Here is a 142,113-nt window from a genome sequence, read left to right as displayed (position 1 = left end):
ACATGGGTCTGCTCTCCAAGGTGGGAGGATAAACTTACACTCCGAATATCCAGACGTGGATGAGTCGGGCTGCATTGGTATAACTAGGTGCCCGATGGCTTGCGCAGGGATTTCTAGAAGTAGCCACAATGGCCTTTTTCAAGGCTTAGCTAACTGAAGGATTTTGGGTCTCTTGGCCTAATCCGCGAGCAACCAGGCCCCAGAGACGGATGAGGCACATTACGCAGTACGCCCTACAAACGGATGCCCTAGAACCCTAAATCTTCTACTAAGTGCACTAAGGTAGCCTACAATTTCCAGAAGATTGCCTACAACTTGCCCTTCGAGCAGTAAAGCCACACTAGACTTATACAACTACACATTCTTGTGAAAGGTTAAACAAGCTAGTGTGCATATACGAAGCTTTATTCATTGCCGACATGCTACGTAGTCGATAAGCCTCACCTCTGCCAAGCACGAAACAACATACACCAAGTCCTAAAATGTTGTGATACGTGCTACGTAACCTACAAAATTGGAGAAAACCAAGGTTAACAGCCTAGTGGTCACACGGACTTGTCTGCTTCTGCAAGTAAGGCGTTTGGCTGCCGACCGTATTGCTAACAACTTTGCATAGTTCTACACTAACATATGCGGCTGTATCGGCTACGCGGGCCTATTTGCTTATAGAAAAGTAGCACGCATGCCACTAGTCTATAAATTTTAAAGGTTATGGCATGAACAAAAGAAGTGAAGATGGAGAAAAGCGAATGAAGCAAGTTTATTAAATTTTCTAGCAAAATTGATAAACAACTAGAAAAGACCAAAGGAGTCCAAGAGAAGCAAAAAACAACGAGGGAAACAAAGAAAATCCTAAAGACTACCCAGAAAACTACTCTTCAGTAGCTTGGACACTCTACGACTACTCAGTCGCTACACCTTAAGCAGCCGCAACATTCTCAGCAGCGGCATCATCCGTCGCTTCACCCCCAGCTGCTCCATCTTGGGCACCAACATCTCCGACTACTTCACCAATAAAGGCCTCAAAAGTAAAAGCAAACAAGTCTCCCAGCAAACTCGAAGTCAGACGGCCTACCAAAGAGAGGATCTACATAACCCATATTGTAGAAATCGGCTTGACTATGAACAAGCGGAACCTCGAGCCTAGCCTTCTTACCTTTCAACTGCCTGATCTTTTTGAACAGACCAACACGGACGTGCTGCAGCTCATCCACTTTTTTCTTCAAACTTTCGTTGATCTTCAGTGCACCTTGGAGTTCCAACACTTGGGGTTTAAGCCTATCAATGACTTTCTTGAAGTGGATCACTTGGTTATAAGCAGCAATCAACTCTTCATCCTTTGCATAAGTAGTGGAACGAAGCTAAGAAATGCTCAAGATCTTGAATATGAGGTATGTGACATCCGATCTCATTCTCTGCACTTTCATACTTAACTTGGATCACGTCAAGCCTAGTCTTCAAGTCAACGATCTCTTGGCGAGCGGTATCAAGTTACAGATAAGTGGGGGCAGAAATATTAGACCCCTTTAAAGCGACGAGTTCATATTCCAACCTCTTGATCTTTTTAGCTGAAGAATAAGCTTCAGCTGCCACAGCCATTGCCACCTCCTTGGCAGCCTTAGTATCCTTTTGGTCAAGGAGCATAGACTCGACTGCCAGAATAGTTGTCTTTTGCATCATGGCAAGTAGGGCAGTTTTCCTATACTCGGTCGTATGCTTCGCAAAGGAACTTGGGAAAACAACCATTTTAACGCCATCGACAAACTTGGCACAAACGCCCATGTCTTCAAACAAATATAGTTTCAAAAGCGCACAAATCTCAGCAACCTCCCCAGAAGTAGGCTTAGTGGATTCTTCACAGTTGTCCACATAAGTAGTCTCCCCATTTCCAGCAGGTGAATCAGTCTTAGCAGCAGAAAGAGTGGGCCTTAGCGCAACTTTAGCAGCAGAGTCCACATTATCATTCTTTATAATAGCAAGCTTTTCCAAAGGTGAACCATACTTAGCTCATAACGGACATTTTGGTACAGACTTCGGCACTGGGACATGACATGACCTCTACGCTAAACAATCCTATCAGCAGTTGTACTAGCCATTCTCGATATGGCAGGTGCCATAGGCTCATATCTAGTAACCTAATTTTTCTTCCCAGTGGAAGAAGTCATGTCAATCACAGGCCTTTCGACAGTAGGCGGACCCTCACAAACAGCGAAGGAAATCTTCAGTTTTTTTTCAACCGACATCTCTTGAGTAGGCGGAGAAGATCTCTTCTTTCCACCTTTATTCATAGTAGGCTCCACGACAGCGATCATACAAGCCAATGCATCCGCCTTGATCCTCTTTACCTTCTCTCTCAGGAACAGCCTACCTTTCTTCCGGCGAAAAGGACTAAGCAGCCAACGTCATTCACGGTACTCAGTACCCATACTGGTTTTTCCCTTATTTTTTCTCTTAGACCAGCAAGCAGGAGACCTACATGCCCAGCATTCCAGCAACCCATGAGGCATGCGACCTCTTTATCTCTCTCAATCGTCGACCTGGCCCCCGTCAGGTCCAATAGCCTAAAGGACATGAGCCATATGGCTCGCCTAGCATTGCGCCCCAGCACCTCAATTTGCAGCCCCAGCCCCGCAAGCTAACCTTGGCTTTAGCCAAGCCGAGCGACTCAAGCAGTGGTCCTTACCACAACACCTCATCGGCCTATGCCGAGCCAACTCCTGGCCCCTGCCAGCCGATGTGTGGCACCACCCCAACGGCTGCCCCATGATAGTACTATCCAAGAATAAGACAGGGAAAATTAAATTTTTCTTACCTCGGTGTGGTGCGGAAAAACGAAGAAAGCAACGAAAGACTGTCCTTTACGGAAGATGTAGAAGATTGTTAGAGGAAGGGGAACAAATATCCTCTAAGCTCTCTCTCTCTTGTAGGGTAGAATAAATTGCTCTCCAAAGTTGATTTAATAACCCACTTAAGGTGGACTTAAATAGGCTTTGAGAGAAATTTATTTCCCTTTTCTAGAATGATCTAATTTCCTATTAAAAAGGGAATCAACATCAAAATAGGAAACAATTCTAAAGCAAGAAGATCTCTACTCCTGCTACCATTTCCTACGAGTAGCCTAATAGGTGTAAGGGCATTTGTGGAGCCAAAAATAATCAAGAGGCGACACATGGATTTTTGGGTAAAAGGGACAAAATTACTCTCAAGGCACACCAGAATTCCTATGCGCAGGCAGTGGACAATCATCCTACAATCAAGTCAAAAATGCCTAAATAGGTATTTATTTTTAAACCTATTTCATCCATCCTCATCAATTCCTCTCCACAAGGTAACCCACAAATCATTCCTTTTTAATTATATTAATTAGCTAATTAATTGATTTATTATTCAATTATTCCTAATTAGCTACAAACCATGAACCTCACCCAAAATACCAACTAAATGGCCAGTCCTTCTCCTCCTAAAGGGGTCGGCCACACCCCTGTAAATACTACCTTATTCTCTCCAAAACTCAATTCCAATTCTCTTGCTAAACTCTCTAAATTCTCTAAACACTTTTCCCTCAAAATTCTAACTTTGGCATCAGAAGTTCTTCGGCCAAAGCCCCTTCCCCCTAAATTCATCATGGGCGCATGAGGCTCTTGGCCTTGACCTAAGGTGTTATTTGTCTTGTATGTGCAATTTTGTCCAAGAGCAAGGAGGAAGAAATTTGCATCCACACCCTTGGTCTAAATATGAGTTTTACCTAAAACTCATTCTTGGGCAAATTTAGGCCAGAATTCTCCCTGGGTTAGTGGGGAGCTCATCATAGATGTGTATTTTTTGTAGTTTTATATTTATGAATTCATTGGTTACAACAACTAAGATCTAATATAATTAAATTCAGTAAAAAAAAAAGAAGAAGATCTAATGGTCCAAATTTAAACCCAACAGCTAAAACAATTTAAAAAAATTATTTCATGTGTTTCATATTCATAGTGTTCCACGAGTTTTATGGTGTCAATTTTGTGATTTTTCAATATTTATCGGAATCTAAATGTTTTTAGGTTAAAATGTTCATAAAACTAAATTATGATAGTTTACATAATATTTTTTTCTAAAGTTACTTCAAGAAAAAATTATCCTATATTTATTTTTTAATAATCTCGGGCTAAAAATTTAATTGGAGCATAAAAACTGTTTATAGGTTAAAACTTAAATTTTCTGGGTTAAAAATTTTATGTTTTAACCTAAGGGTTGAAAATTGTCTTAAACAATAATTTTACCTTGGAATTGTGTTATATTTGAATTAAAATAAATTATGGTTAATAGCTGAAAATACGAAGCTGTTAATTCGTCTTATACTCTGTTTTTATTGGACACAAAAGTCCCTTAACTCCACTAAACTTGTTTGTTGTGACGATGAAGGTGGTGAGTGAAAACGACATGACAGGGCCATTTGCAATACCAAAGATTAATGTGGTTCCAAATTTTATACGAGGCAGTGAGATAGATTAGCCCTGGCAATTCCTGACACGATACGATACGATACGAAATTAACAAGTGTTTGGGTCGACACGATAACGAATTAAATCGTTATAGGGTAACCTGATAAGCACCTATTAAGATAACGGGTTGGTTCGGATATACATGTGGGTAACACAATACACGATAAGCAAAATATTAATTTAAATATTTTATAACCCTAAAAAAATACTATATTAATTATATATATTAATTTAACAATGTTATACCCCTAAAAACTATAATAAATATATATATTAAATTAACTAATAATTATACCCCCAAAATATTAACTATAATAATTATATATATATATATATATTAAATTTTAAATTAAATTTTATACCCCTAAAAACTATAATAATTATTAATTAATGTGCATCCACCGTTCCATCCTTTGAAGAAAAAGGGAGGGAAAATGAAAATTATAAGAAAAGGAAACAAAAAAGAGAGGGAAAGATGGGAGTAAAATATTTATAGCTATATGAATACAATGAATAAATTTGATCTTCAATTTAAAATATTTACACTAGTGGATACCACAAAATATTATGTTATATTTAATGAAAGTATGAATAAACTCTTAAGTGTTAGTGAATCTATTGTTTTGATGGGATACGCATTCTACAAAACTACTTTCAACGATCCAACCGTCAAACATATTTGTATATACTTCGAGATCGTATATGCCAAAAATTGCAAAAAATAAACATTCAGAGATCAAGTATCGGGACAAAACTTTTCGACGGTTATAAAAAGAAAAATCATGATTTAACGGTTATTTTAACTCCGATTTTGATGATTTTTACAGCTACACTCCTTGACCCTATATGAATACAATGATTGAATTCGATCTTCAATTTAAAATATCTACACTAGTGGATACCACAAAATCTTATGTTATACTTAATGTAATTATGAATAAACTCTTAAATGTTAGTGAATCTATTGTTTTGATGAGATACGCATTCTATGAAACTAGTTTCAACGATCCAACAATCAAACATGTTTGTATATACTTCGAGATCGCATACGCCAAAAATTGCAAAAAACAAACATTCAGAGATCAAGTAACGGGACGAAACTTTTCGACGGTTATAAAACGAAAAATCACGATTTAACAGTTATTTTAACTCCGATTTTGATGATTTTTTTACAGTTACACTCCTTGACCCTATATGAATACAATGAATAAATTTGATCTTCAATTTAAAATATTTACACTAGTGGATACCACAAAATCTTATGTTATACTCAATAAAAGTATGAATAACCTATAATAATGGTGCAGTGTTATTGGCACTCCAAAAATCTCATTCTACACTCCTCACCAATGTATTTTTCTTTCCCAATATAGAAAGTTTGGAGTGTAGAATGAGATTTTTGGAGTGCTAATAACAATTCCCATAATAATTATACATATTAATTTCCTTGATGGCCAAAGTTCCAATACAATTGCCTCATGATGATCGATGTAAATTGAGGATTTTGTAAAAGGAATAACATGCAAGCTTTGAGTTCTATTGGCAAGGTTTAAACTTTTGAGAAAGGCTTCACAACTTTGAAAACAAAAACTATTTCATTTTGCATATCCTTGCACATTTTATATTTGTAATAGATTAGTAGTGTATGTATTATTTTTTTTATTAGGCTCTTATTTTCGAGTGTAGATATAATACTTAAACGACAAATGTATTTTAATGTTTTGAAGTAATATTTATGTGGCAATGTGTGGTATGTGCAAATTTTTTTAAAAAAATATATTTTTCTTAGCGGGTCGGGTCACTTTACCCGTTGGGTAAAGTGACCCGACCTGTTAAGGACCCGTTAAGATAACGAGTTTGACACGACACGACCCGATAAGATAACAGGTGTTATACGAAAACGACACGAACACGACAGACACAACCTGTTTGCCAGGCCTAAGATGGATGGATTTCTAGGAGGTATCCAATTTGGGCACGAATATGTCGATTTGATATTCCTGTGTATATGCCCCTTTTGGGAAAGAAGAAGAAAACAACCATCAATCCTTGTTTCCCCAATCGGCTGTCTTACGTATGAAACATTTTCACTCTCAATGGTTTCAACTTCTTCAAATAATTTTGTCTATTGCATTAGTACATTGCTCTAATGGGCCAGTTTGAGATTGCTGTTTATTTATTTATTATTTAAATATTGTTTTTGTTGTGCTTTAAGTAAGGTTTTAAAAAACACTAAGCGCTAGTTGGACGGCGGGTAGGGGTCTAGCGCATAGGTCGCTAGGCGGGGCCTAGACTGATTTATGTAAAATTATTATATATCTTGTAAATAAGTGCCAATTAACACTTAAAAAAAAAACTATACTTGTATGAATAATAAAATAATGATAAAAACCAAAAATAGAAGTAGAAGAATACACAAAATATATCCATCTAACAAGTTCAATATTAAAAAAAACAGTAAGCACATAATCATAAGGAGGGGTATTCTTGGATGATAGACTAAATTATTCTTGTTCATGATCCACATAGACTAAATTATTTAACCTTGTTGTATCTAGTTTATTTCTTTTCTTTGTATGTATCCCCTCAAAAGTGCTCCAATTCATTTTACAATTGGATGAACTTGTAGTCAATCCATCCTTTGCAAATTAGGTACACCATTTCCATAAATATACCACCATGAAACTTAAAAAGAAAAAAACACACAATTAATAAGTAAATAAATAAACCAAACCGCCTAGGTGCCGCCTATAGTGGTAGTTGTGGTGACAATGGCGGCGGTTGCGTTTATAGTAGTAGTGGTGGAGGTGGCGGCGGTGGTGGCAGCAACGATAATAGTGGCAATTGTGGTTTTGGTGGCAGTGGTGGCGGGTATGGTTGTGGTGGTGGTGGTGGTGGTGGTGACAACAATGATGGTGTTAATGTCAATGGTGGTGTAAGAGGTTAGGGATTGTAGTGGCATGTGGTAGTGCTCACTATTTTAATTTTTATCCAATGATAAAATGTGTCTAGCAGAATAAATATGTTATTTTGTAAAATTAATGAGCATATTACATGAATTTAAAATATTCATTAAAGGCTCAATTCTGTTTTTTATTAAAGTAGTTTTAAAGGGCAACCTACTTATTGCTTTTAATAGTTGCCTTCTAGAGGACATTACTTTTAAAATAGGCACGATATTTTATTTTTAACAAGCAATTTTTACTTCTTAACTTTAAAGTGAAGCAAATTTTGGTGAAAAAAAACATACCAAATTGAGCGTAAGTGTATGTTTCATCTCTCTCGATATTTTAGAGATGCTTACATGTGGCCCACTACTAATTATATGGATTGTTTCTTTAGTTTGTATGTATTATCATGTATACAGTACAGAGGTTTCAAGAACATTAATGTTGAAGGGGACTTAAAACTAGTTATTGATGCAGCTAAGAGGATTTGTCAAGTCCCTTGGAGACTAAAACCCATCTTAGATGACATTGCACGGGTCGCAACTCCTTCAACAATATCACTTGGAAGCATGTTTTTAGGGAGACCAACTTCCTTGCGAATGGTGTTACGAGATGTGGCCTGACTTTTAGAATCTTCATATTTCGTTCCTTGCCTTCAAAAGCATGGAATGTGTTTTTATTTGATTGAACTGGAACCGGTTGTACTTGAGGTTTTGATCTTCAATTCAATCTCTTTTCTTGAGATAAAATAAAAATAAAAACAGTACAGTATGTGTAGGGTTTTATTACAGAATATTTTATACAATTGATAGAATCATTAATTATATATTGTAGTTTATTTCTCAATGTTCTGTCAAATTTCCCGATATGAGACGATTTTGCATTGTTATATACACAATACAATATGGTCATATTAGTGCTATCGCCTAGAAATTTCATCCGTCCATATTTTAGTTCTTTTCAAAAATCTCATGTGCTCATATGCATGAAGTGAAATATGGGATTATATATCGTAATGTTGCCTTGCTAGATTTTTGTAGCTAGATAGATGTTTATATTGTCCCATTGTGAATTTAAATTGTATATTCATGAAAAAATCAGTTTGATTAATAATTCAAATTTGTAGTCTAGCAATATAAACATCTTATATTGTTGTCATACAACTTGAGAAAAAAAAACACATACACATATATATAAATTAAGGAAAACTAATGAAAATGACTTGAAAACTTTAAGTTTTAACAATAAGGACAAAATAAATGATAAAATGAATAGTACCAGTATTGACTTTTTAGTGTAAAAATATGGTTTTTCGTTAAAGTGAACAATACCGAGAGCTTTTCAATAAAATTCCCGAAGAATTTTCCATGTACATATATTTACATATACATATACATATACGTATATGTATACGTACACTAGTAGAAAAAACACTTTGCGCGACGGAGCAAATTTCGTCGCGCTAAGCGGGTTTGCGCAACGACAAACACAAAGCGTCGCTTAAATAATTTTTGCGCAACGAAACTTTGCGCGACGATGGTTGTGTCGCGCAAAACATGTTTGCGCGACGCAACCTTCGTCGCGCAAAGTTTTGGCGCCAAACGAAGCATTTTTACCGCTTTATCCCAAATTTGCGCAACGAATCTTTGCGCGACGACGGTGGGGTCGCGCAAAACAGGTTTGCGCGACCCCATCATCGTCGCGCAAAGATTTGGCGCCAAACGAAGTTTTTTTTCCGCTTTTTCCCAACTTTGCGCGACGCAGATGGAAAGTGGTTGCGCAAAACTTCTTTGCGCGACGCAAAACTTCTTTCGAGCCACTTCAACCTCCCGATATCTAGTACCTTGATGTATAGAAGACTACTTGTAGTTTTTTCTTTTTTGTTCGAACATCTTGTATGTACATTTTCATATATTTTATAATTAAATACTTTTATTTGCTTAATTAGTTATTGTTTAGAATTTAATTACAATATTTATTAAAAATCTAAAAATTAGTATTTTTGGTTTTGGCCAAAAAAATTATTTTTTCAATTTTTAATAAGGGTTTGCGCGACGTAGGCTAGGTCGCGCAAACAGGCTTTGCGCGACGCATGGAAATATTCGTCGCGCAAAGCCTTTTGTCACTGCCTTTGCGTGACGGTTTTTGAGCGACGACTGTCTGTTGTGCTAAGTGTTTTTCCTACTAGTGGTATACACCCTCTAGGTTTTAGGTTATTTTCAAAATGGTTTCATCATGTTTAACATTATTACATAGGATCATGAGGTTTTAAAATCGTATCAATTTATACGTTTCATCTGTTTGAACATTTACTCCTTGTTAAAGTGGTGATATGTCATATGAGGGATCCATAATAGACTGGCATATAAGCCACAATTGCACAATTTGGACTAAAACTTTTCGATTGGTTGTCTTTTTAGGTAAATAAAGCATCGATTAGGAGAAGATGAAGCTTCATAATGAGTTTGTTTTTGTCCATATGGTGCTAGTATACCTTACATAGATCAACCTATAAACAGAGTCGACATGCACCGCGTCATTAATTTATCGAAGGACCAACCCATAAATATAAATTAGACAATTTCAAATATGTGATACAATGTGAGAAAATTAAAACTTTGTAGTTTGTTGTGAGAAATTACTCGTAACATGGTGAGAAAATTATAACAATGGTTCCTTAATTTTAAAGGAAAATTAACGAAAAGTCTAAAAAAAACTTTCCTTTCAATGAAAAGCCCTTTTTAAAGGTATAGTGAATAGTACCAGGGAAAAGTATAAATATGGTTTTTCATTAAAAGTGAACAGTCCAGGAGTGTTTTGTTAAAACTCCCTAATTTTAACCCAATTGGAGCAATGGTTCTTTAACTAAAAATTCATGATCATTGGTCTCTTGACTCATTAAAACGTGCAGCAATGGTCATTTTTCTTCAACTCCATCAGAATTCCATCAAAATGACTCATGTTTAAAGGACTATTGCTACAATTGGGTTAAAATTGAGGGATCATTGCTTCAATTGGGTTAAAATGGAGAGATCATTTCTCTAATTGGGTTAAAGTTGAGAGATCATCTCTACAAAAAAAAAAAATTCATTTGGTTTTTTATGTTTGCCCCTTGATTTAGCCTCACGTGTGTGACACGTGATTCATTTTGACATAAGTTTTAACGGAATTGACGAAAATGACCATAATTACATGTTTTGATGAGTTAAGAGACCAATGAACATGGATTGTTAGCTGAAGGATCATTGTTTTAATTGAGTTAAAATTGAGATGTCATTACTACAATTTCCTATGATGTAAAATATAGTAACCCATAAATCGAGCACCTTTATGCTATTCCTCTTGTGATGCTTTTTAGCTTGGGTCAAGTCACTTCACTATTTAGTGCAAAATCAAGTTACCTGATTTATACTGCCCTTGATTCAGATTCATATTAATGGAAATCAATTTGGTAATTTACTTTTAACTTCCTTAAAATCTCTCCTTACTCTTTCCAAAAACAAGTACATTAATTTTTAAATTTTAATGTAAAGATTATGCTTATAAAAATCATTCAAATAGAAGTTCGTTTAATTATCTAGAAGTATCAAGTAAATCGACGGTGTAAGTATCAAGTAACATATTAATGATGAACCGTTCACTTATTGATACATTTTGATGACTAAACGATATCTAATTCAATTGATTTTTGTAAGGTTGATTTTTTAATGAAAATTAAGAAATTGTACGATTTTGATAAAAAATTTACGATAATGATACGTTATTTGCAAGTATAGAAATAAGCTCATCCTTCCAAAGAGGTTAATACAAGCAGGATAATATTAAGGAGACCATGTAGTTAAATCATATTTTGAAAACCATATGACGTGGTTATTGATGATTTGATTGTTACTTAAGTATTGATTAATGTACTTATTTTTTAGGGTAAATTACACTTTCCCACCTCAGGTTTAAGGTCTATTGCAACCTCATACAACATCTTCAAAACATTTCACTTTCATACCTCACGTACTATTTTATTTCAATATAATATATCTGTTACATTTTCCATCCATTGATCCGTTAACAGCTGACGTGGCTGCCCAATTTGTGCATGTGGCAAAAAATAATTGTTTATACATTAAAAATATTATAATATTGACCCTATTTTAAAAAAAATAAATAAATAACTAAAACCTAGAAACCCATTTCCTCCCGACCCCACCTCCCTTTTATCCGCTCTCTTCACCTCCCCTCCCATCCAAAATCCCACCCCATCCCCACATCTGCCATCGTACTTCTAAAGGCCCGGCTCTGCTGCCTTCACTTCCTACCATCTTCTTCCTCCATTCTAATCTCCGCAAACCCTCATTTCAATTCTCCAATTTCCCCATATCTCTCCCTCAATCCCTATTTCGTTTCCCAAATGCAGCGCCTTTCGTTCTCCAAATCTACGAGATTCGAAAGTGGGCCGAGGAATTGGGTGATGGGATTCAGGGTAAGGGGAAATTGGGAAGTAGGTCGTTCGATTTAGAGGAATCAGATGAGGAGGGTTTTAATCTGAAACATGCTTTAGAATCATTGAGTGTGAATGGCCAAAGTGGGAAGAAGTACGATGGCAGAGGTGGGCGTGGGTTTTTGGATGGGAGGGGAGGTGAAGAGAGTGGATGAGAGGGAAGTGGGTCGGGGGAATAGGTTTCTGGGTTTCATATTTTTTTTAGGGTAAAGTACAAAAAACTACCTCAACTATTGGTGTCACGACACTTTCATACCTCATCTTTTAAAATTGACAATGTCATACCTTATCTTATGAATTTGTGCCAATGTTATACCTTCCGTTATGGTTGGCGTTAATTTCTCAGTTAAATGCTGATGTGGCTTGGTCTGTGGCCCATTTTCTATTAAAAAATTATTAAAATATTATTAAAAACTAAAAAAAAATATTTAATATTTTTAAATATTAAAATAATAAAGAAAAGTAAAAAAAAAACACACACACACTTCAATTCGTCCCCTCCCCCTTCTCTCTCTTCTCCCCATCATCATCTTCTTCCCCCTTCCTGCAACTGCAACCCAAAAAAAAGAAGAGTAAAAAAAAAAAAAAAAAAAAACCAATTTGTCTTCCCCCCTCCCCCTCCCCTCTTCTCCCCGCACCCACTCTTTCCACCCAACCTCCCCACCTTCGCACCCAACCTCGCACCCATTACCTGCAACCCAAAAAAAAAAAAAAAAACCCAGATCTCGTTGAGGTGGAATCGGGAAACCTTCACCAGACCGATTTCGAAGGTTGAGAACCTGGGCTCGAAGAAAATGGGGGGAATGGGTGTGGAGGGAAGAGGGTGGGTGCGGCGGGGGACGGACAAAGTGGGTTTTTTTTTGTTTTTTTTTTCTTCTCTCTTCTTCTTCTTCTTCTTCTTCTTCCTCTTCTTCTTCCTCCTTCTTTCTGGGTTTGTTGGGCAGGGGGGGAGAACTGGGTTGGGTTGGGGTTTTTTTTTTTTCTTTTTTTTTCCCTTCCTCCTCCTCTTCTTCTTTCTGGGTTGCAGGAAGATGGGGGAGAGAGAGAGAGAAGGGGGAAGGACGAACTGACCTTAGGTTTTTTTTATTTTTTTAATTTTCTTTATTATTTTAATATTTAAAAAATATTAAATAATGTTTTTAGTTTTTAATAATATTTTAATAATTTTTTTAATAGAAAATGGGTCCCGAATCAAGCCACGTCAACATTTAACCGAGAAATTCACGCCAACCCTAACGGAAGGTATAACATTGGCACAAATTCGTAAGATGAGGTATGACATTGTCAATTTTAAAAGATGAGGTATGAAAGTGTCGTGACACCAATAGTTAAGGTAGTTTTTTGTACTTTACCCTTTTTTTTTAATATGGTAAACTATTATAATATTTTAAATGCATAAAAAATAAAAAATAAAAATTGTCACGTGGCACAAATTTGGCAGCCACGTCAGCACAAATGTGGTAGCCACATCAACTCTTAACGAACCAATGGATGGAAAATGTAACGGATGTATTATATTGAAATAAAATAGTATGTGAGGACATAAATATATATATATATATATATATATATATTATTAAATCACTCATGTATCTTAACATGAAATGACTATTTAGCCCCAAAAAATTTAAAAGAAATTGAATACACAAATTATTTACTAATATGAACCCTAACTCTAAATTGGTTGTCATAAACCCAAACCCTAAAACCCCTAATTAACAAAAACCCCCAAATTGATAGAAACCTAAACCCTAAAAATAAAAAAATGTTACGAATTCGTAACCAGACGTACTTCATTATGGATTTTGTAAGAACTACAACATTTTTTTTTTCAAAATCTATAACTACTCCAAAACAAATTTTCAATTTTTCAAAAATAAAAAAATAAAAAAATAAAAAAAATTGAATAAATCCATTATAATATAAACAAATTTTTCTCTAAGTGGTAAGCTTGGCAGTCGGCGCTACTTTCTTTTAAGTTTTGTACAGTAAAAAGAATCTTCCCATTATAATTTTGAAAAGAAAAAAAAATTACCCATATCCTATCATTCTTTTTTGGATCAAAATTTTGTGAGATTGACTATAGAGGAGTAATAGAGAATAATACAAATTCTGGATTTGTGCTCTACCAGTAAAATAAACCAACAATCGAATGTCATGTAGTCGACCTCATAATTAGCATTTACTTGTTTAGCGAGAGTCTTGAAATTTGGAGGTGTGGTGAGAATGAACAATGAGAGAATGTTAAATGTATGTGAAAAATGTGGGATGTAGGGTGTATAGGAAAGTATGTGGGGTGTACTAAGATAAATTTTGATTAAAAAAATAGATATGAAATGTATTCAACAATACCTGCAGTGTTAATAAATACCCCAACAAATAAACAAAAATTCAACACCCCATTCCAAGTGTAACTGTTCTCTTCCTTCACAGCTAACACGTCCCCATCTCTTTCTTTTTAGCCTTTGAGACCTCCCTCAAAGCCTCACAACCAGTTCTCATCTTTCTTCCTCTCTGCTTCCTTTCTTCTCTCCGACAAAGTTTACAGAATTTTTCTGGTGGTTTGATTTTATTGTTCCAAATTTGGTTGCTGCAGTTGGGTTTTTGGTTTCAAAGATTCTGAGCTGAGCTAATGCAAAACCAATAGCTAAACCAGAGCAAAGTATTACACACAAACATGTTGGATCTTAACATTAATTTCACCGACATAACTAATTCAAAATCTATGGAGGTAGATGATGCCGGGACATCCAACTCCTCCGTCGTCAATGCCGACGAAGCTCCGACTCCAGGCAATGCCGGAGACGAAGACTCCACCAACAATACCACTTCCTCTTTCATGTTTGATATCCTGAGGAGAGAGAAAGACGGTCTCTGCATTTCTGGGGACGGAGACCAGACTCAGTCTCTGCAGTTCGTGACGAGGCCGCTTTTTCCGGTGGCCGGATATGGCGGAGGAGGCAAGGAGGGGGCAGACTGCGGGTTGGGATTGTCGTCATCGTCCTTGTCAACGGCAAGGACTCACTGGCTGAACCTTTCGTTTGCCGAGTCTGGAGGGCAGACTCAGGCGGAGCTTAGAGTTGTGCAGCAGAAAAAACAGCCGCCCCGGAAAAGCCGTCGCGGGCCGAGATCCCGGAGCTCTCAGTACCGCGGCGTCACGTTTTACAGGAGGACAGGGCGGTGGGAGTCGCATATATGGTGATCATTATCATCGTTAATCATCATTATTGTGTTTCATTAAACAAATAATTTTGTTTAATCATTTTCTTTTACTTTTTATTTCTTTTTCCGTTGTGCAGGGATTGTGGGAAACAGGTTTATTTAGGTGAGCAGATGATCATATAATTGTTTTTAAGAAATGGATTCATCCGTTTTGAAGGATTGGATCTAAACTAAATTGGGTTTTGATTTTTTTTTTTTTTTTTTTTTTTTGCAGGTGGATTTGACACTGCTCACTATGCAGCTAGGTAATGATTTTTATTTTCGTTTTTGTGATGAACACAATTTGGTTACATTTTTCTAATACGAGCGATATTATATTTTAAACTAATCTAAATTGCGGACGAAGGATTAGCTCACTCAGGTTTAATGATTTCAGAGCATACGATCGAGCTGCAATCAAATTTCGCGGAATTGATGCTGATATCAATTTTAATGTAGGAGATTATGAGGAAGATATGAAACTGGTATAGAATGTGACTGTTTTAATAATTAGAAAGTTTGGATTAACTTCAGATTTACTTACTAATTGGGGTATTTGTTGGTCGAATCTTTCTAATTATAGTATGATTGATTAATTTTTGCAGTTGGGGCATCTGAATAAAGAAGAATTTGTGCACGTGCTTCGTCGCCAAACCACAGGAGCCTCACGTGGGAACTCGAAATACAGAGGTGTAGCTGCAGTTCCTCAGCCTGAATGTGGTGCCATTTGGGAAGATCGAATGGGACAAGTTCCTCGGAAAAAGTGAGAACGTCCTCCCTTTAACTGAAGCTATTTTTCAGCTGAATTTAAGGATATATATACATATATGTATGTAGACACAAACAATATATCTAACGTGTATTTTATGTTGCTGGATACCAGGGTCTTTGAAAAGGAGGCCATCAAATGCAGGACCGGAAGAGAAGCAGTTACAAACTTTGACCCTAGTATCTACGAAGGGGAGATGGTTTTAAATGCTAGCGTTGAAGGTACGCTGCGAAACGAGGAAAATGTTAGCATCAATCATGCATGGACAAGAGCATGAGTTGGTTCTGAGTCCTAACTTACAAGTAGTCGGTCATAATTCATTCACGCACGCCTGCGCATCTAATTCCAGCACTCCTCGTGAAACCGACAACGGTTTTCTCGATTTCTGTTGTCTTACGTACAATATGGAAAGAAAATAAAAAAATAAATAAAAATCCATGGATACTCATGAACTGACACAATGAATTTGGTCTTGGTGTAAATGCAGGCAGTGGTCACAACCTTGATTTGAGCCTACGGATTTCTCAACCTTGTTCTGCTGGTCAAAAGAGGATTGGAAAATTAGGGGATTTTCAATTTCCTAAAGAGAGGCCAATGGTGTGTCCTGATTCTAGTCATTTTCATGTTTTTGTCCCTATTTTTTTTCTTCTCATCTATATTTCTGAATGAATGGGGCTTTCGTCAGTCGGTCCTTGGTGGCTGTTTAGTGATATTTAGTGCCAACTTGTGCAGGTTAATGGGTTTTCTTCTGCAGCTATGGGACAACTCCCTCATGTTCTAACGACGGTAGCCAAGTGTCCTGCCCTATATCCAGGCTTCGTACAAAGACATGGGGTAATACTTCTCATATCTATCATATATTGTTAATTTTTTATTTTGAATATAGATGGACTTTTGATTCTAGTCTTTGGAAGTTTATAAAGTAATACGTATGCATGAAATTTTGGAGTACACTAATGTTTGAAACTTCAGAATATAATTGTTGGATGAGCCACTTAAATGCATATATGAATACCATAGTTATCTTCAGACGTTTCATATAACTTCTTACTTCATCTTGGTCGTCACATTTAAATTTTTCTCCTATTGAGGTCTCATTTAATTAGTGGGTCGGACAAGATTGGAACTAGGTCCAATCTCGTCCTATTGAGTCTCACCCTAGAGATGGAACACAATTTACATGGCACAGATACACTGCTACGTGGCATCCCATGCCAATAAAACAAAGACATTTAAACAAAAACTTATGTCTTTATGAATATTTCATCAACACCGTGCCATGCAAAATCTTCTGCTAGAGATGAGACTTTAATTTTCTTTCTTCTAGCATATTTAACATGTGAGATTAATACCGACCTAATGAGTCTAGTCCTTTTCTTTATTAAGATCATTAAACATGGGAGCGGAAACTAGTCCATTTTATGACTCACATGTTTTTTGAGCCCCCCACCAAATTGAAAGTGAGTGAAGAAAAATGATAGATAATCTTGTTTTCATTTCCTTAGCATCAATTTATAAAAAGTGAAATCCAAAAACTGAAAACGAAATAGTTACCATGCTTATGAAGTGATCAAGATCAACCATTTTATTTTGCAAAATACGTTTCAAATTAGTCTATATGCTAATTAACCTAAGTCTTTTCTTGCAGGAAATAACTTCAGATCATAACAGATTGCAACCAATTTCTTCGCCGAGATACACAAATTGGGCATGTCAAGTTTATGGAAACAACAACAATGTCAGCCCAATGCAAGTGTTTTCTATTGCAGCATCATCAGGATTCCCATCTTCTACAGCTACTACACCTCCTCCGTCTGCTTCCCTTCCTCCGAACCTCCAAGATAGCAGCGCTTCTGCCTACAGTCTCGATTGCCTTCCTTTCACGGCCACGGCCAACATTTACTAGTGCTTTTGAAGGGCTGGCTAGGTCATGAGTATATGTACTAGTTTGTAATGCGCAGAGATGTTTATTTTTCGTTTCGAATGTGTTTCATATTTTCAAACATAGAGTGCTATATATATGACCTAACATTGTCCTTGTAACTGTTATATGTGAGCTTCAGTTGTAAGTAAATGGTTATAATCCTTCTAGTGGCAAAATGCATGAGGAAAAGAAACTTGTATGTTACCATAAGTTTCCCAAGTTTGATTTTCACATAGGCACGAGAAAGTATATAGCAATTCGCTCGTATTAACACATAATTTATTTATTAATACTTTGGTTTCAGATATGGAGGATTTTGAAACAGGGGGGTGGGAGGGGGTTTGGTTGGAATTGAGGGCTGCTTGGAGCCGGAGATAGATGGTTGTGGAGGAGGTGAGGATAAGAGAGAGATTAGGATATTCTGAACCCCAAGTCACTTTTTTTTTTTTTTTTTAATTTTATAAAATTAAAAGAAAATAAGAAAAAGAAACTCATCGAATAGCCTAGTCACCCCTAAGCTTCGTGCAGGCAGCCGCCTACCTAAAGGCTAGTGCCTTGGGCCTAGTTGAGGCGGACGGTTATCACCTACACCTAGTGCCTAGTTGATTTTTGTAACATTGATTAATAAAGAAACTAAGAGAGAGTTTTTTTTGTCAATGTTCCTCTTTCATTAAATGAATTATACTTACACAGAAGTATAGTATAATAGAAAGGTTATGTACAATACAATCTCTAACAACCTTATCTAAACCAATTAAATTGTGCTACAAAGGTTAACAAAATATTAGTTGTAACAGGTTTTGCCACAAGGTTGAATGCTTCCTGATAACCTACACCTTCTTGTTGGTGAAATCCTTTATTAACAAGCCTTGCTTTGTATATTTCAACCGTCCCATCAGGCTTTTTCTTTATTCTAAACATTTATTTACAACTAACCATGTTGATGCACAAAATCAGAGGTCTTGGAACAATGTAAATCTGATCGTGAATTTGCAAGAAATGTAAATAACACAAGATGTATCGTGGTTCACCTCAAGGTTTGGGCTACGTCCACACTGATTATGTATTTCTGTGAGAGGTGAGGGAGAGAAAGCTCTGAGAGTGAGAGCTTTGAGAGAGGGTGAGAGGACCTAGGAATTGGCCTCCGAGGGTGAGAATGAGGCTCTCTCACCCCCTCTCAAAGCTCTCACTCTCAGAGCTCTCTCTCCCTCACCTCTCACAGAAATACATAATCAGTGTGGACGTAGCCCAAAGGGGTGAACCACAATACATCTTGTGTTATTTACATTTCTTGCAGATTCACGATCGGATTTACATTGTTTCAAGACCTTCGGTTTTGTGCATCAACATTTGGCGCCGTCTGTGGGAATCGACACGAAAAGTTATGTCGGTTCTCTTTCATTTTTTCATCTCACCACCGTGAGACCTCATCACTGTCCACCGGCACCGTAGCCTTACGTCTAACCCGCAAAGCACCCCAGACAGGATCCCCTACTCTCCTAGCTCATCCTACTCCGACGCCTCAACCAAACTGAAACTAAGGATAGGAACGATTGGCAAGGGAGACGATGAGGGAATACGGCGAAGAGGCTGCATGTACCAAAGGGACGATTTTCTTTCTAAAGAGTCATTCCAAAGCTGGGGCAATTACGTCGATGCGTTGAAGCAGACACCGGGCCGGTTCATGGATGGGGTCCTGACCCGGTCGGCGGACAACGCGGAGCTGGTGGAGGTGAAGGCGCGAAGTCATCACGAGATGAAGAAGACGCTCAGCTGGTGGGACTTCATCTGGTTCGGACTCGGCGCTGTCATCGGAGCGGGAACATTCATGCTCACTGGACTGAAGGCGAAAGAGCACGCAGGCCCCGCCATCATGATGTCGTACGTCGTCTCCGGCGTCTCCGCCCTGCTTTCTGTTTTCTGTTACACCGAATTCGCCTTTGAGATTCCTGCTGCAGAGTGTTGGATCACCTCAACAAGCGGCTCAACCTTCAGACGTCGATGGATATTTTGAAAGACGACCACTTGGAGCTTTGCATGAAGCAGCTTGTGGGGTTGGTGAGAGAGGTTGGTAGAGAGGTAGAAGATCGATAATGGGGGAAAGTATCTTGAGACTGTAGCACTCGTTTTGTAGGGTACAGACAATATCAAAACTTTGCTATTTTGGAGACCGTTGGCAGTGTCGACATATCTCTGGCCATGCGCAATATACAGAGAAGCCATGAGAAAGAAGGAGATAAGATCCTTTCCTTTTGTTATTTTATTACTTTAATTATTATCTAGCATATTAGTTAAATAATATAATATTTCCTTTATATGTGATATCACAGTGATCATTATCATAAAACGTGATAAAAGTCTATACATCCACTACATCATTTACATTATTTACATTATGTAATGATTTTATCACATGCTCACTGTCAAAAACATTACAAAGCATATCACATGAAGTTATATATACACACACACACTCTAGTGGAATGATGATTGACGAGCACATCACATAAAGTTATACACACACACACACACTCTAGTGGAATGATGATTGACGAATGGAGCATCAGATCCTCATTGTTTAGGCTCTCTGCATCTCTCTACATTCTCTGTCAAAAGAAATAAAACACTTTACTTTACTTTTTCTTTTCAGCAGACATCATTATGTTTTCTTAATATCCTTATTTATTTAATATCTTATTATTATTTGTGTCATGATGACTAATTATAAAATAATAATGTTATTATTTTTATGTCATGAAGACTTGTGATTAAATAATATAATTATTATTTCTGATATCACATGATTACTACCACGTTGTTGATTTATGCAGCATGTCATTTATCACACAACATAATAAATCATTTCTTCACAAAAGGCACACAGTACAGTATTTTTGCCTTGACAAACTTTGTCAATTTGATTTATTCATTGTACGGTCATACTTATACTTTTATTTATTGTCAGGAATTATTGAGTAACTAGATCTACTGATCAACATTGTTGCTGATTAAAGAAGTCTACCAACTTATAGACTGATGAGCCACGTGCACATGGTAATCTCTTGTCTGACCGGACACCCACTTGCTCGGACATTCGCTTATTGGGACACCTATGTGCTCAAACCCAACTCGATAACCCTACAGATAGCCCCAACTCGATGACCCTACATATGGCCCTGACTCAAAGACCCGACTTGCGGACCCAATCCGCAGATCCGACACATAGACCCAATATGCGAACTCGACAAGCGAACCCAAGTCATGTCGAAAATCAACTCATACAGAGTGCATGTCGACATAAAGTAGATACTTGCAATGAGGAATACCACGAGCCGAGCTGCCTCGCAGCGAGTATAGCCTCTAGCCGAGCCGTCTCGCAACGACCATAGCCTTCAGCCGAGCAAACGCCTCGCTGCGAGCATAGCCTCTAGCCGAGCAGCCTCGCAACGAGCATCGCCTCCAGCCGAGCAGTCTCGTAACGTGTGATACCTATAGCTGAGTATTACTTTATGTTGAGCATTGTCTTGGGTTGAGTACTAGTTCAAGACATCTAGCCATTTCGGCCCGTACATGGATTGGATTTGAAGTCTCCAACCAAAAGACTCTCTTGACTGAATACTTGGGGGACTACTGTTGGTACCACACATATTGGGCCTCGGACTTTGATACATTGGGCCTCATTACCCAGCCATATGATTATGTAAAAGGAGGAACCCCTTATTCTATAACAGGGAACTCATCCCCCCTCACAAGGGGGACTCAGTGAACCCAACAGAGGGCAATACCCTCACAAACTCTCCCAAATTCTCTCTTTCTCTGGGAGACTCCTCCTCACCCTTGTAATCCATACATACAGTCAGAGAAATACAATCAGTGTAGACGTAGCCCAAACCTTGAGGTGAACCACGATACATCTTGTGTTATTTACATTTTCTGCAGATTCACGGTCGGATTTACGTTGTTCCAAGACCTCCGGTTTTGTGCATCAATAAACCACATTCTGAGATGAAGATGAATGAACTAAAATCCAAGTGCCAGTGGATTGAATGGCATTAAATTCATCTTGCATAGCTAACCTTCAATGAGCATATGTGGAAGCCATATTGCAGGTAGTAGGTGCAAATTCAGTGGAAGTAGGTAAATGAGATTTAGTGACAGTGTAAGTTTTTGGCTTAAAAATACCATTTTTGGTTCTTGTGACCATAGGATGTATATTGTGCAGAGGTAGAGTGCTGGAAGTGGACTGAGATGGCAATGATGAATTACTTGAGGTATTGGTATGTAAAGGAACATGATCAGATAATGAGGAGATGATTGGAGATGAAATAAGTGGTAATGATGAATTACTTAAACTAGGAAAAGATGGTTTTATGCGAAGAAATGAGAAATTGCAAGTCTATAGGAGTTAAAGTATTAGATGATGGAGTTGAATGGTGAGAGGATTTGTGAAATGGAAAGTGGTTTCATCAAATAAAACATGTTGATATATGTATACTCTATTATTATTAGGATCTAAGCACCTATGTCCTTTGTGCAATAAGATATACCCAAGAAAGAGACATCTCTTGCTTTTGCCATCTAACTTAGAGGAAATATAGGGTTTTAATCATCGATAGCAATGACAATCAAAGATATTGAGCCTAGTATAATCAGGATATCTATGAAATAACAGTTCCCATGGGGATTTGGCAATACCAAAAATAGGCAATATGTTAATCAAATAAACTATAGTAGAAAAAGCTTCAACCTAGTATTCCTAAGGGACATGAGATGCAACCAAGAGAGTTCCAATTGTCTTTACAAGATGCTTGTGTTTTCTTTCTACACATTCATTTTGTTTAAGTGTATGAGGACAACTAAATTGATGCAAAAATGTAGAACAGACCTTAGACTTTGCCTTTAAAGAAAAAAAGCAGCAATACTTGCTATGATCATCCACTAGTAACAAGTAATGCAATAGATCTAAACTTTGCACAAAAAATGAAGTAGCAAGACTAAATGGCAACTTATGATTCTTAGATATAGCACAGTTTAAACAAAAGAATTCAACTGAAGTTTTACCTTGCAAAGCAAGTTTATTGCCATAAATAACCTTTATAAAGATAGAGGATGTTGAATGGCCCTGATCTACGATGCCATATTTGTATTGGAGCTTTGACACTTGATAAGAACTGATGATGAAGTTGGAGAAGATGTACCAATATGAGGAGAGCTTTGTGGAGGATAAAAACCATCCCTAACTAGACCTTTCAAAAGCATCTTCCTCGTAAAACGGTCCTTGACAATGGATCCATTAGAGTTAAGTGTCAATGAACAATAATTGTCTTTAAGAAATTGAAAAGCAAATAATGGATTGTGCTTCATTTTAGGAACATAAAGAACATTTTTTTAATGAAAATAAAGCATTACAAGTACGCAATGAAAAAGAGCCAACAAGTTAAGTGGACAGACATTTACCATCGCCAATATAAACTTTGTCTTTGTCAATTTAACGAGTAGGACAACATGATGTTGGAGATGTCATTGGTGATATGAGAAGTTGCGCCGGAGTCTATGAGCCATGATGGAGTAGGTTTGGAGGTAAAGTGGGCACACATCGCAACAAGTTTGGTAGAAGGAATTTTGCTAGATATCTCTGGATTCATGCAATCAAAACAATCAATGGCTTCATGAATGGTAGAGCTACTGATACCATGAAGAAATTAGGATTCCACTATAAAACCAATTGGCAATATGGGGAGTAGCCCAACTACTTTTAAGCAAATGCAAGGTCCCTCCTCATAATAATGTGGAATTAATTCTCAACACGCCCCCTCAAGTATGACAAATGTTCAAGCCTAACATGTAGACAACATAAATGGGGTGACGTGGAGCACGTGTGGCCGTTGAGCTTCACATATAGGACAATCTGGCTTTGATACCATAAAGAAACCAAAAGATAGCTTTTCTGTATATGTTCCTCCTTCTTGGAATGAATTATAATTGCACAGAAGTATAGTATATATAGGAAAGGTCATGTACAATATTACAATCCCTAACAATCTAATTGCATACAAATGTAATAAAATGATTGGCTGATTAGACTAGAGAAATAACCAACTCCTCATGAATTGGCATCTTCATTTTTAATTAAATACATACTATATCTAATATATTGATTATGTCTCCCATTCATATTATAATGTGTATGCCGAGTCTCAAACCAACCTTGTGACATGCAAGAAGCTTGAATTAACGACATGCCATTGACAATGTGCATAGGTAGTCTTAGCCTCGTTTGTTGTTGGCATAAAGCGAGGCTCGAATGCCTTTTGACATGTCATAGCAAATCACATGGGTTGTACTAGCCTTGCTTGTTGTCGACATAAAGCGAGGCTATATGTCAAAATACATGGCAAAGCTAAAGTCTCGACATGACTTGGAAAAAAACATGGCAGAATTAAAGTCCCGACATGAATTTGGTAGACAACTTTAAGATCGATAAACGATTTTGCAGGATTGTCGGATAGGCCAAAGTGTTAGGAATTTTTGCCCAATTGTCGACTAATAGCCTCGCCTCTCAAAACATGAGTAAATTGAAACGGTTGTGTGAAGGACGAAAGGGGAAGGGACAAATCAAAGTGACGCAGAGCTGAATCTCAATGTATCATGGCAACAAGGCCACTCTGCCACTTACAATACCCCGTCACATACTTAAGTCATCTGCAAAGAATTCTACCTGCCGCACGGTGAAATTTATAATTCAAGGCGGCCACCACGACTCATCTGCCGTGATGACTTGACCATTGACGTGAGCCTTTGAGGGCCGAGGCCCTTACTGCAGGTCGGCAATTGGACGGCGGGCGCATGCGTCGCTTCTAGCCCAGATTCTGACTTAGAGGCATTCAGTTATAATCCAACACATAGTAGCTTCACGCCACTAGCTTTTCAACCAAGCGCGATGACCAATTGTGCGAATTAACGGTTCCTCTCGTCCTCTCATACTAGGTTGAATTAATATTATGACACTGTTATCAATATACTAAAACTATCCTGTCTCACGACAGTCTAAACACAGCTCACGTTCCCTTGTTAGCCATAATATGTGCGTTGGGTCAACTACAATAAGTTTCAAGCCATCCAAGTTGCATGCTAGAAAGAAAGTTGGTAGTTCGGATCCTGATGCTCATCAACCTTGACCCCGAACCCTAAAGCAGAATCAACGTAACATTATTTAAATCTTTAAGCACCTAATGTCGCTCTAACCTAATGTTAACCAAGAAATACTTGCACTACCATTTTCTCTAGGCAAACCCAAAACTAACCTAGCTGCCCGTGCCTTTTGGGCTGGACAAATATTAGGTATTAGTTCAAAACTTAGGTAATTGTTTGTATACCCTAATTTTTAACTTAGCTCGCTCATAAGAAGTTGTATTATATATGTCTTTTTGTTTCATATTGTTTTCTGGGTCGATAAACGAGAAATGACTATTTGGTTTACATGCAGTTGTAAACACGCCGATCTAAATTGAATATCACTATGCTTTCTTTTTCAGGTCACGGTTGCTTTTTATTCAAACTCAAAAATTTCAAGCACAATATTGAACTGAAGGTGTATCTAGCAATTCATTTGGGTTGTAACAAATTTCATTTTAATATCAATAAAAATAAATTATAGCATATGAAATCAAGATACCACAAAAAAATTTAAATTATACTAAAAAAATAGAGAGGTGTTATTTCCACCCAATGTCTTATCTTCCCACTCACTTTTTTATGAATTTTTTAATTACAAATTTGTCCATTTGTAAAATGACTAATAAGGACCTTAGTTACCCCATTTTGCATTACTTTTTTTTATATAGAAAAGAAAATAGAAAAGTTTGGATGTGACAACTCTCACGCTATGTTTAGAAAATTTGTCTCCCTTAAACCCTAACTCATCCTTCCCATCTCCTTTCATTCAAAAAAAGCAAAAAGAATGAACTTACAAGATGACGTTTCTATTGAAGAAGTAAATGATTATATTTCTGTCGAAGAGGTAAAATATAATTTTATGTGGATCATCTTGATTTGTCGACATCATACAATTGAAGCATCACGTGACTTTTTGTTTGAATTTGTATTAGGTTAGGGTGCAATTTGTTTCACGTTTTCCTATGAGAATTCCTGGAATTCGTTTTCACTAGGTTATGGTAGATTTGTTTTTTATTGAGTTTTCCTTGAACAACCGTTTCCCTCTTTTCCTTTCTACAATATTGTTCAATTTTATATAATTAATTGCCTTTCGAATAACCAGAAGGTAAAACACAAATCTCACACCATTTGCTTCATACTGGGCACACATTGTTTCAAAGCCTTTTGATGGTGATGAACTCCATTGCTTCATCCTTGGTTCGTTTTCGAACATTTGGTTTCAGTTAATTATTTTAATTTTGAAACCGCAGTGAACTCCGAAAACAAATATATATTCCTATTTCTTTATTTCTGAACTTTTCCTTGGATGAGCCCTTGGAATTTGGAAAGGGGAAATGCATATGAAAAAGAAAACAAAAGGGGAAAAGCAACGAATGAAAACCCAGAATTCTTCAACCCCCCCCCCCCCAAAGTTGGAATTTGGAAAGGAAACGGTTTTTTTTTTTTTTTTTTGGCTTTTAGAAGAGAGTAATATTATTTGTTTATATTCTTTTTTTTTTAAGATAAATTTATCTCTAATTATATATAGGGTTATTTTAGGAATAATAGTGGGTGGGAAAATAACATTTTAATTTTTTAAGTTTTTATAGTGGGTGTAAATATAACGTAGGTAGAGAAATAAGACAACGGGGTGGGTCTAGCAGCTCTCAAAAAATATTAAGAAAAAATTAATCGGTAGGAAAATAAAACATGCAATAATATATAAATTATACATAAACTTAATAGCAAAAGATTTGTAAATTAGTTTAAAGCATTCATCTTGGCAGTCTGAAGTTCAACTCTCTCCTTTCAAAAAGACAAGGCTCGCCTTGTTTCTTGAAGAGAACAAAGTAGGTGCAAATGTATTGATCATTTTATTTTTACTTTTTTTGGGCATCATTGGACCCAACTATTACATAATCTTGGTCCCTCACTTTCTAAATAAAGCTGTATAAGTTAGTACGTGGTGAAACACATCGACTTGATATTTGATGAAAGTACTGTTTCGAGCTGATTATAGGCCCAATTTGCTTTAGTAATATTTAATCTTATTTTTCTTATAAAAGAAGTTGTATTTATCGTAAATAAAAAAGATATATTGTACGGCTATCTTCAACCGAATGAGCTATGTTTAGCCTCCCATTCAGATTATAGCCTTGCAAGATTTTTTTTTTATGAACAGTGTCAGACCATATTTATATACAATCTCCAACCAAGGGGGCTATTTTTTAGCCCCCTCAATAATTTATTATTTTTAAGTTTGTTTGTTAACCTTATTGGTTAATTGAATTAAACTACTATATTTCTAAATGCGTAACTCTTCATATTTCTTATCTTTATGTGATCATAATAATTTTTCGGAATGCTATGTATGTTTTGCTTCAAAAAAAATTAATTTTTTGGATAGGAGTTTAAAGAATGTGAAGAATTGAAATAAAATGAGGTAAGATAATATATAAGGGTGAAACGGATGTGAGAAATAGTGTAGAAATGGCTTAGGTATCTATTGGAAAAAAAAATTCAAATCCAACGGCTAACTGATGTCAGCTAGCAAGTGGGTTGCTGACAGCTGGGCGTAACTTTTCGGGCTGGCTGGCTGGTTATGTTGCCCGGCCCGCTGGCCAAGTGGCTGGATTTTGGCGTAGTGGGTCCAAAAAAATTTTGGCACAACCCTTTATTGGAAATGAGTTTGTGTCAAAAAATGCCATATTTTGGCCTAAAACTCTTTGGCCGATGGAAATGGCCTAAGAAACAGAATAGATGGATGTTCCAGTCGATTCGATTTTCTGATAAGGTTTATATGAATTGGAGAAATCCGCTGATATTAAACTGACTGGAAAAGGGCATTCTCATAATTTACCTTTGATTTGTTTCAAGTGATGCGAGGTTGGGCACAACAAAGAGCATTGCTTTGAGGCTGAGGGAATCCAATGAGTTTTTAAAAGATTTGGGAAAGAAACCGGAGAGAACTCTACCGTTGCTAGAGGTAATTAAGCAGAACCAGATTGCTTCAGGAAAGAAAAAAGTTGGGAGGCCTAGAAAGGTCCTCAAAGATTTGACCAATGCCAATGGGCTAACTATGCACAAGCCTGTTCATGCTAGTCCTAGTACCAATGTTAATGCCCTCAGGCAAAAAGCTACAAAGAGTTGCAGGACAATTTCAGCACTTACTCATTACTCTTATGCACATGATCATAGTGGCAATGCGGAGAGTGCAGAAAATGGGCAGCCGATATAATGGTTGTACAACCCCCAAATATTTTTGGAATTATACTGTAGACCCTTATGGTAATGCGACCAATAACAATATAAAGATGACATCGAATGAAAACGAAGATGAGTCCGAAAGGGTATCCTGCTCTATGGTTCCAGAGACATGTCGTGAAGATCAGCAAAACACTTCTCTAAAATTCACTGGACAGCCTTCTAATGAGGCTAGCAAGTGTGATCGTGCTCTCCCTAATAGCGGGGAGGACATGGTTATCAACTGACTCCTGTGGTCTAGGCCATCTCTCACCTCAAATTCCATTTTATTATGAATATTCTTTGTTGAAATGTTAGAAGTGCAGGGAGGAAGTCTTTGCGGGCCTCTGTCAAAGATCATTCCAGAATAAATAATGTCAGTATTTGTGTCATGGTTGAGCCTCGAATCAGTAGGGTCGAAGCTCAGAAGGTGATCAAGTCATTGGGGTTTCCAACATATGATTAGTTGATGCTGGGGTTTCTCGGGAGGTATGTGGGTGCTATGGGATGATCAAAAATGCAAATTAGAAGTAGTGGACTGGCTTGATCAGGCGGTGTCTGCTCTAGTTTTTTCTTCTACATGCAATGTATTATTCACCATGATTTATGTTAACCCTTGTAACAGCGCCAGGGAGCTGTTATGGCAACATTTGGACTCTCTGGTTGCTACTGATATTACTGAAATTTGTAGATCTCCTGTGACTGAAAACCTTGGTAAGTATTTGGGAGTTCCTCTAATTCTACGCGTGATTGACAAAGTGCAACAAAAGCTTTCAACTTGGAAATGTAAACTCCTTATACTCCCTCGGAGAATCACTATGATCCAATCACTGTAAACTAATGATATTGTTGAGTGGGTTTCTTGGAACTTGGAAGACTACAGCTGCCATGATTTTTCCTACTTTTGTTTTTACTTCTTGGTTCCCATGGAAATGGCGGAATAAGAAAATGTTTCGAGTCAGAGTTTGGTTACCCTCATCATCCTACCCGTATATTGGGTTGTCAGGAGTTTATCAGTGTAGGTGGAACTGCAGTATAGTACACATTTACGAAGAGCGTAACATGGTGTCGGACCGCTTTGTTGATTTGGGAAGTGGCGTTGGGTTGGAACTTATTGACTATGGTGACTCCCCGATTATATTATGTCCACTTTGGACGATGATGTTTTTTGTGTTTCTACGAATCGTGTCATCTTGTAATTATCTGAACATTACCCCCGTTTCTCACCCTACCGGACGGCGGAAATATCTTGCGGCTCTTGGTGCTAACATGTCTTATGCAAGCTTATGGGCTGTGGTGGCATTTCAATGACGATGGTAGTGTAGAAAATGTTGAAAGGGATATTTTCATTGATTAACATTAATTGTCAGTACACCAAAGAATATATAGTCACAGAGGCTCATTACATCAGTACTCTTATCTTCTACACCTAATTACACAAATACCACAATTAACTATTTACTATTGTAACTAACTTGTGACTGGTTTAGATCTCTCAATACACCCCCTTAAGCTGAGGTTGGGATCAACTAAGGAACCAAGAGGAAGCTTGGATTTAAGAAACTGAAATCGACTTTTGGAAAGAGATTTGGTGTGAATGTCGGCTAACTGATCCTGACTGCAAACAAAATGGACCTTGATGAGATTAGCCAAAACCAACTCGCGAATATAATGATAGTCGATCTCCACATGTTTAGTTCGGGCATGGAATATCGGATTAGAAGCAAGGGAGATGGCTGAAATATTGTCACACCAGAGGGTAGGAACCTGGGAGAGGGGGAAACCAATGTCACGGAAGATTTTGCATATCCAAGTCAGTTCAGCGGCAGTGTGGGCAAGAGAACGATATTCGGCTTCCGTTGATGATCGTGCCACAGTAGCTTGTTTCTTGGCACTCCAACTGATAAGATTGGATCCCAGAAAGACAGTGTAACCACTGGTGGAACGCCTATCAAAAGGACAGCCAGCTCAGTCTGCATCTGAGAAGGCTGTGAGAGTAGTGGCACCCTTTTTGAACCATAGTCCTTCAGACACAGAACCCTTGAGATAACGAAGAGCACGTTTTGCAACTTGCATGTGTTGGTCTCGAGGAGCATGCATGAACTGACAGATTTGATTCACAGCAAAGGAAATATCAGGACGCGTCCATGTCAAATACTCTAAACCACCTACAATAGAACGGTACTCAGTTGGATTGGACAAAAGAGGACCAGTGTGATCCAATTTATTAGATCCAAGTGGAGTGCAGCAAGGCTTTGCACCAGCTATATTGGTTTTGCTGAGAAGATCCAGTAAATACTTGGTTTGATGAAGGAAGAGACCTGTGGATGATCGCTGAACCTCTAATCCCAGGAAATAGTGCAAGGGACCCAAGTCTTTGACAGGAAAAATAGCACATAGTTTTTGAATGAATAGACTGCAGAGGGAAGAGTCAGGTCTAGTGATTAATATGTCATCGACATACACAAGTACCAGGACAGGAGTGGTACTGTGAAGAACAAATAAGGAAGCATCAGAGGAAGATTGCCTAAAACCAAGCTGAATAAGAGCTTGAAACAGTTTGTCAAACCAAGCACGAGGTGCTTGTTTGAGACCATAAAGGGATTTCCGTAATTTGCAGACATGATGGGGCATACTGAGATCAGTGAAACCTGGAGGCTGCTGCATGTATACATCCTCCTTTAAATCACCATGAAGAAAGGCATTACTGATGTCTAATTGATTTAAAAACCAATTGAACTGCACAGCCAGTGACAAAATGACGCGAATTGTGACTGGTTCAGCTACAGGACTGAAGGTTTCTTGAAAATCAATTCCTTGTTGCTAATGATACCCCTTAGTAACCAAACGAGCTTTAAATCATTCAACAGTACCATCAGGTTTCTTCTTTATGCGGAAAACCCACTTGCAACCAACAACATTGTAGGATGAAGATAGAGGAACAAGTGTCCACGTCCCTGTTGATTGTAAGGCATTGAACTCATCTTGCATGGCAGATCTCCAATGAGCATGTTTAGAGGCTTGCAAATATGTATTTAGAACAAAATCAAGATCAGATGGAAGAGGATGTTTTGTAGCTACATATACTTTGGGCTTGAAGATACCAGCTTTAGAACGAGTGATCATAGGATGAGTGTTGGTAGGGGGCAGAGAAATAATTGGTGCAGCCTGTGGAGATGGTGGATGTGGAGATTCTGTAAGGGAGGCAGTAGTTGCAGGAATAAGACCTTGAGAAGAACCAAAGTAGGAACTCGAATCTAGAACTGAAGAGCCATAAGAAACACCAATGTTGTGAGGAACAGTGAACTGCAGATCCATAGGAGTTGAAACAGATTCCGAAGAAATAGCTGGACTGGTGGGAGGAGACTGAAAATGATATGTGGCTTCATCAAACTGGACATGTCGAGAAATGTAGATACGACTAGTGACTGGGTCAAGGCATCGATATCCCTTATGTTGTAAACTGTAACCCAAAAAAACACAGCTTTTTCTTTTAGCATCCAGCTTGGAATGAGTATAAGGTTTGAGCCACGGGAAACATCTACAACCAAAAACTTTAAGACGAGAGTAATCGGGTGGCCTGTAAAAGAGCAATTCCCAAGGAGATTTAGAAAGTCCAGAGATTGGTAATCTATTAATAAGGAACACAGTCGTGGAGAAAGCTTACACCCAATAGAGTTGGGGAGTATTAGAGGCAACAAGTAATGTTCTGACAATTTCCACAATGTGTCGGTGCTTTCTTTCAGCACAGCCATTTTGTTCAGGGGTGTGAAGGCATGTTAATTGATGAACAATACCATGAGTATGAAGAAAATACCGAAACATTGCACTAATGAATTCACCACCAGAATCTGAATGCACAACTTTGATTTTATTTCCAAGAAGATTTTCCACATATTGTTTGAATACAATGAAAGTAGAATAAGCATCAGATTTAGCCTTTAATGGAAATGACCAACTATATCGATTGTAATCATCTACTGGTAACAAGTAGTACTTAAAACCACTAGGTGAAGTGATGGGGGCAGGACCCCAAAGATCACAGTGTAACAATTGGAGGATTTGAGTAGTTGTAGAATGAGCAGATCCAAAAGGAAGCTTGTGACTTTTAGCTAAAGCACAATCGGAACAGAAGAGATCACCAGTATTCCTGCCATGCACCACAAGTTTATTGCTTGAAAGAACCTTGCGAAAGATAGAAGAAGATGGATGACCCAATCTTCGATGCCAAATTTGTACATGAGCTTTGACACTGATGAAAGCCGAGGGTGATGAAGAAGGGGGATGACTAGAGCCTTGAAGAGGATAGAAACCCTCTTTAACTTGTCCCCGCAAAAGCGTCTTCCCCGAAACACGATCCTTTACAGTGGATCCATCAGGGTCAAGAGTCAAGGCACAATTATTATCTTTTAAAAATTGGTAGGCAAATAATAAGTTGTGTTTCATAGCAAGTACATGTAATACATTACTCAACTTAAAGGAAGTATGAGATGTATTTAAAGAAGAGGTACCAATATTGTGAATAGACAGACCTTTACCATCTCTTATATATACTTTGTCTTCACCAGTGTAGGGAGAGGCAACTGAGAGATTGGCAATGTCATTGGTAATATGGGATGTGGCACCAGAGTCTAACAACCAAGATGGGGATGGTTTTGACGAGTAGTAAGCACAAAGAGCTGCAAGTTTGGCTGGTGGCACGCGTCCAAAGATCTCAGGATTCATTCTGTCAAAACAATCAATAGCTTCGTGACTGGTGGAGCCACATATTTGACATGTATTCTTATGAGTAGATGAATAGCCTTGAGTGGTGGACCGAGAGGCTGAAGCAGGGGCACGAGATGGACCATCACGATAAAAGCCAGTGTGGTGTCCACGATGAGGACGAAAATTGCGATTGCCTCTGAAAACATTACGATTGTTTTTGCCTCGATTAGAATTGTAACGGAAAGAAGATTAAAGATGATGACTATATGCAGCAAAGGCCTGTGAAGAAGGCGTCGGCAGTAAAGGTGCTTGAGATTAGACAAAGAACACCTGAAAGGGCTCAGTAGCAGCGATGGATAGAGGTTGCTTGCGACGAGCCATGGAAATCTCTTTTGTCAGCAACAGACCATGTAATTCATCAAGAGAAGTAGAAGACAAACGCAGCATGATAGAGTCAATAAATGACTCGAATTCATTAGGAATACCGTGAAGCGTTGCAGCAATTAGATCACGATCAAATATAGGGGCGTCGACCGGATTGAGAGAATCTGAAATTTCCTTGATTTGTTGTAGATATTCCGAGATCGATTGAGAGCCTTTTTGGATTGACTGAAGACGAGAGCGAAGCTGGTGGACATGAGTTTCAGAAACTCCACCAAAACGTTGTTCAAACTTCTGCCAAAGCTCTCGAGATGTAGAAACACCTACAATGAAAGGAATGAGATCTTCAGATAAGGTCGAGTTAAGCCAGATCAAGAGATTTTGATCTTTTTCAAACCACTGCTCAAAAGCTGGATTCAGAGATCGATCAGGAAGAAGTGGAGCCGGACATGGCTCAGTACCGTCAATGAGACCAAGAAGTTTGTACCGGCGTAAAATCGGAGCAAATAACGCACGCCATGGGAGATAATTGGTGCGTTTGAGTTTGATTGGCACCATGCTACCAATATTTTGAATCGTAAGAGACATATACGAGTTCTGAGGTTGAGAATTTGCAGAAAAATTAGGGTTTGGTAATGGCGGTGAGTTAATCGGAGACGACGAGTGAAAGGGGGAAGCCATGATAAACATCAGCAAGACAGAGAGCAGAAAATCGATCAAGAAATGAGAGATCGATCGAGAAATAAAATCGGTGAGAAGAAAAAAATCCAGATATCACCGACTCAAAGACGCCAGTTCCTATCAAGAACAGTGATCAGAAAACCAAATCAACGAAGAACTCCGATTAAATTGAACAAAAATCAAAGAAACTGAGCGGAAGAAATGGAGGATCGAGGAATGCCGGGAGGCGGTTGGCGATGAAACCATGTAGAAAATGTTGAAAGGGATATTTTCATTGATTAACATTAATTGTCAGTACACCAGAATATATATAGCCACAGAGGCTCATTACATCAGTACCCTTATCTTCTACACCTAATTACACAAATACCACAATTAACTATTTACTGTTGTAACTAACTTGTGACTGGTTTAGATCTCTCAATAGGTAGTTCTGGCTGGGTATCCCCTCCCACCCCACCCCTCTGAGTGTTGTCCCGGCTACCGCTGGCGTCCCACGCCTCCTGCCAATTTTGCACTTGCATCTCCACTGTAGACATGTCATTAGTTCTGTGTTGCTTCAACAAGTTGTTTGTGTCACTACGGCAATTTTGTAGTCTCGCTGGTTACGATGGCTTTAGTAAGGGTTTCGATGCTTGGTATGCCACATCTCGTCCATGAGGCTATCTACCTCGGGGCTCCTCGTTCTAAAGGTGCGGTTTGTGGAATGGTTGTATATGGGTTTAAAATTATTTGTGTTATGTGCTACTTACATTCCGATCAAGAAATTGATCGCTCGAACATATGTACCACCTGACACCCCTGTAATTGATTTGTAATTGTCTGCTTGTGCCTTGTGGTAATGAAACTCTGTCCAAAAAAAAAATTGTAATGTCTTAAAAAGAGTAATTCTAGGAAGACTAAATTTTGTAAATTAAATGATATAGAAGTTGATGATTGAATTATTACTTAAACATTAATAATCGTGTTTATTTTCTATTGATGACACATCATTTAGTTTGCAAATTTCTTCTATAAATTTAATCCCCTAACATTATTCTTTTTAAAATAAAAAAATTATAAAAATTGTTTTTCCGCATAAGAAAATTGTCCATCGATAAATCCGGATTTGAATTCTCGCAAAATCCACTCTCTAGGGATCCTAGGGATTAACGAATACGGATCATTGATAAAAAATCATACGGTCACAATTTTTTTTCTTTTTTATATTTTTTACACAAAACAAAATTGTTTTACTTTTAAAAATATAAAAATAAATTAATTGTGACCGCACGATTTTTTATCAAATCCGTGTGTCATCCCAGGGAGGGAATCTGACGAGTATCCGAATCCGATAAACCCCAGGAGTAGCCAACTGGGACTGAGTCAGAAGAACTCATACTACCCTTCTCCTTCTCCTTCTCCTAAACCCCGAAACCCAAATGCGGCGCGCCATCGACGCCCACCTCAAGGCGGCGCGTCTCTTTCCCTCCTTCTCCTCCTTCTCTTCTTCCTCCTCCCCATCCACTCCTCCCGTCACCGTCCGTACAATCATAACCCTACTCCATCCCCACTCTCCTTCCATTTCCAAAACCTTAAACCGCCATTCGATCACAACTTCTCCGTGCTCTTCGATTCCGACTCTCAGAATCCACGGCATCGCCTCCAATTTCGCCCTCGCCGTCGTGCGCTGCATTTCGTCGGTCCCACATGCCGATACGTTGGAGTGGAACGAGCCGGTGTCGTGCTCGGAGGTCGGCGATGGCTACAAAGCCACCGTGGACGAAGACTCCAAGCCCTCGATTCCTGTTCGAGCATACTTCTTCTCCACCAGGTTCTGTTTTCTGATATTTCATTTTTTTTTTTAATTTAGTAACTTTTTGTTTCAAAATTCCCCAGAAATGTTTGGAATCGAAAAGGCAGAGGCTTTCACTAGTTTAGTGTTCATATCGTTTTGGATGAGAGTATGAATTCTGTGATTTTACTTGGTTTTTCTAATTTGCATGTGTCTTTGTGAAATGTAGTGTGGATTTAAGAAGCTTGGTGGAGCAGAACAGGCTGAATTTCATCCCACCTACGTCGCGAATGACTAATTACGTTGTTTTTAAGTTCGGGGAGCTTTCCGATTCTAATGACGTAAGTTTGCCGTGTTTTTCTTTGATTTCCGGGGTTTTTGTTCTGATTTAGTAGTGTTTTTTTCCTAACAAAGAAAGGGATCATAAGAGTAAGACCCTTCTACAAATGGGATAATCTTGTACTTTTTACTGCCTCTTCATTTTACCTGAATTTTGTGTATCTGCCCGTAAAATGATACTATAAGTTGAATGCAGTTTCTTTGTTTCAGGGTTTGGGTCTTAGTTTAAGTGGGAGTGACTGTTGTTACATGGTAGTCTTTCAGTATGGCTCCATTGTCTTGTTCAATGTCCGTGAACAAGATATCGATGGGTATTTGAAAATCGTGGAAAAACACGCATCGGGATCACTACCTGAAATGAGAAAGGATGGTGAGACTCTATAACAAGTTTATGAATTTTGGATTCTCTACTATCTGATTCATTTAGTTAATCTTTCATGTTGCCTTTTAGCTAAGAAGGTTATTTATTGACCGAGTATTCAAGCCGCTTAATTGTTATTTTATTTCTTGGTTAAGCAATATTATTGGACTGCTACCTTCGTTAATTTTTAATGTTGCAGAGTAATATTTTCTGCTTCATTGTTGCTGCTCCAATGGTTGTGGATTACAATTTTTGGGATACTTTTCACATCCGAACTTTTATTTTGTTATGAAATCAGAGTATGAGGTGAGAGAAAAGCCCACTTTGCACACATGGATGGAAGGTGGATTAGATTACATAATGTTGCAGTACTTGAATGTTGATGGAATCCGTACCATTGGTAGTGTTCTAGGTCAAAGTATTGCACTTGATTACTATGTGCGCCAGGTATATATGCTTCTTATAATCTTGGGAACTTCAACCTTGTGAAATCATAACTTCTTGATTCATCTCAGAACGCTGTTTCTTCTCTTTTAGGTTGATGGAATGGTAGCAGAATTTACGGACATTAATCGTGAAATGGAAACTACTGGGAAGTTTAAAATGAAGAGGAAGAAACTGTTTCAGTTAGTGGGAAAGGCAAATTCTAATCTTGCTGATGTGATTCTTAAGCTCGGACTTTTTGAGAGGTAATAGTTTTAAATCCATATTGCAGTTATTAAGCTGAAATTTGTTTTTGGATAACAGTGATCCTCCATAAGACGGGCATAAATGTTATCTGCATGTATGATTATGATTGACAGGAAAAGTAATGAATCAGAAGACAAAAAACCCTTTCCGCTATTCTTTTTCACCCATTTGAGACGGTTTTTAGTTTCTTGACATGTTTAATCTAACTAATGAAAAATCGATCGACTTTACAGATCGGATATTGCCTGGAAGGATGCCAAATATGCTCAGATATGGGAATATCTCAGGGATGAATTTGAGTTAACTCAGAGATTTGCAAGTCTTGATTTTAAGTTGAAGTTTGTGGAGGTACACGAAACAACTCAATACTGGTTTACTAAATCTGGAGAACTAGTTTTCAACTGCTGTGGATGTTGCGGTGACATTTTGTTTTCTTCGTTGCAGCACAATATTCGTTTTCTTCAGGAAATTCTCCAAAACAGGAAGTCAGATTTCTTGGAATGGCTCATCATTGCGTTAATAGGTGCTGAAATCCTTCTCTCCGTTTACGACATTGCCCACAGGTCGGCACTTGCTTCGCTTTAGCACGAGGATCGATGACGCACGAAGTCGAATGTGCCCTTATACAATGTCCTGGTCTTTGTATATCTTACGGTCCCCCTCAAATTTGTTGCTGCTTGCACTTCTCATACCAGTTAATTTTGTGTAACTATGATTTGAATTGATCGTATAATCTAATCTCTCTATTTTCCTTGTGTCAGTTGGCTTCCACAATCTCCAGAAAGATAAATACAATGTTGAATTAATCAATCAAAACCTCAAGTCATGCAAAAACAAAATAATTCAAAACTATAAGATTGAATTACTTCAACAGTGCCCGGGGGAATCCTCGGGTAAGCTGATTTTATCCCTCGTATCGCTAGTCTCGGAAATTAAGAATCATTTTCCGCAAACTCCTTCCGTGTTCAAGCAAAAACCTTGCAAACTTGAGTCACATTCTCAACGATTCTATAGCGTGTAATAGAGTATAAGAGCAACTTCACCGTTGCAAAGATCTAGGGCTATTCACTATTTAATCCACCCAATGAACACTAATTGTGTCCTTAATGAACAGTAATTGCCTTTTGCATTTCCACCCCTACACTGAATAACCATGACAATAGGCAATAAAATATTAGTATTTTTATTTGTTTATAATTAATATTATAATATTTACTTTGTATAAATTAATATTATATTATTAATTTATCTTTTCCTTTTGGAAATCTCTTCCTATTTCTTGAAACTTCTACCATTTTTTTTCTTCTTCCTTCCCACTCTCTCACTCCCCTCTCCCTCATTGTCTTCCCTTTCTTCTCTGGCCGACCGTCTCCCGCCCCGCTCTCTTTTTCTCCCCCATTTCTCCCTGTTTTCTTCCTCAAAGGAGGAAGCTGCAGATTTTGCACCTGATTTGGATCGAAGGACCAATAGGTCTTTCTTCTTATTCCTCAAAGCAGAGAGAGAGCACTGCAAATTCGAAATCACAAATCAAATTTCTATTATAATTTATGTTTTACAACTCCAAATTTGATTTCGTTTTTTCCTACAAATTTTTGGAGAAGAGCACTGCAAGATAATTGACTTCTAGGTTTACTGCAGATTTTGATATTTTGTGTGCTTTCTGTTTCATTTTTCCAAAATCCGACGAGCTCCGTGACCAATCCCGACCAATCTCAACCACAGTTGTTACTCACAGTGGTAGAATCTTGTTCCTTTTCATTTTAGCATCATTTTTGTGCTTAAATTACAGTTTTTAATGGAGTTTTAAGTCAAGATTGAAATCGGGCTGAATCCTTGCCAAATATTCCGGTGTTCTCGAGCTAACGTCAGCCTTGCATCACGTGGCCTTTGGGCTCTCGGGCTGGCAACTCCTACCGGGCCTCTCCCTTGGGCCCACTCGGGCTCCATCGCCAACACACACTGGACCTCCCCACTCAGGCTCTCTGGCCCTGTTTGAGAGCCAGTCCATCGGGCAATAGCCCACTATGGAACTGCTCTAAGCGTCTTGTTCTCCTAGGCCCTAGGGTTCAAGAAAGTCTCGGCCACCAACCGTTCGATCTTATAGGGTAGTAAGAATTCGAAACAATGTAATCTATCACAACCTTTATGGATTAAAGGAGAAAATCTACGCAGCATTGCATTTTGTTTTCTAAAAACAAACAAAACAATGCATGTTTGATGTTATGAGATGAATTCATTACCATCTAATTAATCAATGAACTGCACATAATCTCTAAGTAAAACAAGAAAGCATGCATGCATAAATTTAGGAAAAACTAACCCGGAGATAGCCATAAAAAATGCAAAGGTTTTGACGTGCAAAGATTCGCAAAATAGATTGGTTGTCGTCCTCACCATGCTCATATCTATTTCTATCGGCCAACAAGCTAGGTGACATGTTTTCAAGGCGGGAAAGCTCGAGATTGAACTTTTCTCATAAATGAAAACAGACTCCCAATAGAAATTTGCAGTTTGAGGCAAATATGTTGACCCCAACTTCCATTTACGTTCTCTTCGAAAGCGGATGCGATTTACAAATTCTCCAGTCTCCCCGAAATGTCCATGTTGTTAAGAAACATTTTTACAATGTGTACATGTTTGATGTTTGGACAAGTAATTATGAGATGGGTGACGCCGATGCAATTTAGTATGCTTAATTTCTCAAGAGAAGGGAAAGAAGAAGCAGAAATAAATCCAGCTCCAAAGCACTGTCCAGAAACTCCACACGAGTTAGAGACAATGTGCAAAGTGAGTGCAAACAACTTTTAGCCATAACTTAAAAAGTTAATGGACGCCGAAACTGTCACTTTGAAAAAAGGATTTGCAAAGGGCGACTCCAAGCCAACAAAGCTTCCCGCTTTGCGGTAAGTGATAACATTGTTGAAGCTAAAGAAACTTAGCTATGAAGTTAGAGAGAGAAAGTATCAAAGAGGTTTTAGAGAGAAGAAGAATATTTGCAACTGAGTCTTTCTATTTCTGTTAACTTAGCCATTACAAGGCACTCCTCTACATAACTCAAATGATAAAATACAAATATCCCTTATATTCTAACATTCCCCCTCAAGTTTATGTTGGGAAGCCCCAAGCATAAGATTGGAACAATGATGCCTGAAAGAATGAGAACATAAACCCTTGGTAAGGATATCTGCATATTGATCAGTAAAGGATACAAACTGAAGAGAAATAATGCCTTGTTAAACACGTTCTATAACAAAGTGACAATCCACTTCAATATGTTTAGCTTTGGAGTGAAGAATCGGATTAGTTGCCAGCGCCATAGCTGAGATATTATCACAATGTAACATAGGAGAAACAGAACTCGAAATATACAAGTCCTTGAGTAACTATTGAATCCAAACAATTTCAGTAGTGGTAGTGGCCATATCTCGATATTCAGCTTCAGTAGAAGAACAACTGACGGTATGTTGTTTCTTAGAACTCCAAGAGATAGGATAGGAACCAAGAAACACCACAAAACCAGTTGTAGAACGTCTATCATTGGGATTTCTCGCCCAATCCGCATCTGTGTATACTCGAATATCTAAATCTCCAGGTCTAAAACAAACTCCTCAATCCATAGTTCCTCTGAGATATCTCAAAATCTTTTTTACAACAACAAAATGAGACTCCAATGGTGTGTGCATAAACTGACAAACATGATTAACTGAGTATGCAATGTCAGGTCTGGTGAATGTTAGATATTGTAGAGCCCCAACAATGCTTCTGTAATGTGTTGGATTAGAATATGAAGAATTGCTATGATTGAGTAATTTGTGATTGGGGTGACAGAGAGTAATGCAAGGTTTGCACTGAACCATATATGTCTTCTGCAGCAAATCTTGTATATATTTAAACTGATGAACAAACAATCCCTGTGAATGATATTCAATTTGCATACCTAGAAAATAACGAAGAAGACCTAAGTCTTTCATATCAAACTCCTTGGTCAAATGCTGAATCACAGATTGGACACTAGCATCATCATCACCAGTAAGTATAATATCATCCACATATAGTAATAACACAGCCATATGAAGACCATCATGCTTTACAAAATGGGAAGGATCTGCATAAGAAGCTTTAAATCCCAAAGAAACCAAAAATGAGGTAAACATGTCATTCCAAGCTCATGGAGCTTGTTTGAGACCATAGAGAGACCTTTGTAATTTGCATACATACTCAGGATGATCAACATCAAAAAACCTTGAGGTTGAGACATATATACTTACTCCTCAAGTAAGCCATGTAAAAAAACATTTTTTTACATCGAGTTGCTTCAATTTCCAACCTTTAGTAGCTGTCAAGGATAACATCAATCTAACTGTTGTTGGTTTAACCACAGGGTTGAAGGTCTCATAATAGTCTAGTCCTGCTTCTTGAGAAAAAACCCTTGGCCACTAACCTAGCCTTATGCCTAGCAATAGAACCATCTGGATGCCTCTTGACCTTGTAGATCCATTTGCAGCCCAATAGATTTTTATTCACAAACACAAAATACATAAATTACGATAGTAAAATCTGGGAACACACTTTTTAAAAGCCACAATTGAAAGAACTTTCTTAATATGTAAAAAGAAAAAAGAAAATCGGTTTCGGGACAGTGCAAACGACATTGTTGATGACAAAATGGAGTGCTCCCAACTGTCGCATATGATGTTGCACTTTCATTAGTTTGAATCCACAGCTCAACTTCAACCTCAGAGAATTTTTTCTTTGTATCGAAAACACCATCTGGTACAACAAGTATCATAATATAATTGATTGAATTTTTTTTTTAATTTTATAATCAATTGTATTATTACACTTATTGTATCAAGCCATGTTCTCAACTACCAAGATTTTTTTTTAGCACATCGATATTTTTACACTAAAGAGAGAGGGAATTCAGTTAAGCCACACAATAGACAACTTAATTTGGTATCGAATTCTCCATCTATGAGATTCGAACTTAAAACTTCTCACTTCCAAATGAAGAAGAATATCACTAGACGGTAGTACTGAGTGACGACTACCGAGATATTAACTATTCATTCTTAGCTATTTCATAAGAAATATGATATATAGAAAAATATAAATATAAAAAATAAAAAAAAATAGAAAATACTCTGAAAAATCTGTCCGAACCAAAATCATTGTCTGTTTTTCTTCTTTTGGTGTGTTACCTTTTAGTTCCTTGATAGTACATACATGTCTGGTTTTTATGTTATTTGTGTACATGCGTAATTTTAAGAGACCGTTTAAGTATGAGAAGAGAAAGATTAAGATGTGAGAAAACCCGTCTCCATTGCAAACATCCTAAAAAATGTCGTATGGTACTATTGGGCCTGTTGGCAACTAATAAAGCTCCAATCACCAAATGTTGCTTTGTGCACAAATGATGGCAGACTGATGCACGAGTCATGAGTAGAGTGTACTCTTTGTTTATTTATTTATTCATCTTAATTAGTTGATATACTTATGCTTTTACTTTATAGACTTTTATTACCTTCGTGCTCTTTTCTTTTGCATAAAAATAAGCAATGCGCTAGAAACGTGGCATTAATTTATAGTCCAATTTTTTTTCGATAATAGTTTTATCATATGCATAATATATAGTCACTATCGTTACAGGTGCTATGTTTTTTTGTCTCTCTTTTTAATTTTTTTTCTTTTTGTTTATGTGTATAAAGTGGGTATTGTGTCTCTCCGCAGGGCTCCACTATTTATGTACGCAAGTGAATTATGTAATAAATAGGAAAGTATGCTGTCGTTATGAGAATAATTAAATAATTTTCCTTCCAAATTCCTCCAATAATAATCGGATTGGGTGGAGACTCGTTAAATTAACACCAAAACATTCCACATGGACGCTTATTTATATGTGTATCCTTGAAGCACAGTTCCGGACGCTTATTTATATGTGTAACCTTAAAGCACAGTTCCATGCCCTTGTAGTTGAGAGAGAGAGAGAGAATGGAAACAGCTGCTTGTGAACTGCCACAGTTAGAAGGAAAGCTCTCTGGAAAAGAAGAAAAAGAAGTTGAAACATGCAGTGATAATCCTAAACGAGGAGGGTGGACTACCTTCCCTTTTGTCACAGGTTCTCCCTCCATTTTTTACTCACTCTTTCATTTTTTTTTCTTAATTAATTCCTTACTTTTGTAACCGATTACTGATCTTAGTGTACATCAGTACATGTTATATTCAAATTAAAATGAGTCACTCTACCAATTAATTTTCTCTTACTAGAATTAAGTTGCTGTCGAACACATATATATGCCAGAGAATATTGCTCATCTTTAATTTTAATATGTTATCTAGGTTTTCTTGTTTATATTCTTTATGCGTTTTAACCAAAATGTCACTTTCTCTCATAAGTGTTAACGATTATATATCTTAACCAACTTAACGAAATAAGGTAACATGAGACACAAATAAAAATTCAAGGGTCAAATCACAAAATATTACAAGTTAAAAAAAAAGTAAGATTTTCGTTAAAGCACATAGGGAAGATAATAAGCAAAAGTAAGCCTATAATCTATATATGTGTGTACCTAATAGGGTTAATTTTTTTCTTCACCCTTGATTAAATGATGAGCGTACATACACATGCATGCAGGAAGTATGTTGGGACTGTCTATAGCAGCTGGCGGCTGGGCATCGAATTTGATAGTATTTCTGATGACACGGTTCAATGTGAAGAGCATAAGCGCTACAAAAATCAATAACATCTGTTCGCGTCAGGAATTTTCATCGGGGATGTTTTCTGGCCGACGAGCACACAGCTCCCCTGGAGGTTGGCGCCGGTTGAGGGCTGCTGTCGGGCTTCTGCTTCGCTATCGGGCTTTGTCGGGCAAGTCTCGTCGGGCAAGTCTTGTCGGGCAATAATCTTCGGGCAAGGCTGAAAGAGAAGGACAGCGTTAACTTTGAGAGGTGCCTTTGTGGGGCCTTAGGTGTAGGCCTTGAGGCTCACAATCAAGGTTAACTTTTAGGTGCTCAAGCGTGCCACTGCCATCTTCAGCATGGCAGATGTAAAATGGATGTCGAGTTTTAGTTGTATATATGTATATATCCGATAAACCGTGTTAGTTATAATAGGTGCCTTTGTGGGGCCTTAGGTGTAGCCCTTGAGGCTTCCTATTAATAACTAAACCAGTGCTCGAACACATCATATATGTTCTCGTAATTGCAGGAGTTTTCTAACTATTATACTTCTGATTACCCGAGTCCAAGAAGTAGAATGAACCCAAATAGGTGCCTTCGTGGGGCCTTAGGTGTAGGCCTTGAGGCTTCCCATCAGAGTTCGTTCTTATACTTAGACTCTCTAGATCGCAGAACGGAATGAATCCAAATGGATGCCTTTGTGGGGCCTTAGGTGTAGGCCTTGAGACTTTCCATCAGAATCCATTCCATGCTCAAGCGTTCTATGGTAATCATAACATAATAGAAATAAAACTAGAGGGTAGGTCGATTACTTGCGCCCCAAGTAACTTCGGACTTCTCGTTTATCAAGGACTGTCGTGGATGGGTTAAGTCCACATGAGGTTCTTTTTTATGCCTTGAGGCCAAGGACTTTTAACTGATCAGATTTACATGCCCGAGGGCTTAGGACTTGGATCTGGTTTGAACACTGAAGATATATTCAAATCGGATTCAAGTACTGAGAAAGCCTTTTAATAGTCATATTGCTAGAAATAACTTGCATATAACTGGAAATATACAACATATTGAAAAGACAAAAACAAAGCAAAGAAGGTCGGGCAAGGTTAAACCTTATCAGGTAAGGTTGCTCGTCTTGTAGGTTCCTATCTTTGTAGTTTTGTCAAGGGTCTGAAAGCTTAAAGGGATAGAAAGAGATTACAAAAAATGAATCGATACTACAGCAAGGTTGAACAGGGTAGCAGAGTTATTACAAAGGGTTGAAGGGAGGGTTATCCCGCGAGGGATGAAGGCTTGTCCCGAGAGGGATGAAGGCTGACTACAGCTTTGTTTTGAAGGCAAATATGGCTTTGAGCAGAGTTTGTGCTTGCATTTGTTTATTTGATTGAGTGTCTTTATTCCTGGTTTCTCTTTCTTCTTATATAGACAACTCGGCTTGGCCTCCTGTAGCAGCAGCCTTGCCCGAATGCGGTTTGAGGGTGATGACTCATCAGCTATTTTACATGTAATGCCACCATAAAGTACTTTATGGGCTGTGTAGCTGGTCAGTCTATACCACTTGGCCCTTGGGTAGGTAAGCAAGTGGTTTTTATGAGCTGCACTAAGTCAGAAAAAGGCCCTTTCTGCCTTCTGGGCTTTGACTTGGCTTCGGCTGTCTTCCCTTTCGGGCCTCCTTTTGGGCCAGCTCCTTTCTTGAGCCCAAAGTTCAAGTTTTGATCCAAACAGTGCCCTCTTCAATCAATGCTAAGGTTGGAATCCCAGGCGCCATCATTGATTGAATATCCGCATGCGTGTATCTCAATCTTTTGGAACTTCGTGTTTTCTAGACAGGATGAAGGCAACCCCGTGCCCCTTGCTCTTCTCACGACCTTTGAACTATCCTCTGGGGCTCTATAAATTCTGGCTCGAAATCTCTTCTGTCAAGCCATCAAATCCTCTTCAGCCTTCTCCTCCATCTTTCTCGAGCGTTCAGAAACTGAGCAATGGTTTCCTTAGGCTTTGAGTGGGGTTTCCTAAAACTCCATTTTCGTGAGAAAAATGGCTTTCATCAAAAGACTGCTATCTCTAACACCCTTGGTCGAACACCCCGCTATCTCCAACACCCTTGGTCAGGCGGTTTCCTCTCGAAGGCTTGTCTTCCCGCTTGTTGCGGTGATAAATCGGGCTTGACCATCACCTACGGTGATGGTCCTGTCTGAGGATCCTCTACCAGCCTCATGTTGGCCGCACAACCCGATCATCTGATCAGGTTCCATCCATGAAGACATCGGAAAATCAGCTGAAGATCCCATTGCATCCAGAAAGAGAATTGATTGTAATACGTTGGCTTATAACCTTTTGTAAATTTCATCAATTTGTCGAAATGAAATATATATTATCTCAGCAACTCTTGTCTTTCCATCTTCTTGAATGATTGATAATTATACACTGCACATTGATATCCCGAAGCTTGCCTTACCTTGCATCCTCTTCAATATAACAATCTCTGACATCCCACAACGTAGGACAATATTTCTTTAAGAATTTAACGTTAATGGGATATTTATGCCTGTTTCCTTCAAGGTCCGCCAGGTAGTATCCCCCTCTATCCAAAACACGACTAATAATGAAAGGACCTTCCCATGTCGGGCTCCATTTTCCAAAGCCCCTGAGCTGAGCTCCTAGAGGGAGGATTGTCTTCCATACTAAATCCCCCTCTTTGAAAGATTTCATCTTCACCTTTTTATTATAAGCTCGGGCAACGGCTCGCTTTCCTTCTTGAATCTGGTTCAAAGCTTCAATTTGGGCGGCATCCAAGTCTTCAATTCCTTGACATATGGCTTCGACATACTCTTCACTATGCAATCCAAATTGATTTTGAATTCTTAAAAAACTCACATTGATTTCCACGGGGAGCACTGCATCTTGCCCGAAAGTTAAAGCATAAGGAGTTGTCCCTGTTCCTGCTCTCTTAGAAGTTCTGTATGCCCACAAAGTGTTCCCCAGATTTTCATGCCATTTTTCTGAGTTATCAATCACCATCCTCTTGATAATGTTGACCAGGATCTTGTTGCTGGCTTCTGCCTGGCCATTTGATTACGAGTAGTACGGACTGGACTGGATCATCTTTATTTTGTACTTACTTGCAAACTCCTTAACTTCTTTTGAAATAAAAGATGGTCCACGATCCGTCACAATAGTTTCGGGCACCCCATATCTGTGCAGAATCTTGATCTCGATAAAATTCTTGACTGTGGCTGATGATAGGAGCATATTTATGCGACTTAGTTGGCTTGTTCTTGTGCATTTATGTCGTGTTTCCTTAGTTATTTTAATGTTTAAAGTCATTTTCATGTGTTTTCAGACTCTAAGTACAAAGTATGCAAGAAGATGCATTTTGGAGGCCTTTGGAGCATGTTTCGGGCTTGGAATGGATAGCAAATGCATGGGCCAAGTGGATGGACGAATTTGAGAACTAAAGAGGCCAAGAATATGAAGAATTATGGTCCAAAAGATGAAGAAAACAGCCCAAAAATCTGTCACCCCAACTTGCATTCCTTGCCATGCAAAACACATAGAATTCCCTTTGGATTCCCATGCCATGCTTGATCACTCTTGTCCCCTACATAATTTCTGATTTCATGCTTTAATTCATTTAATTATTTCACTCAATTGCTTGATACCTCTTGTTCCCTTCACCCATTAGATTTTAGACAACCTTTACATCCATTACATGCACCAATTGATGCTCCATCATTCACATTTGGAATCCAATGGCATGTGTCACACATGTTGTTGCACCTTTGACCCATTTGTTGACACATTTCACCTCCCTTTCCATCTCTATGCAATGTACACAATCATTCATGCTCCCTAGCTACAACACCACTCCATTTTACCCTTCACACTTTGCATCATCACTTCATTTTTACCCTTGGACCATTGCACACCACACACACCAACTTGCCATGCATTTCATAACTAGCCTAACCTGATTTTCTAAGGTTTTTGGGGCCTATAAATACATGTTTACACCCCTTTGCCAAAATATAATCCCCCATATTCATCATTTTATCACAGAAATTCGTCCATACACACCCTAGGAAGCAAAACACCCCAAAAACACCATTCTAGTGCCTAGAAAACATAACAGCCACTCCACCTTCTTCCACCCTCTTTGCCTAGTTCTCTACCACTCCCCAACCATCAAACACTCTTCCACTCTCACCCTAAACCCTTCCACAAAATTCCCCATCCATTCTACACCATAAATCCACCCAAAAATCTGTCCACAAGCTTCATGCCACAAGCAAGGGAAAGGAGGAATCTTGGATGCACTTGCTACCAAGTTGGAGCATTTTAGGTGTTTTCTTTCCTTTGATTTTAATGTCTTATTTTATGTATCTTTGCTTTGTGAGTATGAGGAACTAAACCCCTCTTAGTTAGGGGGTGATTCGAAACCATGTACATGCTTGCAATATGATTTGATTACATCCAGTTGTGATTCATAAGTTGTGAATTCAATTTACTTATCCGATCATATAAAAAATGATTTGTGTATGTTGGTTGAGAGTGCACGCTTAATTTTCATGCATGAATTTAACGCTAGAATATAAGGGAGTTTCACCTAATCGTTATGAACTTATATTCACAAGTAGTGAAGGTTGCTAGTCACAATCACGTTAAGTAAATTCTTGGCACTAGTTTCATGCTCATCATAGTTACGAATGCCTCGTCAACACTTATAGTTCTCATTGTGCTTCATGATTCTTGATTGTATCTTTATTGTGCTCATCACGTAAGGAACCTTTGAGGAATGCTTTGAATTGTTGTATGCGCTTTTCCATCCAATTCATTAACTTAAGGAGAACTTGAAGGTTAATTTAAGCGTATCTAATTAACTTGGGGTGTTGAGTTTCATAATTTATTGAAAGAACAACTGAAAATCATTTTGTTTGCAAGTGTGTCATGTGTGGAAAAGAACCTCCTAACTAGCCTTTTATCCATCCTTTTCATCCAAAAACGTTTTACAATCTGTTTTGTTTTAAAGTTTCTGTTTTGTTTTCAATTTTCGTCCAAAACAAATCCCCCTTTATTTTGAAGTCTTAGATTAGTTAGAAAGTGTTTTGATTTGTGTTTCTAAGTGTTTTGATTCAAGTTTTCATCCAACTTCGTCCAAGTTCTTGTTAGGTTCTCAAAACTGCCCAGAAAGTGGTTTTTAGGCAGTTTTGAGTCATTAGGTTGCTGTTTTGAGTTTTATGTTTGTTTAAGTATTTTAAAGTATAGTTTTGCATTCTTTGAGTCTAGTTTAGTGTTTTAAATTTTGTTTTTATGTTTTTAAGTCAGTTTTCAAGTGTTTAGCAATCCCTCATAATCCCCGGCCTAGAACGATCCCTACTTACATACTTTACTACATTTGATAAAAAGAGGGTTAAATTTTGTGTGTTTATATTTTTCACATCAGCTGAAGTTATGGATTTTACTGCTGATGCTTCCACCCACTTGGTGAAGTAATCCGTTGCTACAATTATGAAGGTATGCCCTTTGCTAGAAGCTGGATAGATTTGCCCGATGAAGTCCATCGCCCATCCTCTGAAGGGCCAAGGCTTGACCACTGGATTTAAAGGCACCGAGGGCACATGCTGGAGAGGTCCGTGCCTCTGACATTCTTCACAACCTCGGGCATAAGACTTGCAATCTTTTTCCATGTCGGGCCAGAAATAACCATACCTCCTAAGCAACCATCTCATCTTCGTTCCAGCCTGATGTGCTCCACATACTCCTTCATGTACTTCGGCCATCACCCTCATGGATTCTTCTTGGCCCAAGCATTTCAACAGTAGCCCATCTGGAGTTTTTCTTAGCAAGTTCTTCGCCCATAAGACATACTTGGTCGCTTGCTGTCTATCCTTCTTGCTTGTAGGCGAAGAAGGATCATTCAAATGATGAACGATATGTGATCTCCAATCTTCTATTCCGGCCTCTAATACCATTATATCTAGACTGAATCCCATTTTTAAGATGGAAGGAAGGTTTCTTCTTTGGATCTCGACATCTACCCTATATTTCCTCTCCTGTATTAGCACTCCTAAGGCTAGTTGTGCCATCTCGTTGGCCGCTAAATTGGATTCCCTGGGAACATGATTGACCGATATCTCAGAATCCCAGAAACTCAATAATTGCGTAGCTGCCAAGTAATACCCTGCCATGGTAATATGTCTGCACTTGAACTCCCCATTTAACTGGTTTATTACCAACTCTGAATCCCCAAAAACCTCTACCTCTACTGCCCCCAGATCCATCAAGATTTCCAGACCAATAATTAAGGCCTCATACTCTGCCCGATTATTAGTATTTCCTTGGTAGTCCAAGAGAAATGAATAATAATGATAAACTCCCTGAGGGTTTACAATTACAATTCCCGCTCCTGAAGCCTTCTGAGTGTGGGATCCATCGAAATACAACTTCCAATGAGTGATCCAGAGACCGGCTACTCTTCTTATCTCTTGTTGGACCCAGTCTTCTTTGCCCAAAATATCTTCTCTTGACGGGATCCAAATGCTAGTAACATATAAGCTTCCCGGGATATTGATCACCTCACTTGGAGATTCTTGATGCTCGGTCAGGAAGTCGGCAATTGCTTGACCTTTGACTGCCCTTTGGGGTACGTACTGAAAACTGAATTCTGATAATGCTAGAATCCATTTCCCAATCCTTCCTGTGAGCATTGGCTTTGACAACATGTACTTTATCACATCTGTCTTGGTGATGATGTGCACGTGACAAGGTAACATGTAATGCCTTAATTTACTGGCAGTGAAATATAAAGCCAAGCATAATCTCTCTACCGGGGAATACCTTGTCTCTACCTCGGTCAGAATTCTACTGAGGTAGTACACTGCCTGCTCCTTCCCGCCTTCATTATTTTGGGCTAGCAAACTCCCGATTGACTTTTCAGAGGCAGAAATATACAGCTTCAAGGGTTTTCCCCTTTGAGGTGGCACCAACACTGGTGGAGAAGTTAAATAGGCCTTGATGATGTCAAAAGCCTGTTGGTGCAGTGGTCCCCATTCAAAGTTCTCTTTATCTTTCAACCTTAGTAAAGGAGTCAGCGGCTGGATCTTACTTGCTAAATTAGCAATGAATCTCCTCAAAAAGTTAATTTTGCCCAGTAACCTCTGTAGTTGCACCTTGTTAGTGGGTGAAGGTGACTCCATTATTGCCCGAGATTTGTTTTTATCCACTTCTACACCTCTTTGATGCACCAGGAATCCCAAGAAGTTGCCCGCTCTTACTCCAAACGCACACTTCTTTGGATTCATCTTCAATTTGTGGATCCTCATCCTTGCTAATGTTTGTCTGAGATCTTCCAGATGCTGTTCTTCTATCTTGGACTTCACCACTATGTCATCGATGTATACCTCCATGCTCTGGCCAATTAGATCATGAAAGATGGCATTCATTGCCCTCTGGTAAGTTGCACCAGCGTTCTTGAGCCCGAATGGCATAACCAGATATTCATATGCCCCCACATGATCGGGACACCTAAAAGTTGTTTTATGTATATCTTCTGGAGCCATCTTTATCTAATTATACCCGGCATTCCCATCCATAAAAGATAGGATTTTATGCTTTGCTACTGCATCTATGGATAAATCGGCCATTGGCATGGGATACTCATCATTTGGTGTAGCGCCATTAATATTTCTGTAATCCACACAACATCGTACCGCTTTTGTTACAGCTTTTAAAACGGGTACAATGTTGGCCAACCACTCCACATATTTTGCTGGTCTGATAAAGCCAGCTTTCACTAGCCTTTCAATCTCTTCTTTGACCTTTTCTTCTATCTCCTTTAACATCCTCCGTGGTGCTTGCTTGACAGGTTTATATCCCTCCTTGATGGGCATTCTATGTTCCACCAAGGTTGGATCTAACCCTGGCATCTCGGTATAATGCCAAGCAAAACAGTCTTTGAATTCTTGCAAAAGACAAACAATCCTTGCCCGATCATCAACCCCAATAAACCACTGATCTGTATTGGTATCGGATCCTCCTCTGTTCCTAAATTAATAACTTCCAGAGGATCCTGGACTTCTGGTGGTGGCTTATCCGGTTCTGTACACAAAAATTCGACCAGCTCCGGGATCTCGGGCAAGTCGTCTGGCCCGTCTAGATCATATATGCACTCGGCCATTTGAATGGCCCTATCCAGTTCTTCTCTACAAGATTCCTCTTTGCTTTCATGCTGGCTGGTTGAAGTTCCCACTTGCCATTCCTGTTCTTCCCTGTCCAAGAGCTCCCTTTCTTGTCTTCTTCCCTTCCTATATACCAGCAGTCTTTTAATCAGGGATCTGACTGCCATTACCTGATCTCTTTTCTTTTGTTCAGTCATTGATGTGTAGGGGATTTGGGAGGATACAAGGTCTATCTCACTCATCTCTAGTAAGGAGCATTCCTTGTTCCAAAAGCTTTTGGGCCGTCACCCTGGTAGGGCGGCCGTTCTCGTCAGCTCCTGAACACTTCAAGATTCCTACATTGGGGTTGTAGAAACTTGCTTCCGCAACATTGGTTGTGGGGAGAAATGGCCGTGATTCGGCCTCTACCATCTCCCAAACGCCTGGTCCTTCTATGTCCGCTTCATGATAAACAGCCACTTGTTGATGAAGAGTAGAGGGTATGGCCAAACTTTGGTGGATCCAATCTCTTCCGAATAAGGCCCCATAAGTGGAAGTGCAGTCCACCACAAAGAATGACAGCATTATCTTTTTAGATCCCAAATCCACTTCTAGAGGCAATATCCCATGAGTCTTGGTGATAGCGCTTGAGAAGCTAGAGACCGTGAGGTCTGTGGGAATAAGATCCTCCGTGCCTCTTCCCATTTTCTTCATCTGCTTGGTTGGTAACACATTAACAGCTGCTCATCCATCAATTAGAATTCTTTTGAAGGGCACACCTTCTAAGTGAGCTGTAACATATATGGGTTTCAGATGATTGGCCAACAAGCTGTTCGGGCGGCTAAACACCATCTCGTCTGTGTAAATCCTTAGAGAACCACCTTTGGATGCTTCTGAAGATTCAGCCTTGCCCGAGTTTTCTTCTTCAACTACCTCTACATTGACATGTGCCATCATTGGCTCAGTTGTCAAGTAATCACCCTCCATAGTAGCGGGTTGATCAGGTCTGGCACCAAACGTGGCAGACAACACATACGTCATGTTGATATAGAAATTACTAGGCTCGGACGGATTTTCTTTATTGCCCCCAATCTGGTCCATAAATTCATCCAACCAGACCATCGCATCAGCTGGAAGTAATGGTTCTGGTGCCCCCTCCTGTTGCTGTTGATTCATGTCCGCATACAGTGTTTGTTTTGGAACTTCACCAAAAGGATCCACCAATGGTAGAGAAGGTGGTCTCCTTTCAGATGAAATAGTTCCAGCGCAAATAGGCTCTGGCTTCCACCCAGGGGTTGGCACCATGATTAGATCTTCTTGAGCTCTCCTCAAGATCCTATACTTCCCAGGGTGTTGGCTCTGCGACACGTGATCCCCCTCGCATTCTGTCTTGTTGTTGACCTTTTCCACCTCTTTCTTACTTCTCCAACGGAGCTGACTACTTCCCCCAGATGCTGTTTTCTCCGACTTTTGATTTTTGGAGGCTTCGGATGTTGTGGGGGTCTTCATGGAATTCATGTAGGCTTTGTGCTGCCTTTGAACCCTCCTAACCATGGAGGCTCCCATTGGTTTGGTAGGCTGTCCGTTTTTCCCGACTACGTACCATTTTCGCCTGAGGTGGGCAGGATGTTCTTTTCTAACAGGATTGGTCATGCCATCAATCCTCTTGATTTCCCTCCCCATCTGGCCATATTGAGGATGATCTGTACCCCTTCGTATTTTGGCCTCCATGTCTTCTGCTTCTTCAGAAATTTCATGGTTTCGAAATAATTCTGACAAAGCTTTGGGTTGGGAATCACCTCCTAGTCGTTGAAAAACGCTTCGGGAAGTGTCCTTTTTTGTTGCCTGCTTAATCTTTTCGCGGGCTTCTCTTCTGACGTCTTCTTCCTTTCTCCTGATTAGTTCATGGTCAATAAGGTTTCCAACCGGGGGAATTTCGAGCTCACACTCGCATTGGCACTTACTACACATAACCATCCCCTTGATTATGGCTGCTTTTGGATATTCGGGTGTTTTAATCACCCCTCCTGTAGGTTTTTTAGCCAATCTCTCATCTTCTGGTTCCCTTGTAATTCTTTCTTTTCCCTTCTCAACCCATGTCATATTGATCATATTTACAGGGACTTCTGAAAAGGGAACTGCAGGTTTGTCTACCACCAACTCTTCAGGCGGGCTGGTTTTAAGTCTCTTTCCTTCGGGAGGAACCAGGTCTGTTTCTTTTTTGAAGCCTGTGGAAGCTTTCTCCAATCTTTGTAACATTTATAGTAACGTGGTTTGCAAATCTTCTGGCATTTTGACATATATCTTCTGATCCAAAAGGGATCCCACCGGGCGTGCCAAAACTATGTTCGCGTCAGGAATTTCCGTCGGGGATGTTTCCTGGCCAACGAGCACACAGCTCCTCTGGAGGTTGGCGCCGGTTGAGGGCTGCTGTCGGGCTTCTGCTTCGCTATCGGGCTTTGTCGGGCAAGTCTCGTCGGGCAATAATCTTCGGGCAAGGCTGAAAGAGAAGGACATCGTTAACTTTGAGAGGTGCCTTTGTGGGGCCTTAGGTGTAGGCCTTGAGGCTCAAAATCAAGGTTAACTTTTAGGTGCTCAGGCGTGCCACTGCCATCTTCAGCATGGCAGATGTAAAATGGATGTCGAGTTTTAGTTGTATATATGTATATATCCGAGAAACCGTGTTAGTTATAATAGGTGCCTTTGTGGGGCCTTAGGTGTAGCCCTTGAGGCTTCCTATTAATAACTAAACCAGTGCTCGAACACATCATATCTGTTCTCGTAATTGCAAGAGTTTTCTAACTATTATACTTCTGATTACCCGAGTCCAAGAAGTAGAATGAACCCAAATAGGTGCCTTCGTGGGGCCTTAGGTGTAGGCCTTGAGGCTTCCCATCAGAGTTCGTTCTTATACTTAGACTCTCTAGATCGCAGAACGGAATGAATCCAAATGGATGCCTTTGTGGGGCCTTAGGTGTAGGCCTTGAGACTTTCCATCAGAATCCATTCCATGCTCAAGCGTTCTATGGTAATCATAACATAATAGAAATAAAACTAGAGGGTAGGTCGATTACTTGCGCCCCAAGTAACTTCGGACTTCTCGTTTATCAAGGACTGTCATGGATGGGTTAAGTCCACATGAGGTTCTTTTTTATGCCTTGAGGCCAAGGACTTTTAACTGATCATATTTACATGCCCGAGGGCTTAGGACTTGGATCTGGTTTGAACACTGAAGATATATTCAAATCGGATTCAAGTACTGAGAAAGCCTTTTAATAGTCATATTGCTAGAAATAACTTGCATATAACTGGAAATATACAACATATTGAAAAGACAAAAACAAAGCAAAGAAGGTCGAGCAAGGTTAAACCTTATCAGGTAAGGTTGCTCGTCTTGTAGGTTCCTATCTTTGTAGTTTTGTCAAGGGTCTGAAAGCTTAAAGGGATAGAAAGAGATTACAAAAAATGAATCGATACTACAGCAAGGTTGAACAGGGTAGCAGAGCTATTACAAAGGGTTGAAAGGAGGGTTATCCCGCGAGGGATGAAGGCTTGTCCCGAGAGGGATGAAGGCTGACTACAGCTTTGTTTTAAAGGCAAATATGGCTTTGAGCAGAGTTTGTGCTTGCATTTGTTTGTTTGTTTGAGTGTCTTTATTCTTGGTTTCTCTTTCTTCTTATATAGACAACTCGGCTTGGCCTCCTGTAGCAGCAGCCTTGCCCGAATGCGGTTTGAGGGTGATGACTCATCAGCTATTTTACATGTAATGCCACCATAAAGTACTTTATGGGCTGTGTAGCTGGTCAGTCTATACCACTTGGCCCTTGGGTAGGTAAGCAAGTGGTCTTCATGAGCTGCACTAAGTCAGAAAAGGCCCTTTCTGCCTTCTGGGCTTTGACTGGGCTTCAGTTTTCTTCCCTTTCGGGCCTCCTTTTGGGCCAGCTCCTTTCTTGAGCCCAAAGTTCAAGTTTTGATCCATACAACATCATTCTTGGCACCAACAATCTCTTCCCCATTGCCGGAGCCTTCATTGCTGATTCCTTCTTTGGATCTTTCTCTGTCGTCTCCACTTTTTCCTTCATTTCTTTACTGGTAAATAATTACCCATTAATTAACTACTCTGTACTTAAATTAATTTAAACTTGCTCCAGCTACACTCAGTGCTAAATAAAAATGCTTGCACGACCAAAAAAAAAAATTATAGTTTACGTAGTCTATCAATTCATGGTTTTATATAAGTTGGGGGAAATTTTGTGAGTCAAAAGAAGCAAAGAGAAGTGGGAGGAGTGATGCAAGACGCTTTTATATGTAGGAGTGGGAACCAAAGTGAAAAGTTGACACACAAAGTGGAGCGGAAACTCACTGCGTATAATATAATATTGTTATTGATATGTGCGAGTGCGACTATGTTAATGACGAACGAGGATCCTCGCTGGATCCATTTCCCTAGGATACTGCAATTGTGTCCATTCATCGTATATCGTGCGGTCAGTTTTCGTTAGGTACTATTTATATTTGAATTTTAAATTTTAAATTTTAAATGATTTCTGACCGCACGATATATGATGAACGAACACGATTGCAGGATCCATAAGATCTGTAGGGAATGGATCCGGCGAGGATCCTGGTTCGTTAATGACTATTATCATATAAAACTCGCTAGTTCAGGTAGGGAAATTAGTTTCGAGTCCCCCATTTTTTATCTGTACACAAACCTTCCTATATACTAATAGGGGTGTACAATAGGAGAATGACTTTTAAATAACTTTCTTTATGGAGTTATCTATGCACTATTAAATTACTGACTGAGTAACTTTCATCAGGGTTTGATGATGTTAACCATAATAGCTGCAATACCCTCCTTGCGGCCTTCAGCATGTGCAGCAATTGGCTCATCACTTACATGTCAAACTCCATCAAAGTTTCAATACTCAATCCTCTATACAGCACTGTCACTAGCTTCACTAGGACTTGGAGGCACTCGCTTCACAATTGCAACCATGGGAGCTGACCAATTCGACAAGCCCCACGACCAAGGGGTTTTCTTTAACTGGTATTTTCTGGCCTTGTATGTAGCCAACGTCATCAGCTTCACTGCCATCATCTACATCCAGGACAACGTGGGATGGGGATTAGGGTTTGGGATATGTTTCGTCGCAAATGCTATTGGATTACTGGTGTTTTTGTTGGGAAAACGATTTTATAAGCAAGTTAAACCAAAGGGTAGCCCGTTCGTTTGCATAGCACGTGTATTGGTCGCAGCCATTTGGAAGAGGAAAGCATCAGCTGCAACTTCAAGAGACACGGATTATTATTATGGAGATGGAATTTTGGTTGACAACACAGTACCAACTAAAAGTTTCAGGTATGCTTATAATTATGTTACTGTCAAGTATTTTGTCAAAAAATTTTGTTTTGTATTTCTATGTTTGTTCTGACTTAATTTTGTACTTTGGCTAAATTTATTGGTTACTTCATGTAATTGCGTTCTTAATCAACCAACATTGTATAGTTCACAAATTAAGCAATATAAATTTCAACTAGAGATCAATTATTGCTTCTTATTTTGGAAAATTTTTGTTTTTTAAATTATATATGCTATTTTCAATCACTCAAATGTGCGTCTGACATTGAGAAATAATAATACAGAACGATGAAAGTGTACGTGTATGAAAATATTATTTGCATGGGTACATCGTGTCACTATGCATTATAGCACCCTCCTAAATTTCTCTATAACACATGCATGGACACCATTTTTTTCCGTAGATTCTTGAATTGTGCGGCGCTAAAAACCGAAACAGACAAGCAATTTGATGGCTCATATGCAAAATCATGGAAACTGTGCACCGTCAAAGAAGTGGAAGACCTTAAAACCCTAATGAAAATCATGCCACTATGGTCTACTGGCATCTTTCTAAGCACTCCAATTGGTATTACCAGCAGCCTTTTTATACTCCAAGCCCTAACTATGGACAGGCATCTTGGACCACACTTCGCAATCCCTGCCGGTTCATTCCTAGTCTTCAACCTTTTAGCCACAGCCATCTCCATTCTCATAGTAGATCGATTCGTACTATCCAAGTTAACACCCCTCCAAAGGATAGGGATCGGTCATGTGATCAACATTGTTGCGTTGATTGGGTCGGCACTAATTGAAAGAAGACGATTAGGAGTGGTAAAAGCACATAACCTCATGAACCAGCCCGGTTTAGTGGTGCCCATGTCAGCCCTATGGCTTGTGATACCACTATCTGTTGTGGGAATTGGGGAGGCATTCCATTTTCCAGGACAAGTTTCACTGTTCTATGAAGAATTCCCAAAATCACTGAAAAGTACTTCAACAGCTATGATATCTTTGTTGATTGGAATCGGGTATTATCTCAGCACTGCAATCACGGATTTGGTAGACAAGACCACGGGATGGTTACCGAATGATATAAATCAAGGGCGGCTGGACAATGTAGTTTGGATGTTGGCAGTGGTTGGAGTGGTGAATTTTATGTACTATTTGATTTGTGCCAAGTTTTTTATGTATCAAAATCAAATTGTTGGACTCAAAAATTAAAATTGTAATGGGAAATGTCTCAAAATTCTAATAATTGAGAGGTACAAACTTTATTCATTACTTAAAATAATTGTGGGTAAAAACTACAAACTATCAATAAACTTCACTTTATATCATTTCCCTAGCGCAATCAACCACACACTGTTGAAACAACAAATAATTTCACTTGGTAATTGTTTGATTAAAAATTAGAGTGGGACAAGGTGAGAGATGCAAAAGTCAAACGCATGAACTTGAATGCAGAAGCAAGCATGAACATTTACACCCTTAAAAAATGTGTCTGGTACTGTTGGCCTATATAGCAAAACTCCGGCCGATCACCTAGCGTAGCTTTGTGAACAAATGATGACAGACTGATGTAGGAGTGATGATAACTCTCATACCCTTTAACTTGTTTATTTGTTTGTTTAATGGATGGTCATACCTTTTCCTTTTAATATATATCATCACAAAGAGTAATACTAGATAAATTAAATTTGTAAACTCTAATACGGGAGAAATTTTTCAGAATTCCCGGAACTCCAACTCACTTATACCAGCTGGTGTTCCCTACCAATGCGAATTAGACAACTGGATCTTCTTTTTATTTTTTTTTTAATTTTAAACTGAGATGCGGAACCGTCAACAGAAAATCAAAAACAATTTAATGGAGTTATGCTTCCACCGCCGGCCCCATCGAATGAAAACTCAGTGAGAGTAGCTGGGATACACCATTGTCAGAGCATTCTAGTCTTCCAGAGCCGCAATCGCCAAGAGACTTTGCAGACGAAGTCGTGGGAGCAAAGGGTTCGGCCCTAAAGCAGCCGCCCCAGGATGCGGGTGCGGAGATTATTTTCATTTCGACCTTTGCGAGGGCGAAGCCGATGGTCGAAGATGTGAGACATGGGAATTGGAGGGAATGCCCGGCCACACTGTTTATCCCACTTGTTCTCCACCATCATTAGTCGTTACTCATCCTGCAAGCTTTGCTTGCTTGGGTTGGTTCCCATGGAGGGAGAGAGAGAGAGAGAATTGTGTTCACCGTTCACATCTTCTACGTTGGCTCAATTCTATCTTCTCTTTTCCTCTTTTTTAGATGGCAGTTTGAAAGCAATTTGCAGAAGCCCTTGAGAACAATGTTGCCGGCTGCGCCTTCGGGGTTTCGAAGTAAACCTCCGTTAGTTTGTTTTGACGGTTGCACTTCAGCTTTTAAAAATTATTATTAACTAAAAAGTAAATAATAGAATATCCAGTTGTCTATTCGCATTGATAGGGAACACCGGTTGGTATAAGTGAGTTGGAGTTTTGGGACTAATGGAAAATTTAATGAACATGATTATCAACGTTTAAATAATAATTCAACATTAATTTTCATGTCAATTAATTTACAAAATTTTATCTAAAAATTCAATCTCACTAATTTTACTTCACCATGAATATCATGCGCGCATTTATTTCATTTCTTTTGTTTGAATAAGCAGAGTAAGAAAAGCGTGATCAATTTCTGCTAACCACCCTAAACCCTAATTTCGTGGCTTTACTTAACTATATAATACCTTCCCCACTAAACGTATCATCTATCGGAACAATTCATTTATTTTATTATCATTTAAAGTTTGTTTTAAATATTTTATTCAATTTGAGATCTTTTACTCATTTACATGAATCAAAGAAAGTAACGGTTTATTATGAATGTACTACTTATTATCATATCCGCGCGCCAATTTGTGCAATACATGTGGACAATTAAACAGGAATTAATTCCAAAAATGATATGTAATAGTGATGATAAAAATAATGAATATTTCCGATGGAATGTATGCAATCAACAATTACAACAAAAAAATATATATCGAAAATGAGGGAGTATTGTCGGTGTAGGGGTGTTTTTTCGTTAGCAGCACGTGTAATGGTCGCATCCGTTTGGAAAAGGAAAGACATATATTATTATTAAGGAGATGGAATTTTCGTTTTTTTTTTTTTATAACGAAATGATAGTAGTTTTATTAGAATATTAAAAACTCATACAAATAATATTAGATATGATATTCAATATAACATCTAAGAGGTCCTTAGATTTTAGTTGTTACCCAAACACATACGACAGAGATGGCCCTCCAAAGCTAAAGGACTCCATTTCTATTGAAAATGTCAAGTACTTTGCAAATTACCAGCTCCGAAGTGGAAATGACAACGAACTAACTAGCTAGTTTAAGGTATAGTGTGGATACCAACATGAAATTTGTGCCACCTAAAAGTACCAACTTAAAGTTTTAGGTATCCATATGTTAATAATAATATGGAGTAGGATTCTCTCCCCTTTAAATCTCCTCCCCTTCCCTTCCGTCCTCTGTCACTTTCCTCTTTGTCTTTCTCTCTATATAAAAAAGTCAACACAAAATGTTGACATGGCTTATCATAACCATTCAAATAGAAGAAGAGTTTAAAGGGAAGAGAATACTACGCAAGTTAATGTATAGGGGTTTATGTATGTCAATTAATTATATCAATTAATTTTTGTTTTGTTTTTCTATGTTAGTTGAATTTTGATTTAATTTTTACTTTGACTAAAACCAACTTAAAATCAATGAACCATTAGAAAACTCATTTTTTTTGTTTTGCTTAATCAAGTTGTCAAATATTTTAAGCATTTGAATATAAACTAGTATAATCTTATGGTTAATATGTATTTGGTCCTGACTGATCCTCAAAATAAGAACCTTAGGAGAGCATGACTCTTCAAGGATAACAACAATATAGGAGAATGAATGAAATTAAGACAGAGTGTTTTCCATACAAATAATTTCAATCTTATTTCCTTATAATATTGTTGAAGGTTTGCATGGGTTTTTTTGGAAGGGTTTTTTTGGTCTTTCCAAAGATATATAGAAGAAATTAAAAGAGTTGAATGAATAAAAGATAAGTTTTTTTCGTAACAAACAAATTAAGGAAACAGTAAATGACAATAACTCACTTATGATGAATTTGTGAACATTTAACAAAATATTAGGCATGGATGAATTAAGTAAAATGCATTTAATTGGTGTGTGCATATGTACACATATTTACACTGCAGACATATATACAATTATTTCATACGATGAATTTGGCCAAAAGTAAATCAAGCACGAGTTCGTTAATTCACATATGACTAACCAAAATGGCTTATTTGTGATATGTTTGGAATTAATGGAAATTTTATGTGTCATGTTTAGTTGGAATATACAGGAAAGTATGTTGTATAGTGCTCAATTGCTAATCAGTTAATAAATTAATACACTACTAATTATTTATTTTACCAATTCCATAATGTTATCCCCTGATCTGAAACTTTTGAATTTTATTTAAATCATAATTTGAAGATCATTTATTAAACAAAATTTAAAAAAAAATTCGTAGAAATATAATTATATAATCAAATAATGAAAAAAATTTCATATCGGGTGAACCAATTTATGATTTAAAAATGAATATTTTTACTTTTTGTTGGAAACGATAGAGGAGGATCTGGTCCGGATCTCTCCCATCAAAGGCCCAAGATCAAGGGATCCGGACCGTTGAATTTTAATCTGACAACTACAATTATTATCACTTTAGATGGCACTTTAGAGGGCCCCATGTTTGTAGTCATTTGATCAAAATTCAACCTGTCCGGATCACTTGATTCTGAGCCTTTGATGGGAGAGATCCGGACTAGATCCTCTTCCGGAAATGATAGCTATTCAAAATGAAAAGCATCATAACATCAATGCAATGGATCATCAATACGGTGGATGATCGAAATATTTCATCCAAAACCTAAACATAACCACCATGAAGGAAAGCTTCATCCTAAGAAATAAGCCTTCATGGAGAATAAATTAAAATAAAATAAAAATGAGAAAATGCACACGTTTCTTCAATAATTAAAATTGTAATGAAAATGTCTCAAAATTCTAATAATTGAGAAGTACAAATATTATTGAGTACTTAAGAAATAACTATACACACTCACTTCATATTGTTTCCCCCACGCTCCGCATTAGGCCCAAAAAAAAAAACTCTTCCGAAGCCGAAACCAATTAAACTTGATGAGTTGGTGCAACAGTCCTTGGTGAACTTGGTTCTCCGGGTGTTGGTTTACGCACGTATTTTCTTGCCCAAACATGTTTGCCATTAATGGAGAATTTGGCTTTACTTTTTCCATTAAGAACAAGTGGAATGGAGGAAGCAGAACGAACCACAAGGCGGGCATACAAGGGTTGATCGTCACCCGTCACTTCTTGCATAAACACAGATTCGATAAAGTCCCCAAATTTCCTGTCCACCAAAAAAAAATTAATAAAATAGAACAAATCCAATTTTAATTTATAATTATACACGAAACCTAAGTAATTATATGTCAAAAATAAAGTCATACCTACTGAAGTACTCTTTGACTTCATTTTCTGAAATGGGATAGCCTTTAGAAAATGTCAAGAAAATAGTCCTTTCTTCAGCAGACACTTCTTCCGCTTCCCCGCGGTAACCGCCGCCATTCAAACTCAAATTGTTCAACATATCACTCATTTCATTGTTCAAAATATGGCGCTGAACAGCGAGATCATAAGGATCAAAAACACCCCGCAAGTAGTCTAGAGAGGCGTCACTCCTCATTACGGCACGAGTGAGTAGATTAATATGTTGAGGCCCCATGAATTGTTGATGATGATCATTGACAACCCCATGCATTCTTTGATTAGGAACAAAAGATCTCATGTTTGATCCACTAGCAACATCATAGGGCACATCATTATGCATTAGAGGATTGTGCAAAGGATTAACATGGTACTGGGGCATCACAATATTTTGATCTCCAATCAAGGCAGGGTTTAGTAATATTTCTTGAGCGTTGTTTGGGTGACGCTTCGGGAGCAAGTCATCAAACGCTCGCATGCAAACCTCATTCAACAATTTGGTGACACCCCGAATGATTCCTAGGCGGTTTTGATGGAAATATTTGAGAGTGACGTCGCTATTGGTTAGAGCGTTGAGTAGGGGAATATCATGGTTACTGAAGTCGGGGTAGAAGTTGTCATTTTGTACGCAGTTTAGAGCCACCACAGACTCCTCCGCTACGGCACTTAGAAGGGTGTCAGGTAGATTTGAACATAATTTGTGCACAAAGTTGTACTCTTTGCCCGCATGCTCAAGCCACATCCACAGGGCCACGATCTGGGCTGACTCACCCGGGTCACGCCCAAGGACAAAGGTAAGGCGGGAGAAGACCGTACGGTCGACTCTGTGAAACAAGGTGAACTCTTGTTGGGAGACTGGAACTGGGGCTTGGGGCTCGCCTGCAGAGGTAAAGAAAGTGGATGAAGAGGACGCAGTCATTGTTGTTGAAATGAGTATGAGGCTGATTAGGGCTTTGGTTTGGGTGATTGGTAGAGTAGGGTGGTTTCATTTTAAAGGGGAGGAGGAGTTGGTGGCGTTGCGGTGTGCTTGTCTGTGAAAGGTGGCGATGATTCGTCATAAATTTGCAGAAATGGAAGCATGGTTTGGTTTTTAACCATTACTATATATATTTTCTTTGTTGTTTGAATTTGGTCAATAGTAAATCACTAACCAAAACGGCCTAATGATTGGCTTATAATATTAATGAAATTAAGACAGAGTGTTTTCCATACAGATAATTTCAACCTTATCCCTTATTTCCTTATAATATTGTCGAAGGTTTGCATGGGTTTTCTTTTGTCTTTCCAAAAATATATAGCAGAAAATTAAAAGAGGTGAATGAATAAAATATAAGTTCTTTTGCATAGCAAACAAATTAAGGAAACAATAACTCACTTATGATGAATTTGTGAACATTTAACAAAATATTAGGAATGGATGAATTAAGTTAAATGCATTTAATTCGAGTTTGGGGGACTTTCGCTGACTGAATCCGTCCATAAACCTAGACCCCGGCAACCTTTGTAACCAAAGCGACAACATCCAAAGGTGACCCTTGGATGGGGGCAAGGAGGAGCGTGACTTTTGGATTTTATTTAAATCATAATTGGAAGATCAATTATATAAAATTAAAAAAAATACAAATCGCGCACATATATAATTATAATCAAATAATGAAAAAATTTCACAAAAATAAGCCATCGGGTGAAACGATTTATGATTTAAAAATGAATACTTTTACTTTATATTGGAAACGATACCTTATTCAAAATGATAAAAGCATCATAACATCCAAATGCGATGGATCATCGAAATAGTTCATCCAAAACCTAAACATATGCATGAACAAAAGCGTCATCCTAAAAAATAAGCCCTTATTTTGGGAATAAGCCTTTTATAGGAAAATTCGTGTGTGACTAGTTGCATATTTGGAAAACAATGAAGGGTGTTTTCAGGATATCAGTGAAGCTAAGGCCGAAAGTATGCATTGTTTTGTGATGGTGTCCTTCCGGGAATTATACGGCAACTGGTCATTGAGTATGTCCCCGCATACTACTTTCTTTCAAATGTATTTACTATGTAGATACAAAAGAAAGAGAAAATCAATTGGATTTAACGTCTTGTTGTAACAGGAGTTTGTTAGCTGAGATCTGATTGTTTCTTTATGCATGGTAGTCTTTTGTTCTTAATTATCTGGTGGCCAAACAAATTATGATTTAAAATTGGAAGTCCTATTCAACTTCTTTGGTGTCCATGATTTTAGTTGTATGTTTGAAATGGTTCCCTTAGGAATCAAATCTATCATAACTCTTGTGGATGGTTTTAAAAGTTGAACTATTGCAAGTCTGTAATGTTTTCTCCATATTGTAAGTGAACACTTACGAGTATTGAATTGGTAATTCTGGACTACTTTTAATTAATTGATTTCCAATTTGATAGGTATTTCAAAATTGATAAAGTGCGCATATTAAGATCTGTTACGTTGATTTTTCTTCTTGTAATTTATGTAGAATCTGCTTGAGCAAGGGAATTCCCTTTCGAGAAGTTGCACCGCTGTGGTCAGAGAGAGAACTTTAGGCAGAGGGATTCATTACAAGTAAGCCTCTACTTCTCTCTTTCTTCAGTGCCATGAATTTAACTATTCAAGTAACAAAGATCGTTGCTTCGGAGATGCATCATCGTATCTGCTAATTGTGTAATGAAAGGATTTTCTGCTTTCTATACGTATACGCTCTTCCGTGTACAACCCTCATGCCGTGTTATTTGTAAGCATCTAACTCCAAGAAGACTACAGATGGCCAATGCCAAAGTCAGACGAAACCATCAGGCAAGGTATGCCATTTGATTTCTTTATTTTGGAAACCAATAACCATTTTTGTGTCGGAACATGAAATAATCAGCTTTGGTAGTTTATTAGATTAGAATTTAGGCGTCGATAGGTTTTTCGCTGTTTTGATACATCATGTATTCCCATTCTGAATATCAAATGCTCTGTGAAAGCAAACTGTTCCAAGGGATTTGATATGAGGCAACACTGCGCTGGATTTTAGAATATTTTATCATATGATTTACATTGCATGTAGCTTGAGACTTCTGCAGAACGCGAAGACAATTAGTTTTCACAGTTCAGGGGAATCACTTCATTCTAATTCTTTGGAGGAGATCACATGGATAGACAAGCATTTTGAGGTGTGTGCAACTAAAGTTTTATGATGTCGCAACTGTTCTTTACTCATCTTATTTCTCTCGTTTTTAATCACTATGTATTGTTTTTAATATAACTAGGACGGCCCTGGGATGATCACTACAACAATCCAGGTAAATCTAGGTATTCTTCTTCTCTTGCACAAAATGTGAAATTGTTCCACCCACAATGAAATAAGAATAAATTAGTCAATTCCCTGTATAAAGTGAACTGCATTAACATCATTCCCCATTATTCTCTTTAACTTTTTTTCCGAGCAGAAAGAGGTCATGAAAAAGGCAGTTTTGGAAGGGTATTCTTGCAGTTAGTTTGGATAGAAGACGGAGGGATCTTCTTCTTCCATAGTACTTGTATGTAGGGGTGGACAAACGGGTCTTGGGCCCATGGGTAGGGGTGGGTACTAGAGGTTCGGGACTGGTACGGGGCGGGTCCATATTATTTTATATACAAAACGGGGCGGGGCAAGGTGGATCCAGTATTCTAAAAACACGGGCCCCCCGCCCGAACCATATCCAATAAACAGGCCCAGCCCAGTGCCGTGCCACTCAAATCTCACACACACACTCAAATCTGACTCTGTCACTTTCTCGAAGACTCTCCCAGACTCTCCTCAGTCCTCCATCTCGATCTCTCTCCCAGAGTCCAAACTAACTCTTATCCCTCTCGATTCTCACTCTCTCTCTCTGTCGAACTCGAATGGGCAAACGACGAAGTCAGTCTCTCCCTGTCGAACTCGAGAGGACGAACCACGAAATTGAACAACTCGAAACGACGAATCAATCATCTCCTCCGTCTAACTCATATTTGCATGGAAGCCGAGCTCTGCTGATGGTCTCACGGCAAAGATGATTAAGAAGGAAGAGGACAACACCGCCTCCCTCAACAGCCTCACGAAGAAGGAGATCAGCGCCCTTGTCGACTGGAAGAAAAAATTCGAAGCTTACCCAGTTATTAAGGTTGAGCTTGTGTCTACCGCTCGAGGTCTTCCATTGGTGCTATCTCTCTGGTTTGTTTCTTGATTTCAAGCTATTTGTGGGGGATTCTAAGTAATTAAAAAAAGGGATCTAGAGAAGGAATTTATTATTTTTTCTGATGCATGCAATCACTGCTTTGGAGCTAAACTGTTAAATTTAGTCATCTGGTAAATTGTTAAATTTTGGATTTTGATCAGTTGGGTTATATTGTAATGCAATCTTAGGAAATTAGTCATCTGGGATTCTAGATTGTCTAAAATTCAATTTTTTATATTAAAGTTTGTTGCTTTGAAGGTTTTTCCTGAGAATATCAACTGGGTGTGTAAACTATGATTGAATTTTGAGATTTTCGGTGAATTGGTTGTACTGGGAAATTTGATAAGGAAGGAATAGGAAAAATACCCGTGAGGATCCGACCCGTTGTATTTTCAAGCAGGTCCAGTCTGGTCCCTCCAATTTTAGGCCCGGCCCGGCCCATGCCCACCCCTACTTGTATGTCTTCATGAGTTTATTGTCTTGGGCTTCTTTCAATACTGGGACGGGTGGTAACCAAGCTGGAATTTACATCATTTGTCCAGTAAGCTTTTGATGGTTTTGTTGGTCCAGTTCAAACAAACCAAGGATTATAACATAATGGATCTACTTTGTATTGGATGTAACCCTCTATCATAGATTCCATACGTACGCATATTTTTTTTATCTCTGTTGCGTTCCATTTAATTGGCAACGCTATACTTTCGAACCCTCTGATTCCTTGAGTTGATTATTGCAAAAACATGTCTTTCGTTTGGAGACATTCGATATACTTATTTTTTAGACATTATTATGCATGTCACTACTGGTATTCATGCTTTAATCCTGTGCAGAATGGTAGACAGGTCTTGTACGTCCAGTGTACCCATTCCAAGTTAAGCTAGGGATGGGCATGGGCCAGGCCAGGCCCAATTTTGAAGGGACCGGACCGGACCTGGATGCAAAGGAAACGGGTCAGGCCGGGCCGGGGATAGCACATTCTTATATAGGAACCGGACCTAACCCGGCTCGATTGAAACAGGCCGGTTCGGGCTGGGTCCACAGGTCTTTGGTTCTTTTTTTTTTGTTTTTTGCAAAACTGCCATCGTCGCCTTCAAATCTCCATCTTCATCGCCGTCAAATCCGTTAGGGACTTACAGTCCGCCATGCAGCACTTTCTCATCTCCTAAACCATCAACGTCGAGAAGCTCAAGATTCCGAGTCGGAGGATGAGTCGCAAGTCGCAATCGAGTTGGTGCACCACATCTCTTGGGTCGCGATGTCTAATTTGAAATCCCACCCACATCTTCAACATCGATGGCGTCTCCGGCCGCCCTAACATCGACTAGTGTGAATCCCATAAGGTCGAGACCATCTGGACCGATGTGGAATAGGAGGATTTGACGGTGAGGTCATCAAGCAGAACGAGAACACTGCGGTCGGTGGGGTGGTTCGATGAGAATAAGTGGGCCAGAAATGGAAGGGTTAGGGTTAGGAAGGCGAGGACGCCGACGAGCTTAGACATGGTTAGTTAGGTTTGGGAAAGGACTCTAGTGACAACGTCGAGCTCAATGAGACCTATGATGGGAGAATGGATGGTCGAATGACGGATGACGAAGGAAAGACGATTGAGAGTTGGAGTCGATGGACATACGGCGTGAAGTGAGCTTCAAGAGAGACTCGATCAAATTTAGAGATATTAGGGTAAAAACGAACGGTCATGATTGGAAGGTATGTTTATTTTCAATCTGGGCCGTCCATTTCAATTACAAACGGGCCGGTCCAGGGCCCCGTTTTTCTATACATCTGAAACCAGCCCGACCCTAAAATGTCATTGCCCCGCCCCATTTCCCCTATTAAAAAACATGACCCGCTTTGTACCCGTCCCAAACCGCTAATACCCGCCCCTACCCGCAGGCCCAGGGCCCGTTTGCCCACCCCTAAGTTAAGCATGAGCAACATCGGTTTACATAAATGAGATTCTCGGAAGCCAAACAGAACCCGGTGACTTGACACGTACGGTCTCACAAAAAGTACCATGTAGCCACCGTACTAGCCGGAATGCAGCTTAATTGCTGGGGACCAACTTTTGCTTCATTTTCTGCACCATTGCAGCTGCTAGGACATTCTAATTGAGACTTAGACCTAAAGAATTTAAGGAAATTGAAGGAGCATCAAACTGTGTGTGAAGTATGAACCCTAAAAGTGTAAAAGCTTATATGCATTATTGTCCAATGTCCTTACTTTTTTGAGTTGGAATAATTATACAACATGGGCTACTGTTTGGCAACTAAACAAGCATCTTCTCTTCTAATCTTTCCATAATTAAGTAGCTAGTTAGGGGTTTATGGCCTAAAACATGTATAGTTTTGTTTTCCATTTCTTCATTTGTTGATGTGGGCCTTGGTATTTTTACTCTATAATTTCATTTTCCTTCATGTCTTGGGTTTTAACACAATATTCAAGTTTATTCTTATTTCAGCGGAATTTGAACTTTGATGCAGGAGCAACGCACATTGTTGTGATCAACTTGACCGTGTATGCACATTCTCCTTTGGCATTGGATGATGAATGTGATTTCATTCAATTAGAACAAAAAAGGCTCGATTTACACCCAAGTTGCATTTGTTGATGCACAAAACCGGAGGTCTTGGAACAACGTAAATCCGACCATGAATCTGCAAGAAATGTAAATAACACAAGATGTATCGTGGTTCACCCCAAGGTTTGGGCTACTTCTACACTTAATATACATTTATCTGAGAGGTGAGGGAGAGAACCTCCGAATATGAGAGGGGATGTGAGAAGGGTGAGAAGGCTTCAGAATTGGCCTTAAGAATTGGCCTTTCCAATTGTGAAGGTGAGGGGTCCTTTTATAGAATAAGGACTCCTCACTTATTACATATTTGCCCCTTCCTTTATTACATAATTACATTTAAGTCCCCCGAGTATTTATACGAGGCCCTAAATATGGTATAAACAGTAGTCCCCCAAGTCTTCAGTCAAGAAAGTCTTTTGGCTGGAGACTTGAAATTCAGTCCATGTGTAGGCCGAAGTAACTAGATGTTTTCTTGAACTGATGTTTGATATGAGGCGGTGCTCAATCTGAAATGATGCTCAACTAGAAGTAGCACATGCTGCGAGGCTGCTCCTGAAATGATGCTCAACTAGAAGTAGCACATGCTGCAAGGCTGCTCCTGAAATGATGCTCAACTAGAAGTATCACATGCTGTAAGTCTGCTCGGCTCGTGGCTTATGTTACCTTGGTTGGCTCGGCTTGTGGCGTTGAAGGTGAGGGAGTCCCTTTTATAGAATAAGGGCTCGCTCCTCAATACATGAATGATGGGCTAGAATTGATGTTCTCTAATGATGGTGAGGGAGTCCCTTTTATAGAATAAGGGCTCACTCTTCAATACATAAGTGATGGGTTAGAGTTGATGTTCTCTAATGATGGTGAGGGAGTCCCTTTTATAGAATAAGGGCTTGCTCCTCAATACATAAATGATGGGCTAGAGTCCCCCAAGTATTTTGTATTTTTCATGAGGCTCAGTTGAGGCCCAATATATGGTACATAATGTAGTCCCCCAAGTCTTCGGTCAATAGAGTATGTTGGCTGGAGACTTCAAATTGAATCCATGTATGGGCCGAAGTGGTGGTTGTTCGGAGGCAGTATTTGTATACCCTGCACTAAAGCTTTGTAAGTGAAGCTTTGCAAGTGAAGCTTTGAAGCTAGAACTCTGTAAATGAAGCTTTTGAAGCTGATTGACATGAGTGATGCTCATAAATGTTTATGTTGATTGACATGAGTGATGCTCATAGATGTTATCATAAGTGATGCTCATGAATGTTAACATGAGTGATGCTCATGAATGTTGACATGAATGATGGTCATGAATGTTTATGTATGATTGTCATAAGTGATGCTCATGAATGTTTATGTATGAATGACATGAGTAATGCTCATGTATAATTTGGAGTACTGGGCGTACTTTTGATCACCTGGTTGGTGGCATGAAGGAAAGTACGGGTTGTACATTTCATCACCTGGTTGGTGGCATGAATGGCTAGTTGCCAAATGATATTAGAGTACGGGTTGTACATTTCATCACCTGGTTGGTGGTAATAGCGACAGGTTGCGGAATAATTTTGGAGTACTGAGCGTACTTTTGGTCACCTGGTTAGTGATAATAGAGGCAGGTTGCCGAATAATTTTGAAGTAATGGGCGTACTTTTGGTCACCTGGTTGGTGCTATTTTGGGCTTATGGGCCTTTGCTCTCCACACAACATTCCAGCCCATTTATTTTGGGCTTTTCTGTTTTTTTTTTTAATTACCCTCTGATGGGGTTTATACATATTACCTTCTGATGAGATTTATACAGATATCTCCGAAAGATAATAAAAATAAATTACATCATTCGGGTGGGGTGTTTATTCCTTGCTTTTGCAGTGTTTTTCTGCTGCCCTCTCCCTGTATCTTCACCTGGCAGACAGAAGGAATCATAATGATATGAAAATCTTTGATTTTCTTCTTTTCTCTTTTCCTTTTCCTTTTCACTTTTGCTTTGCACCTCTGTCTTTGCTTTTCTCCAGACATCATTGTTTTTCTCTCTGTCTTTGTCTCGGCATGGGTCAGGCAAATTATTGAAACAAATGGGAAATTATAATCTTTCCCTTGAAGCTCCGTGTTGTTATGACGCCCCGTCACCTGCTTCATGTACTTCTTCTTCTCCGCCTGGTCAATCCGTTTTCCTGAGTTAGAAAACACTAAAGTCAGCGAGTTGGAAGTCAGAGACGACGTGGAAGTCAAAGACGACGAATTGGAAAGCACCAAAGCCGACGCTGACGCAATGGAAGATGGAGACGGCGATGACGATGGCTCAGCCAGATGGTTTTGGCTCGGCTGTGCAGATGAAAGATGGTAGTGCAGAGCCCGTTTGTGATGGCTGGTAGTGCAAAGCACATTCCTCGAGGCTGGATCTTAACGACGTCGTCACAGGGAGTGAAAGGAGGCTTTAAGAAGCGTGATTCTAGAGAGATAAACAGAAGCGTTGCCGAAGATCAAGGTCGGTGCCCTCACAATTTTCAATTCAGATTCAGCTTCCGTGCTGGATTTACCAGTGCCATTACTATGACTTCTTATGTCCCGCTGTTTTTCAGATGATCGGTTTTTTACTAGACCCATTTTGGGCCACTATGGCTTAAGCTTCAGATTTTCCAGGTTGAGTGTACGAAGATTCATCTTCATTTTCGCCGATTACGACGGCAAGATCCATTCTACCTTTCACACCAAAATCGAGAGTTCGATTCTCATACTCTTCTTCTCACATTTTCGTAAAAATCAGCATATCTTCCACTGTGCTCATTAAGCCCATGTATGATGATCAAAATACCCATTAGAGTACCAGAGACCGAGAACCATGAGCGGCAGAAGAGGGCGTTGTTGCGACTACCAAAGAACAAGAACGTGGCAGAGTGGTACCAGTAGTGGGCGTCGTCGGTGTGATACCCCTCAGCTAATGTTCTGCACCTGAAGTTGTCCTCCTCCTCTTCCTCCTACCCCGCCGTCGCCGCAGCGGGATCTCAGAGTCACTACTCGATGCGTCGTCATCGAATAAGCAAAAGTCAGCTTTAAAGAGAGGAAGAAGGTGTGGATGAAGATGAGGAAGACTCTTAGGGTTTTGAGGATCGGGATTATACGGTTGCTGGTTTTGGAGGTCAGCTGCTCCATCTCTGCCGTCGACATGGCCAAGGAATCGACGGTGAAGATCGAGAGAGGGAGGAGAAGGGAATTAAACTATCCGGGAATCCGATTCGGGAGAAGAAACGCAGAGGGTGGAAAAAAAAAAGGAAACCAAATGCAAAAAGGGGGAAGGCGTGAATTCAGAGGCAGAGAGAGAGAGTCCTCTCGGATGTGATGATGAGCTCTGTATCTGTGTCTCTGTGTGGGTTTTACAGATTAATGACGAAGGTGAAAAATTGAGAGAAAACCAACATAACTTTTCGTGTTGATTCTCACATATGGCGCCAAATGTTGATGCACAAAATTGGAGGTCTTGGAACAACGTAAATCCGACCGTGAATCTGCAAGAAATGTAAATAACACAAGATGTATCATGGTTCACCCCAAGATTTGGGCTATGTCCATATTGAATATGTATTTATCTGAGAGGTGAGGGAGAGAACCTCTGAATATGAGAGGGGATGTGAGAGGGGTGAGAAGGCTCCAGAATTGGCCTTAGGAATTGGCCCTCCCAATTGTGAGGGTGAGGGGTCCTTTTATAGAATAAGAACTCCTCACTTATTACATATTTGCCCCTTCCTCTATTACATAATTACATTTAAGTCCCCCGAGTATTTATACGAGATCTAAATACGAAGCCCTAAATATGGTATAAACAGCATTCATAATCTTGTGACTGTCTACAATACTTATATATTTAATACAATCACCATCTGACGGTCTGATATAATTTCTGCAAATATATGTATTTAATACAAAAGAGCTACTACACCCAATCCCAGTATCATATTTTCAACCCACATTATAATCTCACTCACCATGAGAAGTTAAACATTGAAATGTTATTTCCCCACCCTATTCCTAAACTAACTAATGTGATATTTCTCCACCTAATATTATTCTTAAAAAAATTGAAATGTTATTTCCCCACCCCTGCATTCCTAAACTAACGTCTAATATGCTATTTATCCACCTATTATTATTCTTAACAAATTGAAATGTTATTTCCCCAACAACGAAGTTTCCTCCAACGATAATCTACTAGCAAATGAATGACCGTCCAAATGCGATGATGCTGTAATTATACACTCCAATAACTACCTTCAATAACGTATCATCACCATTTGCTAGCTTCTTACCCTTTAATTGGAAAATGGCATCCACACTTTTTCGTTCCAAATTTTCTTTTATCCTCATCCTTTGTCTTTTTTTGTGAATTCGGCTTACAGACTATCTATTCCTTCCACATGCCAATGTAGGTTTATGCTCCAGTTACTTTTCGCCCTCAACTTATTATTCTGATTATTATGTATTTTTTAAGGCCTTTATTAGTTATTTTAAAAATGGACAAACTTATAATTAAAAGTATCATTAAAAAATAGGTGAGAAAATAATACAATAATAGTAATTTAATACAATTACCATCCAACAATGAAAATAATAATTGTATTAAAAATATGTAAATATAATAGTCAAATCTAAGTAGACCTGCAATGAAATTTATCGTGTGATTGCTTACGTAACTCATAATAATTGACCTCACCACAACAACGTTTTACTAAATTTGAATAGGGATGGCAATATTTGCATAGACCAGCTTCACCTAACCTTGAGACCCATTATAAATTACGTACTGCTTTATTTGTTAATAACACATTGTTAGGTGGTCATTCAATAAAAAAAAGGTGGCCATTCAATAAAAAAAATTACCATAAAAAACAATAATATATTATAAGGGTTAAATCGCGTTGTGCCATGTCATATCATAGTTTGTTCAGGCTTTAAAATTAAAGTAAATTGTTACTATGTTCCTTTAACTTTAACTCAATTAGAGCAATTGTCCCTTAACTAAGAATCTATTACCATTGGTCCCTCAACTCTAATTTAACTGGAGAAATTGTCCTTTAACTTTAACTCGATTGTAGTAATGGTCTTTCCAACACTTTGATGAGTTGAGAGATCCTAATTATATAAATGGTTATTCCAACATAACTTATTTTGACAATATTTTGACGAAATTGATGAAAATGACTATAGCTACACATTTTGATAAGTTGAGGGACCAATGGTAATGGATTTTTAGTTGAGCGACCATTGCTCCAATTTGATTAAAGTTGAGGGACTATTACTGCAATTTACTCTTAAAATTAAAATTCAATCGTGTCTTGTTTTATGCTGTTTTAGATTCTCGCTATTCCTTAGAAAAACAACTATAGGTTACATATGAAACATAAAGTACAAATTCACTTCATCCTAATTTTAGAAAAAAAACATAAGAAACCTATAATTCTACAAGGATCCATTCTCTTCATATAACACTAGTTAAACGCGTTCGTAATAATGAGTCATATCAAGCGTATCAGATTATTAACTCTGCATTAGGATTGAATCGCATTTGACATTGTGATATTTTGGACTTAAAAAGTTTTTTATTGGCCCGTAATTTGTAGGACGAAGCCCATAACTCGACCCGTTAACCCTGTAAAAAAAAATCTGAGGAAAAAAAAAAAGCAAGGGAAACCAGAACGAACGGTGTTGATAAATGGTAAGCATAAAGCCAAAAACCTTCTTCCTTCCCCTTCTCCATCGTCAGATCGCTTCCCTCTCCAACGCGCGCCAAATACAAACACTTTCACCTTCCTCTCTCTCTCTCTCTCTACAAATACACAGGTACGAAAAGCTTCCCTCTTTCTGCTCAATAATGGTGGCAGACCTAAACCTAACGGGCCGACCTAGGGCTCCGGTTCCAATTTCCGATTTTGTTATTGAATTGTTTCATGAAATGCAGTGAATCGTTGTGAGTAATGGCGGAGGCACCGACGAGTCCGGCTGGCGGGAGCTACGAGAGCGGCGGGGAGCAGAGTCCTCAGAGAGGAGGAGGAGGAGGAGGCGGCGGCAGCGTCCGGGAGCAGGACAGGTATCTGCCAATCGCCAACATCAGTCGCATCATGAAGAAGGCTCTGCCGACCAACGGCAAGATCGCCAAGGACGCCAAGGACACCGTCCAGGAATGCGTCTCCGAATTCATCAGCTTCGTCACCAGCGAGTAATTTTCACCTCTCTCTCTCTCTCTCTCTCTACTGTTATTTAATTTGCTTTTCAATCGAAATTGTTTTGTTAATTTTGTTGAATTGGGGTTTTTTTGGGTGTTTAGGGCAAGCGATAAGTGCCAGAAGGAGAAGCGGAAGACGATCAACGGCGACGATTTGTTGTGGGCGATGGCCACGTTAGGGTTTGAGGACTATATCGAGCCCCTCAGGATTTACTTGAGTAGGTACAGGGAGGTACAAATTGTTTAACTTTTGCCTTTTTGCACTTTCAGCTCACTTGACATTGTCGTATTTTTAGATGTAAATTTACAGTTTGGTTGTAGCATTTTTTGGGTCTTTTTCTTTCTTTTCATTTGAAATTTATGCAATGTTGTACTTCTTATCTGTTCAATCTAACAATTCCTTTTCATTTTCTTTGTGTCTCCCCCTTGGTTTGATTGGCTGGCATGATTGCATTGTCACAGACTGAGGTAACTAAGCCTTCTTCGGTTGTGTTAAATCTATTTTTATGTTCGATTGAAGTTTGAACTACAGTTGAACTGTTTAGTCTATAACTAATATCTCGTTTCGAGCGTTAGAAATGACTTTATCGGGAAATTTTGAACAGGGTGATGCAAAGGGCTCAGCTAGGGGTGGAGATGGTTCTTTTAAAGGGAATGCTGTTCCAGCAATGCCTGGCCCAAGTTCACAGGTCTGATTTTATAAAGCCGGTTAAAATTGTATTCTGTGTACTTTTGAAACTTTGGATTGTGACCTCACTCAGTTCTCTTTGTGTTGGTGAATATATATGGCAGTTTGTCCATCAGGGAGCATTGAACTATGGCAACCCTCAAGTAACTCTCTCTATCTCTCTTCCTTTTATTTTTCTATTGACAAAACGCGTATATACAATTGTGCGCTCACATACATTTGATTTTTTTCATAAACAACCTAATTAGAATTACCAAGAATGGGAAACTCCGTAATTAACATAAGAACAACTTTATTCAACTATAAGATGTTTAGAATGATAGAATCTTAACCGAAATGTACAATTGACATGTTTTAACATTATTCTTGTTTTGAGCAGATGATATGTGCTTGCTATACATATGTACTAGAGTTGCACTGGTTTTATGGAAATGCATTTGGTCCATGTTGTCTGTTAAAGCCACCAGTAGGGTCTTATGTCAAAGACCATAGAGGATTGTGTGTGTTTTTTTCTATCTAGGTGAAGATATAGCAATTATAGGATACCTGAATTTGAGTAAATTGTGTATAACAAAATTTTATGTATGATTATTCGATAGTGAATGGTACAGAGAAATCTATTCTGAGAAGAAAAAAAAAAGTAGTAACTCTATACCTCCCCTCTCATTCCCATGAACAGTAACAATACTAACGAAAAACTCTGCACTTCTGCGGTACTCAAGACTATCCATTACTTATGCTATGATATGCAGATAAACAAATTTTTTTTTTTTGGTAACTCTATACCTTACAAATGGGGTAGCCTCAAGGTTTTACATGTTATCTCATGTTTAAATTCAGGGAACTACCCCAAATATTTATGTTTGCCACCAAGGACTACAGTACCAACCACTTCCATTTTACTGGAGTATAGTTTCTTAGGTACCTTCGCCCATGAGCGGTAGGTCTTGGGTTCGAGACTTGGGAGCAGCCTCTCCATAAATGGGGGTAAGGTTAGCCGACATTCACCTCTCCCAGACCCTGCGTAAAGTGGGAGCCTTGTGCACTGGGTACGACCTTTTTTTTTTTTTTTTTTTTTAACTCTATACCTTACAAATCTTAAATTTTTTGTATGCTTGGTGAAGAACTTGCCCCTCGCAAAATCAACTGCCTTTTATTCTTTGATGCCCGTGAAGCTTTTTGATAGGATTCACGTCCTCCAATGAAACTTTCAGAAATTATAGCCTTGCCTTTACCATCTATTTGCTGGTTTGGTAGATTTCAACATGTCACCATAAATCTGAAGGCAGTTCGATGAAGTCTGTTTGAAGTTTGGAAAAATATAGCCTGGGTTTATACTTTGTACCAAGTATAGGGTTTACATTTCTCTTGGGGAATCTAATAAGATGCAGCATTTTAGTCATGTCGAGAAAACTTGCCTGACACATTAATGGACTGTTTAGAATAGTCTTTTAAAAGAAATATTTTGTCACTTATATACTTTTGTTTTTCATACTGGTAACTTCTAAATCGTTTTATTTAAGTAGGGAACTAAGATGCACTTAATAGAGTAAAATTTTAACACCATCACTGAAAGTAAAGATGTTTCATAAGAACCTATTCACTGGTGATGGGTCTTTATGTTTCTTAAGAACCGGTTTGCGGGTGAAGGTGTCTAGACTCTAGTGTACCCTTTAATATCAAGTGTTACTCAAACTGTTCGGGGTGGCACTTTTTTATGTGTTTCCCTTGTTAGAATGTGCACATGCTTTTATTGCATCGCATTAGTGTCTGTTTTAAGAAAAGGATCTCTCATATTATAATATCTTGCATTTGGTCAAAACATGCTATGACACTGAATTTGTTACATATTTTGGAAAGGATATGATTTCTTATTGGTTTATTTGGCTCTTTTAGTTCAGTGAATGAATCCATATGCCTTATATATCTTTTTTTCTGCTCAATTGTAGGAGGATTATTATGTGCCCTTGAATAATATGGGAAATGGAAATTGACGCTTTTGCGAGTGAACATGGCTTGTGGTCAATGTGCAATTGATCTTGATGATGGGTTCCATGATACCTTGCAATCCCGGCACAGCATCTCGTTGTTCATTCCACGCGAAGCAATGAGTAGAAGTTTTTAATTTTGTCACATATCATTTTTAAGAACTCGAAGGTGGTAAAGTTGTTAAGTTTTAATACTGATAGTATGATGTATTTGAATCTGAGTTGAATGACAAAGTATGCTTCTGCGGTCTCTGTTTTGGTTGGTTGGAGTAGGGTTTGATTTGTATTCCGCAGATGCTCTCGTTTTCTGGGTTTTTGTAAATTTTTCTTTGGATCTGTGTCTAGTTTAGTCGCCTGACCGTGTGAAGAAAAAAAGTTGAATTATAAGGAGATTTTCACATAAAAAGTTTGGTTATCCTCTTCTGCTGTCTAGCTCTAGCTAGTAATTGCCCTTCCAAGTTTGGAAAAAAGTAATTGTCCTTGAAGTATTAGTTTTACTTCGTGCACATAAATTTTTCTATTTGTATACATATCAAACTGTGATTTATAGAATAGGAGTCGAGTATTAAACTAATAAAACTTTTACATTTGTTATTGTGTTTTTGTGACTTGGAAGTCTTGGAACCCTAGAGTTCGTGAGACGCGGTCGGACCTAAACCTAGTTAGTTAAGTACATTGCCACGACGTTTAACTTATGACTTCTTGTCAGGAACTCCAGTTACCTGAAACAGTGCGAAGTGTTGAGAGTAGAGGGTATAGTTGTACCAGAGGATCCTAGGGATTTTCAAATCTTGTTCGTTCATTGTATATCGCGCGATTGGTTTTCATCAGATACTATTCATATTTAATTTAAAATAAAAATATTTAACATGATTTATGACTGCACGATATGATGAATGGACACGACTTGAGGACTTTGGATCCTCATTCATAGTTGTACTTGTGTATAGCTCCACCAGGCATCAGCCAAACAGGAAAGAAACATTGATGGATGAGTAGGACATGCAGAACATCGCCAGTGACTCACACACAAAAACAACCACCAACCTCCTATCCTCATCATGTCCTTGTCCAAGTACTCTTTTATTATTCACAGGCGCACGTGACAGCACGTGATCATTGTCACCAATATTAATGTTTGGATTTTTGAAAGAGCAGGCATCACGTTACACGCACGAGAGAGAGAGAGATAGAGAGAGAGAGAGAGAGAGAGAGAGACAGAGAGGAGTAATGGACATTGGGCGTGAAATTTGTTTAGGAGAGAAGGCAAACCCTATTCCTTCCCCACGACGTGACCATCATTTCTTGCCTTGCCAACTCAACCCCCTTCCTTACCCCTTCCCTCAATCTATCACCTCCACCATCAAACAGGTTTTAGAGCAACATATTGGATCACAACTCAATCGTAAATTGTCTTATTGAACAGTCTGATATATTATGTTTGTAAGTTTTGATTACTAGTCATTTTCAAGTAAAATGAACTCTAATTGTGCAGGTTTAATGCTACCCAACACTACCCCTCCCTCCCCCCGGGGCTCCCTCCTCTTTTTCGGTTTTTATTTTTCTCGAAATTTAGACAAACCAACTCAAGTTTTCAACTTACACTCTTTTGTTATCTTAGTTTTGTCAATTGCCATCATTCATAATTTAACAATGTAACATGACCTAAACAGTATAATCCTGTTATATATATGACAGGAGAATGTTCCCCATGATTTGCATCGTGTTATAAACTTATAAGGATTTGAGCTCGATCAAGTAAAAACCTACACAAAGGACCTTCAAAACTTTGTGGACCCTCTTCAATCATATGGGTTAGTGCGGCAAACTTTTGGATTGCTCATGCCAAACTCATCTTCAAATACATGCTTAATTTGCATACCAGAAAGTAAAAAGAAAAGTGGGCGTGAATTTAATGCGAGTGTTTTATCTGTTAAATTTAATTTATTATTTAAATTTTATATATTTAATTTCAACCGTTGATTTTATGTACTAAGAATGTGCGATGGTAATGATTCTAATTTCCATTGAGCTGTTATCACCTCACCATAATAAAAATATATAAATAAAAATAGAAGATTCCATATAAACACCATACATCATGTGAGGGTATAGAATCATAGTGACAGAGAAGCATGTGTGTCACTTAGGCCAACTCAGAACATGAGAAGGTCCAGCTCACACCAGTAGCACCCCTTTGTGATGCCTCCTTTTATTCTTTTTTAATTTCTTCCCTCAAATCTCACTTTTTTACTCACTATACCCACCATCCCAAGAGAGATTTTCAGTGTACTCAAAATACAACAAAAACGTCATATGTCATTACATAATGGAGAAACACTTGAAAAAAAAAGTAACTTCCTTTACTTATATAATAACACATAATGTACCATTCATATTCTGACATATTAAAAAATCTGAAAAATAATCTCCTCTGATTTAGTGGATTAGAAAGAAGGGATCCAGAAATATCCCTTTCGAAAAAACCTCACCACCCCACCCCAACCCCAAATCCCAGGCCCCCAAAAAACTCCTCTGTTGGTTAATGGTCAAAGAACCCCATGTATTTGTGAATTGACGAAACAATCCCTGTTGGTGTACAGCTGGCCACGTTATAATCCACAGAGAAAGAGAGAAAGGGTCGGGGGGTTTTGAGAGATTTAGCTGGCAAACCTCCTCATGTTGGACCAAAAGTGGTATGCCAAGAGAGATGACAGAGCCACCCAGCACCCCCCATGCTCTTTATATTCCCATGTCTCCAATCCGCGCTGTGTTGTGTGTGTGTGTGTTTAGGATTATGTATCGCTTGGTACATGAATTTTGTTCTACTCACATTTGTATATAGCCGACACATTTTCAAGGCACTAACAACTCGATACACTAGAGATGACTTCATCCATTTGTCGATGTATACAAGATGTATATGGTCATTTGTACCGTATGTATTAACCATATTTAGAACCGATCAATAGATAATGAAAGTCTTATGATTTGGTTTCAAGAGAGTTTAGTTGTTCATCCAATCTTAACTTGTAAAGGTAACAAGGACTTTGATGAGTACTTTTGTTTTTTCTTTTGCTCAATCCTTCAAGTTTTCTCGTTTCACATCTCGCACAACCCTGAATTCATTCACGTTAATTTGTAAAGATGTGTTTTGACAAGACATGTATTTAGCTAGTTGGTTAGGTCAATGCGTCATTTCTTACACTTGAATTCGAATATCACTCTTTATAAATTAAAGCCGTTTAGAACATCAACCTTTTAAAACTACAACTTAAGATCCAATTCTCTCTAGTTATTGGGGCCTTGAGAGAGAGAAGCAGCTGTAATAAAATGAAAGTTAAGTTGAGCTCCTTTTTTTTTCTGTTTTTTTTTAGGTAAATAAGTTAAGCTCTTGTTTCGCCGGATGAAGTGCTTCGTATGAAAGAAGGGGAAGACCTCCTTCATTAACGCCACTGATTTCCCTTTGAAATTGTCTTTGTTTTGGGATGGAATCTTTGAAGCCATGTTTGATCGCAGAAACAGCAAACGATGTTTTGGGAAAAGACGTGTGTCCTATCATCTTTCATAAACTAATGCCCCCCATGTCAATCTTCTAGTTCTGTAATTATAATTATAAAATAATTAAACAGTTTAATACACTTAATCTGCGTGTTTCTGTGATAAAAAAATTATAAGACTTCTTAGCCAAAATTATTCATGATATTGACAAAACTTTTCATTTTAGTCATTGAGATTTGAAATTGATAGAAGTGATCTCTAAAGTTGTTTACCATCAATTGTTTTGATTTTTCCATGAAAAATCTCCATTAAATAGAGATAAAAATAACAAAAAAACCATCCATTATTGTCAAATCATTTTAGCTCATTGTTTAATAAATTTATGGTATTTTTATCATTTTGGTCGTTGTTTAATATAAGTTTTCACGGAATGACCAAAGTGATTGATGATAGACAAACTCATGGATTACTTCTGTCGACTTCAAATCTCAATAACCAAATGAGGAGTTATGTCAATTTCAAAAATTATTTTGACTAAAAAGTCTTTAATATATATATATATATATATATATATATGTACGTATGTATGGATTATGCATTTCATGCTTGGATCGTTCTTTGTTTACAATGTTGTCGACACATTCATGATGACATTTCTACAACTTATTCTTTAAGGCAAGCGTCAATTAGATTGCCAAACGGTACTTGTAACACATTTTTTTCCTCAGTTATATGCAAAGGTCTTGCAGTTTTTGAAGAAAATTCAGAAAACCATCACAACATGTCACTCGCGCTTCTTTCTTGAGTTGCATGATGAGAATGCCTGCATTTGATTGACTATGAGTTTAACTGGGACGAAAGAAACCATAACAGATTGTTTGATTATGATAATTCTCACACTAAATTAAATTAGCATGACACAGATTTTTATCGCAAGCATTTGCAATAGAACCATAGATAGTTAAGCGATCGAGATAAAAAATTTAAGATCTTTTGGTTTTGTAAGAGACGTCTTACATCATGTAATTATCTAGAATTCGGACCTAAAGAGAGTAAGTCTAGTGGAAAGGGCAAAGACTTGAGGCAAGGGGTTTTATTTGACCTCACAAATTTATAAAATATAGCCCTCTCGAAGAGTCCTAAACTATTTGAGGGCGTTTGTTGCGCCAGACTATCTCGAACTAGACTAGCTTCAAGGACTAAGCTGGATTGGCTTAGACTAGACTAAACTGGACTAACTTAGTGAAGCGTTTGGTGCAGTGTTGGACTAAGAAACTGGATAATAACAAATTCTAATATTATATTATTTAATATATAAATTATTAATATTTTATTATGATCTAGGTGACTGGAGATGACGAGAAGTCTATCGGGAGTGGTTGTTGAGCATGACGAGGACGAGAGAGGATAGTCTTAGCTAGTCCCATGGTTATTGGGGGGTCTCACTAAGACCTCTTAGTGAAGGGTTTTGTCCATGCTAGTCCCCTTTAATCTCATCAATGTTAGTCCCAGCATGGAACAAACACAGTATTAGACTAACAGCTAGTCAAGTCCAGTCCGGTCCCACTTAGTGAGGGCAAACAAACGCCCCTTTTAGTCTAAACTAGATATATCCAATTAGAAATTGAATTTGGTAATATCTTTGTTCACCACTCTCAAGTGATAGTGAGCACAACTCTATTTATCATTGTTAAATAAGTTTAAATTTCGAGATTTAGATAATGAATAAACACAAATCTCAAAATTTATTCTTATGCAACGATTATAAATAAAATGATATACATCATCTAGTCACGTATAGAATTCAGAGTGGGATCCACAGGAAACTCCTTGCCACACTGTGGAGTGGTGGGTCCACGTGATCAATCAGTTTATCTACTTGAAGCTGATGCACATCAGACGGTTTCTGTCTCTGACCGTATCGTTGCTTACAAAAGTTTTCGCTGCATCATCTAGTCACGTATATACGTGCATGCAGACACACACCAACCAATTTCACTCCAAAACGACAATATTGCCTTTCGTTGGGTCACTCCCCAAATTATACATTTTCTTTTGTTTAAATTTTCTTAATTTTTTTTAAGCAAACAAATTGCTTAAAATTTTAATGCAAGTATATATGTATAACAACAATTCTTAGTATGATCAGAGAGGGAAGAGATGACTGTATGGAGATAAAAATTATGTGTACATAACTCTTATTTCATATCATATGCAATCTTACATGCTATTTGGTCGTATATAATTTAATTTGTAATAATAATTTGTTTATTAGGCGAACCGTGAGAGATAAATCTTATACAATGTTTTGTACATAAACATTCATGTGAATAGTGTTGTATATACTCGTCGCATATAACCTATTTCTCTCTTTTCATATGCAAAATATTTAAATTCTCACTTCACATGTAATGTACGTAGAGTCATTTTGTATTAATGTGTATATCAAGAATTGCAAAATTTATAATTTATTGATATTCTTCTCCACTTATAAGTAAATCTATAATAAGTCTTATGCTCAAACAAAACTTACTAAAATGTTTGGCTCTATACGTTGCTCTGGTTTTTGTCATTCAAATCCACATCTTTTATTTAGAAAATTAAAGGTAACCTTATGTATTCATTTTGAAAAATAATTATAATTTACAAATAAAAGACAAATTAAGTATGGAAATGTCATCTATAGGCTTTTTGAACCCAATGCATTCTCAAACAAATCCCTCACATTGAAATCTTAATCTAATTTTTTATATGACCTTTTTCATATAATGTTTTCTCGACAACAAAATGTTATACGATGATCCAAACCCGAAAGATATAGTTTGCATGCGGGTGTGGGCGATTATGAGCAAAAACACAGAAAAATATAATGTCGTATATGTATCCAGCACATGAAGGTGTTTTGGAGCGACCGGCATTATCGTATCCGTCGACTGCCGTTTCATTCTACCACTGCACGTCATGTACGTTAGTTTTCGTTAAAAATACGTGGGACCCACAGTACAACGTACGCCTTTTAGCTGTCTCTTTGATACTTGGTTCTTGTCAACTAGGGGCATGGGGTCACGCGCAGGTAATTGGTAAATATTAATATTTTACCACATATTTTTTAGAAAATAAGGAAATTAATATTCAAGCAGTAAAAATACCTATGATCTGTACTCAAATTCTACCCCCCTTTTCAATCACTTGGTTCATGAATCATGCACTACTGATTTTGAATCACACAATTAGAGATTTTTCATACCAAAAAAACATGGTAAGTGCCAATTAGTCAAAGTACAGCTTTGGTCACTACAAAGTTACCCAAATGGTCATCCAATTCATGACACACTATAGGGGTAATCTTAACCTACATTATAAGTATAAGCAAGCGATACTGAAGGAGCGGGAGTTGTAAATGTGATCTCGAGTGTTTTTGTGCCCAAGTTACTAAAAGAATGAAACAGAGCGCTAGTTGTACTAGTTTATGCACGTTAAACGCATAACTTATCACATGAGAAAAGAAACATACAAAACCGATGAATACAAGTTGTGTACAACTTGGTATTATGCTCAAGATCGTGAGTGCCAGTTGTAATAATTATACACGACAATTGTAATTAGTTCTTTTCACGTGCACCTCGTCACGTGAAAAGAGAGACATACATAACTAATGCATAGAAAATCTTTAAATATTCTCAAACACGCGTAATGCTTTAGTATACTTAATTAGAAGCTCGAAGTATCTGAATTTACATCTCGTTTCATACTCGGTTACTTCGACCTAAACGGAAGAGAACCACATCAAATTCCCCACCAACACACATCCAAATAGAGAAATGGGTTTATGAGCCATGAGTGTGTGCTCAGTCAGGCCTCAACAAATCCTATCTGTCTATTTGCCTCTCTGTTTTTCTCCAAATATTTTATTACCTCCACCCCACTCCCTTACAGTGCTTCCACCCCTCCCCCCTTATATACCCTCCCTCCTCCTTTCTCTCCCCCCCAAAACCTCACCACCTCTCTCTCTCTCTCTCTCTCTCTCTCTCTCTAGCTTAAGTTTTTCTTCATAAACACAAACATATTAGTGCCAAATTACAAGAAAGGGTAGTTGGAGGATATTACTTGCATTACGGTGGTGGTTTTTTCCGGGCGCAAGAATGACAATGAGCAACAACGTTACTCATGGGCAGTTTGGTGACACCACACTGACCAAAGTCTTTGTCGGAGGGTTGGCGTGGGAGACTCCCAAAGAGGCCTTGAGAGAGCACTTCGACAAGTACGGCGAGATCTTGGAGGCCGTCATCATCTCCGACAAACTCACCGGCCGATCCAAGGGTTACGGTTTCGTAAGTCCTTTTCATTTTTTTTTTTTTCCTTTTTTGTAATAATATTGCGGTGGTGCTTGGTGGTTTTTAATGGTGCTTTGCGGTAATGTAACGTGTAGGTCACCTTCAAGGAGCCGGAGGAGGCTAAGAAGGCTTGTGAGGACGCCACTCCGGTCATCAACGGCCGCCGTGCCAACTGCAACCTCGCTTCCCTCGGGGCTCGCCGCCCTAGGTCCGCTTCAAACACCACCCCTCCTCCTCAACGAGGTATGCATCAGTCTATCAATCCACAATATCTGATACATTATCGATATTCACTAGGATATGAGATTTTCATCTGACATTGCATCCAAATGATTATACTGAAGGATCCAACGGTGGCGGAGCGAGGTCCATGTCACCTGCTCCCGCACCTGCACCTGCAAATCACGTGCAGTGGTACTACCCAGCACCAACAGGGACTCCAGCTACACCATTCTACCACCAGCATCACCAGGCTGTTCCATTTTATGGGTATATACCTATATATTTCCATGCCATTAATTTCCCATCTTATTTTTTGGTAGGTCTAAGAAATAATCATAAATAATTAATGTAATTAAAATGATTTATTCTCTCTTTTCAGCTACTCCCCCACATACATTGCTGCTGATATGAGTTACAATCATGTAAGTAATGCGTTTTTCAACTTCAATTTTCGTATTTTGTATCAATCTGTTATATACTTATGTCTAAAACTACGTTTCAGAAAATGAAATGTTTTAAGAGTAATGTTATTCATACCATATTTTTATACCACATTTCTATACCATCTTAGGTGGCATATGATATGGACATCCACATCATTTGAAAAATTTGCAAAACCCAAGAAAATGAAGGAGAAAGACTTCTCTCGTATACCACAATCATCATTTATTTAACTAGTTTTTTCTTAATTATTAGTTTATTAAATAATGAACTAAATTTAAAAATATGATTAATTTAAATGATATGGCTATTTACATCAAATGCCATCTAATGTGGTACAAAAACATGGTATAAATATCTTTACTCATGTTTTAAATCACTCTAATTTATGAAGATAGTCAAACTTGAATGTAAATATTGAACAGACTGTTATGATTAACTGATCTAATTTACATTTATATTTTGTGACTTCAATTTAAATTGATTTATTTTGCGGGACAATGTGATTTGATACTTGTTCTTCCTATGACAATGGTGAATTTACAGAAGGTGGGCTACACAGGTGGAGCTTACATGAACGGGCATTACTCTGCTCCTCAAGTGTACCCAGCACAGCCAATGGTCGGACACAACACTCTGATGCCAATGTACCCTCTCTACTACCACCATCACCATCAATCACATACAATGGGCTTACCTGCTCACATCTACTCGCCGACCATGGCCGGACACGTGGCCGCCGTCCCGACCATCATGTCCAAACCAGCATCGATTGCTCCTAACACAGGTTGAGAGATTGTAGATGCACTGATTTTATGCTGTTCTTGCTCACATGCTAACATGTTCCAACCTGGTCAATGTCAAAAAATGGGAACGTGGAAACAAATAATTGCATCATTAAGTCACGTGCGGCTGTGATTTTTCTGGGCCAATTGCCAACTCTCATTTTGCAAAACTCACGTGGCTTGAACATTGTTATTGGACTTTGTTCATATAAAAATTAAGATAAATGATAAAGAGATTATCTTTTTGTGCCAGTATATAGATATTATGCAAAAAAATATGAGGTGGAAGTTCATAGAGAGTCTCATTTTTTAGAGAATCTCCTTAACATTTCTCAATAATTACATCAAAAAAGTTTATCTGTTATTTAAGATTTAATGTTTTAGATACTTCAATATAGTAAAGTAATTTTTTTTCTCTTCATGCATCTTTTACCCAATTTAGTATACAGAAACAAAATAAAAGTATGAAAGTCACTAGTTGGTTTAGCATATATGATAAAACTCTAAGCATAATAAATCGGTTTTGGCTATAATATTATTAATTCACGTGTTATATTATGAGACGACAAAATGATGAGCTTATAGTACAACTTCAATAAGTAGATATACATTATAACATGAGAATATTGACAATGTTATATTATGAGACGACAAAATGATGAGCTTATAGTACAACTTCAATAAGTAGATATACATTATAACATGAGAATATTGACAATGTTACAGTAAAACCACATGAACTGATCGTTTTTGTTGTTTGTTTTCTTTCCAAGTTGGCATTTTTTTTCTTCATTAAATCCAAGTAGATATTGTAGATTCCTTCATTGTAGTAGGTTATGGCAATTAGTTAATTAATTATTTGTTTATTTTTCTGAATAGATATAAACTGATTGCTAGAGAAACAGTGTGCTTGGCTGTGGAATAGGTGCAGGTACAGTTGGCAGAGAAGAGGATGAACGTGGTGGCAAATAACAAAGGGGGAACCGAACGTGGTGGCTGCACAGAGCAACATTATTATCTCTGATCTGTTGTAGCTCTTTCTTTCCAATTAATTTATTTTTATATTTTAATTTTAATTAATTCCATAATTATTCTTAATTAATTTAATTAGGTGTTTCTGATAAGATTATTTCATTCTCTCTCTCTCTCTCTCTCTCTCTCTCTCTCTCTCTCTAACATATCCATCTCAGCTTGAGCTGTGAACCATTCAACAAAAGCAATGTAACAGAGAAGTCATTGTATGCATCTTCTCTCGATTGCTTTTCATGGCTTCATTCAACTTTTTTCTGCACAAAACGCCTTTCTTTTCCACTTGAATCTTGTGTCTACAGGCTAAATATTTCCTTGTGTCTACAACGCTACTCGCGTTATCATTGTTGTAGAAACAAGATATTATGTTCTCACAATTGGAGGAATGCTAGAGAGATCACTTATTTATATCATATTAGTGCATCATCACATGTGAAAAGTGATGCATATAATTGACATTCAATGATATAAATTCAATCATTGACGTGAAATGTGCACATCACTTGACACATCAGATGATACACAAATATGATATTTCTAACAATTTCCGTCTATTATATTGACCTTTGTATTTCAAGTCTTGTGTTCGATTCTCCACTCCCTCAACAACCATTGAATAAAAAAGGAGAAAGAGAAGTAATTTGCTGTCAAATGACTTTATCGATCACAATACACTTGTTTCTATGCACTTAAGTTTGAATCCATCTTTCTGTAATTCAGATTAAGATAGAATGTCGCTTGAAAATCAGCTAATTGGGTGAACAATTTGGGCTTCTATAAAACACCTAGCCCAAGGTACATGTAAGAAGGATGAGCGGGCCCAATCGTTAAATCCCACAGGCCGAACTGGGACATATAAGTTATGTCTGCATGGTTGGAGTAAGTGCTGGTTGCGATGCGGGGATGAGGTTATGCCTGCATCAGCCACCACTAAAAATTAGTCAAATATTCCTTTTGATGTGATTCGAGTGGCGAAATATGATTGCGATGTATCTTTCGGTTTTGAAGTTTTTGTGTTGAGATTCGAATCAATCACTCGGTTGTTTTCTCTTTCCAAACTACTTTAGTGGCTAATAGCAAAATGTTTGTTGCAGCAGAGACGCCCAGCCTTTAGAAGATGGAGATTAGGGTAGCTGTTATGTTTATTTGTTTTGTGATATACGCTGGTCCAATCACAGCCCTTGTCTTTTTTAAAAGCAATGAATTTTTTTTTTTTTTTTTTTTGTGAAGAAAAAAGTTGGATGGAGTAAGCATGTTCTTTTGAGAAGAAAAATAAGTATGGCATATGGATTGGCTTTGATGATGTTATCATTCTTTGTACATGTATAAATTTATACTCTTACCACGTATTTGTATCATCATTGTATCAGCTCTCCAATAGAGAAGAGATGCGTTGACGAGCCCTACATTGATTAGAGAAATTATACAAATGATAATACAAATAGAAGGTAAGTGTAACACTACTCTTTTGTATAATAAGAGACACCTATATTTTTGTCAAGGTCACTACTAGTCAGCTGTGACCAATTGAGGATAGCCTAACAGTGTTATTCAACTTATTTATCTTTTTGTAATTCTTTTTAAGCCGATTTCACTTTGGGTGAGGAACTTCAAAATTGAAGAAATCGATTACAAAATGTTAGATAAAAAAAGGTTATAATCTAGAGAAATTCAAATTACTACTTAGAATAAGTCATTTAAAATTAGTTCTTATAAAACGTTTTAAACTTGTAGTTAGAAGTGAGTGTGGCGAACCGGACCAGTATGATCCGATTGTCGATAAAAGGAGTCAAATGCTTCCAATATTGATTCTTGCCTTGTTTGGCGCACCGTATAGGACATTGAATATGATTATTTTATACGAATGCGATGTTTGGGGCATTTTCGTATTAAATAGCCATCGAATAAATAAGCGGGCCTATCTTTATTAGTACGCTCCACGGCGTACTAATAATCCACTTCAAAAGCCACGTATAATTTAGTCGGGCTCAAAATATACTGAACACCAATCCAAAACCAAGCCTCGCATCATCATCATCATCCTCCTCTTTGTGCTGCCCGTTGGCTCGTCGTCTTCTACACAGGCACCAACCCATCATCACCATTCGAACGCATCCCATGAAATCGGTATCAGAGCATCTATTTCTCCACTTGCTCATTGATCGATTACGTGATTCCAATTTTTTATATGTTGATCTGAGTTCTCCCATTTTCTCCTTTCGATTTCATCCCCAACAACTCCGGCGAGCTCTCCACCTCTAGCGTGAGAGCAGTCCCATAGTCACCGAGAGGGTCTCATCTAACAGACCCCTCCTCGTCCATTCGCCGACCCTTCCTTCCTATCGATCCATCGACCCATTCCTTTCCTGTCCACCCGCCCCTTCCTCTATTCTTTTCCTCCTATCGACCCTTTGCTTTTCCAATTCTTTTTCAATTTTATGTATTTATTTAGTAAAATTTATGGTTTTTTGAAAATTATATTTGGTTCCTTTTTCTTTTCTTTTTTTTTTTTCCATTTTAACATCAATTATTCTGTGAAATTTTTTTAGAAATTATTGTAGTCCGACGTATTATCTAATACATAAAGTAATCCAACACAACACCAAAAGCCCGATTAATTTAGTTACTACTATCGAGTGACTATTTATCTTATCTGATTGAAATTGTCAGTACAGTCCGAGTTGTCAAACGATGACTTTGATTTGTTAGAACTCATTTGGTTCTTTGATTTTGACTAATCAAATCTATGTGAATTGAATGAGACTGATTATAATTTTTTACTTTAATTTTGTAATAATACTGGAACGACTAGATTTGTAGACTAAAATTTATAAATTAAATGACATAAAAAATGATTATTTAAATATTAATTAATGTACTTAATTTTTATCTATTACACATCATTTGAGTTGGTTCATTGATACGATCAACTTCTAAACTTTCGATTTTGTAGGCAGGGGAGCCAGATGAGACATAATGCAAGGGTTTTTTTTTTTTTTTTAATCACAAATGGTCCCTAAAATTGACCCTCACCATCAAGATGGTCCCTGAAAATAGGTGTCGCAAATCAATGTGGTCATTTCGTTACAATTCGCTGAAAAAATATGTTAAGTGTTGATATGACACATAAATGGGCCTCACAAGATTTACGAGTTTTTATCACAAATGGTCCCTGAAATTGACTCACACCATCAAGATGGTTCCTGAAATTGACCCCCACCATCAATATTGTAACAACCCGTCCCAAATTTTTATGAAACAAAAGGGCAATGTTGTAATTTCATGTTGGGTTGGGATATTGGTTTAAAATATTGCTTTTGAGGGCCTTAATAGGTGTGCCCAAGGGGCCCACCTTTGGAGTTTGTCCCCAACCCACTCCCTTCTCTTTCTCTTTCTTGCCTTCCATAAGTCTCACTCTCCCTCTTATTCTCACTTCTCTCCCTTCTCTCTCAACAAGCACCGAAGGGTGCCATGGGGGAAAGCACCACCTGAGAAACCACCCATTTCACCCTCTAGACCTCACGAGCTCGAACTCGAGCCCGTTACATAGGAAAAATCGAGCCATGAGACTCTAAATCCAAGCTTTGATGAGAACAAAGTTCCCCAATGCGACTTTGAATGATTTTGTAACTTTTATGGTTTGGGGGAGCTTTAAAACACTCCAAATGCTTCTCTTTTCGTCCCTATAATTCTTTTCTGACCACGTTGTTGTGTTTTGGACGTCAAAATACGAAGAAACACCTCAGAGGACTATATTCCCAGTTTTCCGGCGAGGTGCTGGGACTTGTAGACGTTTTTCAATCTTATTATGGCCACAAGGAAGGTATATTTCGACTCCTTGCTTCACGGGCTTCATTTTGGTATTTTAGTTCGCTTGTTTTGACTAAGTTTTGAGCTCCGTCAGAGCTTGGAAACTCTCCAGCTGATTTACGGCCTTCTTCTTCCATGGGTCTAGTGATCCACAAACCTTAGACCCAAAACCTTTTTTACCCAGCCCATTTGGGCAGCCCAATCCCTTAGCCTTTTAAACCAAAAGACCCAATTAAATAACCGAGCTTTCAAGCCCAAAACCCTAATCTAACCAGGCCCTTAGGCTGTGCACCTAGGCCTAGGCTCGTCACTATCCCAGCCCGTTGAACCTAAACCCTTGACTCTTTGAAACCAGGCCTTTGGGTTTAAAACCCTTCGGCCCAAACCTATCAGCCAACTCGGATGAAATATTCTGTCAGGGAGTTTTCTTTGAATTATTCTTAGTGTTGACTTTTTGTTGACTTTTTCAAAATTTACCCGGGACACTTCTTAGGGTAATTCGACGTCCTGAATTTATTTTGGACGTCCATTTTCCCAAATTCAATTGTTTTAGTATAGTTTTATTAACTGGACCCTTTATGTGTTTAGGGGCAATTATTTATGGTGTTTCCGTCTTCATTAGTTTGCGTGGCTTTTCGGTAGCGATGTATCTGTGAGTGGACCCCTTCTAAAATGCATGTTTTAATAGTAGAAATGCATATATGAAAAGCATGATTTAATGATTACGTTTTATGAGATATTATGCTTACTGAGAATATTTTGAATTACCATATTTTATCGAACTCATGTTCTTTGTGGGTGCGTTTGGTACTTGGGATGGGACAGAACAGAGTGGGACGGACGCATTCCGTCCCATGTTTGGTGCGCTAAAATTATGTGGAACGCATGTCCCACGGAACGAAAATGGGTTAAATTTTGGTTCCCCCTCCCCCCTGGAATAGGGTTTTCCATCTCGTGGAACACAAAAATCATAAAATTTAAGACAAAAATACCCCTTAGCTTTTTCAATATTTACACCTTCTAAATCATACAACAAACCCTATCTATCCACTTCTCTTCTCTGCCGCTGTGAAGTTCTTCATCCCTGTATCTCCCCTTCGCAACCTTCCTCCTCATCCTTTTTTGTGCGTCTCTCCGTGAACTTCAACTATGCATCTCCGTTCCAGGTTCGATCTGATTGTTATTGTATAGCCTCTCGGTCTCTCTTTCTTTGTATTTTGTAGTACTTTTTGTTTCTCTCTTGGTTTGGTGTTTGTTGTTGCTTAAGTATCTACGTAGCTTTCTCAGTTCTCATACCACTTTTTGGAGGCTCGCAATCGAAAACCCTACCCATTTGGACGAACTGACTCGTCCACCTTCCATGCCGCAATTGTTGAAACTAAACCCCATATTCTTACAAATCCTAACCCCAAGTGGCAGCAAAGTTAAAGGGTCTAATACTTGTCTAGGGTTAGCTATGCAAAACCGAAATTAGGGTTGCCATCAAGTCATTGCATGTTCTGAAATCTCGATCGATCGAGATGGTGCATGTAGCTGTCTGTTTTCTATTTTTTTTCAACATTGATGCAGTGCTAATCAACCCAACCATCATGCATTGTTGGTTGGCCAGGGCTCTCACCGCCGACCCTCTGTTCATATCTTTACTTAATTTTGATGTAAATTTGAAGTGGCATTTTTATTCTTTTTCTGATTTGCTTGTTTCAATTTTATTAACACCCAATTCCTAATTATGCTGAATTTCTTTGTATTTTGTAGTGCTTCGATTTCTTTGTATTCTTTTCTGACTTGCTTGTTTTGATTTCTTTGTATGTTGTAGTGCTTTGATCTGCCCAATATTGCAGCTGCAACCAAAGATCCGCCTCTGTTTATCTGCTTCCACTCCTCCTATTGAGCAGTACTGCATTCAGAGGTATCTCTCTATCTGGATTCATTTTTTTTCAGTGTTCAAGTTTCAATTTTTATGTGCTGAAATCTATAAATCTAATGTCTTGGGATTCTGTTGGATTGGATTATGTTTTGAATTTTCCTCTGTTGGATTGGGTTATGTTCGATTTTTTTTCAGTGTTCAAGTTTCTATTTTTATGTGCTGAAATCTACAAATCTGGTGTCCTTGGGTTCTGTTGGATTGGATTCTATTAGATCGATCATGAGTAGCTGAATAAGTGTGTATGGATATAAATGCTTAAGGAGGAAATAGAAGGAAAAATAAAAATTTAGGTTTGTGAAATTGTTAAGTTAGGGTTGGTTGTTGTAGATTTTGTTGGGTGACAATCAGCAACCTACTTTGGAAAACTGTCCTGCATAATTTTAAGAAGGTTTGGGATGCTTTCGCGTGGTACGAGGGGCCATTGGATCGTTAGGCATAATGCTTTACAAAATTGGTGTTGATTGGTTTTGTTTTTCCTCTCTACTTACATGGGAATTTAAACTTTAGTTGTTGCTGAGGCAATGATGGTAATTATAGTTGCCGCAAGTTTGAAATAAATGGATTTTCCCCTACTGTAATTCCTTGATATCTCCATGTGCAAGTTGGTCAATATCCTTTACCACAAGTTATTAGGGTTTTTATGTTACTGTTACAGAAGATGGGATTACTAGGTGAATCAGAAGGTAATGATGAGATTTCCATTTTTAAGGAGGTTCAATATGTGGTTAGGTTGGGATTAAGGGCTTATAAGTTTTCACTATGTACTAACTAATGAGGACCACTGTAGTAACTGGTGTAGTACAGATCACTCTTGAACATATTTTTTAAAGATATAGTATCCACTGACCCTATGTTGACTTTGTTTTTTATTTGCAATTTACTCTTTGTGGTTCACAATATGTCATCCCAGGTTTTAGTTTGGACACTTTTATCATTATCAATTCCTATTAGGGTTCTTTCGATGTTTTTGAAAATATAGTATCATATTTTGATTCATTCAATAATTGAATCCTGCGTATGTGTTTTTTTCATGTGAAGGTATGAATGAATATGAGACTCGATTCTTTGTTCTTTTGAACGTTTGGATTATAATGGCACAAGTCTTTAGTATGAATTGTCAATTGCTGAGGTATAAACAACAACAAAGGAGACAACGGGAAAGAGCTAGTTTAAAGCAAAGGACAATTGTTAGACTTCATGTTAGGAGAGAGGAAATAAATCGTATCACGCAATTTAGTGATACTAATTGTTTGTGGGAGCTACGAATGGATAGGAATGCATTTGCAGTTTTATGTGATTTACTACAAACTCGTGGTGGGTTGGTAGATGATGGTCATGTTACAATAGAGGAACAAGTTGCTACTTTTGTTAACATATTAGCCCACCACAATAAAAACATGTCAATGCAAGTTAGATTCATCAGGTCTGGTGAAACTATTAGTCGGTATATTCATAGAGTATTGCGTGCGTTGCTCAATTTGCAAGAGGTGTTGTTTGCAAAACCAACCCCTATCCCAGAGGATTGCACAGAATCAAGATGGAAATGCTTTAAGGTAAGCATCATAGTAAAATTATTAATAACATAATTATTTGTAGTTGGTAAGTAATATAGTTTTTCTTTTGTCTAGGGTTGCTTAGGAGCGCTAGATGGAATATACATAGGGGTCACTGTGCCTGAGGTCGATAGACCAAGATATAGAACAAGGAAATGTCATATAGCAACTAATGTGTTAGGCGTATGCACACATGACCTTAAATTCGTATATGTGTTATCCGGTTGGGAGGGATCAGCTATTGATTCGAGAGTTCTTGGTGACGCTATTACTAGAGCTAATGGCCTCAAGGTCCCAACCGGTAAGATAGACAATACCTAGTATTCTTCCTTACCTTTGTTGGCCAACAACTAAAATTTATTATCAACTAATGTAGGTACATACTATTTGGTTGATTCCGGATATACGAATGGTGAGGGTTTTCTGGCACCGTATAGAGGCACTAGATACCATTTGCAAGACTGGGAAGACAATTCACGTGCACCTACGAATCATGAAAAATATTTTAATATGAAACACTCACGTGCTAGGAATGTCATTGCGAGATGTTTTGGCCTTCTCAAAAGATGTTGGGCTATCTTGCGAAGTCCTTCCTACTATCCAATCAAGATTCAGGGACGAATGATCACTGCATGTAGTTTACTTCATAATTTTATTAGAATGTATATGGCGGTTGATCTTGAGGAAAATGCAAGGCTTGCATTTGATGAATTGCATATAGGGGAAGATTTACCAGAAGTATTAGCCTACTTTGAAACTATTGAGTCAAGCCAAACATGGACTCAATGGAGGGATGATCTCGCAAGAGAAATATATGATGAGTGGAGAGGAATGAGGGCTTGAAAATGGGTTGACATGGTAGTTGTTGTAATTGTCTTTTATTGTTTGATGACATTTTACTGAGATGATTGCTGTAATTGTTTTTCATTGTTTGAAGACTATTGAGATGTTTATTAAGTGGATTTGTAATGTGGTAATTGGGAGTTATCTGGATGTTATGGTTGATAAAGCCCAGTGTTGTTATATGTAGGAATTAGAAACACTGTTTAAAATTTTAAATTTGCTTAACTGCTTAAAAGTTAATCTGACCTTAGTACCTTATCTTTCTACAGCCAGGTTGGAAACAAACCACAAGAAAGGATAATTTAGAATATAGTTCTGCTTACTAAATATATTGTTGCTAACCAAAAACCTCACCTGGATAACATTGTTTTATTTCAGTCCTCATGATATGTGTTTATCACCAGTTTACTGTTTAATGTGCATTTTCTATGATCTTTAAAGTTTTTGTTTGTAAGTGTTATCCCTTGGTGTTGCCATGTAGCCTTGAGTACATGGATAATAAATTGATAATTGATTACCTTTTCCACTAGGAAGTAATTTAGCTTTGTAAAAAGTTGTAGGCAGATATTAACGTAATTGCATCATGTTTGCTCCACTAACAATATGTTTCTTTGTTTTTCATATGTAATATTATGGCTTCTTTGATATATTATATGGCCACCTCACATAATTGGAATGATAATGAGGAGGATGTGCTGCTTACCATCCTCGAGGAGATGGTAGTTGATGGTGTTAGGTGTGAGACCGGCAGTTTTAAGGCTGGTACATTTGTAATGGTTGCCATCAAGATGAGGGAGATGATTCCGGGCATTAATATAGAGCCAAAGCATATACAAAATAAGCTGAAGCGTCTGAAAGAAAAGTATTCCTCTGCATATGACATGATGAATACCTCTGGATTTGGTTGGAATGACGAAAAAAAATGTGTTGCTATGGATAGTGACGATGTACTACAGCTGTGGGTGAAGGTACATTTTGTTTCTTATTATTTTTCAATTAGTTGCGTTAATAAGATTTTTCTTCATTTGTAGTTAAATACCAAATTATTATTAACTCATAGGCCCCTTCCCAATATATATAGCTATCTCACCCTTCCCAATATATATAGTTGTCTCAAAAACACAATCTTGCACAGTTGCACATGCACAATCTTGCACAGGTTCTACTAAGTTCAATTTTATTTTAAAATATTCAATTTCAATATTTGATTTCTTCGAAGTCATAACTTTGATGTCTTTGGGTTCTTATTGTAGAAACATCCTAATGCATCTTACAAACCAAATAAGCTATTTCCGTTGTATCTACGCTTGTGTACGGTGTTTGGGAGAGACCGAGCCACGGGTAGTATGGCTGAATCAGCAGCAGATGCAATGGAAAACATGGAATTGGAAAATGAGGATTGCGATGAGACCTTCGAGATGCCTCTGACTTCACCTACCCCATCTCTTTCTGTTGGTACATCCAGTGCATCTCAACCTATTAAGAAGATGAATAGGAATAAGAATGATGCTGATGCAAATATTGTAGCTGTTATTTGTGAAGGTTCGGATAAAGCAGTTACTGAAATGAAGAATTTAGGGGAAAGTTTTACTTTAAGAGAAGCTAAAGCCAAGTTACATTCTCAGCTTAAGGCCATGGGTATCCCATATGATCAGGTGCTGAAATTTTCAATGAAGTTAGTGAAAGATATTGATATGTTGAGTTTTGGTGTACCCTGGATGACTCTGACAAGCCAGATTTCATTAAAATGTTTATGGATGGCAGCTGAGCATTAGGGGGTTTAGTATGATATGAACTATATCAACTTCTGGGGCTTAGTAAGACCTTTTCTTTCTTTCTTTTTTCTTAAGTCAGGACAAATGTTTAATTTGGGATTTCATGTTTAAGTTCAGGATATTTCATGTTTATTGCTTTAGCAAGATAATATGATTAAACTTATATATTTTTCATCCTTGCATGACAACCATTACATGGTTAAGATAATATCATTAAACTTAGCCACAGTGCGGGCTTATATATAGAAGAAATCTGAGGACTTGGTTCTCAATTACAGGGTGATTCAGGGCAGGTGATTCCGTGCTAGATTCCGGAGGTGAGGTGCCTCGCTAATATGCAATTTTTGGACTGTAAATTTGTAGTGAAAAACAGCTTTTTCATTTACAATAACTGTTATTACTGAGACAGAGCTGTAGCTCAAAGGTTTGTCATTAATACTTGCAGCTGATATTGTGTTTAAGATAATGAGAAACATTGATTCTTCTGGACCCCCACATAATGTATCCGGAGGGAATTCATGTTCTCCATAGACACCCCTTAGCATTTCTCTCACGTAAAAGAAAAAAGTCGTTGAGGGTTGCCAGCTTCATTGGTTCCAAGATAATATATATGAATACAACTAGTGAATACAAAACTGAAGGAAGGAATGACCGATGCTCAATTCAATTTATCAAATACCCGACCTTAAAAATAACCGGAGAAGAAGTTCTTCTAAAGAACAACTAGGTAAATTAATTTCATTGATTCAAGCTGTCCTATCTATCGCTAGAAAGTAAAGAATCATCAAGAGAATAGAAAACGAAAAGACTATTCTTGGCACGAATAATGCTTGTTTACCAAGGTAAGCTCTCATGCCGCCTTCTCTAGACTGAATAACGCTTGTTTACCAAGGTAAGCTTTCAACCGGACATGACCACTTTGTCCTCTTGGTTGGCTTCAGAGGATTCTTGTTATCTTCTGCTCCTTTTGGTGAGAAATTTAGAGATCACGTTTGTTTAACATCATACATGCTATCAGAAATCAGAAAGGGGTCTTTCTCAAATCCTTGATGGGAGCAGAGATGCCTTCCGCTTTACATACTCACGTGCAATGCTAATTGAACTCTTGCTATGCCGCAGAGAAAATTCAGTGAGTAGAATTTGGCTCTTTTCAAATGTCAGATCCCCATGGCTACCCTGTATATTTGCTGGCAACAGTTATTAACATCTAATGCTTGAAATTTAAGTAAGCATGCAACTGCTTTGTACAATTACTATTCCTTTTGCGAAAAACAGAACGTCACAAAATACAGTGAAATTGAGTTGCAAATTGTCTAGTGCCTGATACAAACTTTGACATGAATGTTGTTGTAGTCTTGACCCATAGTAGAAAGAATCCGGCAACTTCAGGACCAACACAGGATTGTAGAAAAACAAGGCAAGAAAAGAGAGTTGAGAACTGATTCAGGCTTCACATTATGCAATGCAAAATGGAAGTTCAATTGCACACCAAAACAATATCAATTGCCGGCAATAAATGTAGGGTTTATGATTGTCCTGTAATTTATTGTCAATGCCTTTTCCACTATAAAAATCCAATCAATGAAGATGATTAAACATCGTGAATGTAAATTTCTAAATAAAAAAGAAAACGATAAAAAGAGTGGATGCATTATTCAGTACAGAAAGAATAGTAGTATAGTTGTTACCCGTCGATATGTTCTATCACAAACTGCATGGTGCATGAGAAGGCCTGCAGCAACTGAAACATTGAGAAAAAGCCAACCATGCCTTTCATTATGCAAATCTAACAAAGCCAGGGCCTCATCACTTATTCCCATAAATTAGACATTGCATTCAAATTAATATCGAAGAAGAACATATCTAAGATGTAATTTTCTTCATGTTACTAACTTTTTCTCAGTTGAATTTCTAAATTCTTCATCAAGTGCAAGTATATCAGAAAATTTGATATTAGTCACAGAGACACACAAGTGTATCAGTTTAAAATTGAACAAAGAACCAGCTTGGATGATATCGAAAAATGTAATGATCACTAAATAGGGAAAACGTATAATACCTATTTTCATTTCCAACTACAATCGCAGTTGGGCAAGACCAATCCATGTCGTATATAGAAACCTTAAAATATAAAATGGAAGAATAACTCAGATACATGCTTGAGATTAAAACTGTTGAACATCTTTTCAAAACAAACAAAATACACAACAGAAGAAAATGGATAATTACCGCGTCCGATATGGGTTATGGCAATTCGATAACCTCGTGATTTTAGAACTTCAAAACACTCAGCAGTAGAGTTCCAAATTTCAATGTCCAACCATTTCTCCTCTCCCATACTGACATGGCGATTGTCTCTATATTTGAACCAAGATCAAGTTGAGGTTAACAAAGTTAATTTGACAACTAAGAACCGGACAACTTCAATTAAACTTACTAATACAAATTAAACAAAGCCAACCCTGATTACCAATTCACTAAACAACCACGTACCAACAAAAAATTTAGAAAAAAAAAATCTTCTTTCTGGTTTTTTTTTCAAAAGTTTAACCCAAAACTAGACCCCTTTCACCTCAAATGCCGTTGCACCTTTTAGAGTCGCATGATACCACATGAACCAACTGAAACCCAAGCGCATCTGCAGACCTAAACGCCGCTGATACATTGCCGAAATATCCCAATCCTTCAACCACCAGACACACCTCGTAGCTCCGATTCTTCACCACTTTCCTAAACTTATCCTTCCTCACATCCATTATGTATGGATCCACCGCTTCAAGCACCTCACCGTTGTTGAGAAAAGCACCTTTACTGTAGCTGAACTTGTCCAGATACAAGAACCACCGACTGCCGATTTGGTGCGCAGACTCATGGCGACGTTCTATTTTCATCAGGCATGCAACCTTTTTTTTCTTCCTCAGAAGCTCCCCCACGGTTTCCTGAGTCATGTTCTCCAGCGGTTCTAGGGTTAAGTCTGCAGAGTGAGCTTCATCTGTTAAATTTGCAGCAACTGCTTCAGATGAAATTGAAGCGTACGGCCGCGAAGGAACATTGTACGGAGCAAGCCTGAGCGCTAATTTCAAATTCAAATCAGAAAATTGAGTTATAAATGTGTGTATGAGTGTCGAGAGAGAGAGAGTACCTTGGTTGGAAGGAAGCGGAGAGAAAATGAGGGAGATGGAGTGGAGGAGAGAGACGGCGGGTCGATTGGTTCGGAGGGTGGAGGTGATTGAGGAGAAAGATGTACGGACTAGGGTTTTGCAGGCACTCATAGTTCCGTTTCGTCCCAAGCCTAACATTATATCAAACAACAGACGGAACAGAGGTGAGTTAGTCATTTTAATTTTTTGGTTTCGTTCCGTCCTGCTTACCAAACGCAGAACGAAACAACTCTCCCGTTCTGTCCTACGCATACCAAACATAACATGGAACCACTATTCCGTCCCGTCCTGTTCCGTCCCATTCGTGTACCAAACGATACATGTAGTATAGATGATAGATGACTTTATACTGCTTATGAACATGCTTTTGCACACTTCTTTATAGTATAAATGATGATTGACTTTATACTATAAAGATGTTTTTGAAATATAAATACCTATGTTTGAAAAGTCTATGTTCATTCAATGGTTTTGTGCTTATCTAGGGGTCACTATACTCCCACGGGTAAGGATTATGGTTGTTGGCTGTGGGCCGGGAGAAATAATCTCTGGCTTTGGGTCGAAAGACATGGAGCTGACATTGGGCTGGAAGAAATAATCTCTGGCTACGGGCGTAGAGACATAGAAGCTGGCATTAGGCCAGGAGATATTATTATTGGATACCACTATTTATCACACTACATACGAGATGTGTTTATGAAAGGTTTTATGGCATGCTAGGGTTTCGAAAACCTATTACATATTATGCTATTAATGTTTTCATAAAACTTTGGGATTTAGTATGTTGATAACTGTTTAAGTATTATATATTTATCAACTTGGTCCACTCATATTTGTTTTGCGCCCCTTCAAGACTTAGAATTGAGGTGTACAATCTTGGCGTCAAGGCACTTCCGCATCAGCATATTCGAGTCCTCTTGGTGTAAGCCATCTCTTGGTTCATTCAATTTATATTTTTTTTAATGTTCTAGATTAGTGTATGATCTGAATACGTTCCTTAAATGCATATTTATTATATTTAAATTTCTATTATTTTATTTATATTTCTTATTCTCATGCATTCTAATATAGCTTCGTCACTTTCGGGTGTCGGTTAGCATGTGCCTACCTTTGTGTTTGGGAGAATATCAGGGTCGGGCGTGTCAAATATGGTCCCCGAAATTGAAAATCAATCAATGTAATCCTTGAAAATAGGTGTTGCAAATCAATATGATTTTCCACCACAATTCTGTAAACAAATTTGTTATATGCTGATGTGGGTTTAATAATTAATTAAAAAAGTTGTCTAAATACCTTTTTGCACAATGGATTTATTTTTATTTTTATAGTAGGGCCTACTTTGAAGAAAGATTCTTTCCATAAATTCTCAAAGACACAAGACTTAACCAAGGCCTAAGAGGGGGTGTGGATATAGTTTTCAACCAACAATGGACGCACTTCGGTTATAAACTCAATATCTCAAGGTAGACCTCGTCGTTCTTTGCAACACCGGGCCACCCGGGAAGCGCAAACAAGTTCTCCAAGATTAAGGTTGTAAGGATGTTGATCGCCTAAATGTTAACCATGATGTCCCAATAGTTGTTGCTAATGGGCCAAGCCGTCACTAAAGGTGATCTCGATCCAGGTTCAATTCAATGAAGGGTGTCGAAGTGTGTTTTGAGATTTTTTTTCAGAGAACAGAGAGCGAATGAGGTAGAGAAATGTGGACTGAGATCGAAGATGATTGCAGGATTGGGTTTTTGAGTTGACAAATTTTTATTAACTATTAAGCCTATTTGTAATTTTTTTTTTAAATTTAATTAGACTTGTGTGACCTATTTATATGTCACATCAGCACATAACAAAAATGTTTTACAGACTTATGACACAATAACTACATTGATTTGAGACACTTACTTGCGGGACTCCATTGATCAATTTTCAATTTGAGGGACCATTTTGAAGTATCGGGTCAATTTCAGCAACCATTTTGATGTGTAGGTCAATTTCAAGGACCATTTATGATTAAAAAAAAAAAGACTTATGGGCTCATTTATATGCCACATCAACACTTAACAGAATTTTTAACAGAATTATGACGGAAGGACCATATTAATTTGTGACATCTATTTTCAAGAACGGTATTATTGATTTTCAATTTCAGAAACCATATTCATGGTGAGGGTCAATTTCAAGGTTTATTTGTGATAAAAATCATAACCGAAAAATCACCACGTAGCAAAATGAAAGCAACGCAGCTATCTTCGAACACGTGTTCCAAATTTATTGGCCCTTCACAATCCATCTGCGACGGGATTAACTCCGCCGTTAACTCCAATAAACTCACAGAAGGCTGAGCTGACCAATCACTTGAAAAGTGTGAAAACAAAGGAATAGGGACAATAAAGCAAAATTGTTGGGCTCCTGCGTTCAATTTTAATTTTAATTCTAATTTTTCTAGATCTCCCAAAAGGACACTTCCCTTGTACCCAAAAACGCAAAACTCACAAACTCTCTCTCTCTCTCCCCTAAACCCCCAAACCTCGAGGGCTTTAATCTTGTTCAGAAGATCTGGAGGTAAACACACACAATCACAATCCTTGAAGCTTTAAAACTTTCAAGTTTTGTTAATTTTGTATATTTTGTGCTTTAATTTTCTCGATATTGCTTTAGATTTGCTCGGTTTTGTGATTAGGGTTTATCATATTTTCGTATTTTTTGGAAGTGTAAAATGAAAAGAAGTTAAATTTGATGGTTTTGGAAAATACCCAGATAAAATATCTCTATGGATGAGCTAAAGGATAAGGATGTTGATGTGGGTAGTGGGTCAGAGTCCACTGTGAGTGCTAGTGGGCATGTAGCTGGTGAAACCCTAGCTGGGTCCGAGGCTTGTGTAATTGAGGGTCAGGTTGAGGGGTCTTTTGGGGAGGATCTTGGTGACGATGAAGGCGGTGATTGTGATGGGGGTGATATAATGGTGGAGGTTCTGGGTTCTAATGTCTATGTTGGTGGAGTTTGCACTAGTGGGGATGGGGACAATGAAGGGGTGGGTCATGATGATTCGGTTGAGGTTGATATGGGGTTGGAGGGCAATGTGAGATCTCCTGGAGGAGATGGTGGTGAAATGGGTGAGCTGGATTCGGTGGCTGCAGTTGTTAGTTCAACGAGCATAGAAACCCAGGTTTTTCATTTTGAGGAAGCTGAGATGGTTGTGAGGCAGGATGTGAATTCAGAGGAAGTTAGTGTTTCGGATGAAAAATCACAGGATGCCACAGTAGAAAATGGAATTGAGGGTTCCTTGATTGGATCTGTAGGTAGTGAAACACAAGTTGTCGTCAGTGAAGTAGTTGTGAAGGAAAGTGTAGAAGTTTCCGTGGGAGGATTGGTGGAGGTTGTGGAACAAGAAAGGAAGTCGGTTGTTGGTGATGTTGATGCACTCAATGATTTGAAGGCACAAATAGCTGGTGTTTCAGATGATGTAGTATTGAATCCTGGAATTGAAATGGCTGCAGTGGCTGTTAGTGAAGAAGGTTTGAATCCCGAACCCTCGAGTGAACAAACCCAAGTTTCTGCTGCTAGTGGTGATGTTGCTGGGTTGGACAATGTAGATATTTTGACTTCCAAAGTTGCAGGTAAGGAAACTGATAAAACTAATGAAAATTCAAGTCATCCAGTAGAAGAACGGCTGGTTAAGATTGAGCCAGTGGGTAGTTGCACCCGTAGTGGCAGCAATGAACTTGAATATTCAGTGTCTTCTCCTATGCCGCCTCAAGTAGTTCATGGAAGTGACATGGGAGCAACAGGTGCACAAGATTCTGAAAATTATCAGTTCTTGAAACCTGAAGAAAGCGTAGAGGACATGGTTCATGATATTGCATTGGTTTCAACTACCTTATCTCCGCCAGCTCAAGTAATTCCTGGAGGTGTAGTTTCAGTAACAGAAAGAGGGGGCCTTTTGAATTCCAAAAAGGACCTGCACTTGAAACCTGAAGAGAGTATAGGCAAGAACACGGTCCTTGATACTGCACTGGTTGAATCAAATACAGGGCAAGAGATGGAAGTGGACACACACGTTAATGGTGCTGAACAGGATAGCGTAGATGGAACAGATCAATCCCTGGAGTCTGGAAAGTGTTTAGAAAAGACTGCGACAGCTTATGTTGATCGAGTTCATCCTGATATCGAAGCGGAGGAAGTCAATGAACAAGTGACTGATGCTGAGGGTGTATTAAATGGAGGGGAACAGATAGAAGATGAAGGCCAAGACATAATGGGTGGATCCACTGAGATTGCAGCAGCAGATGATAATATTCGTCTGAATCCATGCATTGAAGTAAATAACTCTATTGATCCGAACTTGAAAAGTGAGACTGTTCAGAGGAGATCACAAGCTGATATGCAAGTCACTGATAGTGGAGATGTTACTCCCATGGACACTGAGGAGGTAGGAGTTAAAGAACAATTTAATGATGCTGTGCTAGATGGTTTACACGGAGGGCAATACATGGAAGGCGAAAAAGAAGCTACTGATGCTGAACAACCAAAAGCAGGTGAAGAGGAAATTCTTAAACAAGAAGCTATCCAGGGAAGCTCAGAAATTGTGCCTCAACCGAGATATGAGCTGCCACCAGAAAATCATGTGTTTTCTGCATCTGATTTAGTTTGGGGTAAAGTGAAGAGTCATCCATGGTGGCCTGGACAGATATTTGATTATACGGTTGCATCTGAGAAGGCAATGAAATATCATAAAAAGGATTGCTTTTTGGTAGCATATTTTGGGGACCGTACTTTTGCTTGGAATGAACCATGTAGTTTAAAGCCTTTTCGATCTTACTTTTCCCAGTCAGAGAATCAATGTATTTCAGAAGCATTCCAGAATGCTGTCAATTGTGCTCTGGAAGAAGTTTCGAGACGTGTTGAATTGGGGCTAGCATGCTCTTGCATACCAATAGAAGTCTATGAGAAGATTAGGTTCCAGAAAGTTGAAAATGCCGGGATTCGCCAAGAATCAAGTAGAAGAGATGAAGTGGATGAATCGGCAAGTGCCAGTTCTCTTGAATGTAATCAATTGCTGGATTACATAAAAGCTTTAGCACGGTTCCCATCTGTTAACTGTGACCGATTAGAAGTTGTGATAGCTAAGGCTCATGTGCTATCATTTTATCGCTTGAAGGGTTACTACAACTTGCCAGAATTCCAATCTTGCGGAGATATATTGGAAAACAGAGATGAAAGGATTGAGCTTACAACTCCTAATGGCAAGGAAGCTAAAGGTACTCTCTCTGGCCCTGAGATTATTACCTATTCTCACAAGCGTAAACATAGTTTAAGAGATTCTAAGGTAAAAGAACGAAGCCTGTCTGAATTAATGGATGGCGGCTTAGATTCTCTGGATGGCGGTGATTGGTTGGATGGGAAAGATACTGGTGGTTTGGTCTCACCATCCTCTGGCAAGAGACGGAAGGGTTTTGAGTATCATGTTGATGATGATGGAAGGAAAGTTAGCGGAGCAAAAGTTTCTAATACCACGCCTGTCCCAAAACAGTCTTTTAAGATTGGTGAATGTATCCAGAGAGTTGCAAGCCAACTTACAGGGTCTCCTATTGTGAAGTCCAACAGTGACAGACCTGCTGGGGATGGATCTGATGTTGCCTTCCAGAGTTCTGGTGATGTCCACAGAGGGAAAGCAGTTGATAGATCAGAGTACTTGTCGTTAGATGAATTGCTGTCACAACTTCAGTTGGCAGCAGAAGATCCACAGAAGGATAACCTAAGCTTGAAAACTGTTGTTAATTTCTTCTCTGATTTTAGGAATTCTGTAGCTGTAGGTCAGCTTCCTGGGATAGAGCATTTAGCTGTGGACAAAGTTGGTGGGAGAAAGAGGAAGTCGTCAAATTCTGCTTTTGGATTGCCTGAAACTTTTGAATTTGATGACATGAATGATACTTATTGGACAGACAGGGTAATCCAAAATGGCGTTGAAGAGCAAACACCGCGAAGGGGCAGGAAGGCTAATTATCAACCCATTGTTCTTGCCCAACCAGAAAAATCCCCTCAAGAGGGTCGTAGGCCATACGCCAGGAAGCGGTATTCCCAAACTGTTAATGCTTTGCCGCCAGAGAAGCCTGTTGGCTATGTGGATGAGAATGCCCCAACAGAACTTGTTATGAACTTCTCTGAGGTGAATTCTGTTCCCTCAGAAACAAAGCTGAATAGAATGTTTAGGCGCTTTGGACCTCTGAAGGAAGCTGAAACAGAAGTTGACAGGGAGAGCAGTCGTGCTAGAGTTGTTTTCAAGAAATGTTCTGATGCAGAGGTTGCTATTGATAGTGCTGGAAAATTCAAGATCTTTGGATCAATACCTGTAAATTACCAGCTCAACTATACTCCATCTCAGCTCAACTATACTCCGTCTATCCAGTTTAGCATTTCTCCCAGTGCCACAGCGCATGATCAGGAGATGCAACTTGTTCTCCCCTCCCATGATCATGATATGCACCTTGATCTCTCCGCCCATGACCAGATGCAACTTGATCTTTCCACCCACGACCATATGCAACTGGATATGCAACTTGATCTTTCCTCTCATGACCAGATGCACCTTGATCTCTCCACCTTTGATAACCTATGAAGTTGTCAGGTAACGATGGACATGGATTAAATTTAATTGCACTGATCTTTGAAGTTCTGCTTAAGCTTGCTTTGTTACAAACTTTCAACTACATCTGTTGATTCCGATGTGATCTGAGGTTGTAGAATTTAAAGGATTTATTTCTTTAAAAATAAAATAAAAAAACTACAGTAAGTGAACAGATACACGGGTTTTGGAAATTAAGAATTGACAAAAGGCCTTCGTATGCCCTGGTTGGTCTCCAATAGATAACCTGTGTCAAGTTTCTTTTTTCATTTTCTTTTGGTTGATGGGGCTCCTGGGGAGGTGAAATTTATAGAATGACATTGTGTCCTGAGCAGAGCTTTTGGAGGTGAAATCTATCTGATATCATTTTGCTTCTGTAGTTAACTTTTCTTTTACATATGTTTTATTGCAGGGAGAGCAAATGCTGAAGAAGAAAAAGAAGACAGTATGCGGGTATCTATGCCCTGGGAAGCCCTAGGACGTGCAAGGCTGAATTGGCTGCTGAAGGAGGTAACCAGACCAAAGTATTCATCTGGTTATGGTGAATTTAACATGTGCTGAGGTTTCTCGCTGTTTTCTATTCACGAAGATGCCTGTTTTTTGCTTCCTTCTGTACTCTTATGTGTTTGAGGGTTCTTAGTTTGAATGTACAGCAGAGATGGCTGATCCTTCCTTGATGACTACAATTATGGCATCATTTTGTATCCATGAATGGGGCCAAAAGATCATGTATGATTGTGCATTATCTCTAGTTGAATAACGGTAACCGATAAATTTTTCTAAAACCAAGCTGATTGCTGGAGGGTCGAGGGTCGAGGGCCGTTTTGGCCCTCGGAGACTTGGAGTTCCAAAAAGCATGGGGGAAAAGTAATTTGCTTTTGCTATGTGACATGTTGAATGCGCCTTATCTACCCGTGAATGCAAAGCAGGATATGCAAAATCCATTCTTACTTCATTCCAATTTGTAGGTATTATGTTACCATCGTGGAGGTCTTTCTCAGATGCCGATTAAATCTTCGGCGATGAGAGTGAACTGTCCGGCGAGATTTATGGCTGTCTGGCCTCCCCCGTCCTGCAACCATCCTCTTTTCTTGTCCTGATCATTGAATGTGGCTGCCGTGTCTTTTTGTTTCCTGGGCTGGTATGTTACCCAGTTGGGCGATGGATCCAGATGGACTCGACCAAATGATTATCCACAGAATCCATTTGTTAAATATATGGATTTGATAACAAATGGTTTTTTTTTTTTTTTTTTAACAAACGACCTTATCTATACTATACTAAGGGATGATGCGTTAATATGGTATTTGAATTTCACAAAAACGTAGAGCATTGGTCCGTCAAACCAATTTTGTGCAGTTTCTTGATTTACTTCTAACAGAAATGTTAAAGGAGATTCTCAAAAGTATGACTCTTCATTGACTTTCGACCACAATATTTTACAATGTGAGCACAAGAATTGACATTAATCAGTAAAGTGGCAGAGAGGCTATAGCGAATCTCATTTGAGAGAGTCACTTTAGCATTTCTCTACTTTTGATCTTAAAAGTGATTTATGTGCATTTCACATCCTCAATTTTAAAAGAAATTCTCACAAGGTTTGTGAAAGACCAATGCTCCACTTTTTGACAAAGTAAAAATACAAAGTAATTTCTTTCTCCATGCAACTCCAGTATCATATGAGGTAGTAGCATACTTTTGGTTTGGGTTCAACGGTACGCCAAAGTAGAGTCAGTGGTCAGGACCGTCTCTGAGATTTTAGAGGCCATGTGCGAAATTTATAAAGAGCCCCTCTTAAGATAGTTTTTCAAACTAAACTTTAGGACTTACTGATTGTAAATTTACAAATATCATTAAATAATAAGTAAAAAGAGATACAATCGTAACTTTCACTAAATATTCAAAAGCACTTCAATCTTAAACCAACCAAACAAGAAAAAGAAAAAAGCTTCAAAAACTCTACCCTCAATGTTTCACTTGAATATATAACATTCTTATATAATAAATTGAAAAAACAATTATTTTTTAAGTGTTGTTATCAACATTTCAAATATCTAGTTGTGTGATCCAAATTGTTATATATGTTTAGGAAAAAAAATTGGAAAATACCCCAAAATGGGACAATTCTTAATCTTGGGACATAAATAGGACAAACAGGCAATGCACACCCATGCACAAAACTGAAATTACTAAAGTACCCACATATAAATGGGTTATTCCTCCCATTTTCTGATTTCTCTCTCTCTCTGCCTTCCTCTCTCTACTCTTTCTCCCTTCCTTAGATCTTTGAGCTTTGGTTTCGAAGCGATGAAAGTCCAAAGAGAGGCGAGAATATTGAGTTGGGTTTTAGGTTCACCTCATACCTCTGATTTTGAACAAAGGAATGCGAGAGATAGGTGATAAGAGTGAGCTAGGTTTTGTACCATATTTTCTGTTTTGGCTGAAAAATTCCATTTTTTCCAGCGACTAAAGCTTCGGCAGGCATAGTAACGTAGGGTGTTTAGTTCCAAGTTCCTTCATTAATGATTTATGGAATAAATGAGTTGTTTGTAAGATGAACTAATACTTAAAAGTTAAATTAGGGTTGGTGTTTCATGTTGGGGTGTATGGGTTGTGAAATAAATTTCAAGTTTGACGTGCTACAAGACTGGGATGGAACAATTTATGGTTCAAGTGTTCAATTGTAGAAATTTGTGAATTTTTTTCCGTAATATGCATGTGGTGCGCATATGGTGTGCATGGCTACATCTTAATATGAGAAGTGGGAATGTTCATTAGTTATGATCAAGGTATTAAACATCGATAATATCGGAAATATCTGTAGTCCGAAAACACGGAAATATTGATGAAAATATCGGGATAATATCGATATCGACAAAAATAATATGGAAACCACGGAAATTGTAAGAAAAACTTGGAAATTTTTATTGAAACTTTGCAGGATGTTTATTTAGTCAATTATCTATTAGTTTATCACAAAAAATTGGAAGGAAATGCATTGCATGATGGATTTAACATTATCAAGTTGATTATATAGCGAGCTGGCAAACATTGTGAGTGTAGAAAATATGTAGTAATTAATGAAAGAAGTTTAAACACACCATAATAATTTATATATAATAAATTAGTACAATATTTCACACTTTATACATTGCATGGTAAAATACATGAGTGACTTAGTACCACATAGAGTTCCTATGAGGTTCAAATTTTTCACTATCTTCATCATCTCTATGTGTAGAGTGAGTGTATTGTGAAGAGTAGTTATCAAATGATAAATCCCCAAAATAGTTTTGCATGTAATTGTTAACATGCCACCCATATGGATCCGAGATTGGTTGACCTTGTCCATAAGCAAAATCATTTGAAGATTGAGTCTTGAATTGTTTCCATGAGTCACTCGATTCCATCCCAACAGGAATCAGATATGAAGGGTAGGGAAATGGTTGGTTATGAGTATAACCATAGTTACTACTTCCCAATCCAACAGAGTTCGAAGTTATAGATAACGAGTCATCTTCTTGACTTGACAAAATCCCCTTGCCTCTTTCTCTACGAGTATAGTCATTCCCTATGACACCAATTCCTGGTCCTGCCCGCCTACTGTCATGGTCTTCATCCTGTGTTGCATGCGTGAAGTTTGCCTCACTAGTGAAGAGGCTCATAAATCCGGGAGGTGGTTCAACATAGTTTCCATATCCACCACCACTACCTCCAGCTCCACTATATCCTTCATCATTCCCACCTCCGGTGGTAGGTGAGTCTCCTCCTGATCTTGTATTAGAGCTATCATTAGTATCAGCACGATGTTGTGGTTGTGTAGGATTGGAAGAAGGTGGAATTCCAGTGTTTCTTGGTCTTGGGCGCAAAAGTTCTTCCAAAGAGTCAGCGCTGCTAGATCCCACCTCCTCCGCTAATACTCTTTCTACATTTATCCCTTCATTACGTGCTTCTTCAGCAAATCTGGAAGCTGGGTTGCCTTCATCATCATCTAAATGAAGAGGTCTAATCCATTGATAAAGTTGGTTACCTTCTGTATCATCATCTTCAGCAACAATATCAAACACATCTAGTAGGTCACCACGGTCGACATGATCTATTTCTGCTTCCTTATCTCGAATTTGAAGCTTCATGTTGTAGTAGCAATAAACTAATTTTTCCAACCTACTATGAGCTAACCTATTTCTTTGCTTTGTGTGTATGAGTGCAAATGTGCTCCAATTTCTTTCACAAGCAGATGAGGAAGCTGTTTGTGATAATACTTTGATTGCTAACTTTCTCACAGTTGGTGCATCGATCCCATACATGATCCACCATTCAGCTACAATGAAAAACAATGTTGATAAGCCTAATAACTCCAACAAATTCTATTATAAACTTATCGTGAAATATGTTTACACTCACTAGGAGACATTTTTGTTCGAACAACAACTGATGTTGGTTCTCCAAAAATTCTTCTTGCATCTTTAAACCATGTTAGCTGAATTCAATAAATCGTGTTAGTTTAATCCACAAAGTAATTATTATAATTTAAGTAATTGTGTACCTCATTTCCAAATTGGCTAACTGCTGGTGATGCAGGGTCTAATTTAGAGTATACATTATATACAACACGTATAAGGGTACCATCATCTCCAACACCAGGTCTGTATTGGATCGATGATTCAAATAATATGCTGTTCAAAGAAACACATACTCTAATAAGAGAATTAATACTTATGCAACTAAAGAAATGAATTGCAAATTATGACATAATTTATACCTGCTGCATGCAAATCGTGGTATAATGTTTTATACCATCGATCTTCAATTATCTTTATGACCCACCTTGCACCATGTTTTCTTTCCAATTCATCATTCACTACACGCATCAACTCATATATTGCCCTCATAGTAGAATACACTTCTGTGTCAACTATCCGTAAAACTTTGTAAAGAGGTTCAAACACTTGGCACACATGCTCTGATTGAGTCCAAAAAGCATGATCAAGCACTATACTTTCCATCATACGACCTGCATTTGAGCGGCTGAAATTGTGGTTAGCCCAATCGTCACTAGTGAATAGTTGTTTCAACCCTGCTTTCTTCTTAAGTAGGCTGTCTAATGCAATATAGTTGGTGGCGAATCGAGTGGTAGCTGGACGAATAATTTCTCCTTTGCAAAATTCACGCATCTTTGCCAACAACCAACCGTGATTGTAAATATAATTTGTGATCGTTCTAACTCTTTTTACCACAATAGCAACATTCTCTCTCTTCCCCATTGCCTCAAACATGAGATCAATACAATGTGCTGCACATGATGTCCAAAACACATTATGATACTTCATTAACTTTTTTCCAGCTTTGACAAATGCAGAACCGTTGTCGGTCACGACTTGGACAACATTATGCTCTCCCACCTCCATGATTACATCCCTCAATAATTTGTAAATATACTTGTAGTTCTTTATATGGTCTGAAGCATCAACAGACTTAAAAAAAATTGTCTTTCCCTTGGAGTATACCATGAAGTTTATGATAGACAATCTGGTTGGGCGGGTCCATCCGTCACACATGATTGTGCAACCATTAGTTTCCCACTTTGACCTCAACTTGTTAACATACTCGCCAATGTCTTTATACTCCATATCCAAATATTTGTTTCTTATCTCATAGGGAGTGGGAGGTTGTACTCCAACACCGGCCTGTTGACATCCCACTACCATATTTTTGAAATGATGTGATGATGCTTTCTCAGCAGGGACATTTTCATAGATAAAGAACTTGCTAATTAGATGCCCCATTCCCTCCTTCACATTACCTCCAATGAAATAACTCCAAACACTCTTTTGACGTGTTTTGGATGACTTATATAAACTTGGGGCTATTAGTGGTGTTGGTTGTGATTCTTTAAGACTGCCTCCCCGTCTCATTTGTGCACCACCACTTGTCCCGGAACCTTGTGCTATATTAGGAATTTTATGAAGGTGTTCTCTTTCCTATGCTGACTGTTTGGAGGCATGTAATGCTTGTTTCAAACTACGTCGTTCTTCAGGTCCCATGTCATCATCACATTCGTCCTCATCGTCATCATCATCACTGTCAACCGCTTGGCCATAGACTTCTCCCCGTAGCCCAGCTCGAATATTTTCCATTCCATGTGTTATCTTTTCCTTCTGCTGTTTTTTATTTTTTAATAATGTGCTGATGAATGCCTTCACTTCTGGGGGGACATTATCGCATCGTTGGACATTTTTTGCTGGATCTAATCCACTAAGATGGTACTTAAGTCGTGTCACTCCGCCACTCTTCATTATCCGACCACAAAATTTGCAAATTGTGCCATGTTTGTTTCCGTCTATTGGGTCTCCATGTTCCCAAGCTAGATCACGTTTAGTAACTCCACTGGACATCTTAAACGCACCTATATTTATTTTTCATGAAAATTAGACAATTATTTTTTTGGCCAAAAAAATATAGTAGTGATGACGGTTATATAAGAGAACCTAAATAATAAAGTTATTCTACAGAAGAATTAAATACGAAGTAAAGAAATGATTGTAAAAATTTAAGTAATTATAAAAATAATATGGAATAATAAAATCTAATATTAATGAATAATAATGCAATTTAATAAAAAAATAATCCTAATATAAAACATAGTGATGAATAATAATCCAATTTGATAATAATCCAATTTAATAATAATCCAATTTAATGAATAATCCAATTTGATAATAATCCAATTTAATGAATAATAATCCAATTTGATAATAAAAAAAAACCTAATATTAATGAATAATAATCCAATTTGATAATAAAACCTAATATTAATAAAATAATAAATAACATTAAACATATTAAAATTATCCTAAGGTATAATTATACAACATTACTTAATTACTTAAAAAAATTAACATGTAATTGTTAACATTACTTAATTACTTACAAAAACTAACATGCAAGTATTAATTACTTAAAAAAATTAACATACAAGTCCACACAAATTTTTTTGTTGTTGTATAAATTACAATAATATAAATATAAGTTTGTAAACTTACTTTAAATATGGAACCATTTGTGTTCAAACTCTGGAATGGATCTGGAATGGCTTTGAAAGGGGTAAGGGAAGAAGAAGAAGAAACGAAAAATGCTCTGAATGACTCTAATACTCCACCTCTTGAACGAATATCACAGTGGCAGCTTTGAAAGGGGTAAGGGAAGAAGAAGAAATGAAAATGCTCTGAATGGCTCTGATACTCCACCTCTTGAAAGAATATCACAGTGGCACACAGTTTTGAATGAAACCACCATCCATGGTCTGAAATTGTACAAGTTATAATTGTAAAAGTGGTCTGAAATTGTCAAAATAATTGTAAAAGTTGTCAGGAATCCTGAGTGAGTCATGTGTCCTCCTGACAGGAGGAACCCCACACACACACACAACGCACGCACACAAACATCACACACGCAGACACACAGAGACCTATGTCTTTCTCTCTCTATCCTTCTATATTCTCTCCATTCTCCACTCCCACACACACACACAGAGATCTCTCGATCTCTCTTCTCCCTTCTCCCACACACACACAGAGATCTCTCGATCTCTCTTCTCCCTTCTCCCCCACACACAGCACGGTCTTCTGCTCCTCCCTCTCTTTTCTCTCTGCACTGAGACCTACATACACCTCTCATTTCTCTCTGCACCGAGACCCACACACACACCACAGCATTCTGCTCCTCCCTCTCATTTCTCTCTGCACCGAGACCCACATACACCTCTCATTTCTCTCTGCACCGAGACCCACACGCACACCATCGCACCTGCTTCGGCGAGTTCCTTCAATTTCTCCGGTTAGGTAAGCTTCGTGTTTTTCTTTTTCTGTTCTAGATCAAAGCTTAGATGTGAAATTGAAGTTCTATCTTGTGTTTTTGCAAGGTTTTTGGGATGAAATCGGCTCGGGAATAGGCACACCCATCTCCGGCGAGGCCGTGGGTGTCGACGAACTTTCCGAACACCTTCGACCGTTTCACGGCAAACGGACATTATAAAAACGTTCCTCTCATCTTCTATTTCATTTTCATACCTAGATCGGAGTCTAGGGGCTGTTTTAGAGTTGGCCGGAGCTATAGAAGCTCCGGCGTTCGTCTCCGACTTGCACAGTTCCGAAATTTCGCGATAATATCTATAATATCACAATATTATCGATAATATCGCGAGATTTTGACGAAAACCCCTTGGATACCTATTAAAATATTGGTCCGGTGAAAAACCGATAATATCGGCGATATATCGCCGATATTATCGGCATTTTGTTCCTTGGTTATGATGCACGTGTGTTGTGCCCCAGAATTTAGCAAGTATGATCACAACCTAGTTGGCCTATGCGAAAAACAAAATAAAAAAAAAACTTAGAGGACGTTAAGGGTCATGCATATAGTGTATTATGTGTAGATGGTGCGTATTTACATCTCCAATACTCTTTGCATTAACATAATTGACTACTTTTTCCTTTGATTCAAAGACAGGCCTTGTAAATACAAAAAAAAGCTAACGAGTTCGTGAAACAATTTCCTTTGATTCAGTTGGGTTCTTTCGCCCATTCAAACTGCAATTTTTTCAAATCCTTGAAATATTTGAACCCAATCAAATATGATACCAAATTCAAATGAATGAATCTTCGATTCTTCATATAAAGTTTAGGGTCATTTTTCTGATTTCAAAAAGAGAGTTGTGAGCTATGAATTTTTGGATTGAGCCAAGATCTGTAAGCATAACATGTGCATGTCCTGTGCATGTCATGTACATACAGTGTATGAACGAGCTTAATATGAAGAGAGCGAACGAGTACGCGAAATAATTTCATCCATATCCTTCGCTTTTCATTCTTTCCACGCTGATTTCTCTCTTTTCCTTCAAATTTATCTCTTCTCCATAAGGCAACTGGCCTTTAATACGTTTTTTCATTTAATTGCAGCAAAAGCCAAACCCTATTTTAGTGCTTGTAAATTTGGATCGAGAGAGGGAGCAAAAGGAGGGAGAAGACAGAAGAAATGAAAACCCACATATAAATAAGAGAAATGATAAAAAAATAAAAAATAAAAAAATGAAGGATTTGGGTCTCCTTCAAGAAATACCAAACCAATCACTTCAACTCCATAAATCCATCAATCAAAAAGCAAAATTAAGCAAACCCAGTTCACAAAACCTACGAATGAAAAGATAAAAATTGAAGAAGATGAATGGGTTAGAGAGAGATCTCTTAAGTGATATTTTTAAAATGCTAATAAAAGCAAATTTTTAATATGTTGCATTATTTTTGGGGCCTTTTAATTTTGGAGTCTTGTGCGATTGCAACTTTCGTTCTCCCTCGACGCCCCTCTACCCAAAGAAGCATCTGTGAGAGTTCAGACTCGAGAAGATCAAAATCATGTTTCGATTCGACCATAGGTAAGTGAATTTGCATATCTAGAGAACATTTTCTGATTGTTCAAAGGCATACATATTCATGATCCAACAACAAATAAAATAAACATCATCATGGAGGAAATGAAAGAAAATAAATTCCTTTTTTTTTTTTGGTGGTAAATTGAATAAATCGTTGACCGCAGTTTTCCGTTGACAAATGGTTTGACTGTATATTCAGAGTCGCAATATTGCATGCATATCAAACGGATGATTTTTTTACCCAAAAATATGTACAAAATAGGCGTTTCTTTCAGTTTCGGTATCCCCAATAATCGCCGTTGATTGATTCTCAACACAAAAATTTGATTTTTCTTACTTTGAATTGTCCCTCTTCTCTTCACTTCTCTTTCTCCCTCGTCAATCGTCATCCAGTAATATTAATCTTCACTCCAAGAAGCTCCAGAACAACAGCGATGTCCTCCAATGGCGATTTTCAACAACTTGGCTTCCCAGGTCCTCTCTCTCTTCAAGAAACTCATTTCTTTTTCCTTTTCTTTAAATTCTGTTTCTTTTTTTTTCCTGCATTTTCCCAGAAACCAATCATCCCAATTCTGCGAAATGAAACATGAATTCCGTAAAAAGGTGACAACTTTGGTACTAAAGCACAATTCTGATTTGTACCCAATTCAGATAACAGGGAGAAGCTTGATGGGTCTGGACTGTTTAAGACTGGGAGTCCACAGGACACCAAGAATCCCAAGTTTAATGTCCGAAAGAGTTTGGCTTGGGACAGTGCCTTCTTCACAAGTCCAGGTTTCTTTTTCAGATATATATAGATATATATAATATTTTCTATGTAAAAAGGTCTTTATTTCTTTGATATTTCTTGCTCACTCTGCAGAAAGTTTACATTTTGTGCATATTTTTAGGAGTTTTGGAGCCTGAGGAGCTGCTTCAGACTATGAATTCTCAAACTCCAGGCAACGCCGTTAACTTCTTGGGGTATGAGGAAGCAATGCTATTGCCTTCGGAGTCTTTGGAACCCGAAAGAACACGAAGAATTAACCGGTGTAGCTTTCGAAAAAGTTTAGCTTGGGATAATGCCTTTTTCACTTCTGCAGGTATGTCTTTCCTGGCTGAAAAAATCACTATTACATGTGCTTGTTATAAACATTCTCTCACTCATAGGTTTCGGGTTTGGTTTCTTGTGATCAGGGGTTTTGGATCCTGAGGAGTTGTGTATAGTTAACAGAGGATTCAAGAAATCTGAAAAGCATCAGCTTCCCAGGATTCGAGAAGTTTTGAGGTCTGCTGAGTCAATGTCTACAGTTGATAGTGGATGGTCCTCTTTGATGGCAAGCCTTGAGTTTGAACTTTTCAAAGAAAACAGATCATCTGCGCAGAAACCGACTAGTTTATCGGGTCACACAACTTCAAGTCTCAAATCAAAAAGAGGAAAAGGCCTGCAAAGTGTCCGCCGTAAGTACACTGATTTTGCTAGTAACAAATTAATCAACTCCACCCTTGACTTATATCATGTGCTTTGTGTAAACGTATCCTTCTTTTGCTTATACATTTCAGCTTCCAAGAATCCTGATGCTTGTCCTCGGATGAGGGTAAGTTTCTTTCGTTGTATTTTTGGTGAGTAATCATGTTTCCGAGGCTGTTTCAGGATGAATATGTCTGTTTTGGAATTCAGATGAGAGCTAGTATGCCAACATCAGAAAGGCAAAGTCTAAATGCGCGTGGAACGGAGAAGATTTTAAAGGAGGCTTCTGCTTTCTCACAAAAACAGGTATGTCGTAATTAAGTAGAATGAGCTATTTTTTACTTATATTGTTTATGCCTAAATGTGTCTGATTTTGGTGCATTCTGTACTCATATTTTTATCTAACTGAGTACTGAAATGAAGCTTACCGCTGGAAAATTGAACTCATCAACATCTCGCAAACCGCCAAAGATATCTAGCCGGGTTAACCAATCTTATACACCTGCAGCGAAAAGGGCTTGTTCCGGTGGAAATAATGAAAAAATGGGAACTGCAAAGGCTGCACCTGGTAAGATGGAAGATGACCTAAAATATTAACCATACTATACATAGTGTTTCATTTTCTTTCTGTAATTATGAAGTGCAACTCAAACTAAAGCTGATATGATTTGCTTGCAGGACAATCTATGAATGTGTCAAAAAAACCTTGCTTAAGCGCATCATGCAGCATCACCAATAGTCTTACACCGCCCCGAAAGACATCTCCATTATGTTCTCCCACTACCACACATGAGTCTCGGGTTTACAGTTCTCCCTTATTCGGTAAATCTCCATTGTATTCGAGGAGCAAAATTGATTCCTCACTTGTCAATTCAGCCTCCCGTGGTTTTACGATGGGAACTCCTTCGAAATCCACAAAGAAAAACAAAGGTGAACTCGAAACTTCTTGGCAGCCTTCTACTCTATTGTGCACGCCAAAGTCTTCCCCTTATACATCACCTGCTAGTTCCTTTGATGGCTGGTCCTCAGCATCATCATCAGCATCTGCGAATCAAAGATGGAAGAAGTCTGAGGTCGGCATGAATACTTTCATCAGCGGACAGGCTTCTTTTGAGAGTGATATCTCTCAGGAATCAATTCTGGAGAGCCATTCACAGGATCAACCCAGCATTGGACATGGAAATCAAGCAGAAATGCTCTTGAATCCACGCGATGGAAATATGTCAACAGGAAGTACCCCTATTCCTAGCAGTGTTTCTAAACATATCAAGCCCTCATGTCTCCGAGCACCATCACCAAAGATTGGCTTTTTTGACGAGGTTAGTTCACTTCATATGGATTCTTCATTATTCTTGTACTAAACAAATGATTTCATGTCTCAAATTCGCTATATGCTGTGGAGCAAAAACTCATTAAGTTGTACAACATCTCTTCAATCGACAGGAGAGTTCACTGGTGAGATCAAGTGGAAGTATGCAGTTTCATTCCGGTATACAAAACAGCATAGCGTCTAGAAGTCGAGCAGGTAACGGAAACACTAACAGAAATGGATCTGAAAATCAAAATGGCAACCTTCAATCTCCTAGATCATCAGACAGGACGAGGAACGGGAAGCTTGCATTGCGGAAAACTGGCTCTCCCTGGCCTACTTTCAGCATCAGTCCTCGGAGTCCAGCGCACATTGAAGTTCAAAATGCTGCAGAAGTTGAGAGTGATGCCGCAGAAAGCAAGAATATGGGGAAGGCCCTCAAGAGGGTGGGCAACCAAGCAACCAAAGAGAATGAGGAGCCCAACATGCACTGTCCTGCGGGAAATAACAAGGAAAATAATGCATATTACTTGAAAGAACAAATGGATTGTTTGGCTAATAATGTTGCTGCCATTGATCTTGGATCGTAATGTTGTGTAGTGAAATGAGAGGAAGGCAGACAAGAGTGCTTGTCATGCCTAATAATTGGGGATCTATAAAATTTGGAGAATGACAATTCTGTTATGACTTGGGTAAAAAAATATCATATCAATTTTGTTTTCGTACAATTTATTCAATTTGATACTTAAAAATAAAAAGTTGTGCTTAAAAAACAGTATGTGAAAATCACCCCGTCACCAAAAATTAGGTATTACAAATTTTTGATGAGATGAGAAAGTTATGCTACTGAAAAGTTAGTCATAAGAGAATTATAACCCCATAATTATAGTACGACACCGTTTCGACCACCTAAAGAAGCCAGTACAGAGCTAACCCTATATAAAATCTCTCCTCTCTGATTTGCAAAAAAGCGGAGTTTAGGGTTTTTCAGCAGCCGGCATTTTCCCCTCCGCCTCACACCTCGCGGTACCTTCGTTGTAGTCCAGAGCCCTCTTCTCTCAGCCGCCATGGGGTACCTAATTCTCTTTCCCCTCTCTCTCTCTCGCTCTAAAATCTCGTTGTTTTGCTTTGATAAAGTGTACTGGCTCGGATCTGGTGTATTGGTTTTTCCCAAGCTTTCTGTGCAGCCAAACTGACAATTTTCGTGATAAAAATCATAACTTTAAAGCATTTCGATTAGGGTTCATGTTTTCGCAATGTATTTATGTGTGGTTAATTTTCTGTTTTCAAATTTTTCTGTGTTGGTTTGCCTTGAAAGCGTTTGAAGCAAAAGAGAATTAGTGAATGGTTTTTTTTTAATTATGTTCGGGTCGAATGGGGTAAATCAAGGTTGACAAACCTTAGTTTGTTTTTTGATTGGGGACAATGAGATTAGGACATGATTTTTCTAAGGAAACGTGATGTAATTAGAACAAATGTGATTGAAGTGACATTGTACTGTTAAGGTTCATCTGTAATGTGAACAAGCTGTGTTAAGTTTACGGGCGATATGTAGGATTCGTAGTATGAATGATTGGGAATGAGTAGCGTATGCTCAAGGAGTGAATTGAATCATACGTGGGTATTGATGTTAAATTGTACCATGGGGCGTCTAATGGTTTGTTGGTAATCATACTCGAACTCTTTCGTTGAATGCAATGAAGCGTGAGCGGTTGCCTTTAATTTTTTTTTTTTTGCTTGACTAATGCTTGCATGATTGTTTTGAAATTAACGGTGGTGGATTTATGCTTCTGTATCCTTGAGATGGGATTGCATTTTCTGGCCCTTGTAAACTGGTTTTAAGATTGGATTGCATTTTCTGGCTCTTGAATACTGGTTTTAAGTGAGATTATTTTGAAATTAAGAGATTGTGTGTGTTTTGCAGGAAAACACGTGGAATGGGAGCTGCTCGTAAGCTCAAGACCCACCGCAGGAATCAGAGGTGGGCTGACAAGTCGTACAAGAAGTCCCACCTTGGGAATGAATGGAAAAAGCCATTTTCTGGTTCATCTCATGCCAAAGGCATTGTCCTAGAAAAGATGTACGATCTCTATCTCTCTCCCTCTTTTCCCTGAACATTGTATTTTGTTTTTTATGCTGCGTTTAGGTTTAAATCGAGTTGTCACACATCGTGGATTGTTAATGCAGTGGTATTGAGGCTAAGCAGCCTAACTCTGCTATTAGAAAATGTGCTCGTGTTCAGCTGATCAAAAATGGAAAGAAGATTGCTGCTTTTGTACCCAACGATGGTTGCTTAAACTACATCGAGGAAAATGTAAGTTCCATCATCCTCCAGTATGTTAGATTTTGTTTCAAATCCCATTTCAATGATTGTGGTCTTGATCTGCAAAGAGTTTTAATTCTTGTATAACGGTCCTGGAATGCTTGTTATCATCTCTGTTTTCTTAACTTAGTGATATGTACGTGATCGGGTTTGCGCAGGATGAGGTGTTGATTGCTGGATTCGGACGGAAGGGGCACGCTGTGGGAGATATTCCCGGAGTCAGGTTCAAGGTTGTGAAGGTGTCTGGTGTCTCTTTGTTGGCCCTCTTCAAGGAGAAGAAGGAAAAGCCAAGGTCTTAAGCTTATCGAGGGAGCTCGTCTATGCCTCAAGTCTCTGTCGTGGTAGCGTTGTTTCCCATTTAGATGATAGTTGTAACAACTTTTCAGTTACTTTTGGTGAGAATCAGTTTCTGTTATTCAAATCTGGATGTGTCCAACTGAAACAAAATTTTGGAAATGTAGGACTATCAAAAGTTGATTTGGTTTTAATTTAGTAAAAATTTATGAAAAGAGCTTGAAAATTTTGAGTTTTAACGATAAGGACAAAATAAAGGGTAAAGTAAATAGTATCATGATTGATTTTTTTGTGTAAAAATATGGTTTTTCGTTAAAGTGAACAGCACTGGGAGCTTTTCGTTAAAGTTCCCTTTAATGGTTTGTGATCACAATGTCTGCATGATAGGATGATTTGATCACAGAATATCAAAATTAGCATAGCAGCATATCGGTTTAAACCACGTTTAGCAACCGAAAACCGAAAAGAAACGTCAATTTCCAACATCTACTCCAATTAAGCTCTATATTGGCCAGTGATGGATTCCCTAGACATTGATTTCTTTTCAAGTTTGGAACCTTCGCATGGCTGTGATCGTGAAGAACTATATTCAACTTGATATTAGTTGCAACGTTGGTTCCACGAAACCAAACAAGAGGTCTGATCCAATACCAAAATCGACATATCTCAATGTCTGAGAACCCGTTCGGTATCATATAAATATTTCTCTCACATTGTGTGTATTTTTCGAATTAGTGTATCTAACTACTAAAACTTTTGGCTTATTCTTATATTGGATTTTTATCACAAATGGTTCTCTATACATCAGGAATGTTTTCACCAAAACAATACGAATCTGAAAACCCTTGTATGAAGTTGAAGTAGATTCATATAGAATTTATATAGGAATCATCATACATGAATATCCTAAAAATTCTTCGTTTACTCTTGCCTACCTCAGTAAATGACATGTTTGCCCTTTTTACTTTTTCAGTCGTGGATTTGTTCTTTATGTCCTTACATCCCACATCGGAGAGGTAATAATTTTACTTGGCTTTATAAACCTTTGCAGAAAGGCTGCCAGTGATGCCACCGGACGAAGCGATCGGGCCACAATTCCGAGAATGGAACGAGGCCCAGGAAAGTCCCCGGGCCCATGATCTGCAGAGATGCAGCCCTGGAAACAGGTAGCCTCCGAGTGCTTGGAGTCTTATCGACTTTGTTCGATGGGCTGAGACACGCGTGGAGCTTTATAGGCTTCATGCCCGGATATCCTTGGCCGATGGTATAGTTATTCGCTTGGTCATTTGCTGGACCTAACCGAACGGGGCTTACGTTCTAGTGGCATCAATTTTTTTTTCTTGGCACTCGTCGATGGGGCATATGACTTGTCTTATGATGGACTTAAAAATCTCATTGACGAGTGTATTATACATCTATGAATTTATTTTTCGAACCCGTCTATTGATGGGTACGATCATCCTGTGATCTGTGATTAAATCGAGGATAACCATAGTCCGACATTTTTGCTTGTGTTCAAAACATCTTATGATATTTTGAATGATGCATTTTAATATTCATACGAATTAGATCTACTTTTTTTCTTTTATTGGAACCTTATTTCATCGAGTTGTCAGGACCCCTAATGCTTGAAACAAAATGAACAACTTCACAAGTTAGATGAGAATTGTGTATATCATTTATGAATTACTGTATAATTTGCACTCGGTTAGGAACCATGGATAGATTACCGCAATGTTATTTAAGTTTTCAAAGGGTTTATTCGCTAATTTTTCTTTTGGGTTATTTTGGATTTGAATATTACTTTGGATTTGGACTTTGCATTTGATGTTTTGGAGATGTTAATTTGGATTTGGATAATAATATTAATATGTGCTGTTAGGCACAATCTGTGCTTTTTATACTCCCCTAATATGTGCTGCAGTGCTGATGTGCATTGCAGTGCAGTGGCTGCAGCCTTATTTTTTCCTCCTCTGTCCTTTTTCTCCTTCTCATGCAATCCCTCTTTGGATCTTTTTGCCCAATTTAAGTTTGAAGATAAAAAAAAATTCAATCTCATACTAAACAAGTTTTTGAATCTTAAAGAAAATTATTTTCAAATGATGTTCTTAAGAAATGTTTTGAAAAATAATACAATTTTTTAATAAAATACCAAACAAGCTCTAAATTTTATGACCTACAAATCTATACCAAGCATTGAAGTTGGTCTAAGAGACTGAAACCAAAATATGATATTAGAGGGGGAGATGACCACTAGAATGTTACAACTTCCAATATAATAATCCGTTTTGAGAAAAGGCCATGTTTTTTTTCTTCTGAAATGTCTAAAATGATAAAGGGAGTCGCAACATTCATCACCAATTCAATGAGTTTTGTAACAACTTTTTCGTTATGATATTGTACTTTACATTGTAAATAGTATAGGTTGGTACCTTTGTAATCCCGTATAAATATTGTTTTACCTAGGAAAACATGGTATCAGAGTTCTTCACCTTAGGTTCGATTTTCGTCTTCTTCGTGCTTTTAGTCATGACATCCATCCCTTCCTCTTCCTCTTCATGGAGAAAGTGATGGATGCCATGACAAAAAGCATGAAGAACACCACGACTAGGCTAAAGAAGTCTGACAATATTTATAAAGGGATTACAAAGATAACGGTTCTATACTAATTAGGAAGTAACAAGTAATTATCATAACGGAAAGCTGTTACAAATTTCATTGATTAGGTTTAAATCAAGTGTAAACATTTTTATTTTTTTTAAAAGATGTGTTACTTTTAACCTTATATACAAGGGAAAAAAAAACCAAACATTTCCAGACACTTCCTCCAACCAGCATTGCAATCTTTGTTTGGCTGAAACATATCATGCATGTTGAGATTTAAGTTCAACAAAGTGTGTATGTATTCATGAAAAAGAATTACAAGGGAGAGGTCTCATAAAAAGGAGACGAAGCAAGGAAGGAAAAACCTACCCAATAAACAAATGCAAACAACTACAAAGTAGTAGCTAGAGAGAAAAATACTAGCCCTAGATACAACTCACAAGAAATCTCCTAGAAGACATAAACCCTAAAATTAAGGAATAAAAGGCTAGCCCTAGATACAACTCACAATAAATCTCCTAGAAGACATAAACACTAAAATTAAGGAATAACACTTTAACACAAAGTGATGGCCACCCATCAATTTCAATACTCCCCCTCAAGCTGGATCAAGGGGGTTGATTGATCCTAGCTTGCTTAGCAATCTTTGGAAATGAGTAGAGTCGAGAGCTTTTGTAAACAAGTCAGCAAGTTGATCATAACTTCGAGTGTACACGGTGTTGATGACTTTGGATTGGACTTGTGCTCGGATGTAATGGCAATCAACTTCAATGTGCTTTGTTCTTTCGTTGAATACTGGATTTGAAGCTATATGCATGGCAGCTTGGTTGTCATAAAACAAGGACATAGGTTCTTTGTTAACGCAGCCAAGATTCGTTAGGAGACTTTTTAACCAAATTAATTCACAAGTCGTGGCTGCCATGGCTCTATATTCAGCCTCAACACTTGATCTTGCAACCACGGTTTGTTTTTTACTCTTCCATGTCACAAGATTGCCACCAACAAAAGTACAAAAACCAGTGGTAGACTTTCGATCGAGGGCATTACCCACCCAGTCAGCATCAGTGTATGCCATGATATGATTTGAACCATGTTTGCATGAGTAAACCTCTGCCAATGGATCCCTTCAAGTATTTGAGTATCCTTTTGACACTCACCCAGTGAATCATCGAGGGAAAGTGCATAAATTGACTGACAAAACTTACAGAATAAGCAATATCAGGTCTGGTGATAGTGAGGTAGATTAGTTTTCCTACCACGCGTTGATAAACCTTAGGGTTTGGTAGTGGTTCACTGGGTGCATCTACTTGAAGTCTACTCACCAGAGGAGTAGAAGCGGGCTTGCAATTCAACATGCCAACTTCATTCAATAGATCAAGAACATACCTCATTTGATTTAAGAACAAACCTTTGGGGGAAGTAGCCATTTCAATGCCAAGAAAGTACTTTAAGATTCCCAAATCCTTAATGGAAAATTGTTGATGAAGAGAGGATTTGAGGGCATTGATTTCTTCTATGTTATCACCTGTTATAATAAGATCATCAACATATATAAGAACAACTAGTTTGCCACTTATACCAGTGCGAACAAATAATGAGGAATCGACATGGCTCCTTGTGAATCCTACAGCTTCAAGGACTGAACTTAACTTCGAGTACCAGGTTCAGGGAGATTGCTTTAGTCCATATGCCTTATGGAGCTTGTAAACTTTGTTAGTTTCATGCTCTTGTGGATGTCCGGGAGGAAGCTTCATGTACACTTCATTTTCGAGGTCACCATGAAGAAATGCATTCTTCACATCCATTTGAAATAGGGACCAATCAAGATTGACTGCCACAGATAACAACACTCATACAATACTCATTTTGGCTACGGGAGCAAATGTCTCATTGTAGTCAATGCCATAAGTTTGAGTAAAGCCACGGGCTACTAAACGAGCCTTATATCTTTCAATATTGCCATTTGAATGAAACTTGGTCTTGTATATCCACCAACTCCCTACTGCCCCTTTTCCTTTTGGAAGATCAACCACACTCCATGTTTGGTTGTTGTTCAGTGCTTGAAGCTCTTCTTTCATAGCTTTCTGCCATACTGGAATGTGAGCAGCTTCATTAAAATTTATTGGTTCCCATTAGTGGACAACTGATGTAGAAAGGCTGCATGGGATGGTGACAGTTTTTAATAGGTTAAGGCTTTGGAGCTGGGATGTCTTGCCATGTACGTAACATACTTTTGCATCCTTAGAGGAGGATGCCTGCCACAAGTAGGGTTTTTTCATGGTGCTAAAACAGGTTGAAGAGTAGTGCCTGATCTTCCTTGATCAGGAGATGTTTCCTCATCATCATGTTGTTCTGAGTGGTGGTCGAGATAAACATTGAATTCATGTAGATTTGCTGGAGTGGGCAAAGGAAAAATTTCCAGTAGGTTCTCCCCCTGAGGTTCTTCACTGTTATTTTTGTGAAAGAAATGAGCATTCTCATCAAATCGAACATCCCTTGAGACGCCAATCTTTCCATTAAGAGGATTGTAATATTTGTATCCTTTTTTAGTGCTCGAGTATCTTATGAAGGCACTATTGACAGCTCTGGGGTCAAGCTTGTCTCGATGTGCAACTTGAATATGGACATAACATGTGCATCCAAAAGTTCTCAGGTGTGAGATGTCAATAGTTCTTCCCTTCATTACTTCAATAGGTGATTTTGAATTCAATACACGGGTATGTAACCTGTTGATGATGTAGGCTGCAGTGAGGAGAGCCTGAGACCAAAACCTTCTAGGAACATGCATTTGAAGCATAAGAGATTTGGATTTCTCTAATAAGTCACGGTTTTTTCTCTCGGCTACACCATTCTGTTGTGGTGTACCAACACAACTAGTTTGATGTAAAATCCCATGATTGCTCAAATAATTAGACATATTGTTGGATGTATACTTAGTGCCATTATCCGACTGTAAAATGTTTAACTTAGAGGAGCATTGGTTTAAGATTAATTGATGAAAGTCTTTGAAAGCATCAAAGAATTCACTTTTGAATTTCAAGAGGTAAATCCAAGTGCAACGAGAATAGTCATCAATAAAGGTGGCATAATATTTATATCCATCAAATGATTCTACACGAGAAAGACCCCAAATATCTGAATGAACAACCTCAAACAGTTTACTGGTTCTAGACTTGGAAGAAACAAAAGGAAGCCTAGTAGCTTTTGACATTTGACAGACTTCACATTCATGTGTGGCTTTACGAAATTTTGGAAATAGTTTGTTCATCACAGGTTCTGAGGGATGGGCTAATCGAAGGTGCCAAAGTTGCTACTCTTGAGGAAGACTTATGTTGGCAAAAGGATGCTTAACAGGCTTAAGCTTCTTTGAAAGATAGTAGAGCCCATTCAATAGAAACCCTTCACCAATATTCTTCTGGGTGACTCGATCCTGAAATACAACATTGTGAGGGGAGAATATGGCAAGGCAATTTAGTGTGTTTGTGAGTTTTCCTATGGACAAAAGCTGGAAAGGAAATGAATGCACATACAAGGCTGTTGACTCAATCTCATCACTTAACAGTTTAAGTTTACCTTTTCCCATAATAGGTTCTCCTTTCCCATTTGCTACAGACACAAGTGAAGACTCAGGCATATTTTGAAACTTATCTAAGCAAGATGACTTATTTGTTATATGATCTGTGGCACCTGAGTCTATGATCCAACAATCATGCGTAATTTCATTGAGAGCAGTGGAGAGGGCAGAGATAATACTTGAAACATTGTCTTGGGTTGTGGTCTCATTCAAGAAGCCTGCAAATTTTCCAAGCATGGCAGTAGGATTCTTAGAGATCACTTCTTTTTCCTCAGTGGTGCCTCATCTTCTTTGAAGAAAGCTTGCAAATTCATTTATCAAATCTATAGGATTTGCAGTGAAGTTTGGTAAACCACCAGTCAATGAGCTAGTTGAATGGAGAGCCTTTGGAAAAATTCGCTTGCCTTTTTTTATCATTCTTCCTTCCTGATCAAACTTTGGCTTTAACTCCAGATGTAGGATCCAACATTTTTCCCTTATATGCCCTTTCATGTTGCAGTAGGTACATTTCCAATCTGCTTTCTTTCCAGTAAATTTTTTTTTCACCAGTGTGTTTATGATTGCTGGTGAAAACCTTTGCCTCAAAGTTAGCCTTGGGTTCAATGTGCATGACTTTTCTTCGAGTTTCCTCCTGTTGGACAACTTGACAAACACTATTAAACGAGGGCATATATGCAGTCATCAGCAAGTGACTTCGAAGATCTTCATATTCTGCTCCAAGACTTGCTAGAAGTTGAAACACTTTGTCTTCATCGGCTCTTTTAAGGAGTGCAGCGAAATCTGTTGTATGTGGACGATACATGTCAAGTTCGTTCCACATGGACTTCATGCTCCCAAGGTGTTGCACGAAGGATTGATCACCTTGCCTTAGCCCAGTGAGATCCTTCTTGAGTTGAAATATACGAGCGGCATTGTTTTGGCTACCATACATCTTTTTGATAGATTCCCACAAAACATGAGAGGATTCTGAGTAACTGAAGAGTTCAGACAGCTTAGGTTCCATAGAGTTAAGTATCCAGGACATAACAAGCTGATCATTTGCATGCCATGCATCATACGATGTAGAGGATGGTTCAGGTGATTTAATGCTTCCATTGGCATAGCCTAGCTTCGATCTTTCACCTAGGGCAAGAGAGAGATGGCGCAAGACCATGGTAGGTAATTAAACTCGTTTAATAACACTGAGCACATGCGTAGATTTGGATTGATTTCACCATGAATCACACTGGAAGATAAAGTGTTTAACGAGCTTGCTGCCTCTCGGCTTAAAGTATGGTCTTTTGCCATGATAGTGAACGAAGAGCAGAAGACACCAAGAAAGAAATAAATTTTTTTGAATGGAATGGATTGAACAACAGAGGCAAGACCCTAGGGTTCCTGCTCTGATACCATGTTGAGATTTAAGTTCAACAAAGTGTGTATGTATTCATGAAAAAGAATTACAAGGGAGAGGTTTCATAAAAAGGAGACGAAGCAAGGAAGGAAAAACCTACCTAATAAACAAATGCAAACAGCTACAAAGTAGTAGCTAGAGAGAAAAAGGCTACCCCTAGATACAACTCACAAGAAATCTCCTAGAAGACATAAACCCTAAAATTAAGGAATAAAAGGCTAGCCCTAGATACAACTCACAAGAAATCTCCTAGAAGACATAAACCCTAAAATTAAGGAATAACACTTTAACACAAAGTGATGGCCACCCATCAGTTTCAATAATGCAAACATATGATTTTCACATTGAGCTATAAAAACATGACTTGCATAATCTTTTCCTTCACGTTGTGTTCATATGTTTCGTGTTTTCGAGACCATAACATTTTTGTTTTGTTTTCGAACAATTTACTTGTGAGTTTGTAAGAGTTTCCGCTTCGATATTATTGTTAAGTTTACATATTTGTACATATCCACTTGAAACTAAAGAACTTGACATTTAAATATTTGACAGAAAAAGAAAAAAAAAACATAACAAAATACACGTTTACCATTATCCATTATTCTCCTTGATCGTCCAAAGCTTTTAATTATACGACAAGGACACATAATGCATATATGATTCCGGGTATATATCCCAATATTGTCAGCAACAAACATATCCAGAACTCCACCTGCATTTTCCCACTATATACGTATCAAAGGTAAATAAACTAAACGATCATAAATCAAATCTCAATTGCTAAACTGATCAAAATCATATCCACGGCATGCTAATAAAATAATTATTTCAATGGTTGAATTGATCAAAGTAATATCAACGACATACTAAAAAACTAATCATTTCAGCAATTGAGATTCGAGACAATTAACTTCTGAAAATGAAATGGCATTTGGGGAATATAGGGTGAAAGAATAACTCACTCCACAGCTAAAACGAAGGAAGACTCCAACAGGTGGGAGGATGATTGCCAATATCACTTCCGGAAACGTTTCTGAACCCATTTTTTTTTGTTGATTAAAAAATGAAAACCACAATTTGTGCTAAATTTGGGAGGATTTTATGCTCTACTTTGTGCTTTAGATTTACTTCAGTCAAAGTATAGATTTTATGGTTGGAGATCCATCTTCATCCATATCTGCAGCTGAGGATGCAGTTCCGAACACCGTGAATCATCAAATAACACCCACCCTTTACAAATTTCTCAACAACTGTGAAACTGAAAGCGTTTCGAGCTGCTCTCCATATACAATCTGCTTGGTGTACCTAGAAAAAAATTAGAGGAAATTAATTTGTGAAAGTAAATGTAATATAATTAAATATTTAAAATAAATTGTGAAAACACTTACTTTGTCGTAGTAATTAGCGCCGCTTTCATGTCTACTTGCGGTTGCTAACAATGCTTAATGTCATTTGTTCAAACTTGACTGAAGATATTTCTTCCATCTTGAAGAACAACTCTTGTGGTTTCGAATATTCACTGGAGTGGTGCCTTCATAGAACTCTAAGTATTTTTTGGACACACAAGTCCAAACACCGTCATTTGTTTGACAATTCCCCCCCACACTATCTTCTGACATCCATCTATAAGCCTTGCAAAGAGTTTCATCTTCTTTTCGGGTCCAAGCCCTACCTTTCATTGCAGACGAGGCCATTTGAAAATTATTAAAAAAATTAAAGGACAGATTTTTGAAAGATGAAAAAAATATGAGAATTGAAATGGTGTAGAAATGGTGAAAATTTTGGGAGGAATGGTGAATGAATAGTTTAAGTATTTATAGGAAAAAGAATTAGAATTTTTTAGAATTAAAAAAAAAAGGCCCAAAACAAAAAAAAATTGAATTCAACGGTAACTAGCGCCAACTAACCATTGAATTCAAATTTCTTTTTAAGCATTCCTGTCGGTTATAACCGACATGATTAATGTTTTTTCTGGCCAGCCCTTTGGCCTTTTCAGATTCTGTGGAGCCCTTTCAGATTCCACGAGCCCTTTAGCCTACCCCTCAATTGGAGACGATTTTTGGGCTATTTTCGACCCTTTCGCCCTCTGGACCCTTCGAAAAGCTGGTCAGATGGCTCATTTTAGCCATGTGGCCCTCCAAGATATTAATATTTTAATGAACAGTACATGACCATATTTGCCTCCGTCTTCAACCGAGGGTCATAGGCTTGTTTTAGCCATGTCACAAAAAATCGTCTCCAACTGAGGGCCATAGGGCCAAACATAATTTATTATTTAAATTTAAAAATTACAACAACTTAAATTTAAAAACAACTTATATTTAAAAACTACAATTTAAATTTAAAAACGACAAATTAAATTTAAAAACTACAAAAAAGAAAAAATTTTGAATCCAACAGCTAGCTGACTAGTCGTTGGATTCAAATTTTAGTTTTAGCATTTCTGTCGGTTATAACCGACATGATTGAAAGTTTTTCTGACCAGCCCTTTCAAATTCCGTGGGGCCCTCTCAAATTCCACAAGTCCTCTAGCCTAACCCTCGGTTGGAGATGGCCTAAAAGGATTACAAAGATAACAACTCTATACTAATTAGGAAGTAACAAATCATTATCGTAACGGAAAGCTGTTACAAATTTCATTGAATAGGTTTAAATCGAGTGTAAACGTTTTATTTTATTTTATAAAAAGAAGTGTTACTTTTAACCTTACAAACAAGAATAAAAAAAAACGAAAAAAAAAACAAGACGAAACTAAACATTTCCAGACACTTCCTCCAACCAGAATTGTAATCTCTGTTTGGTTGAAACATATCATGCAAACAAATGATTTTCACATCGAGCTATAAAAACATGACTTGCATAATCTTTTCCTTCACGTTGTGATCATACGTTTCGTGTCTTCGAGACTATTAACATTTTTGTTTTGCTTTCGAACAATTTACTTGTGAGTTTTTAACAGTTTCCGCTTCGATATTATTGTTAAGTTTACATATTTGTACATATCCACTTGAAACTAAAAAACTTGACATTTAAAAATTTGACAGAAAAAGCAAAAAAAAAAAAAAAAACATAACAAAAACTAAAAATGGTGACATTAACATGTAAAAGGAAAAGTTAAGATCTGGACTACAAAAGTTTGACCAAACTAAACACTTACACCAAAACACGCGTTTGCCATCATCCATTGTTCTCCTTGATCATCCAAAGCTTTTAATTACACCGACAAGGACACATAATGCATATATGATTCCGGGTATATATCCCAATATTGTCAGCAACAAACATATCCAAAACTCCACCCGCACTTTCCCACAATATACATTTAAAAGGTAAATAAACTAAACGATCAGAAATCAAATCCCAATTGCTAAACTGATCAAAATCATATCCACGGCATGCTAATAAAAGAATCATTTCAATTGCTGAACTGATCAAAATAATATCAACGACATACTAAAAAACTAATCATTTCAGCAATTGAGATTCAGGACGATAAATTTTTGAATATGAAATGGCATTTGGGGAATATAGGGTGAAAGAATAACTCACTCCACAGCCAAAACGAAGGAAGACTCCAACAGGTGGGAGGATGATTGCCAATATCACTTCCAGAAACGTTTCTGAATTTGGGAGGATTTTATGCTCCACTTTGTGCTCTAGATTTACTTCAGTCAAAGTATAGATTTATAAAAAAGAAACAAGGAGCCAAGATCAGTTAGCATAGGTGTCACAGCCTAGAAATCTTGGTGCTACGTGGGACATTTCTTGACCGACACGTGTCGAGTTTTGCATGTTTCTTCCTGTGGAAGCCTAGCCTGGGTAAACTTTGTGCGCACTATGTTGGGTGGATAAACATTTCTGCCTATAACGCTCGCTTGGGAGATTTGGGATAGAATTTACAGCACAAAATGATTTAATTATCACCATATTTTGCTAGAGTGCTACCCTAATTTCGTCTTTTAACCGTTGATTCGGAAGTTGCATCAACTATTAGGACATCATTTGAAAGTACTTTTAAAATAATCAAAAACGCTTTTAGAGAAAATGTCTTTGAATTCTAAAGGCACTTGATAAGCTTTTCGAGGATTCACATATAATTTTACTAAGGATTAGTCCAAAATATTTCCACTAAAAACACTTTCAGCCATTTAAAGGTATTTCCAAATGAACCCTAAAAATCACTCATGGGGCCCCACCATATCAAACCCTGGTGAAATCATTATAACTCCCAACATTTGGAATATTTCCATTTCCTTGGGTCAAAAGTACAGAGGATTGATTCAGATGCTGCAGCAGAACTTAATTTTGTTACAACAAATAACCTCTCAAACAAATGTTTGGTTCGATACGTTGGCAGCAAACAAATAACATTTTAATTATTTATCAATGGAACACCAAAATTCCTGAGGATATAGGATGGAGCATATGGACCCAACCAAAATATCAAGGTTGATAGACCTCAGGAAGTTGAAGACCCACACTTGCAGCCGATTTTCCGAGCACTCTCTTCATCTCATCTGATCTATCCACAGCAATGTTGTAAGAGAACAACAAGTCCTGCACAGCAAATTATACAAAATTAGAAACTTCGATGAAGAGAAAGCGACAACGTTATGATGCAGCTCTATAGTTTCTTAGATAAACAAAGTTACTGCAATAGAAAATAGTAAGTATTCGATGCTAGTAGGCATAGAGATGAAAAAAGCTGCACATTCATTACTCAGCCTGGATGAGATTCCTAGAATACTAATTTAGGGCTCGCTTAAAAGTGCTTTTAAAATGACTGAAAGCACTTTTAGAGAAAATGCTTTAGGGTTGCAAAAGCACTTCAAGTGCTTCCTGCAAGAAGCACAAGAATTCACTTGCATTTTTACTACGGATTGGTTCCAAATCATTTTCACCGAAAGCACTTTCAACTATTTTGAAAGCACTTCCAAACGAGCCCTTATTCGATCACTAAATGTAGAAGAAAAAAAAAGATTTAGTAAATTAGAAATTACACCCGACTCTAAGTTTTATAGGAAAACACTTCGAGAGCTCAATTCGAGAAAAACACTCCACATGAAGACTATTTAGATTAGTTTATGAAAATTTACATGAATGTTTTCCAGGGGGTTCTATTTGATAAATTTAATAGGATCGTCCAAGGGTCAGTCACGCCGCACACGCAATGATAGGGTCAGTTGTGTGTGGGCGCGATTAATGACTCTAACTGCAGACATTGAACTAGTAATGAGTCTAATGGCAAAACTAGAACTTGATACATCTAAAAACAAAACCATTTCAGTATCCGTTTATCCTACATACGCAACGCATATATTCAATAGAGCAATCATGAGAGCAACCTAGTATAATGAAACATCCAAAAGCCTTAAAATTGGCAAAAGGAATGAAAGGAAAGAACTTTGATTAGAGCCTTGAAGGACAGAAGTACCTTGTGATGGTGCACACTGTTAAGAAGTAAAGTGTAGTTCTCGGCAAGCTTAATCTTATGCTGAATAGAAGATGGGTCTGACAGTTTGCAGTTGTTCCTAAATTCTTCGGCTGCATACTTTATAAAATGCCTCTTACTCTCTTCTTTGGCAACATGTTTCTTCACGGCTTTGAGAAGGTGGCGGTACACCTTGGCAACTTGCAAAGCCTCGCTGCTCATTTTCAACCTTCGTCTCAAGCTTATACTATCTTTCTATATCTCCGCTCCCCCCTGCATCAGGAACCGGATGTTTTCTTTTCACGAAAAGGGTTGAACGTTTAATGCACACCAGAAGCAAATCTTTCAAATATCATGAAAAACACACGAAACTTCTTATTCACAAGGAAAATACACTAAGACAGTAAAAATTTAACAAGGCTAATGAAAAGAAAGTAAAATTCAACAAGAATATTGCTTGAAGATCTGCATAAGGAAACGAAGAAAAAACCCACAGAAGTAGCATAGTCATGAAGCTGTAATTTCATGAAATGGTTATATATAACAAGGTTTGGAGTGGATAAAGAAAAATGGGGCAAGAGGTATAAGACACTACTAACCGAATGGCTCCACAATTACAGAGCAGACTTGCAAAATCCTACCGCTCAACTGCTGACATAGCAGCAAAACAAAGTGCCACCACTGTCAAAGGGCTAAACGTAATCCCACCTAGGAGAAAGAACCGCCTCGAACCTGGAATTCCACAGTGGTGGTTTCCCGATTCAATCAGGCAATGCCATATGCAAAAGAAAACACATGACATTGCACGATTGACTTGAGATGCAGCCGCAGTGACATCCCAGGTGTGAGTAAGATTTTCTCTCCATCCTACGCGCCTACGACTAATGTAGGCTAATGGGCAATCCAAATTAAGCAAAAGGTGCAAAACCAAGTTGCTATTGCTATCTATCATAAACTTTACCAATTTAAAGAAAAATTGCTTTCAGGAATATTCACAAACAGATGGTCTGCAACACCATTATCACACCCATCTCCACATCTGAATAGAAGATTAAAAAACATATATAAAATAAACCTCATTCAGCAGGAAGAAACCAAAATGTGTGAAATAAAAAGCTCAGAAATGAAAACTCAGAAACCCACTAACCTTTTGGAGCAAAACCCAGCAACGATTTGAAGACTGGAGAGGACTCTGGTTGCGGGACAGGGTCAAAGCGAGCTACTTTGGCACTTCTGAGGGGTAGGACGAACGTATATTTTTTTCGGTTTGGTTTGGGATGGGGACGCGATTGGAAATAACTTTTAATTTGGTCTTTGAAAGTCTTTTTCCAAGAATATTTATATTATAATTTTAGTTTTTGTTGTAAACATTCCTAGTTTAAGTATGATTGTGTAAATCCTAGATAAGATTTTATTCTAGTTATCCTTTCCTATTACAACTTGTATTACTTGGAGGAGAAGGAATATCTTCTCTCCCTTTACTACTATAAATAAAGGCACAATGTAGGAGGGATAACAACACACACATTTCCCTACAATTCTACAAACACACATCTCTCTCCTCTCTCTCTCCCGCCGGCCCTAGTCCCTCTGTCAGATAAAATAGACCACAACACGTTATCAGCACGCTCCTACCGCTGCGCTTAGGAATCTGACGTTGGAGATTTTTTTTCTGCATCAAACCAGTTCATCCATATCATCACGCAATCAGGTTCTTTCCAAACAACGGCTTTTAACTCGATATTTTGCAAGCCCTGATAGCATGAACATTCACCATGATGCATGACCCAACTTTACGTTTTACGTATTTTAGATTCTACGTAAATTGTGTATGCTTCATAATCAAAATTGCTACAATTATGTGAATTTGATATTTGTCATGAATTGAATCCTACATATGTACATGCATTGAAACTATTATTTGCATATGCATCAACGTAAATATGTGATTCATTGAATTTTACATGCATATAATTATATTTGAATTGAAAATTTTTGCGATTGGGGAAATTAGGGTTCTAGTCGAACCCGTGCCTGTGCACCATGCAAGGCCGCAAGCCACCAGGCCCGCAGCCTGCGATGGCCCAACCCAAACCGAGAACCCACACCCGCAAGCACGGAACCACACGGTGCGTTTGAAGCACCTTGTCCCGACCTACGGCCTGAAGCCCAGGTCCTTGCCGTCGAGTCTTCCGACGCAACACGACCGGCAGTCATGCAAATTGGACACAACCCATCGTTTTCAATAACGATTCCGTGCAATTCCAGAAGAATTCCATGGGTTTTTTTCATTTGAATTCAGTTGAATTTTTTGGTTCTCTTTGCCCCGACGTCAAGATTTCATCTCCGTCGATGAGTACTTGGTTCTCCGACGACCCATGGTTTGCACAGACCATGGACTGTCCCCTGCACTGGCGCCGTCAATCAAAGACCGGCCTTCTTCCCCGATGGACACACCCAGCTACGGCTGGGATGTTTTGGTCCTGCAACCCGAGCCCTAGTGGGCTTCAGCCTCTCGGCCCGTGCGAAAAAAAGATTTTTTTTTTTGTTCTTGGGCCAGCCTAATGCGGCCCGCGTGAAAAAAAAAATGATGATTTAGGGCTGCACACAGCAGCCCATTCCCTTCTCACCCCGTGGGCCTGCAGCCTACACCCGGGGGTCCTCGGCCTATATTTTTAGGCCCCGAGATTTTATTATTTAATTTTTTTAAATAATATGGGTTTTTATATTTTCACCCACACTTTAATTTGGCCCCGAAGACCAAAAATAAATTAATTCACTTATCATTATACAATATTTCTGCATATATTCTTTGCATATTTGTTTGCATATATATTTGTGTTTGCCTGCAGGAATATATGAACCTGAAGTTCATAATTACTTTGAAACCCGAAGTTTCTTATACACATGCCTTGTTTGAAAACCCGAAGTTTTCACTTAAATATATCACCCATGAAAACCCGAAGTTTTTCATGCAAAATTAAACCAATACATGTCTATTATAACCTGTATGTTCTACTCCTATGTGAATGGATTGATTTTTCTCCATTACACTAACCACATCTTGTTCATCCATTTTGTGATAGGAACATGTCGAACTTGAACAAACTCGACTTCACCGCTTTGGAGGTTTCTGGAAGGAACTACCTCAAGTAGGTTCAAGATGTGAAGCTCCACCTCACTGCAAAGAACTTGCGTCCTGCTATTGAAGAAGCAACAGATAAACCTGTTGGCGAGGCTGAAAAAGCCACTGCTATGATCTTCATCCGAAGACATATCCATGACGCTCTACAAACTGAGTACCTTGCTGAGGAGGATCCACGTGCATTATGGGTCGCTTTGGCTGATCGTTTCGATCACCAAAAGGACATATTCTTGCCTGAAGCAAGACACGACTGGCAGCACTTGCGCTTCCAAGACTTTAAGTCTGTGAATGAATATAATTCTGAAGTTTGTCGAATCCGATCACTTCTCAAGTTTTGCAATGAAACTTTGACTGAAGAGGATCTCCTGGAGAAGACCTACTCGACCTTCTCTGCTTCTAATATTGTCCTGCAGCAACAATATAGAGCTCAGAAGTTCACTAAGTTCTCGGATTTGATCTCTGTTTTACTTCTTGCTGAAAAGCAGAACCAGCTGTTGATGAAGAATCATCAAGCTCGACCTACTGGGGCTACTGCTGTGCCTGAAGCACATTATAGCACTAATCAGCACCCAAAACGCCAAAAGAGGCGTGGTAAGGGCGGCCAGAAGCCATCCCACCAAGGTCAACAGAGCCAAGGCCCATCCAAGGGAGGAAACAAAGCCCAGAAGCGCCCAAACCTCGCTCCCAAGGCCCCGAACTTCAAGAATAAGGGCAAAGCACCTGCCACAATGAATGACGATATGTGCTATCGTTGTGGTTCCAAGGACCATTGGTCCCGTATTTGCCGTGCTCCCAAGAAGGTTGTGGATGCATATCATTCTCGTCGTACGAAGTTTGAATCAAACTTCCTGCAAGTGGACGAACCGGAGACTACAAAGATGGAGGTTTCTGATTTTCAGGAGGATACCAATCCTATGGAAGATTAGAATCTTAGACATAGACTTATTTTTCAGTTAAAATAAGACAATTGGGGCCGAATTCCACCTTGTGGCCGAACCCCACCTTGTTTTTTGGTTGATTTTGAACAATTTTCCTTTATGTTTTGGATTATTAGTTGGCGATTTATTTTGGATATTAAGTTTTTTCCTTGAATACATGAAATTATTTTGAATTGATACTTGTTTTTATAAACTTTTATGCATGTGACCGATTCAAATTAATTTTTCATTCTAGGTATGACTAGTGGGAAAGTTAGTTGTCTGGCAGATAGTGCAACCACGCATACTGTTTTGCGTGAACGCATCTATTTCACTAACTTCGTACCTAAGAATGCACCTCTGACAACCCTCTCAGGCCCATCCAACCTGATCGAAGGATACGGTAAGGCACGTATAATGTTGTCCAATGGTACAATCTTGACCATTGCTGAGGCACTCTATTCTCCACGTTCCGGAAGAACGTTACTAAGTTTCAAGGACATTAGAGATAACAATTACCACGCTGAAACCCACGTAGAAAATGGAGTTGAATTTCTGTGCGTAACTTCCTACGAATATGGCCAGAAGCGTATTCTAGAGAAGATGGAGCGTAACCCGAGTGGTCTGTATACTACGACCATACGCCCCATAGAATGCCACTATGTGGCCGGCCCTACCACAGGGACCGCGCACGAAATTACACTTTGGCATGATCGTTTGGGACATCCTGGACGAATAGCGATGCGCCGTATCCTCAAAACTTCACACGGGCATCCACTAACCCGAAGCTTAGGTTCGATCCATGAAATTGCATGTCAAACATGTTCTATGGGAAAGCTTATTACTAAGCCTTCTTATGACAAGATTCATTCGAATCCTCCCATTTTTCTACAACGGATTCAGGGGGACATTTGTGGACCGATTCAACCTCCCTGCGGACCATTTAGATATTTTATGGTTTTGGTTGACGCTTCTACACGTTGGTCACACGTGTGCTTGTTGTCCACAAGGAACGCTGCATTCTCCAAACTGTTGGCTCAGGTTATCAAGCTCAGGGCTCACTACCCTGATTATCCGATCAAATCTATTCGATTGGATAATGCTGGAGAATTCACATCTAAAACTTTTGATGACTATTGCATGTCGGTTGGGGTTGAAGTTGAACATCCTGTACCCCATGTTCACACCCAGAACGGCCTGGCAGAGGCTTTCATTAAGCGTTTACAAATGATTGCTCGATCGTTGGTCATACGTACCAAGCTCCCGATCGCTGCTTGGGGCCATGCAATATTGCACGCATCAAAGTTGGTCTGCCTTAGGCCTGTTGCGACACAACCATTTAGTGCCCTTCAGTTGGTCACCGGATGCGAACCCGACATATCGCATCTGCGCGTTTTTGGTTGTGCGGTCTATGTGCCGATCTCGCCGCCCTTACGTACAAAAATGGGGCCTCAGCGAAGGATGGGAATCTATGTCGGATATGATTCTCCTTCGATTATTCGTTACTTAGAACCTTTGACAGGCGATCTGTTTACCGCTCGTTTTGCGGATTGTCACTTCTATGAGACAGTCTTCCCGTCGTTAGGGGGAGATAAGAACGTCAACGTTCCTAATGAACGACGCGAATTATCGTG

General features: G+C 38.3%; 14 protein-coding genes and 2 long non-coding RNA genes across 27 annotated transcripts; 11 read left to right on the top strand and 5 right to left on the bottom strand.

The window, feature by feature from the left end:
* Positions 1 to 14,406: 14,406 nt before the first annotated feature.
* AP2D12 (ethylene-responsive transcription factor RAP2-7-like) lies at positions 14,407 to 17,974 on the top strand. Its single transcript, NM_001294023.1, is given in 9 exon segments — positions 14,407 to 15,128; positions 15,230 to 15,255; positions 15,367 to 15,397; positions 15,529 to 15,616; positions 15,737 to 15,894; positions 16,015 to 16,121; positions 16,388 to 16,497; positions 16,633 to 16,734; positions 17,549 to 17,974. Coding segments are annotated over 9 exon segments (1,401 nt in total). The 5' UTR covers positions 14,407 to 14,607; the 3' UTR covers positions 17,807 to 17,974.
* Positions 17,975 to 35,263: 17,289 nt separating this feature from the next.
* On the top strand, positions 35,264 to 37,915 carry LOC103439523 (protein RETARDED ROOT GROWTH-LIKE-like). The gene is made up of 7 exons (XM_008378083.4): positions 35,264 to 35,804; positions 35,995 to 36,106; positions 36,315 to 36,474; positions 36,764 to 36,912; positions 37,003 to 37,154; positions 37,389 to 37,503; positions 37,600 to 37,915. Exons 1-7 carry the CDS (start codon positions 35,413 to 35,415, stop codon positions 37,738 to 37,740), a joined length of 1,221 nt encoding a protein of 406 aa, XP_008376305.1. The 5' UTR covers positions 35,264 to 35,412; the 3' UTR covers positions 37,741 to 37,915.
* An 8,372-nt stretch (positions 37,916 to 46,287) lies between these two features.
* Positions 46,288 to 51,392, bottom strand: LOC139197795 (uncharacterized). Its single transcript, XM_070825761.1, has 2 exons — positions 49,272 to 51,392; positions 46,288 to 46,896 (listed from the first exon to the last, which is right to left on the bottom strand). Exons 1-2 carry the CDS (start codon positions 51,390 to 51,392, stop codon positions 46,288 to 46,290), a joined length of 2,730 nt encoding a protein of 909 aa, XP_070681862.1.
* Positions 51,393 to 55,976: 4,584 nt separating this feature from the next.
* On the top strand, positions 55,977 to 58,578 carry LOC103410254 (protein NRT1/ PTR FAMILY 2.7-like). The gene is made up of 3 exons (XM_029104925.2): positions 55,977 to 56,081; positions 56,813 to 57,354; positions 57,759 to 58,578. The coding sequence occupies exons 2-3, from the start codon at positions 56,819 to 56,821 to the stop codon at positions 58,555 to 58,557; spliced, it is 1,335 nt and encodes a 444-aa protein (XP_028960758.2). The 5' UTR covers positions 55,977 to 56,081; positions 56,813 to 56,818; the 3' UTR covers positions 58,558 to 58,578.
* A 3,990-nt stretch (positions 58,579 to 62,568) lies between these two features.
* Positions 62,569 to 63,891, bottom strand: LOC139197794 (uncharacterized). Its single transcript, XM_070825760.1, has 2 exons — positions 62,936 to 63,891; positions 62,569 to 62,835 (listed from the first exon to the last, which is right to left on the bottom strand). The coding sequence occupies exons 1-2, from the start codon at positions 63,889 to 63,891 to the stop codon at positions 62,598 to 62,600; spliced, it is 1,194 nt and encodes a 397-aa protein (XP_070681861.1). The 3' UTR covers positions 62,569 to 62,597.
* Positions 63,892 to 71,450: 7,559 nt separating this feature from the next.
* On the top strand, positions 71,451 to 73,488 carry LOC108173653 (uncharacterized). Its single transcript, XR_011582864.1, has 2 exons — positions 71,451 to 72,207; positions 72,302 to 73,488. It is a non-coding gene; the product is annotated as an uncharacterized lncRNA (long non-coding RNA).
* A 1,894-nt stretch (positions 73,489 to 75,382) lies between these two features.
* Positions 75,383 to 78,862, top strand: LOC103439519 (nuclear transcription factor Y subunit B). The gene is made up of 6 exons (XM_070824866.1): positions 75,383 to 75,554; positions 75,673 to 75,930; positions 76,039 to 76,404; positions 76,542 to 76,625; positions 76,729 to 76,767; positions 78,574 to 78,862. Exons 2-3 carry the CDS (start codon positions 75,689 to 75,691, stop codon positions 76,181 to 76,183), a joined length of 387 nt encoding a protein of 128 aa, XP_070680967.1. The 5' UTR covers positions 75,383 to 75,554; positions 75,673 to 75,688; the 3' UTR covers positions 76,184 to 76,404; positions 76,542 to 76,625; positions 76,729 to 76,767; positions 78,574 to 78,862.
* A 7,093-nt stretch (positions 78,863 to 85,955) lies between these two features.
* LOC103439521 (probable RNA-binding protein ARP1) lies at positions 85,956 to 89,019 on the top strand. The gene is made up of 6 exons (XM_008378077.4): positions 85,956 to 86,444; positions 86,543 to 86,690; positions 86,792 to 86,936; positions 87,049 to 87,091; positions 87,657 to 87,897; positions 88,801 to 89,019. Exons 1-6 carry the CDS (start codon positions 86,256 to 86,258, stop codon positions 88,818 to 88,820), a joined length of 786 nt encoding a protein of 261 aa, XP_008376299.1. The 5' UTR covers positions 85,956 to 86,255; the 3' UTR covers positions 88,821 to 89,019.
* Positions 89,020 to 97,710: 8,691 nt separating this feature from the next.
* LOC139197793 (uncharacterized) lies at positions 97,711 to 98,832 on the top strand. The gene is made up of 2 exons (XM_070825758.1): positions 97,711 to 98,025; positions 98,311 to 98,832. Exons 1-2 carry the CDS (start codon positions 97,711 to 97,713, stop codon positions 98,830 to 98,832), a joined length of 837 nt encoding a protein of 278 aa, XP_070681859.1.
* A 636-nt stretch (positions 98,833 to 99,468) lies between these two features.
* LOC103439522 (uncharacterized) lies at positions 99,469 to 102,189 on the bottom strand. 10 transcript variants are annotated; one of them, XR_003774933.2, is made up of 6 exons: positions 101,975 to 102,182; positions 101,422 to 101,905; positions 101,062 to 101,189; positions 100,892 to 100,953; positions 100,521 to 100,564; positions 99,469 to 100,008 (listed from the first exon to the last, which is right to left on the bottom strand). XR_003774933.2 is itself a non-coding variant. In XM_017333090.3 (5 exons), exons 1-4 carry the CDS (start codon positions 102,168 to 102,170, stop codon positions 100,898 to 100,900), a joined length of 864 nt encoding a protein of 287 aa, XP_017188579.3. In that variant the 5' UTR covers positions 102,171 to 102,182; the 3' UTR covers positions 99,469 to 100,564; positions 100,892 to 100,897. The 10 variants fall into 10 exon arrangements, 4 of the variants coding, with proteins under 4 accessions (XP_017188579.3, XP_008376303.4, XP_017188580.3 ...); XR_003774929.2 differs by having other exon boundaries at positions 100,521 to 100,573; positions 101,975 to 102,181; XR_011582862.1 differs by having other exon boundaries at positions 99,469 to 100,215; positions 100,521 to 100,573; positions 101,326 to 101,905; positions 101,975 to 102,179.
* Positions 102,190 to 104,317: 2,128 nt separating this feature from the next.
* LOC103439518 (uncharacterized) lies at positions 104,318 to 109,394 on the top strand. Its single transcript, XM_008378075.4, has 3 exons — positions 104,318 to 104,549; positions 104,745 to 108,612; positions 109,022 to 109,394. The coding sequence occupies exon 2, from the start codon at positions 104,758 to 104,760 to the stop codon at positions 108,601 to 108,603; it is 3,846 nt and encodes a 1,281-aa protein (XP_008376297.3). The 5' UTR covers positions 104,318 to 104,549; positions 104,745 to 104,757; the 3' UTR covers positions 108,604 to 108,612; positions 109,022 to 109,394.
* Positions 109,395 to 117,942: 8,548 nt separating this feature from the next.
* Positions 117,943 to 118,814, top strand: LOC139197485 (uncharacterized). The gene is made up of 3 exons (XR_011582927.1): positions 117,943 to 118,042; positions 118,433 to 118,513; positions 118,691 to 118,814. It is a non-coding gene; the product is annotated as an uncharacterized lncRNA (long non-coding RNA).
* A 147-nt stretch (positions 118,815 to 118,961) lies between these two features.
* LOC139197792 (cell wall protein RBR3-like) lies at positions 118,962 to 121,474 on the top strand. Its single transcript, XM_070825757.1, has 7 exons — positions 118,962 to 119,121; positions 119,216 to 119,479; positions 119,582 to 119,616; positions 119,700 to 119,795; positions 119,913 to 120,057; positions 120,168 to 120,808; positions 120,933 to 121,474. Exons 1-7 carry the CDS (start codon positions 118,962 to 118,964, stop codon positions 121,386 to 121,388), a joined length of 1,797 nt encoding a protein of 598 aa, XP_070681858.1. The 3' UTR covers positions 121,389 to 121,474.
* A 77-nt stretch (positions 121,475 to 121,551) lies between these two features.
* On the top strand, positions 121,552 to 123,641 carry LOC103439517 (small ribosomal subunit protein uS12). Its single transcript, XM_008378074.4, has 4 exons — positions 121,552 to 121,870; positions 122,723 to 122,878; positions 122,986 to 123,112; positions 123,280 to 123,641. Exons 1-4 carry the CDS (start codon positions 121,866 to 121,868, stop codon positions 123,418 to 123,420), a joined length of 429 nt encoding a protein of 142 aa, XP_008376296.1. The 5' UTR covers positions 121,552 to 121,865; the 3' UTR covers positions 123,421 to 123,641.
* A 7,929-nt stretch (positions 123,642 to 131,570) lies between these two features.
* On the bottom strand, positions 131,571 to 132,153 carry LOC103410250 (salt stress-induced hydrophobic peptide ESI3-like). Its single transcript, XM_029104924.2, has 2 exons — positions 131,949 to 132,153; positions 131,571 to 131,698 (listed from the first exon to the last, which is right to left on the bottom strand). The coding sequence occupies exons 1-2, from the start codon at positions 132,027 to 132,029 to the stop codon at positions 131,615 to 131,617; spliced, it is 165 nt and encodes a 54-aa protein (XP_028960757.2). The 5' UTR covers positions 132,030 to 132,153; the 3' UTR covers positions 131,571 to 131,614.
* Positions 132,154 to 135,202: 3,049 nt separating this feature from the next.
* Positions 135,203 to 137,807, bottom strand: LOC103410245 (uncharacterized). 3 transcript variants are annotated; one of them, XM_008348983.4, is made up of 3 exons: positions 137,565 to 137,807; positions 136,421 to 136,690; positions 135,203 to 135,543 (listed from the first exon to the last, which is right to left on the bottom strand). In XM_008348983.4, exons 2-3 carry the CDS (start codon positions 136,637 to 136,639, stop codon positions 135,430 to 135,432), a joined length of 333 nt encoding a protein of 110 aa, XP_008347205.3. In that variant the 5' UTR covers positions 136,640 to 136,690; positions 137,565 to 137,807; the 3' UTR covers positions 135,203 to 135,429. The 3 variants fall into 3 exon arrangements, with proteins under 3 accessions (XP_008347205.3, XP_028961673.2, XP_017180999.3); XM_029105840.2 differs by having other exon boundaries at positions 136,421 to 136,759; positions 137,565 to 137,696; XM_017325510.3 differs by having other exon boundaries at positions 136,421 to 136,713; positions 137,565 to 137,680.
* Between the last annotated feature and the right edge of the window lie 4,306 nt (positions 137,808 to 142,113).

Source organism: Malus domestica, chromosome 07 (assembly GCF_042453785.1).
Source record: "Malus domestica chromosome 07, GDT2T_hap1".
Taxonomy (NCBI): Eukaryota; Viridiplantae; Streptophyta; class Magnoliopsida; order Rosales; family Rosaceae; genus Malus; species Malus domestica.
Note: the sequence above shows the minus strand (reverse complement) of the source record. Positions and strands in the feature narration are given on the sequence as shown.

Coding starts and splice junctions, on each gene's coding strand:
- LOC103410245 (XM_008348983.4), bottom strand. CDS start 136,639: ATGAGCAGCGAGGCTTTGCAAGTTGCCAAGGTGTACCGCCACCTTCTC. Junction 135,544..136,420: donor ACAGTGTGCACCATCACAAG/GTACTTCTGTCC, acceptor TTTGCTGTGCAG/GACTTGTTGTTCTCTTACAA.
- LOC103439518 (XM_008378075.4), top strand. CDS start 104,758: ATGGATGAGCTAAAGGATAAGGATGTTGATGTGGGTAGTGGGTCAGAG.
- LOC139197793 (XM_070825758.1), top strand. CDS start 97,711: ATGGCCACCTCACATAATTGGAATGATAATGAGGAGGATGTGCTGCTT. Junction 98,026..98,310: donor TACTACAGCTGTGGGTGAAG/GTACATTTTGTT, acceptor TTCTTATTGTAG/AAACATCCTAATGCATCTTA.
- LOC103439521 (XM_008378077.4), top strand. CDS start 86,256: ATGACAATGAGCAACAACGTTACTCATGGGCAGTTTGGTGACACCACA. Junction 86,691..86,791: donor CACCCCTCCTCCTCAACGAG/GTATGCATCAGT, acceptor ATTATACTGAAG/GATCCAACGGTGGCGGAGCG. Junction 87,092..87,656: donor CTGATATGAGTTACAATCAT/GTAAGTAATGCG, acceptor GTGAATTTACAG/AAGGTGGGCTACACAGGTGG.
- LOC139197792 (XM_070825757.1), top strand. CDS start 118,962: ATGAATTCTCAAACTCCAGGCAACGCCGTTAACTTCTTGGGGTATGAG. Junction 119,122..119,215: donor TGCCTTTTTCACTTCTGCAG/GTATGTCTTTCC, acceptor TCTTGTGATCAG/GGGTTTTGGATCCTGAGGAG. Junction 120,058..120,167: donor AACTGCAAAGGCTGCACCTG/GTAAGATGGAAG, acceptor ATTTGCTTGCAG/GACAATCTATGAATGTGTCA.
- LOC103410250 (XM_029104924.2), bottom strand. CDS start 132,029: ATGGGTTCAGAAACGTTTCCGGAAGTGATATTGGCAATCATCCTCCCA. Junction 131,699..131,948: donor TCCTTCGTTTTAGCTGTGGA/GTGAGTTATTCT, acceptor GGGAAAATGCAG/GTGGAGTTCTGGATATGTTT.
- LOC103439522 (XM_017333090.3), bottom strand. CDS start 102,170: ATGACTAACTCACCTCTGTTCCGTCTGTTGTTTGATATAATGTTAGGC. Junction 101,906..101,974: donor TCCGCTTCCTTCCAACCAAG/GTACTCTCTCTC, acceptor ATTTGAAATTAG/CGCTCAGGCTTGCTCCGTAC. Junction 101,190..101,421: donor GTATCATGCGACTCTAAAAG/GTGCAACGGCAT, acceptor GTTCAAATATAG/AGACAATCGCCATGTCAGTA.
- LOC139197795 (XM_070825761.1), bottom strand. CDS start 51,392: ATGGCTCCAGAAGATATACATAAAACAACTTTTAGGTGTCCCGATCAT. Junction 46,897..49,271: donor AATCCATAACTTCAGCTGAT/GTGAAAAATATA, acceptor TCAAATGGCCAG/GCAGAAGCCAGCAACAAGAT.
- LOC103439517 (XM_008378074.4), top strand. Junction 122,879..122,985: donor GGCATTGTCCTAGAAAAGAT/GTACGATCTCTA, acceptor TTGTTAATGCAG/TGGTATTGAGGCTAAGCAGC. Junction 123,113..123,279: donor TAAACTACATCGAGGAAAAT/GTAAGTTCCATC, acceptor GGGTTTGCGCAG/GATGAGGTGTTGATTGCTGG.
- LOC103439519 (XM_070824866.1), top strand. CDS start 75,689: ATGGCGGAGGCACCGACGAGTCCGGCTGGCGGGAGCTACGAGAGCGGC. Junction 75,931..76,038: donor ATCAGCTTCGTCACCAGCGA/GTAATTTTCACC, acceptor TTGGGTGTTTAG/GGCAAGCGATAAGTGCCAGA.
- LOC103439523 (XM_008378083.4), top strand. CDS start 35,413: ATGCGGCGCGCCATCGACGCCCACCTCAAGGCGGCGCGTCTCTTTCCC. Junction 35,805..35,994: donor GCATACTTCTTCTCCACCAG/GTTCTGTTTTCT, acceptor TGTGAAATGTAG/TGTGGATTTAAGAAGCTTGG. Junction 36,475..36,763: donor ACCTGAAATGAGAAAGGATG/GTGAGACTCTAT, acceptor TTATGAAATCAG/AGTATGAGGTGAGAGAAAAG.
- LOC139197794 (XM_070825760.1), bottom strand. CDS start 63,891: ATGACTGCGTCCTCTTCATCCACTTTCTTTACCTCTGCAGGCGAGCCC. Junction 62,836..62,935: donor GTCAAAGAGTACTTCAGTAG/GTATGACTTTAT, acceptor TTTGGTGGACAG/GAAATTTGGGGACTTTATCG.
- LOC103410254 (XM_029104925.2), top strand. CDS start 56,819: ATGATGTTAACCATAATAGCTGCAATACCCTCCTTGCGGCCTTCAGCA. Junction 57,355..57,758: donor GTACCAACTAAAAGTTTCAG/GTATGCTTATAA, acceptor TTTTTTCCGTAG/ATTCTTGAATTGTGCGGCGC.